Source organism: Pipra filicauda, unplaced genomic scaffold, assembly GCF_003945595.2.
Source record: "Pipra filicauda isolate LSUMZ 115617 unplaced genomic scaffold, ASM394559v2 scaffold344_size1527164_pilon, whole genome shotgun sequence".
Lineage (NCBI taxonomy): Eukaryota > Metazoa > Chordata > Aves > Passeriformes > Pipridae > Pipra > Pipra filicauda.
In genome coordinates this window covers 999,076-1,138,790 of record NW_024104470.1, presented here as the reverse complement: position 1 = coordinate 1,138,790, position 139,715 = coordinate 999,076, and the positions used below count along the sequence as shown (strand labels likewise).

The 139,715-nt window shown below is 52.3% G+C and overlaps 6 protein-coding genes across 6 annotated transcripts in view; 3 read left to right on the top strand and 3 right to left on the bottom strand.

Moving 5' to 3' along the window:
- Positions 1 to 2,625, top strand: part of SPARC (secreted protein acidic and cysteine rich) — a 10,326-nt gene extending 7,701 nt beyond the window's left edge. The window contains exons 7-10 of the mRNA XM_027718250.2: positions 1 to 78; positions 249 to 397; positions 984 to 1,132; positions 1,334 to 2,625. The exon at positions 1 to 78 is cut by the window's left edge and continues 56 nt beyond it. Coding sequence (XP_027574051.1) covers positions 1 to 78; positions 249 to 397; positions 984 to 1,132; positions 1,334 to 1,362 — 405 coding nt within the window. The 3' untranslated portion in view covers positions 1,363 to 2,625. The remainder of the gene's footprint in view (positions 79 to 248; positions 398 to 983; positions 1,133 to 1,333) is intronic.
- A 29,251-nt stretch (positions 2,626 to 31,876) lies between these two features.
- FAT2 (FAT atypical cadherin 2) lies at positions 31,877 to 88,886 on the top strand. The gene is made up of 24 exons (XM_027718248.2): positions 31,877 to 31,921; positions 43,689 to 46,974; positions 47,445 to 47,759; positions 54,694 to 54,755; positions 55,600 to 55,911; positions 56,542 to 56,752; positions 59,199 to 59,338; positions 61,017 to 61,292; positions 61,728 to 61,938; positions 62,938 to 66,990; positions 69,247 to 69,443; positions 70,088 to 70,241; positions 70,969 to 71,202; positions 71,990 to 72,379; positions 73,679 to 73,893; positions 74,487 to 74,624; positions 75,365 to 75,508; positions 75,748 to 75,945; positions 77,014 to 77,821; positions 78,597 to 78,742; positions 81,680 to 82,121; positions 84,538 to 84,691; positions 85,926 to 86,518; positions 87,333 to 88,886. Exons 2-24 carry the CDS (start codon positions 43,710 to 43,712, stop codon positions 87,863 to 87,865), a joined length of 13,191 nt encoding a protein of 4,396 aa, XP_027574049.1. The 5' UTR covers positions 31,877 to 31,921; positions 43,689 to 43,709; the 3' UTR covers positions 87,866 to 88,886.
- A 1,402-nt stretch (positions 88,887 to 90,288) lies between these two features.
- Positions 90,289 to 110,233, bottom strand: LOC113986508 (proton-coupled amino acid transporter 1-like). The gene is made up of 11 exons (XM_027718273.2): positions 110,178 to 110,233; positions 106,413 to 106,560; positions 106,116 to 106,206; positions 105,464 to 105,552; positions 105,167 to 105,262; positions 104,422 to 104,506; positions 102,176 to 102,394; positions 101,848 to 101,946; positions 100,243 to 100,409; positions 95,719 to 95,888; positions 90,289 to 93,057 (listed from the first exon to the last, which is right to left on the bottom strand). Exons 2-11 carry the CDS (start codon positions 106,553 to 106,555, stop codon positions 92,789 to 92,791), a joined length of 1,428 nt encoding a protein of 475 aa, XP_027574074.1. The 5' UTR covers positions 106,556 to 106,560; positions 110,178 to 110,233; the 3' UTR covers positions 90,289 to 92,788.
- Positions 110,234 to 111,290: 1,057 nt separating this feature from the next.
- Positions 111,291 to 116,233, bottom strand: GM2A (GM2 ganglioside activator). The gene is made up of 4 exons (XM_027718279.2): positions 115,972 to 116,233; positions 113,996 to 114,148; positions 112,972 to 113,154; positions 111,291 to 112,862 (listed from the first exon to the last, which is right to left on the bottom strand). The coding sequence occupies exons 1-4, from the start codon at positions 116,086 to 116,088 to the stop codon at positions 112,707 to 112,709; spliced, it is 609 nt and encodes a 202-aa protein (XP_027574080.1). The 5' UTR covers positions 116,089 to 116,233; the 3' UTR covers positions 111,291 to 112,706.
- Positions 116,234 to 122,455: 6,222 nt separating this feature from the next.
- Positions 122,456 to 130,878, top strand: CCDC69 (coiled-coil domain containing 69). Its single transcript, XM_027718235.2, has 9 exons — positions 122,456 to 122,549; positions 127,477 to 127,546; positions 127,946 to 128,106; positions 128,289 to 128,364; positions 128,555 to 128,628; positions 128,863 to 128,964; positions 129,158 to 129,277; positions 129,505 to 129,602; positions 129,776 to 130,878. Exons 1-9 carry the CDS (start codon positions 122,502 to 122,504, stop codon positions 129,942 to 129,944), a joined length of 918 nt encoding a protein of 305 aa, XP_027574036.1. The 5' UTR covers positions 122,456 to 122,501; the 3' UTR covers positions 129,945 to 130,878.
- A 1,296-nt stretch (positions 130,879 to 132,174) lies between these two features.
- Positions 132,175 to 137,593, bottom strand: LOC113986496 (cationic amino acid transporter 2-like). Its single transcript, XM_027718240.2, has 12 exons — positions 137,585 to 137,593; positions 136,597 to 136,969; positions 136,331 to 136,486; positions 135,906 to 136,074; positions 135,511 to 135,647; positions 134,901 to 135,123; positions 134,299 to 134,435; positions 134,072 to 134,174; positions 133,799 to 133,941; positions 133,270 to 133,436; positions 132,593 to 132,701; positions 132,175 to 132,329 (listed from the first exon to the last, which is right to left on the bottom strand). Exons 1-12 carry the CDS (start codon positions 137,591 to 137,593, stop codon positions 132,175 to 132,177), a joined length of 1,881 nt encoding a protein of 626 aa, XP_027574041.2.
- Positions 137,594 to 139,715: the final 2,122 nt, after the last annotated feature.

Sequence of the window (139,715 nt, the reverse complement as noted above, 5' to 3'; positions counted from 1 at the left end):
TGGCTCAAGAACGTGCTGATCACCCTGTACGAGCGTGATGAGGACAACAACCTGCTGACCGAGAAGCAGAAGCTCAAGGTGAGGGACTGGTGACAGAGCCTGGAAGCTCACCCCACCAACAGAGCCCAGCACATGTGTGGAGCCTGTCCAGAATGACCTGCAGGCACCCCATTTAAAGCCCCTCCTGGGGTCCCCCCTTCCACCCCATTCCCCTGCTGACAAGGGCTCCCTGGCCTCTCCTACGGCAGGTGAAGAAGATCCATGAGAACGAGAAGCGCCTGGAGGCCGGTGACCACACTGTGGAGCTGCTGGCCCGTGACTTTGAGAAGAACTACAACATGTACATCTTCCCTGTGCACTGGCAGTTTGGGCAGCTGGACCAGCACCCCATCGATGGGTGAGTGTCAGCAGGATGGAGACCCCACCAGAACCCTTTCCCATACAAGGACCAGGATGATGTGGCAGCAGAAGGTGTCAAAGCAGGCTGGAGATGTGACACAAGTGGGTGGCTAGTGGCACAAGCACATCTGTCAGGGGTTGTGGCAAACCAGGCTGGGATAGAGGTAGGTTTGCCTCCTGCAAACAGCTCTTCTGCAGGAAGAGAGGCCTCCCCAGCCTCACCTGCTCCCATCTCCCTTGGGTGTGGAGTTTCTATCTTCTCAGATTTACTGTCGTGTGATAGTTCCCTAAAATATCTTAGTCCAAAGGCCCCGGGATAACTTCAGCAGCTGAGATAGCAGCTGCTGGCTTAGCTGTGAGATGGAGAAGGGCACGAGAGTGATCACAGACCCGTGGGGTGAGGGCAGCTGGCAAGGACCACCAGCTACTATTTTGTGGCCAGCACAGCCAGTTGCAAAGGCAGACACCAGTCCTTGACCTTCATGACACTCAGTGGCTGATACTGGGAGGGCACTGGGACCAGTCAACCCCACAAAGCTGGGGCCAGCATCTCCCCTCCTGTGACCATGAGGCCACCTTGGCAGGTACCTGTCCCACACTGAGCTGGCCCCACTCCGTGCCCCCCTCATCCCCATGGAGCACTGCACCACCCGCTTCTTCGAGGCTTGTGACCTGGACAACGACAAGTACATCGCCCTGGAGGAGTGGGCCAGCTGCTTCGGCATTAAGGAGCGTAAGTACTCAGGAGGGCAGGAATGGGGGGGCAGGGGACACTGAAAAGCACCCCCAGAGCCCCCACTCTGGATGGAGCAGTGCATTTCAGGTGGTGCTGGGTGAGGCAAAGCAGGGGAGAGTGGGGAGGGTGGATTGCGGGAGCAGTGGGACCCTGGCAGCATCCGCCTCCTAACCTCGTCTCTCTCTTTTCCTTCCACAGAGGACATAGACAAGGATCTTGTGATCTAAACGCCCCGGCTTCCTGCTCTGCTGCCAACTTTGTCTTGTTTTAACCTTCCCACTTCCTTTGGTTTTTAAACTGCTTTTGTTTTGTTTTGTTTTTCCCTGGGAACAAGGTGCTAATATAGATCTAAACATATGTAGTAATGGTGCTAAGAGAAATAACAGTCCTCATTCATAGCCTTATCTATTACCACTAGATTACTCACTCAGCTGTTTCCACATGCTCTTACCAGCCTTTTCTCTCTCCGACGTGCCTGTACCATTGACCGACTGTTCCTGTCCCAAATATCCTGTCTCCATATCCACTCTCTGATCAACTTCTCTTTAACTTCTCACTAACAGCACGTTCCTAGTCAGTGCAGATGCAAAGCCCTCTCAGCTGATTCACCGCCCCAGTTACAGATGCCTGTGAGGGAAGGCAGAGCCAGAGGATGTAGGAGGATTGGGTTCTCAAGCAGAGCAGCTGCAGGTGACATTGTGGCCACCCAGCTCGTGGTAGAGAGGATGGAGAAGGGTGAGAAGGATAAAGAGTGGCAGGATTTTGTTTTCCTTTTTTTTTTTTTTTTTTTTTGACATTCCCAGGGCTTGAATTTAGTAATTATTGGGCACGAATAAAAAAAATAAAAGGCTAATCGAATTAGCAAATAGGGAAGCGCACAAAATTTAAAACAAGACAATAAAATGCATCCCATCTTGTAAAATCCCCTCAAAAAATAAAGGTTTGAAAGTGCTACATGCTTTACCATCACTCAATGACCACACTGCTGTCGTGTTTTCTGTGTGAGATGGGGCGTGACTGCCTGTTCCCCCAGGTTGCCCGTGTCTGACCTTGATGTGATTCTGCTGTAGCTGAAATAAAGCTCTTGGCTCTCCCCAAATCACAGTGCCCTCAAGCACTTCCCGCCTCTCTGCCTTGGTTGTGCTTAAATTCCAGCCCTGCTCCCCCAGGGAATCTGTGTCAGTCTTGGAAGGGACATTTCTGCCCAGAAAGAGGCGTGTTTGCCACACGCTCGAGGGAAAGGCTGTAATATTTTTTCCTGTTGTGGATTTAAGGGATGAGTGAGATAGAAGGGAGAAGGTATTTGGATTTTGCTTAATAGAAAGGGTCCTGACAGGACCAAAGGAATGATTAAATCTCAAAGGCTGAGAACTCTTTTTTTTACCTCTGAATGTTCCCTGTGCCTTATATTATTAAATACCTGCCACAGTGTGAGCAACCTGATGAGTCTCCATAATAAAAAATACTGATTTAAAACACTGATAAGTAAACGAGCCTGCCACGTTCCTCTGTTTCATCCCATCCCAGTGAGGGGGATTGCATGTATTCAAATTGTATCACAGATATCCCTGCTCCAGGGAAGGCTCTGGCCCAAGGGAAGCTGAGGTGCTTCTGCCTATTGCAGTCCATCACTGTAAACCAGCTCCTTGGGGGATGCTGGATGGGTAACGTCGGCAGATGGAGCTGGAGCAATGGAGGCAGACGGGGTCACTGCAGCAGCCAGCACAGACACTCACATGGCTCTCAGGCCCTTGCTTTCATCAGCAATAAAACCCCTGGGAAAGGCGAAAAGGCACAACGGTTGGAAAATAAACACCACCATTGGCACGGGCTAAAAATATCCCAAGTTGCAAGAGCTCTGGCTCAGCTGTGAGGTCCCTGTCGACAGCCCCTGGCTGGATGTGCTGTGCTCCCAGCAGAGCTGTCAAATCATATCCTCCACAGGGCCTCTCCCAGCTGCAGAGTCCTGGGCAGGTCCCATCAGGGACAGTCACTTTGCGGGCATATTGCCAAGGTGTTTGACCCCAGTGGGAAAGCTGTGGTGCCTAGAAGGGCCAGGTGAAGGTTTTCCACCTCTGCTTTGAACACCAGCACTCATTCCATCCGGCCAAACTGCTTCCCAGGGCTATTAGCCAAAGTGGGGGTTCCTGATGGAGATGCAGCAAATGCCTCCCCGCTGTGGGGGCAGCTGTGAACTGGCAGACCTGACACAGAGCGGGGCACTGCTGCCCATGACCCCTGCAAGATCCAGCTGGATGTGACCCTCCTCTGTGCCAGGAGAGCTGGCAAGAGAGGACGGGAAGGCAGGCAGGGGCTGTAGATCAGCCATCCTGTGCAAACCTGCTTTCCAGTTGCTCCCTCTCAGCCAGAAACTCCTGCTCCACTCCCACACCAAGACACAGCTGCTTTCCTTCCAGCTCCAGCCCTCCTGCCCGTGCTGCTGGACACACACAGGCAGCTTTGGTCCCGTGCAAGGGAAGGCTTTCCAGCCCTCCTCTCCCCTGCCTTCCCCTCTTCTGCAGGAGTCAGCTCTAAATCCCAGCACGCTCAAGGAAACCAGGCTCCACCTGGAGAGTTAGTTATCGTGCCTCTGGAAGGTGAAGGGATCCATCTCTAAGGCCATGTCCCATCTCATGGGACAATACTCGTGTCCCAGTGGTCTGGTAGAGCCCGACAGACCCAACTCAGTGCTATCACAAGTGCAGACTCCCTGGCTTTAACTGAGCATCAGAGTGAGCTCTGGAGGTTGCAGCTGGGGCTCCCTTAACCCCTCAAAGGTCACAGCCTGAAGTATCAAGTTGCTGGAATTTCACTGCGTTGGGGCAAATGCCATACATGGGGTTACATCAGGACTTGAGGAATAAGTTGGCCTCTTTGAGCTTTCAGACGTAGACGGTCAGCAAGGGTGGAACAGAACAGCCCTTTCCCTGTTACAGCTGAAATTGAGCCTTCTCCTGCCTGCACAGCAGCAAAGAAACTCGCCTGTATTTCCAAGTGGAAATTCTCCCTGTGGTTAGTGCTGACTGAGGACACAGTTTGCAAACCTGAAAAAAAGGAAATAGAAAAATAACAGAGAGATCTGGGTCCAAAACCAGCACAGTCTGACCCGAGTGCTACAGTGCATCTGCAGGCAGAGGTGGTTCATTTTGGTGCAGTTACTCACTGAACTGTGCCCTGCATTGAAGAATGGAAAGATGGGGAAGACAAGATTCCTGGAGAAATTAGTGCTTTCCTGTCTGTTTTCCTCGCCCTTACTTTTATAAAAGAAACAAACTGTGCCATAAATACTGCATCAAGGTTTGTGGCTTAAATATTCAAAATACAGGTGATGCAAAAAGGTGACAAGCCAGGATCACCAGGACTACTCCAGTAACTAACTGAGGCTTCAACCCAAGTTCAGGTACCCAGGATGGTGGGGTTGATCGAGTTACCATTCCCAACAGGTAAATCTCTCTCACAGCAGTTCAAGCACATCCAGAATTGCTGCTGAGGGGGAATCTCATCATGGGTCTCGCACAGGGAGGGTCCCACAGTGCCACGACCACCTCCACCCCTCTGCCCAGCTCCGGCTTGTGGAGCAGCTTCCAAACTGCCCATATCCACTGCGGAACCTTCTTTTGTCTTAACATCTTTTATATATTTCAAAGATGGACAAATTCAGTAAAATCTCGCCCAACCTCCACTGAAGAGACAACGCCGGGAAAAACACTTTGGGCAACGCATCTCCCCGCAGCCGGCCCGGAATGAGGGGAGGAGGGAAACAGGCATCCCTCTGCCCCGCGAAGTTGTGAGAGGCACGCACTCCTCCTCCCGTTCCTCCTTCTCCTGCTCCTCCCCCGGCCGATCCCCATTCCCGGCTGGCGGCAGCGGCGCGGAGCGGCCGGCGGGGGGAGCGATGGCTCCGGGGATGGAGCCTGGCGCTGCCGGAGCGGAGCGGGCACGTTGTCCCGGGGCTGCCGGGGCACCGGGCGGGAGGAGGAACCCGCTCCCGCATCCCCCAGTCCAGGGCTCTGCCCTTCGCAGCGGAGCAGATCAGATCCCTGGTCCCTTTGGGGGCTATGTCCCCACCACGCTTGGCTATCCCATCCTATCCTATCCCATCCCATCCCATCCCATCCCATCCCATCCCATCCCATCCCATCCCATCCCATCCCATCCCATCCCATCCCATCCCCTCCCCTCCCCTCTCATCCCATCCCATCCCATCCCATCCCATCCCATCCCATCCCATCCCACCCCATCCCATCCCATCCCATCCCATCCCATCAATGCTGCCAAATCCTTTAGACATAAAACCGCTGATCAAATCTGAGGCTGAGTTTGGCAAGAAGGGTCCACTCTGAACCTTGTGACTCAACAGGAAGGTCTTCCTTACCTCTTATGTGTTTTTATCCTTGGTCTCTATGTGAATCATATTAAGATGATTCTGAGTAATTTTTCTTTCTATGCTTTATATATGTAGGAATAAATAGAGTGGACCTTGCCATCAAATCCTTTTAAGCCACACTGTCACAAATTTATATTAAAACCTGATTTTGCTGATATGTTTGCCAGTGATTCTTTAAGTGACCTGAACCACTCATTCATGACACCATCCCATCTCACTCAGAGGTGCCCAAGCCCCCCCCCCAACCCTTCTGGAGCACAGACCCTATTTTAGTCTAAAGGACACAAGGCTTATGTGATCCCAGATTTTGTGTTTTGCAGCTTGGTCTGCCTGTCTCAGCATCATTCCCTCTAATTTTTAACCTACTGGCTAATTTTAACTTAGATTTGATGGGGCATAGAACTGCAGACATGGCATTCCTCTGGGTGGCCTTAAGACAGACAGAGAGAGGATGCAGACAGACGGACAAGTACTTCACTGCACAGTGATGCTGAAGTCTAACAGGAGCTGGGCTCGGTCTGATTCACTGGTGCCAAGGTAATTGCACGGTAGGTAATTATTTGTGTCAGGGACTGACTATCCAGTTTCTGGCCATGGAGCAGTTACATTACTTTCTATTTCATGTCCTACCACATAAATCATGGCCATTTCCCAATTAAGCCCATTTTTTGTCAGCCTCAGTATTATGCTCCTAATCAAAGATACTCTGATTCTCTGATTCTTGGGAAACAACTCGCCCCAGGACACATTTTTATGTGCATTCCCTACATTTTCTTAATTTCGTATTTCCTTTTGATCACTGCTTTGTTTGGACTCAAGAGACTATACAAGTCTCTTGTTATTTCTTGTCCAAACACCTCTCTGATCACCTTTACTGCTTGGGTTTTGGAGACTTTGCTGCCATCAGCTATGGGGTCAAAATTCTAGGTGTGCAAGGCCAGGCCCGACCACAGTGTGATGGTGACTGTCTGTGGCTGCCCAGAGCAGCCACAGAATCACAACCATGCCCAGTGGGACAATCCCTGGTGGCTGGGGCTGTACCTGACACTCACAGGGTTTCTTACTGTCAGGAGGAGTGTAAAAACACCACAGGACTCCCAGGCTGAGCATCCAGTGCTGACCAGCCACACGATTCATTGATTCATTTCCCTCCCATGAAATGAGGATCCTCTTGGAAACTGGAGGCTCTTTTCCCACCAGCACTGATGTCCTCAGAAGAGCTGCTTTGGCTCAAAAGTGCCTGAGCTGGATGCAGACTGAAAACTGGGTTAATATCTGGGGCAAGTATCACCACTTGTTTGCTCTGCTCCCTCTCCCTGAAGAATCCACTGTTGAGAGCAGAGATGAGTCAAGGCAGACCTTTGGTCTGACCCAGTCCTGCTGCTCTTCTGCTCTAACCACACCTGCAATCATGCCCTGTCTGCTTGGGCTTGAGCAGCAGGATTCATCCTGTAGGATTCCTGTTGTTTCCTCCTGGTCACGGTGTCTAATGAAATCCTTACCTTATCTACCATCAGATGATTCCCCCATCACTTTTGAACCAGCTCCAGGTTTTCACTCTGGTGCAGATTTTCATACCCTTCAAAGAGCTGTTCCCTACTCTGAGCGCTGCCCACATGCCGTCTCTTTGGTGAGCCTTTATCCTTGTTCCACAGGAATAATTTCCTTTTCCTTTACAGCTTGCTCATCCAAGTGGGATGCTGGAGTGTTCTACTTAACATGTCTGGTTTGCATCCTTCTCCTTAGGCTGGCAGCTGGCATTGGATGAACTACCTGTGGCAGGAAGAAACATGCTGGAATAATCAGAGGGGAAATCTGGAGGGCTCCAGAGGTTTGCTCCTCTTCAGAGGCAGATGCCCATATCCCTTGCACGTTAACCATAACACAGGGCCTGTCCATACAGATGTTTTCCAGCCAGTGCCGGCAAACTTCAACCCCCAGCCATGGAAACTCACTTCCCCTGGAGATCTTGGCATGCAGGACAGACAGGAAGGAGCATGAAGATAATCCCCCTCCATATGCAAAGAGCAAAAGAGGAAGGGAGGAGAAGACTATCCTCCTCTCTTTGGCTGCCTCTACCTAAAAACTGGCAAGGGTGAAAGTGCTCCCCACTCAGCTCACACCTGCAAACCCCTGCCCCTGCTGCTGCCCACACGGGCAAGCCCACCGGGGAGGAGCACACTGGAGAGTGCCAAGCAGCCCCCGCAGCCTCAGCACTGCTGGGCTCAGCCCAGCGCGCCCACCCTGCCGTGTTCATCCCTTCTCCCACTGTCTCCAGACCCCTCCCCAACTGTGCAGCTGCAGTGCCGTGGCAGTGACCCCCCAGCAGATCCAGCCCTCCTACTCTGAATGGTTCATCTCCCTGAGGATGCTCTATTCTGGCTTTAAAATCCAAATGTTAGATGAGGAAAAACGCCTTTGGAAAGGAGCTGTGATGGGATATCAGGGTACACGTTGCTGCTCCAGCAGCCAGCCCCCCATCCACAGTCCCAAGTCAGGGCTCTGCTGAGGGCTCCCCTTTTCCTCCATGCTGGAGCTGTGGCTGGCTTCCCTGCTTTTCGCCTCCAGCCGTACCTTTAACATGTGTGGGCAAACCCAGGCTCCTGAATGCAACTCAGTTCAAGGCAAAGGTGTTGGGGCACGTTCCATTTGGGAGAGAAGGAATGGTTGAATTGCTGGGGAAAGGCCAGCCTTGGACTGCCAAAGCTGGGAGAGACCTGGCTCCCTGATCCGGCCCCGTCTGCAGAGGCTTGTGAATGGACCCAGGGAGGAGCCAGTAAGGGATTGGATCGGCTCTGCTTGGCAGGCACAGGGACAGAGGAAACAAGACGGGGTTGAGACATGCCCCCTGCTGCAAAAGGTTCCTTCTATGAGGGTGCCAAAGGATCTGCAAAGAGAGTGAATGAACCTGCCTTGGCATCCCTGCAGTTGCTTCTTTGTAAATGTCTCCTCTTTTTTTCCAGGTGAGAGAGCAAAGATCTTCCCCTTCCTTTCAGACAGAACCAAGACCACATGGCAGAGCCATGTGTGCACACCCCCACACAAACAGGGTTTCTTGGGTTATCTGACAAGTTCCTACTTCTCCTTCCATGTTTTGTTTGCTCTCTTGCCTCTCCCTGGGCTCAGCTTATCCTTGCACAGCTCCTTCCGTCCCACTCAGTTACACCAGAGTAAAGCTGAGTCCAGGTGGTTGTGGCTCTTCCCAGCCCCACTCCAGCCCCACAGCAGCCCATGGGCATCCCCACCAGTCCCACAGAGAACAGGAGCTGGCCTTGTTAACCCGAGTGACAACCCTGCGGGTGCCTCTGTCTGGGAATCATCCACTCAAACCCTGTTGCTGACCAAACCCCATGTCTGTCTCTGCACACCCTCTCCCTGCCTCCCTCCCACCCCACCGAGCCAGCTGCCCCCAGGTTGCTCTCCACAGAGGGCTGGAGAGCTTCCCTGAGCACCCCAGGCTCTGTGGGGTTGGACACCCATCTCTCCTGCCCATTTTGCAGTCTGTCTTCTTCAGAGCCCATAAGATTTCCCAGGAAATGCTGGAAGGGATTTTCTGCCTCTCACTGTTGGGGTTTCCGGGAGCCAGAGAAACCTCCCCGTATCTCCAGATCTAAATCACCAGAGACGTGCCACAGCCAGCAGCCACCCCAGCACTACTCCATCTCTCTGGAGGGAAGTCAACCTTACCCCAGAGCGAAACAGGAGGCTCTGCTCCCCATCTCCTTGGCAAGCCCCTTGCTCACCCACAGGGGAATATCAGCCTTCGTTCTCCTGGCCCCATCGGTCTCTCCTTCTCCTCCTCAGTCTCAGGTGCTGGGAAACAGCAGGCACTGATCTCTCAGGACATTTTCCTACCCAAACCCTGCCTATGATCTCTTCCTAGGGACCTGCAGAGGAGCAAGGTTGAAAAACATGGGCACAAATTGAAGGGTCTCAGCTTTTTAGCCGAGTCCTGCAGGCACCCCTGGAATGGGATTAGCTGTGGGGTTCAGTTCTTATCTAGGTGCTTTTAGTTTGACCCTGAGCTACTGAAGAGATGGGTGGATTTCTTGTAGATTATTTAGGGTAGCCTGGCAACAAATTTTTCTTCCTTGCAGAACTCAGAATTAAGCCATGTGCTGCTTCGGAAGTGGTGAAATGATGATCACACAGGTGATCACTGAAAAAAAAAACTCAAAACCTCCCACTGACTTTTACTCATTTCCAGTTTTGCTCATGTTGCTCATTTCCAGTGCCTCCCATTTCTCCTGACTGATGAAGACAAGAGCGATTCTAGCACAGGGAGGCATTGACTGACCAAGTTCCTCATCCGTTTATTTACTTTCTCATCCACCCACACGTGGCCAGGCTTCGATTCTCTGAAGAATCAGCCCCTCGGCGTTCTTGGAGACTCATCTATGGCAATAATCAGCACAGATGCCCTCAGCAGGGTTGAACCGTTTGCGGGAGGGAGTGCTGATTTCTTGGTGGGAAGCCAAGGAATGATCTCATCCTGGAAAGGAAGCCAGAAATCACCATCTCCACCGGGCAAATCGTGGTGTTTGCTGTCACCTGCACAGACCACCCCATGCTCTCTGCAGATGGTCTGTTGTGCCTTTCCACCCCTCAGTCCCACCAAAACCTCCACGTCCACATTCTTCAGCTTTGATTTCTTGGCAGAAGCAGTCAGGACAGCTGTCACCACCGTGACTGCTATCAGAGCCAGTCTACCATCAAATACCAACTGGACATCAGACAAGCTGTCCAAAGAATAGAAGAAAACGAGTTCAGTGTCTGAGTAGCAAAACAAACCTCAAAGAAGGTGGCATAAGCAAGTGGTCTGCCTGACAAGGGCTGGGTTGCCACATGTGATGTGGTGGATGTTGCTGGGCTAGAGGCAGATCATGTATCCCTGCAACAGTCCCATCCTTGCACTGTCCTTTCCCCTTTTCCCTGCCCTTGTGGTGGCAGGGCAGCCTGGCCATCATCCACAGAGCTGGGTGTGGTTCTGCACCCCAGGTATTGTCCTGGTCACCTCTTCTTTCTTGCTGAGGGACTTCCTTTGCAGGCTGAGGTAGCAGCACCACATTAGGGCATCACATTGGGGCATCATGTCTCTTGTGAAGCCAACAGGCCTCAAGATGTCCCTTCTCAGCCCTTTGGGAGGAGGCCAGCAATGCACAGACTGATCTTCCTGGCTCACCATGCACTGCTTTAATTTCTCACCTGAGCCCCATCCTGCCCCTAAACCCATTCCTCCCAGCTGTGGTTTCCAAAAAGGAGCTATAAATCCTGTCTTTGAAATTTGGGAATCATCCAGGTCTTACGATGGTCACTCAGTCTCCATCAATCAAGCTGCAGCCACAGCTCTACTTTAGACTGAGCCCTCAAGTTTTTCCTTGTTGACACAGCCTGCTGACCTTCTGGAAGCAACGAGTGAGAGCACCCTGCCAAGGTCATGGAGAGGGTAGGGAAGAGATGTGGTTTGTGCATGTCTGCAGACACCCATTGCAATGCTCCCACTGCCAGCAGGTCAGAGGCTCAGACAGGTTGGGAAGAGATCACTCCTCAAGGGCCCTCCCTGATCTGGGTGCACCCTCTGCAGCAGGGATGCTCTGTGGTGCAGCAGCCTTGGCCCACCTGCCTCTTACACATGTCTATCCTTTTTAGGGAGAGATCTTGTCTTTCTTCTCCATATCCCTGTGACATCTTTTTTTCCCCTCCTCTCTGTGCCTCCATCCAGTCCTCAAACCTCTGTCTCTTTCTTTCTTCAAGATTCTGTACCACATCTGCCATTTTAATTCTACATTCCAGTGCCTCTTGCCACAGTCACCCATTTCACACATCTCATCTAATTATTTTTGCTCTATTTCTGTCACTCATGGGCATATCCCTCACTGGCTCCATTTCCCTCTCCAGTTCTGCCCCAAAAAACATCCCCACCCCTCTTCTATCTACTCTCTGCCCACCTCCACCCACAGCTTCCGACAGCACATGTGGCTTTCCCAGCCCACCTTCATCCCTCTCATCTTCAAGCTCTTTAGGAGGGTATGGAGCCACTGGAAAGGGTGGACAGGATCAGTCTGACCCAGATCCCCTTGAGTGTAACAGCCAGCCAGACGGGCAAGGTACTTTGGTGGGAGGAACTGGGGTCCACTGGCAACTGCTCTTGGTCTCCTGGGCTGGAAAACCCTGTGGGACCTCCTACTCTCCCTGCCTATCAGCCACTCTTTCCGGATAGCCCAGGGTACCCTGTGCTGAATGTGGTGCAGCTCCTTCTCTTTGTTTCTTTTCCAAACCTTTGCACTACCTTTGTTCCCTGCAGATTTCAAATTGCTGAAAGATTTATAACACCGCAGTAAATCACGAGACGCAGCACCCAAACGGGGCTTTAATTATCATCACAAAGGTATTAAACGTACATCCAAAACGAGAAGGGGACTGCTCATCTCTCCGTGGGTATAATTCCTTGTTGATGTGTTTGGGTACATCTCTTCCCCCCACCCTGCATATTTGTATACCAGTGCACGAATTCATCTTTGAAGGCTGTACAAGAATGTGTAATCTCTGTCTTTTATGTGCTTCCATATCGCTTCTCATCTCGATTAGCAGTCCTCCCCTTTAGTCATGTTCATGTTGTGCCATGAAAGGCATCCATGCACATGCACGGAGAAGAGTGTAAACTGGTGTTTACTACCTCAAGATGTATTTCCACATAAATACATTCTGCATCAACGGCTGCTTTAGCACCTTACGAAGATGTTTTGACACATGTGTATGCTCATGTATTTATTCCCTGTACCTAAACCCACTCATTTCTGTACATGCACAACTTTGGCACGGTTTTCTCTATTGCTGGTGTCATATGCTTTGATCAGCACCGTTCCCCACCAACCTTCCCCAGTCACTGCATCCCAGCTGCCCAGCAGAAGAGAAAGTAGAGATGTGAAGACCTGGTGTATTTTTCAGGTCACTTGTTTTATTTACACCACCTACCTTAGGTTAGCCTGAGATGCCCAACCAGCTTTGAAGACAAACCCTTGATCCTAAAAACACCCAAACGTCTATGTTCTTTCCCTTAGAATTAACCCTGCCTTCAGGATTGGCTTTCATCCACAGCCCTGGCAGAGAACAGATTTTCCTCCACCTTCAGTTTACTGTCTCCTGAGCCTCACACAGGTCCACATGTCTTCTTAAGAATAAAAGCACACTCAGAAAGGTTGACTCTTCTGTGTAACACCACAGCTTGTGGCCACTTTACCTTTACCCTCTGTTTACTCAGTCCGTACATGCATAAATCCACATCAGTAAAAGGCTTTGGCCAGGCACATCCACGTTAGGAGTTCACAGGGTATTTGTCCATCTGGTGCTCACATGCCTGCTGAAAACCTGTGCTCCTTTTGCCCCTATTCTGTCCATTCCTGTATAAGCAAGAGCAAGCTGTGTCTGTGCTGTTGTTGTTTCCATGTTCCCTACAGCCATTCTGTCCTCAGGCAATTTGGGACAGATGCACTTTGGAAATTATAAACCACTTTGGAAATTAAGGTAATATAGAGGGCCCTTTCAGTGCTGCTGGCACTCAGGCTTTCTTTTCTCTGACCTTAATGATTTCAGGCATGTAGAGGAAGGAGATAAATAAGAGATATCAGATATGTGAGAATCCACATATTCTCCTGTTCTGCCAGAAAACAAAGAGCAGAAGAATTTCAGATCCTGCAGCCAAGAAGCAAATGTCCCCACTGTGCACCACGGAGCTCATATCCATGCATGCACACTATGCTGGATATGCTGGGTCACATTTGGCCAAGGCTTTGGATCCGAGCCTGGCCAGCAGGAACACCTGCTGCCACAGGGAGACTCATGGCCTGCCATCCTCTCCTGTAGCACTGAAACCTTTGGCTCAAGGCACATGCTTTTGGGAGCTAGGACGCGTCCTTCACTTTACACCAGCCTTGACACTTATGCTGATGGACGTCCTGCTTCCCAGGATTCACAGCCAGAGCCACAGAGCATGCCCAGCACTGTCATCAAGCACCTGCTTCATCCCTGAAACTACATCTATGCACCCAGAGGGAAGCACAGCCCAGCAGGCTGTTTCTGTTCACCTTAAACCCCTTGGATTTAGTGGTTTAAAGCCACCCTCAATCAGTCCCCTCAGGGGTTCAGTCAAAACATGTGGTGGGCTGATGGCTCTTCCCCTCACCTGATGGTTTTGTCACAGCCAGCAATGCCTGACATGTCCCAGCTCTTCTTGGTGCGGGAGCTGCAAAGGCTGATCTGCCCATCTGATCTGAGATGGACTCCTGAGGGCACAGAGAAAACTGTAAATGCCCAGGGGGCTTGGCTCTCCCCTTCCCAGCTCTAGACAGCCTGGGCTTGCCTGAACCCCAACCCAGGGAGCTTCCACAGGTGCCCACAGAGTCCAACTCCACCACACTTTCCCACACCGCTCTGCTGCCCTTTCTGCCACAGAGGTATGTTCCCTACTAATCCCTTTATAATTTCTCCAATTAACACAACATTCTGCTTTTGCAGAGGGAAATCCTTCCCATGTGCCTAACAAAGCTATGCACCATAATTTTCTCTTCATTTGGGAATCCTGCATGCTGCTGCAGCTGGTACTACAATGAGCTGTGCTAAGGACTGGCAGGGAGCGCACGGTAGCGTCTAAAGTAGAATTTCCTCTATAACCAGCTTAGGGAGTATTAAGAGCACATTAAATAGCAATCTGGGCCTGGCTAAGGATCAGCCAGTGCTGATCCACATCTGAACACCTCACACTGCCAGACTCCCCAGCAGCAGCGAGCTGCAGAGCCAAAGTGCATCGACCTGAAGGGGTGTGTTCCCAGCTGCAGCCAGCCTGGGCTCCTCGCACCCTGGGGCTGTAAGCATGAAGTTCTCTAGACTTAAAACTTCATGAAAAACTTGGCCCCAAGCTTATCTGAGAGCAGACCTATGCCTGGTGATGGTGTCTCATTGCAAGAGCCACGGCTTCTGTGCCCTTGCCCAGCTCTGAACAACGTTGAATGGAGGGACAGGGGGTGGCAGACGGACAGAGAGAGAAGCACCTCAACCAGTTGTGTTTTATTTAGTGATAATAATGCAAAAGAGAGAGGGAGCAGGATGGGTCCCTTGCACCCAGAACAAGACATGGCACTAAGGAGCACCATATCCCCCATGTTGTGCCTCCACAGCATTGTTCAAGCAGGACTCAGCTGAGCAGAACTACAGCTGAGGCACTGGGACACCTGAAGAATTGCCCCTCCCTGGTTGTGCAACATCTGTGTGATTTGCATAACAGTAAACTATTGCCCAACAATCATATCAAGGCTGCTCACAGTCATTCTTTATACACATACACCAAACCATGTCAGTATTGGCCAATATTTATTAGATCTCAACCATCCATCTGTCTGCCTACATCTCTGCAACACTTGTGCTGAAGCTAACCAGAAGGCTGGGTTTCACATGACAAGTCAACTGGTTATTTCTGAATTCCTGCTCTCCTGATGCTTCAAATTCCTCACTTCAAGGACTTTACCCCTCTGATTTGATACTCAGGATGTTCAAGCTGTTCACAGCAGATACATGTCCAATAAAGATGCCATTAGCTCCTTACCAAAAATAAAACAAGTTCAGACACTGGTGATGAGGAATAACCTCATGCTCCAAGGATGCACATGACTCCAGCAGGGTACCTGATTTATCATGAGAGCAAACCCCAGACTTTGTCCTCTTTTCATTTCCAGGTCAGGATGTCCTCAGGATTACTTATTTTGCATTAAGAAAGAAACCTAACAGCAAGAAAATGCAACTGAAACAAGATGCTCTCCAGATCCCAGAGAAAGCCTCTCAAGAAGGCAGAATTACCCCAAGGGTCAGCTCAGGCATCTGAAGCACAGACACCCCCTCCAGAGCTCTGGTATGTAAGCCCTTAGGTTAATTCCCTGTGAGAAGCCACTTAATACATGATGACCTCTCCTAAACTTCAGTGGCAAATCTCCACCCTCAGCCCAAGTGGGGCAGTGATGGCACATGACATATTTTAGTGCAGCACTGGGCCTCATGGAGCTAGAACCTCCCTACAGAACCACAGACAGAAAAGGCACACTAGAGTCTGGAGAGGTGGGGATGCTGAATGGGAAGATGATTTATGCCAACATACCAACCTAGGCTTTAAACCTCAGTCCGGGGTGCTCTGGTGCCCTGGCAGAAGGTCCCTTTCCTGCCCAGTGCCCCCTGCAGAGCCAGTTTGCTGGCACCCATCTGAGTACAAGTCAGCCAGGCACAACCCTCACTGTGAGAGGAGGGACACAGGCTTTACAGCAGAGCTTTCTTCAGGCAGGTTGATAGATGTCCAGGAAATAAAACCCAGCGAGAGCTTCGCTCTGGGTGGCACCCACAGGAGATAATTGCTGCTGGATACTTGCCTGGGGCTAGGGAGAAGTTCCTACATCAGCACAGTGGAGCTTCTCCCCAGGTACCCCCTGCTCATTCACATCCACATCTTCCCCTTCCAAACTGCACCGGGTGACATTCAGACACGTGGTGTCATTGTTGCAAGAGTGTCCAGCAGCGCCGCCGGGTGAGGTGGGTTAAATCACAGTGCCAGCAGCAGAGCCCACTGCCTGAAGGAGCAGCACCAAGTACAACCCTACACCCCCTCCCTGTGGTTCCTGCCTTTTCCCGCTCCCCCCAGACGAGTTCTGGTTTGTCCTGAGGTTTGCTTGCTTGCCTCCTTTACACGAATGATAATTTTGGATGTGGTAATGGCAGAACTGTAGCAACATGCCTCCCTCCCACCCCCCCTTCTCCACCAGCAGTGTGGGGCACAAAGCTGCACGCTGCTGCAGCCCAGCCATTTTGGGTGCTGGGAAGGACCAAGCTCCTCACCACTCACCTCCCAGCCTCCTGCTCACTTCCTTTCCTAATCCCAGGTTCCATCAGCAGACTGCAGACCCCATCCTGGCCAGCGCTGTGGCATGTCCTTGGAAAGCCCACCCACAGGCTGCCCATGCTCCCATAGTCCTTGCTGTGGTAACAGGGGTTGAACCAGCTCTGGGCTTCACCTGATTTATTCCATATGGCCCTGTCCCACACAGATCCTCTCAGAATAATACTAATGGCCATGTTTATAGTCAGCAGTTTGCAGGAAATTCCCTCCCCCCATCTATCAGTGTCAGGTTTATGATTTAACTTTCAGGGGTTGCAATTTTATTCTTGATTCCCATGCCAGAAACGCATGAGCTGCAGATCTCTCGCCTTGCCCCAGAGATCTGTATCTGAGATTCATCCCCTGCAGTTACTGATCGTGTGAATTACCACAGCACCTCACAGCCCTTGTCCTGGGATGCCTCAGCACCAGCTGTGCACGTGTGTGTGTCTGCCAGTGCTAATGGCACGAAGAAGGTGCCTGAAGGATGGTGACACCACCAGGGTGAGGTTGGGAGCCCTCTTCCCAAGCCCAGGAGGGAACAACCCGTTGCTTGGTATCAAATAAGAGTTGCTTGGCTGGGTGGGATAAGCCATGACACACCTTGAGAATGAAGGCAACAAGCAGAGTCTGATGTGATGCAGGGTGGGGACATACAGGCAAGTGTATCAATTCTGTCCTCCAGGACCTGTTTCCAGATCAGACACAGCTTTGCTGTTGTCCAAATCACTCCTTTTGCAGACTGAATGGAGCCAGCAGCAAGGCCCAACAATCCTGGCCAATATTCTTACTAGAAAATTCAAGTCAGACTCACAGCCAAGCACGGAGCAGCTCCACATGGGGAAACCTATAGGTGGGCTGACTTTGGTCCCTGACATCTGGGTCCATGCATCGGTCTTGTCCTTTCTGTGAGTGCAGGAGGCTGTTCAGTGACTGGCCATAAGGCTGTTCTGTCCTGATAGGGACATATTTTTGCAAATCCCATTTAAATAGATGCTCACCAGACTTACACATCACATCAGCTTTTTGGGAAGCCCAAAGCAGACTTACCCTCAGCTCCCAACTCCTGTCTGCCCAGACCCAGTACTCCAAAAAGGATTTTGCTCCAAGTGAGTAATGCTCAGCCTGCTACAGAGGACACCAAAAACAGACAGGTCAAAGAGGGAGACTCACCAAGTGGCTTTCCTATACAACTGGTGCCAATGCCACAACTTTTATTTATTCTTAAATTAGATGCTCTTAACTGCTCTGGGCCAGTGCACAGCAAATGCAGACCACAGCAAATGAAATAGCACAACAGAAAGCACAATGAGAGCTTGCTCCATCCACTCAAAATGCCACACACTGCCTGTGGGAGATGACAGCTGGGCAGGCAGGATGGCACTGTACCAGCTTCCCCACTTGGAAAATCCCCAGCCTCCAGCTCCAGTGAGTGGCTGTGGGAATTGGCAGGGAGGTCAGCCCAGCATCAGCTCAGCCCATGACAAAGCGGACGTCCCCTGTATGGTGGCCATGCCCCAGCTTGCCTGAAGCATCAGCAGAGAACAAGCCACCGGGCTGGAGCCCATGCAGTCAGCACAGGGCAGGCTCAGCTGCTCTCTGCTCCAGCAGGGACACTGCTGGAGTGTGCTCAGAGCCTGTTCAAGAGCAGCCAAGTGCTCCAGCTCCATCTCAAGTCAAGAACACTTGAGTCTTCTTCCTCTGCAACCCAAAACCCAAGCATTGCCTTGCAAAGTGGCCCCTGTCCCAAGTGCAGGAGGAAAGTTCCCCTGCCACTGAATCCCCAGCTGCACTCCCCTTCTCCTCTCCTCCTATTCCCCTTCCTGCTCACAGCAGGCAGGGCTGGGTAAGCCACTCCTGGGTGATTCACTCCCCAGCAGGCAGAAATGCTTTCTTGGATACACACAGCTGGGCACAGGGCAGAGGCACAAGCCCTCTGATCCGAGTTGAATCACTGCACCCCAAATGAGCTCCTGCATGCAGGGACAGGGCTCCCACCGAGGTCGTGGCAAGGTGAGTATTGCAACAGTACAACGTGTGACTCACCGGCAGAGAAAAATGCCATTTGGGGCAGGAATTGGGAACGGAGGTGGAGAGCAACCTGCCGGGGCACAAAACGGGGGTGTCAGTCACAGAAACATCCAGGTCTGTCTCAGGGTGATGAGGAGACAAAAGTTGTACAGAGCAGTGAGAAGGCTGAGGGAATGGTGTCGGGTGAGCGAGCCTGTCCAGGGAGCCCTGGGCTCCTCATCATGCTGATGGGGCTGCTACATCCCAGGGCTGTCTGAGCTCAAGTAGAAAAGATCCTCATCCAGCCACAGTGCTGGGAGTTTTTCCTTCATTTTCAGGACAGGATCTACCCATGGAACCCTCCATGTGAACAGGATGGTCATCCAAGGTTCGGGCTGGATAACGCCAGGTGCGTCTCGCTGAACTCCACTGCAGTCAGACTCCCACGCCAGACAGTGGCACTGCCAAGCTCGGGGAAAACCACCCCATGGCACGTTGTTGCTATCCTATGTTCCTCAGTCCCAGGGGCAGTACCCATGCCCTAGCAATGAGCCAATGTCCCCAGCACCCAGATGCCTCCATGGGCACTGCTTTGGGTAATTCCAGTGGCATGCTTTGCACTTGCCCTACAGGGTAACACACTTTTTCCCACACCCATGTTTTCTCGCTTGAAGGCAAGGCAGCCTTGATCAGCGTTTCCATGTTGTGTTGCAACAAGACACAAACTCCCTCGAGTCAACTGTCCCAACAGTTTTGCCAGGGGCAGCAGGAAAATGGGCAGAGATTCCCAGTAAGGTAATAAGGCTTTCCTAATTCCTGCTAGGAAATGTGTGTTCTTAGTGCAGGGCACAGCCTGGCCTCTACTTCCAAGGGGAAGGTGTTGGCTGGGAGCACCAACGCTGAGATGACAAGTCATGATGGAAAGCTGGCAGGGCGTCCTCCCACATCCCTCCAAGCCAGCTGGATTTTCCCCCGGGGGCTGCAGAGGAAGGGAAACAGGGTGCCATGAATCACCCACACCCAGGATAGCAGAGGGGGTTCCCCTGTCTCCCTCTAGTGACTGCAGTCCTCAAAAGATTTCAGGTTAATTATGCTGGATCATTAGCTCAAGCTGCAGCTCCTGTGGTTCATGAAGCCCTGAGACTTATTGTTCCACAGGGCAGAGCCCACAGCATTCCCAGAGCAGTGTCCCCAGAGTGGTGGCAGTGCTTATGTATATGAAAACAGCATGTCAGAGCAGGGGTACGGAGCCAGAGCCTTGTTGTGTAAGATGCTGTTCAAATGGAGAACAACAAAAAAGTAATATCTATCTATATAAATAAACCAGGCACATCTCCATTGGGAATCTCTAAAAAAAAAAAAAAAAAAATCATCACCCTTTGGGATGCAAAGCAGCTAGGCCTGGAGAGCAGCTAAGAATCGTTATTAAATAAATTAATTAGTTCAGCAGAGCCCGCCAGGTACTGAACACTTTCCACTTCCAAGCAGGTAAATGAGTCCGTGGGAACAGAGGCTGCTCCTCGCCTGCCAGGCAGCGCAACCTGCATTTTAATGGTAATGCAATTTCTGCAGCTCTGCCCCTGGAAGCAGCACACTGGGGTGCTGTGTGTCCCCCCAGGAGGGACCAAAGAGACCCCCAATGCCAGGGACCACAGCTACCTCTCTGTGGGCCCCCACGCCCACAGGAGAAAGGGTTTGTGGCAAAGTGATGTCTGTGCTCAGCATAGCCCGGAGCTTCCCCTGCTGGGAAGCAGCAGGTCTGGAGCCAGGGCTGTGGTCGGGTGGCACTGAGCAAGGCTGGCGGGGTGAGCTGTGCCCCACGTGCAGGGCTGAGCATTGCCTTGGAGAGCACAGCCCCACGCTTTGCATCACCAGCTGCTGCTGTAGGCAGGCAGGATGCCTTTGATCCCCTCCCCAGCCCTGTCTTGCTGCCTTTAAACTCCAACTTTCCTCACCCTGGGGTCTGGCAGGAGCAGGCTGAGCAAAGACTCCTCTCCCATCCTAATTGCAGCCGACACCGGCAGGCACGAGCCGGGCAGGGCAGGGCAGGTACAGGGCAGGTGACAGGGCAGTGCTGCCCTCCCTGCCACCTGTAGGTGTGAACTTGGCTTTGATCCAGATCAGCAGGAAGTGACCCAGGGCCAGGCTGTGGGTCAGAGCATGCTGAGAGGAGGCAAAGGAAGAGGAAAACACGAGCTGGGGAGGGAAGGTGGAGGTGGTAAGATAGGACTCTCCTTCCCTACCTCCAGGGCAGGTCCAGCTGCAATGACCCTTCCTGCCTCTCCCGCTCCAGATGTTATGCATCAAAAGGTGTCCAAATCCCTGTCCTACACCAGCTTTGCTAAAACTCTGAGAATTTCAAGGGTACAGTAGAAAATCGACTGAAAAACACCGGCAGTGCTCCAGCCTCTCTTTCCAAAGCAAGCGCTCATCAGGGAAGTGGGGAGGTAGATCTCTGTTGTAAGAAGAAGTTCACAATTACAGCACAAGTCGTTACTGGAAAATAAAATTCCCTGGCATGTTGCAAATAAAATCTGAATTCCCCAGTCTGGGGTGCAAGGCAGCCCACAGCCTTCATTCCAGGGCCCATCTGAAAGATAAAGTGAGACGATATTTGTGATGGAGGAGACAGATAAAAGTTGGTAGGGGAAAAACTCCGGGAGGGCATTTCAAACAACGAATATTACATCCAAAACAGCACAAGACTCCCTTGCAAAAAGAAGTCCCCAGTGAACACGCATTGCTGAAAACCCCTGAAATTAAATCTCTGTGCACACACCCACCTATAATCTGAGCGGCACTATTGCAAACCACTCCAGAGAGCACGATCATGTTGTCTCCTCCTCTCCTTAGGGGAAACAGAATTATTCAGTCACTGAGAACCTTTGAACAGCCCTGATTTTTCACTGTGGGCGAGGGCAGCCATTCTGCAGACAACAGATGTGTCCAGGGCATACCAGGGCATCCAGCTGCTGCAGCACACCCAGGGCCAGGGTCTCTGCCTTGATTCCAGCACTGGGGTACCAAGAGTGACCCACAAACAAGCAGTCAGTGCTCTTCCCACCCAGCAATGGATGGCCATTGAGGTTGATTCCTTATTGGACCCTGATCCCCACCCCAGATCAACCCTCAGCGTTCCCCATGGGGGCTTGTCCTAAGAGCAGAGCACAACCCAACCCTCCAAGTGCTCCTGCCTGCCCGTACAGATATACCTGTACAGATGTGACTGCCCATGCAAACACACCACCTGCCCATTCCTCCCAGCTTTCTCCAGAGCTGCAACAAGCCCCCAAGAGGAGCTCCCCAAGAGGCTGCAGAAGCATCTCTTGTCACCCCACAGCTGAGCAATCCACAGATTTGCCACGACTTTAGTAGGATTAGGCAGACCTGCTGCCAGGCTGAGCGGCCCAGGGAGGACAGATTATTCCTGCCAGGAGCCAAGGCTCTGAAAAGGGACATTGTTTCATGGATGATTTGCCCTTTTCCCCTCACACACACACAGATCTGTAGCTCCAATCTGGCTTTTTTGCAAGGCACCAGCTACCCCCAAGGGTCAGCGATAAGATTGGAGAGGGATAACCATGGGAAGAAAGGAGAGAAAGCCGGGCTGATCAGCTGAACCTGGGATGGTCTGCAGAGGGGTTGAGCCCTGCCCAGGTGCTCAGCCTTGCCTGAGCCCATCCAGCTGCTCCAGGTGTTGCACACTGATCTGAGGGCATCCCAGAGCAGAAGATGCTCCGCTTCCCTTTCAGGCCAAACTCTGGCTTCCGTCCCAATAGCTCCCGCTGTGCCCAGGAGCCATGTGTTCCCAGTCCTTGCTGGAGGGAACAGGTTGCAATACCTCACTCCCCCTCCCCAGCCCATCTTGGCTCGGGGCATGCTGGCAGCTGGGAAGAGGCAGTGTTGGAACAGTGACCTCAGGCCCTGCAGGAGCTTGATTTGGGAAGGCAATGCACACTGTCCTGGCCTCCTCATGCAACCAAACCCTTTGCCGAGCCGTGAGTATCAGGGCAGAAGGCAACTTTCACCTTCTCAACGAATAAAATGCTCGAGACGGGAGGATCTGATTTTTTGCAAAAAATCAACATTGCCTCCTGCTGCAGCATTTCAACTCTGTTATTAAAAAAAAAAAAAGAAACTCCTGGATTATGGGATGGCTTGGTACCAGGTATGGTTAACGGGTCAGATGTGCAGCCTAGTAAAGAGGTTGAAGAGTGTACTGAGGTCTCTGCAAAGCCTCCTGCAAAGAACTCAGTGGGAGGATTTGTACCTGCTGAGCAAGGAAGAGTGCCTGGGGTTGTGCCCCTGAGACCCATTGGTCCCAGTGGTCAGGGTTGCTCAAGTTCCTGGGCACCAGGGTTCACCTGCTCTGCTGGGAACAGAGCAGGAGTGCCGGGTGTAGGAGTCACGTTCGTGCCCTGGCTCCCTCCAAAACACTCACGGATGGTTTGGAGCAGGATGCCAGAACCACCCATCATCATACTTCACTTTTTTCCTTTAGTCTTTGCCTTAATCCTTTAATGAATTAAGTGGAGCAATTAAGCAGGATTTTTATTTCTTTTTAAAGTGAACGCGCATGAAAATGGAGATGGGTATTTTTGCTTTTAATATGATAATTAATGCAAAGCCCCTCAGCTTTAGGGATTCTCCACACCTCCTGCCCAGCCCTTTTTCTGTTTATCTTTCTGCCAGACTGCCTCTCATATTTATTCTAACGAAGGTTGCCCCTTCCTCTTGCTCCATGCTATGCCTGAACTGCACAGATGAGTGGGAGGAGGGAAGGGTGGAGACTCAGAGCTGCTTCAGAGCAAAAGCCCCAACCCAACAACGACGGTAGAGAGCCCAGTCATAGCAGAAAATGAAGAAACTTCCTTTCTGGGGACACTCGGAGGGTACCACCACCCTGGGGCTGAGTCAGCATCGTGAGCAAAGCCCTGGCACCTCTCAGGGACACGTTGCCTGGTGTTACAGGCAAAGAAGAGGTGCCTGCTGCCTTCCCCTTCCCATGCATGGCCTCACTGAACACATTTTCCAGAGGTTCAAGGCACACCAGGAAAGCTGTGTTAAGAGAGAATGCTGAAGAGATGTTGTATTTGCTATCCACCAATGTAACCAGCCTTCATCTCAAGCCCAGCTTGAGATCTTATGCCCAGCTCACTGGGGAAAGATCTGCTGGACAGAGTGCTGGTAAGCACCTTCACCAGCCATGGCAAAACAGAGGGTTTACCTCTGCAAAGGAGGTTGGACAGGCTGACATTCCAAGGCAGCCCTTCACTAGCCTGTGTCTTCTGTCCCCACCAAACCTCCAAGTCCTCAGGCCCCTTCTCCTCTGCTCCTTCTCACCCACCTAATCCCTGTTTGGCTTAAAATATTTGTAGGTATGGCTGAACAACTCCATGCCTCAGTCTCCAGCAATGAAAAGGAGGTTAACAGATCCCCCTGCCTCCCTGGGAGGATGCAGATGCTGGGAGATGACAGACATCTGGGGGATGTCATGGGCCCAGGTCAACACCTCAGGGGCCCTGCCTCTCCTGCTCCTATCGCAAGTTTTGTACCAAGAAGACTGTCAGCCCTACAGACATTCACATTCCCCCATCCCAGAAATGATGGGAAGGAGCCCGGGACTGATAAAGATCAGAGCAGCACAAGTCAAAGGTAAACCTCTCAAACTGCTTGTACAAAGTGCTTCAACGATGGGCAAAGCCCTACCTGTAGCTCCATGGGCTATTACCAAATGTGGCTCACTTCAAAGCAGGCAGTGGGTCACCAGTGAATCCCAAACAGACTGTCCCAACTAGGCTGCATGTCCCCAGCAGTAGGATTTGCTGTTTGGGTTGGGGAAATGCCTGTGCAATCTGCATTTCTCTCCTTTTTCACCTCTTTTTTTTTCCCAATTTATTTTTAACTTCTTCCTTTTTTCATCAAAACACATTTCCTGACACAAAAAGGTCTTGGTAAACGTTCTCTGACTCATCGAACTGCCCAGACAGATCTTCTGCCTCCACAGGAACTGGACCATCCTGTTTGTGGGTGCAACAGCCACCCTCAGCTGTGTGCCGAGGGCTGAGGAAAGCTGTTCCCATTGTGAAACACTCCCTGCCAGATGTGGGCAAGCCCTTCTTCACATCTGGAGAGCAGTCAGACATTTTGGTTTTCTCTCTCAGTTGTTTGTTGCCTTGTCCCAGAGCAGGACAAGCCTTGGAGATGAGGCTCTTTGCTCCTTTCTGCAGAGCAGTCCACCAGCTTTTTGCCTGTGGGACCATTGTTTTGTAAACCCAGAAGGAAGACAATACCTCCTGAAAAGTAGCTTCACTCTTGGGAGAGAAGTTTGTCTCCTCTCCTTTGCTACCCTGTTAGGAATCAGTGGGAGTTTTGACAGTGGATTTGTTCAGTAGTACAAACTCACAGTGATTTGGGCTGCTGGTACTGTGTCCCTTGGTGGCCACTGCCCTTTACAACATGCCTGAGACCAGCTTTTTTCTGTCCCAATACACAGAGTGCTGCAGAGGTTGCAAAGCCTGTGGTGATCATGGCCAAACATAACAGTCAATAAAGCTGATGACCCTTGCTCAGTTGTCCAGTCAGCCAAAGGAAACATCCCCCTTGGGCTGCTATACAAGATGCTTCAGAAATTAGGGAAATTGCTCCTACAACATCCCTGGGAAATCTCAGGGACACACCATCCATCAATATTTTGCAGTCTGAGACAATAGCAACATCTCCTGCTACACTGGTACAAGCCCAGACACTGTGCTCTGGCTTCCTGTAAACAAAAGCTGTTTAGCTCTAAATTTTTCTTTTGGCTCAGGCTTCCCTGGTTCAGTGAGGATGGTATCGAGATAATCATCACATGGATTGTATTCCTGGTACAAGGCTCCGTTGCACAATGGCGCCTCTTTATAATGCCCTTGGAGCAAGGAACTTCCAGGCTGGTTTCTCTGCCAGGCAAGACTGGACGTCAGGTCTCAGCACGAAGTCAAGGGAGAAGTGGTAAACAGCGAGGATCTGAAAGGGGAGCAGGGAAATCTGGGACTGAGGGTTAACAGATTAACAGATAAACATTTACACGCTGCAGTGCAAAGGATGAGAGAGTACAAAGGATCTGGGCTGGAGTAGAACAGGACATTTTTCCCAAAGACAAAGCAGTAGAGGAGTGGTCTTTCCTAGGGAAAAAGCGTTTGTGGTCCACGATTTTTCGGGCCAGACCAGAACAAACACAAGTTATTTCCCCACTTGAAAATTAACCTACACTTTGAAAGGGTTTCTGCTTGAGCTGGGCAAACCAGAGACCTCTGAGTGAAGCAAGAGCGCGGGCAGACCCTGCTCTGCCTGTGCCTGATCTCCCAGTGCCTGTGCAATCCCCAACACGCCATCCAGTGCACTGGACTAAAAGTTAAATATCTAGTCTAAGCTGGTTGTGTGGCATCAGTGAGGGGAGACAGTCATCTTCTGGGAATGCTTCATTCTCTCCAGAGAGACACTTGAACTTATGGGGTTGTGATTTAACCTCTCATCCTTGCTCTACCCTTTAAACAAATTAACTCATTGTCCTCTTTCCCCATGTCCTAGTACAGACCCAACCTGTTTCTCTGTTGTCCCCTCCACCATTCTCCACTTCCACCCCCACTCTCTCTTCCTTCTATACAAACACCAAGCTGAAGCTTAGGTTTGCAGCCAGGGCAATGGAGAGCCATTTCTGTGTTAATCCAGCCCATTACAGCCCCAGCTCCTTCCTGAGAAACTGGGTCATGAGGAGAGACTTACTGGGTCCCTGCTTTGGCTGGAAGCCACCATGCCTTGCAGTGCACGCTGGGGAGAAGGGGGTCTAGTGTAGTAACCTGAGAAAGACTTATGGTGGCCTGGCACATTCCTAGTGGACAATAGCATGACCTAGCAAAGTCCTGTGAAGAGGACCAGCTCCTGCACTAATTAAGTTGGGAGGATTAAGGAGTCTGTGATACAAGAGGCATCCTGGGAATGGTCAGTGATACTACCTCAGAAACTGAGAGAGAAACCTGCTGCCAGACCTGGAAGTGAGAGGCTGTTCCCTCGGCACGCTGGCAAGGAGTTTGCCTCTTCCCCCACCACCCACTCAAGTCTGGTGGGCAGTTTTGCTTGAGATCATTTCCCCATGCCTTGCAGGGCCATGGTGACTCCACTCCCCACGCTGTCCCGACGGCCGCCCCGCGGAGAGCGCAGTCACACGCGGCTCCGGATTCAGTCACCGCCAGCCCCGCCAGCGATGAGATCAGCCATCCGGCACAGGACCATTGGCTCGGGATGAGCTAATGCCTGCTCTGTGCACACGGATGAGGGGGAGGAGGAGACACGCTGACTCGCTAGCTCACCCCGTGACGAGAGCTGTGGTACAGCCCGTTGTCTTCCCAGGACAATGCACAGCTCCCAACTCCCAGGGGGGCTCCGCTCGGCACAGACAATGGAAGTGGGTCCATGGCACAACCCGGGACTCTGCCGGCAGGTCTTCGTTGCCTTCCCTGCAACACCGAACCTTCTTCCTGGGGCCTCGCACAGCATCTCGCCCCATCCCATCGGGGTCCCATCTGTCTGTAGAGCGATGACATCCCCTCCGCGGGCTGACATCCCAGCCTTCTGTTGCGCTGAGCTTCTGACTGTCCTGGTGCCAGATGGCTTCGGAGGCAGATGACTTCATCTCTTTTAAAGGGGCAAGGGATCTGTCAGCAGTGCCCTGTAGGAATCAGCATGCATCATCCTTGGTGAGAAGCCAACGAGGGGAGCGTGCCACAGCAGTCGATATTACCCCACAAAGGGCCCAAAGAGACTTGGATTCCAGTCCAACACTGCCAACAATCTCAAGTACTTCACTCTTAGTCATCTGTTGCGTTTGATCTGTCCCACACAACAGCCTTGTGGAGTGGGGGACCTGACTCAGCATGAGCTCCATGGGCTAAGGGCAGGGACTACAGGGCATTCAGCCTCACAAAGGTGACTTGCGGGAGCCTACACTGAGTGTAGGAGAGACCAGAGGACCAGCACCAGTCTCTATTCCCAAAACTAAGTATGATGGGTGGCCTGAGTCAAATCTACTCATCAGTGGACTCCTGTTGGACCTCAGGCGAGGATAACCTGGAGCTGGTCTAAGGAAATCCCAGTTCAAATTTGCATTAGGTATAAAGGATGAGTACCAGAGTGAGAATTGGGTTTGCGATTCAGGGGGTTTTATTACCCCTGGGAGAGTCCACTGGAAAGGGAGAGATGGATCCACGCTCTGCCCCTTGGGAGATTCCAAGGAGATGACAGATGCAACCCAGATATCCCTCTTGAAACAGCACCCCCCTCATTCCCCCATGGATAATGCCTGTAGGGCGGTTTGCAGCTCCATGGGAACAATCCTGACTCACTGGAGCAGCTCAGGGAGGGTTACCATCAGCGCTGGTCAAGGAGGTTGCAGTACAGACACAGCACAGGGAGCCGATCCCTACACAGGGCTGGATCCTCCCCGCCCCCAGCACACGCTCACGCTTGTTGGGGAAAACGCTGCCGCCGTTCCAGGCAGATAATCGCCCCTTCCCTTGCAAGTCCCTGCACGTTCCCATGCAAACATACCCACAGAGCAGTGCAGTGTAGCAGATGCTGGGGCTGAAGGGCCAGACACACAGACCAGCTCTAATTTTTGCAAAGGGGAAACCGAAGTTGTTTGTCCCCGAGGGAGGTAACTCACAGATCCCAGCACACCCCTGAGTGGACATTTGCTGTAGATTTGGAGGTGGACTGATATATCATGGGATAGCAATGAGAGCTGGGATTGTTTAGGAAGTGCCCACCAGGAGTCTGGCTGCCCACTCTCAACACAACAGCTGAAGCATTCCAGATACTGGGTGGGCCAGCTCGCCCAAAGGGTGCCAGACCCTCAGGAGGGATGATCAAAGGGGTCACCCCATCATGTCTGTTTCTGAGGGCAGAAGGGTTTAGAGAAACAATCCAGTGCCACATCTCAACAGCAATGCCCTGACCTCCAGGTCCACGGAGGCAACACCTCAGTGGGGCCAGTCACAAGTGCTGGCCAGGAAGGGCATATGTTTAGGAGAATAAGCTGGAAGATGGGCCTGCAGGCATGTCTTCAGGAGGCAGGCAGGTCTGGTCCCCAGGGCAGTGAGTAGGTACAGCCAATGGCAGGGAGGCCCCTATAAGTGCTTCTTGTTGGTCCAGAGAGGCCCATGGTGATTTCCTTACCCCAGCCTGAACATGCTGCCTCACTGCAAAACTTTGTGTGCAGGTAACCCACAGCAGAACATCTTGTCTTTATCACATGGAGATCTTGGGTGGAACCAGGAAATAAAATCTCTCCCCTTGATTAAGGAGAAAAGAGCGCCCTTGCCAGCCAAGTGATGGAGCTCTGGCATTTCCTGCACCCTGGAAAAGGTCCCATTGCATCTGATGGCGTGAGATCCCGACAGTGGGACATGGTGGCATGTAATGTTGACACCAGCTTAGGAAGCTTTTGTTGGCTTGTTTGACTGACTGCCTGAGCAGTGTGAAGAAGGACTCAGGGCAAAGCCAGGCATCATGCACAGCTCCATCTTCTTTCTTTCCTCCTGGCACAGTTCCCTAAGCCAGGCCAATCCTCTCTGCTTGCAATCACAGATAATTCTGCAACCCACCCCTTTCTGCAGGAGCAGGAGTTGCTTGTTGGGATAAACACAACACTTTTTTTCCCAACCCAGCCTGACTTCAAGTTAAGCAGGAGAGCTAAGGAGGCAGAGCCAGAAAGTTTTCACCAGTCCCAGGCTCTCACCCACCACTGATACAGAATTAACAGCTTCTCTGGACCTCTGGAGAAGTTCTTGTGTGCTTTTTGTCCTTCCTGGATCATTGAGATAGTAATCAATCTAAATGGGCCCTAAGAGACCATGTTCGCCTTTGTATGGAAAGCAAGAGTCCATCTTAGTGTCCTAGCTAACTATTAATATGATATGAGGATAATATAATATCAGGATTTTGGGGTCTCTTCCCCATAGCTAGATTGCTGCTCACCCCACTGCCGTGATTTATTAGGAAAGGCAACATTTCTTATTATTAAACCATCTGGTACATTTGGTATTGTCTTGCCTTGCTGAGATCAGCACTAGCTGAGGGTTCACACCTTGCTACACCAGATGAGACCAAGTCCCCGAATCCAGTGTCTCCAGGAGTCCCCACTGCTCCAGACACAAGCAAAAGGAACAAGGCACCTGGCCAGTTGTGAAAGGCTCCAAACATAGGGAAATGCTGGTTCTTGTAGCAATCAGCTGATGCCCTGAAGCCAGAGGTTTGCTCACTTGTACCTTGGTATGTCTAAATATAATACAAGTATTGTTCCGAGCCCTGCGTCAGCCCCACTGAAATCCAGCCACCAGTACCTGATTTTCTCGCCTTCCACGGCTGCGAGACACGCAGCTGCATGAAGGAACTTTTCCTTTCATTCCTCCCAAATGCACCTCCCATTGCCATTAATGACTGATCACCTGGCCTCCTCTCATGAGACATCTTAAAGAAGAGCTGATTTGCAATATCAGAGTACTATTATCTCTACTGTCACTTTTAGATTCCTCAAAACTTCACTGCACGTTCCCCTACAAGTCATCTGAATAAACCAGCTGGAAAAATGGACAAGCTGCAAGTGTAAATCCAACTGGATTTCTGCCTTCTTCCCATTCAATTCATTCAATTCAAACTATTTCTTGGCCTGAACGGGCTTGAAATCATTTTCCAAGTGGAGTTAGGATGCTGTGAGCAGAGCACCCAACATGAACACTAGCACAAAAGCTAGTAGAGTTCCCAATCCTGCACTGTCCCATGGTGACCCCAGGGAGATATTCAGTCTCACCACACTGTGCACATTTCCTCTCTCATTCCTGGTACAAACTGTTTCCTAGATTTAATCTAAATTCCTGACCAATTTTGATTCCAGCAAAACTGCATTTTCTGATGAATTTACCATATTACTCTCACTCACCTCCACCAACAACCCTAAACAGTTCAATACATCATGGGTCAACTTCTTCACATCTTTTTGGATTTGCACCATGAAATCATGTGGTGTGTGATTTCATTTGATAGCATCTAGTTTGAGACAGGTTTCAGTTGAGACTGTATGTGTGGCCAGAAGATCCATAGCCTGCTGTCCCAGGGTATTTCTAGTGACCAGTAAGGTGCAGGTTTGCACAAACCACTCCTCCTCAAACGGGATGTTAATGGGCTCTGTCTCTCTTCTCCACTCGCTCCTGTGCTCACTGTCATCAATGTCCCCTGCATGGAGCCTCACAAGGAGCAGCTGGGCACCTATGCAGTTTAAAGTTAAAATTGTCAAGTTTCCATATTCTTTACTTGGTTTTGTTTTCCTAAAACCATACATAAAGCTTTCTGGTAATTTCTTCTGCAAAAACACAATGGAGGCAGGGGAAACTTCACCTAAACCTGAACATTAAGACCTACCCCTGCATCTGTTCAAACTTCATTGCAATCCAAAGGGGGTATGTTAGTATTTACTGGGGTTTGGGATGGAAAGAGGAGGGGAGAGGGAAGGAGACTGGAACAAAAGAGGACTGAAGCTACCCTCATCAGGGTCCATGTCGTTTCACTTTGGTCCGGCCCTGAAGAACACCCCCACAGTCAGGATGCTCTTTCTGTACCAAGAAAACCCCCCCAAAGCTCCCATGCATTGTTTGGTCTCCCTGTGCTGCCATCTCCCCTGGCTGCCTCCCTCTCCTTTCTCTGCCTCCCGCCTTTTCAGGACAGGGACCACCTTTTCATCCTCTGCCTGTGCAGCACTGAGCACCCTGGGGCTTATTGGCGGCAGTCGGGGTTTCTGGGGGCTCCCCCAACACAAACAACAGCAACAACCTTCAAAGTGCCTCTCCTCACGCAGCTGCTCTGAGGGCAGATTCAGGTTTCCCCCACCCCCTTCTCCCCATCCCTCCTTACAACACCCACCTGGCAGCTAGTTAAAAAACAATCTTTGGGTTTTTCAGGTGTGTCGGAGGGATTTACCTGACATATCCCAACCCCCCCCCCCCACCACCCCCCTGCAGTTGAGGTCCTGGATTTCATGGCAATACTAGTTAATCTAACAGTAAAAAGCTCTGCAATTATTTGGCTCTAAGGCTTGGGTCCTTGCCCAGCTCTGACAGACACACGCGCACACACAACTTCACTTCTCCAGCGAGGGAGAGGGCGATGCCTCTCCTCTTCCTCCACCTCCAGCCCGTCACGGAAGGGCTGGTTCTTCAGCGAGGGAGTTCCACCCCCCGCAACTTTCTCCCTTGCTGCTCCCGACCGGTGCTGCCGGAGTTTCAGCCAGGAAAATCCCTTCTTGCAGGAGTTTGTCGGAGCCCTCTCCTCTGATCTGCAAGCACCATGGACCCCCAGCAGCCAGCCACGTGCTGCTGCGGGAGAGGATTTTCAGCGGAGGGAGCAGAGAGGCAGTAAACTTCAGGAGAGGTCTCTCCTGTTGCAACAGGTAAGGCACGCTGCTCGCCGGTGTGGGAAGTTGAAATGACTCAGGGAGCAGTCTGTACAGCATGGATGGAGGGAGGCATGGAGGATGCAGAGATTTAGTCATGAAACTTCTTTTGCATGTGAGTAACTTTTGCTGGAAACAGCCTTATCCTACAGAGAGAGCTTTGGGATGCAGAGGGAGAGCCCTTCACCTCTTCCTTCTGGCAGCCCTAGCATGGGAGGTTATGGAAGGAATCTGGAAAAGCTTCATCCGTGTTTGCACTGAGTTTGCATCTGGTCTTAGCTGGGAATCTTTAGCAGGCTGCAGCCAGTGCAAGCAGGTGGGCTCCAAGTATCAGAGGCAAAAGTGACGCTGCAGAGCAAGGCAGGTGTGGAGGGGTTGAAGAGAGAAGCACTCCAGGTGTCTGAACGGGGCAGGATTTCTGCAGGGAGCAAGCTTGTGCTGGAAGAAATGGATGAGCCGGGGCAGCAGCACTGATGGCGTCCGGCTGTAGGCTCAGCTGTTGGCCATGTACAGCCTCACTTCCTGGGGTGAGGCAATACTGCTCCAAGCTCTGTCCCCGCATTCCCCATTAAGCCGTTTCCAGTGTCACCTGGAATTGGGCTGTGCCTTGGGGATCCCTGAGTGTAGTCACAGTGCTGGCGTTTCCCTGCATGCGCAGGTGAGAGCTCCTTGCCTACCCTTGTTCCCCTTAGGGGGGACAGGCAGCAGAGCTGAGGAGCTGAAGCCAGAGCCACTGTCCCCACTTCACGTGGGAGTGCCTGTAAACGTGTGTGTGTTTGTACCTCGTCACCTTTGTTCACTATCAGGTGCCTTATGACAGAGCAAGCCTAGTCCCAGTTCAGGGCATGGAGGAATTATTTCCTATGTACATGTGCAGCACTGAGAAAAGAGGTGGAAATACAGGGAGGGAGGCTTGGGCACTTGGAGCCAACAGTGCCCTTCCAAACTGCAGTTATCAGCTAATCAGCCTCCCGGGGAATTAAAGGCAGACTCCGTGGAGCACAGCACTCCAGAGGGGCAAAGATCAGCTGTTACACGACAGGGGTTGCTTCGGGGAAAACCCTTAAAAGAAGCTGTTGCTCCTTTGGGCTTGTGGCTGCAAAGGGCTGAGAGTTTCCAGGATGTTTGGAAACTCAGGTTGTGTGGTGGCTGGAGCTGGGCAGGCTCTACTGGGCAAGCAGGGCTGTGGCCAACAGGGCTTTGCCCAGGACCCAGGCAGTAGGACTTGGACCCCTCTGCTTCCTCTGTTCTAGCACTCAGAGGGGCAAAGAGCGGGCAGGGGATGTGTAGGGAGCTGCCACGGCTCTCCAGGCTGTCAGCTAGACAGACCTGGGAGGTTATCAGAGCCTTGGGATGGAAAGCAAACAGTCTGTATGGGGCTCCTGAGGAAGGTTGGGCTGTCTCGGTATTCGGGACAGCAAAGTCACTGGGCTTGGTATTGTGTACCCTTATCATCTCCTAATATGCAGCACACCTCCCCTCACCGGGAACAGTTCAGGGACATCCGCCTGTCTGATAAGGGGTTGGGGTTCCTGAGGGTCTGAGCAGGGTCTCTAACCCAGCCAGGGAGTTGAATCTCTCCTTCTCCCCATCTGCCTGTTGTGCTCTAACATGCTCCATAACATTCCAAAAGTGAGCCCAACCGCCCTGCCTGCGGAGGGGAGAGCGCAGCAGGATCTGCCCTTCTCCTGAGCCTTTCCCTCAGCTACAGCTCACACCACGGATGTATTTCAAATCCTAATGTTCTCAAACCGGTGCATCTCCCAGCCCTCCAAACAAACAAGCATCGTTCATGTACGAAGGGAGAGTTCAAAGGAGGTGTAACACCTGGAATCAAACATCTGTTAGAAACTAATGCATTTTGCATCCTGTGCTCCTGCCAACCGCTCCAAGGCAAGTCCTAGAGGATTGTTCCAGCTACCTCCATGCTGCAGCAATGGCATTCCCTGCTCCCTGCACCTCGCTTTGTTTTTTGCCACGTGTGGAGTATGCGAGTGCAGCTGCACCTTGAGCAGTAGTGGGCTTCCTTCTGTATCGTGGACAAACATAAGGGGATCAAATACCCCTTAGTTCTTTTTATTTTTTCTATTTGCTGAGCAAGCAATTTTTCCTCTAACCACACTTTCTCCTTGGCAATGGGGCAGGTACTGGTTTATTAGCAAAGAAACTTTCTTCCCTAATTCTTGGAAGTAGGAGCTCTGGGGAGGGGCAGGGTGCAAGGGCTGCTAGGAAGGTTTGTAGCTCAGAAACGAACAAGCAGTAGAGTTGAAACAAACTAAAGGAAGAGGGCATACTGGAACAAATTGCTCAGGATACTGCAGAGGCCAAAAGTGTATTTGGCTTCAAACAAGGTTTTGATCCATTTGGGACGGATAGCTCCACTGGAAGTTAGTAAATGCAACAGCCCAAGAACAACCATGTATTTGCATTGATGCTGAAAAGTGGGAGAAGGAGCAAGTTACACATGCCTTGTTTCTTATGCTCCCCCACTAAGCAATCAAAACTGGCCATTTTGGGAGAGACAACACAGAGAGATGGCCAAACATGGCTGTTTTGATGCTCTTACCTTGTGGGACTATTTTGGACTGACTAGGTTGCACCTTGGATAGATGCTGTGAGTCAGGCAGCTTGGTTATGCCGTGAATAGATACTCCATATGGCTCAGGTTGACAGGGACATTGTGTGCCCAGCCTGGTTGTCACAGGTGCTCCAAGCAGTGTCCATGCACAGCTGCTGATTCCACAGAGGTGTGCTGCAATGGCAGGAGCTTTCAGAAATGTGTTTGCAGCAGAGTGTCCAGAGCAGGAGGTATTGACTTGTGCTGGGAGCATAATGAGAGCTGACAAGGACACATTGTGGCAATGAGACCAGCCTGGGCAAACATGCCTGTCCGGGGGGTTAATGTTTTCTCCAGTGAAACCCTAAGCTCCCTAGGTCAGGGGCTGGCCTTGCATCAGGTTGTCTGACAGGGTGGACACAGCACAGGAGGTGAGCTGCTGTAGGCAGGTCTGAGAGCTGAAGGTTTTCTATCAGCTTGCAGGTATCGCTTTGCATTCAATAAATGTCTGCTGCAGGGAATTTTTGTGGCACAGCTGCTGGCGTCCTGGACAGCCATCCTTTTACAAGGGAGGATCATGCCCCATTCATTCGCTGTGTCCTTACGGTGCCTCCAAACACAGGAAAGGGACGGGAAGGAGCGGTGCAAGGCAGACAGATGGCAACAGAGCGAGAGCGACTGCAGGCAGAGCAGAAAGCTGCTCTCCGTGCTCACCTTCGGGCACCAGAAGGGAAAGACCAGCAGGGTGCTGGGCAGGGGAACGAGAAGATCGTGGTATCAGTGCAGGGGCAGGTCTGTGGGTGAATGAGAACTGCCTGGTAGGAGAGAAAAGGTGAGAGGGGAGGCACGGTGGCCAGGGCTGTGCTGCAGGGCAGGCAGAAGCTGAGCAGTCTGTGTCCTGCTGGGGGCTGGGGCTCCTCACTTGCATCCAGCGGGGCACAAGGTCCCTCACACAGCTCTTCATGGCAAGATGCTCTTGGGCTCCTTCCCAACAAATTTTACCACTTGTAGGATGACATGCATGTTCCCCACAGGGAATCACAGAAAGGGCATCAGAGGACTACCAGCACTCAGGTGATGAGGCCAGTGTCCTCATTACAAACATCCAGGTTGAGTTAAGGTGAGGATGAGGACTCACACGGTCAGACAGCTCAGGGTCAGAGCCCTTTCAACACTGGACAGAGCTGCTTCTCTCTTCAGGCTGGAGTGAACTGAGCCCAATTTGGATTCACAGCTCTGGTGGGAGTTCTGTGTTGGGGCCTCAGAAAAATCTCACAGGCTTTGCAGCACCTAAATAAACAGCTGTTTTGCGAGCAGCAGAATTCATGAAGCTTGGTTGCCTGGGGCGCTCCCTCTTGTGTGGATTCTCTGATGTCTAATAATCGGGTTGGGCTCACATTAGAGCCTTTTCTTCCAGCTGGGAGTCCTAATTTGGATTTCTCTCCTCTCTCTTGCTACTTTTCACAAGCTTGTGCAAACCTAACTCCTTTCAAGTCTTTACGTATCTGGTTAAATTCGGCTAAAAGTGGCCAGTGGATCCAAAAGCTAGCAGGGAGGATTGACAATGTGGTCCCACAAACCAGCTTCTTTCAGCAGTCTGCAGACAGGGCAGTGATTATCAGTGCAAGATAACTTGCATCTCAAGTGTAAGGAAAATGTGAAAGACTCGGTATGAGTTTTGGCAGGAGAAAGCAATCAAGGAAGGGCCCAGGATTCCTTGTGGGCTCTCACATCCTGATGGTCATGGCACTCCTGCTGGGCCAGCTAGTTTGCAGTGACCAACGTATGTGGTCCTTGGTGCTAACAGCCTCTGTGGGAGCTGAATCACAGAGTGAGAGGTGCACAGTCCCAGCAGCAGCAGAGTTGGGGCACGCTCACATGAATACCTGACACGCTCCAGCTGGCTCTCATGCCAACATGTTTGGGCAGCTGCACTGTGATGCCCAACCCCAGGGCCCCTCACACCCTGCCTGGTGAGCAGCTCCTGCCAAGCCCCCTTCCCACTGGTACTACCCCGCTCCAGCCCCCAGGGCTGTTTCTCATCTCAGGCAGCCAGTACCTCGTTCCCACGAGAGCCACCAGTGGGATCTGCTGTTTCCTCTGCATCTCCGGGCTGTCCTAGCTGCTGTCCTTGTCCATCCCTCAACACCTCCCTGGTTACCGGTGCAGTGGCAGCTTCTGGATCACAGGCAGGATTTACCCCGTTGCTACTGAAGAGAGCGGAGGAAGGGGATTAGGAATAATGTGTAAGGATGCTTCCCCTGCCCTTGGCACAAGCAAGTCCACTTCCCTGATGTCACACTTTCCCTGGAACAGGAACCAGCAGCAAGGCAGTTGGCACTGCAAGGTTCCCTAGGCACACCTCCACAGCTCTGGAGCTGCTCAACTAACTCTTGCTCTAGAGTGATGTTGCAATGCCAAGACAGATACAGATCACTGACCCTTACAACTCTACAGAGATTTCAAGCCTGTTCAAGTTCTCCTGTGTGTCTAACAGATGAGCTTACAACAATGACAGAAGCCTCAGCAAGGTGACATATCTGAGCCAGGATTAGGCGTTGGCAGCAGTACAAAATCCATCTCTCCCTGGGTTCCTCACAGAGCTGTGGACAGAAGTGCCAATCACAGGTGGAAGGGTGGCAAGAGAAAGCCTTTGGCTTTGCATACACGGTGATGCCTTGACTCATGGACAGAGGATGACTTGGAGGCAAAGACACATAGCACCTGTTTGCTCCAGTGAAGGGTCATACAAGGGAGCAGGTAGAGCAGCAGGGCACAGCCAAAGCCCCAGGGACGGGGTAATGGGTGAGATGTCTGAGGAGGAAGTGAGTGAGCGGCTGTCTGGAGGAGGCCACAGTAAGGTGTTATGGAGGGGCCTTTAGAGCCAGAATGCATCTGAGCATCCAACTTGTGAAATCTGGCACAGTTAACAAAGGTGGCAAAGCATGCAGCTGTATGGGAGAAGGTGGAGCTGGACATCACAGTAACTGAAGCGTTCCCAATCACCCTTCCCACGTGGAAGGCCATCTGTCTCTCTCCTCTCCTGCTCAACCAAACCATGTCTTGCACCACTCAAGGGACAGCATCTCACCATGCTCCCACTGTCAGCCCTGAATGGTGATCCTGACAGGACCCCTCAGGTCCACTGGCAACAGCAGACCAGGCCCAGGGAAGGCCGTGCTGTCTCAAGAGCATTTTTACCAACCTCTGCAGCAATACAGCCTGACTACAGAAAAAGGGTGTTTCAGCACCAGATCTACCAACCTGGGGCCTAGATTGGCCCACACAAGTCAGTGTCTCACAGGCTTCCCACAGACTCCTTCGAGAGAGTCTCTCTGTTCCTCCAACGCCCCTTAGAGGCTGCCAGTCCAGGCTCCCCAGGTACCCAGACTCTTCAGGGTTAAAGCACCTGCCTGACCCAGCTGGCAGATGATGGAAGAAACATCTCTGTGGTGCTTTAGGACCTGTTCTGCTCGGGAACATGTGTGAGACCTCCTGACATGCTTAGCAGTCCAAGGAAGAGTCACTGCTCCACGTGCCAACGTGAGACTCATTAATCCCACGGTTTTCCATGGCTCTGCAACTGGGAAGCCGTTGGTACAGCCCACCCCATCAGCACACAGCCACTTTACCCCAGGAATGGAGCTGAACCATGAAATGATGACAGCGCAGGGTCTGGCACTGCTCCACAGCCACTCTCTGTCTGATAGGAGCAACACTTCATGGGACACTCCAAGCAAGGGCAGACCTTGGTTGTAAAAGCCACACGCACCAGGTTCTACATGATCAGTCGCCTTGCTCCAGGCTGTCCAGCAACCTGAAAACAATTTCCAAGAGTCTATCCAAGCCATTCAGAGATTGGAAAGTTGAGATGGGGAAGGAACAGCCCAGCTGTGCCTGGTTGGAATCTGCAAGTCCAGCAAAAAGCTGCACCCACACTAACAGAGCCCCCAAGCAGGCTGGTGCAAGCAGTTCTGCAAACATCAGCCCTAAGAAAACCATCCACAGGCGCTGGAAAACCCCGAGATACACTGAGGAAGGAAACGCCATAACTTCAGGGGCTCTTTTCATTAGTTTTCTGGCTTTGTGTAGTACCTCCAGGATGTATTTCTTCTGCTTCGCTGCAAAACCAAGCAGAGACTGCACAACAGAAAGCAGGAGCAGGATCTCCAAGGATGGGATGGTTTTGTTTGTTTGTTTCTTCAAAGTCTAAGAAAACAGTTCAGAAAATTCCCATCTCCACAGGGAATTCAGACCTGGTAGGGCTGACTGTGAGCAGCCATCAGGGAACTCACCAAATGGAAAAGGATCCAATTCCCACCAGCATCGCTGTGGCAGAGGAGAGGGCAAACATTAACCCAGTAGCCCAGCCCCCATGCAGGGTGTACACGTGTTATTTCAGTGCTGGGAAGCAAAACATCTCACAGACATGGCTCAACAAAGCGTGCATTAAACTCTGTGACTTTCCAACGCTGAAAACCCAGGGGTGGCTTTCTGGTTGATCCAATTTGGCAGACAGCTGTAAGGATATTGTCCCAACTGTAGCTGAACCCCTTCTGCTCAGCTACCACCCAGACCAGGAGAAGATAGTGTCTCATCTCTTATTCACTTTCCCAAAGCCTTGTACCCACCATCTTATAGGATTTACTCCCTTTGGTCTGTCTCTATTCCCCAATGACCACTGAAATTCAGACCCACCATTAAACTGCCCTATCACAGATTACTTGAACAACCAATCTCATCTCCTTTCCCTGAGCTCCAGGGTCTTGTAGGCTCTGACAAAGAAGTTGATGTGTTTGGGGATGGTTGAGACTGTTTCTTGTAGTGAGGAAAAGAGGGAGAGAAAATGGAGGGAGGTGGGGGAAGAAAGCAACAGAGAAAGGAAGAGGAAGAAAGAGAACCTGGGATACATGCTGGTAAAAGAGTAGAAAGGGAACAGTTGTTCTTATTTTTCAATGAAAATAATGATTTTTCTTTAATCTTCTGATCTCAAAACTTTGGGCCAAGCCCCCACCACAGCTTGTGAGGAGAATGCTGCTCACAGTGCACTCAGTACTCGCTTTGTTTTGTGTTTTGGGTTTTTATTGTTTTTAAATGCTCCTCTTGAAGGGAATCAAAAGGTGGGGCTGGGGCCACACCTGTTTCCTGGCGGGCTGCAGCACTTTTCTGCAATATGGCCAACAAACACAGCAGCCCACACGTTGCAGGAGACCCCTGCAGGACCCCCCAGAGGACCCCCCCCAGGCCATGCCCCAGCTGGCCAGAATAGCCCTGGCCTGCACCAGTCCCCCCAAATCACCTCTCTCCACAGCCTCCCCACGCACACACTTTGGATCTCAGCACCGTGTTTGTTCCTTCATTTCAAACCAACAGATTTGGGCATGTCTTTGACAGAGGATCACAATTTGGATGTTAAATTTAGACGCGCGCTTATGCTCTGATTAGAGATACACCGACTGTTTACTCGCTTTGTGGGGAGTTTGCATCTACAGAGCTGAGGGCGAAGCCCCTCCAGGCTCTCTGATCCTCGCCTGGTGATTAGGAAAGGAGGTTGAATCACCACATAATGATGCCCTGGTATTTCCCTCAGTCGGGAGTGTGCCTTACCTTCCGCACTCCATCCCACCGATGATCTTTCTCCAACACATCTGCCTGCCCATGTGCAGCCAGCTCCAGGAGGGCATCTGTGCCCAGGGGAGCCATGAAAGAGAGAAGTGGAGAGCTCTCAGGAGTAGAAATAACTGATGCCATCAGATGAGAGACCAGAGGCTGGTGAGAGTGTTCAAGTGTTATAGGCTTGCTGCTGATTTGGCAGCCCTGAAGTGGGTATGGCCCTTTGCCATGGGTGCCATGGATCATGAACTTATTGTCAGCACAGGGTCGGGGGTAGCACAGCTCAGAAAAACAGGAGAAATAGTTCTCTTAAGTCTATACAAAAAATCTGTTGCAGGCAGGTGACTTCACCCAGTTTCAGCATGGAGATCCTTGAACTCCATTGCAAGGGCCCTTGAGCTTGGCAGCGCTGCCCCTCCTTGGTAGCCACCTACAACTGGGGTTTTAAGGGCTCTTAAATTGATATTTTTGCTGTTTTGACACTATATACAGCTTTCCCACCCACAGAGCAAAAGTCATAGAAACCCACCTCGTTTCTGCTCGTCCATTACTGTTGCCTTCCAGGGTCAGTCCCAACAGGGCTTTCCTGGAGCTGAGACAAAGCAGCAGTTAACCAGATTTCCCCTCTGTTCAGAGCACTGTCCCCCATTTTTCTGTTGAGCTTCTCCACGGCCTCTGAAACAAGGCCTCCAGTGCATTGTTGCTTCCCCGTGTAGCCTACTACAGGTTAGCAGTAGTAGGTGATGGTTTCCAGGCCCAGGGTGGGAGGTTGTGAGCTGTCCAGGAAGCCCCAGGACACTCAACTGGAGCAGGTCAGCTCTTGAAAGACACTGGTGACTGCAACCCTCTTCATCTCATTCTTTTGTCAAAGGATAAAATAAGAGACAACAAACATGGGCTTGTGTGGAACTGCTCAAACAGTGATAGGATTTCCCAGCAATATTGATTGGTATAGAAATTGTCCAACCAGATGCGCATGGAATATGAAAGGTGGTGAAATACCACATCTCAGAGCACATGCAGGTGCTGTCAGGGGACATGACAGACTCTCTGTGCTATTATTCAGGCTTTGAGCATGGTCCTGACACAAAGAGAAACTCTTAGACTTCCAAAGCTGATGGTGATGCCTCCTAAACAATTCTCCCTAAGTTTTGTCTGTGCCTTTCAAAGTTTCAGATCATTTCCAGAGGAAATGAGGCTTCTGCCTCATGCCCCAGATGCGTAGTCACTCTCCATCCCTCATAATAACTGCTGAAGCCATTGATTGCTTTCAGCCCAGCTTGTAATTGAGAGCAAAGCTCTCAGAAATATGAGGTCACAACAGGTTTTGCCAAATAATTACCTGGACAGAGGAGTAAAACCCTGCTAATACCCCCACAGAGGGAAAAACAGCAATGTAAGTGCAGCCCTTCTTAGATCTTAGGAAATATACAGGCGAGAATGAGTTTAAGTACGTTCCAGGAGACATTCAGAAGAAAGTTTGCATCTTGTTAAACGCCAGAAAACCCACTCCTTGCTCAAGGTTATCCTCCCATATTGAATTGCTGGTGCCCAAGAAGGCATGTGCTCTAGCTCCAGCTTTTCTTGTGGTTGTGGAGTTCATAACGTCTCTGCTTTGTGGGTTCTCTGATGTCTTACAAGAGATGAGTTCACATTGCCGTTTCAGTACAATTCAATTAAAAAGTCAATTAGCCCAGATACAAAGCAATCAGGTTCATTAAGTCTGTTGTTCATGGAATATCACTGGTTTTTGTTGCTGTTTTATTCTGCTGTTCTTATTCCACACCGAATTGCCTGTGATTTATCCTGCTCCACAGCCCTCGCAGACACGCGCGCATGCAGCATTCCTACATCTTCTTCCCAAGTTCAGCAGTTGAAAATGTTGGAAGGGAGCAGCTCTAGGCAAGTCCCTACATGCTGCAGAACTCTGAAGCGCTGTTAAGTAACAAGCAACAAGCAGAGCTTTTAAGAACATGGTTTTCAGCTTCTCAGAAGGAACCACATGCCTTTCTGGGTCACCTATCCCTGCCCTCCAAGATTTTCTTTCATTTGCTGTGCATTTGGGATTATGTTGTATTTCCTAGACGTGTGAAATGATGTCATAAAAGAAAATGAGTCTGAATTTTGTGAAAACCGAATTGTGTTGATTTTGCTACAAATCCTGGTAGTTTCACTTCAGCTTCAGACCATTTGTTTCAAAAAGGAATGACCACAACAGGGAGATTTCTGGATGGTTGGCATCAGTGTATGAAGGAGAAAAGGATTTGAAGGAAGTATGACATTTACAGCTTGGTATTTATCGGTAATTAGATATCTCAGTAAGAGAATATGACACACATTGTTAGTTGGACTCTGACAATTTGTTCCTAACATTCAGCTTGACTTATAAATTGGACTAGTTCTGGCTCTTAAAGAGATGAGTCTTGAAAAAGTGTCTGGAAAAACAAGTCTTCCCTGTTTAAATTAGGAATGTGCCAAATGACTGGCAGGTACTTGATATATAATTTAAATTTAAAACAGGAAGAAACAGTTCTAGATAAAGATCTCCTAGGGATATCTAGGGGAAATATATGCACCTATATTTAGCTTATCCCTGGTTTCAACCCCTAAGTGCACACACAGCAGCACGCACTTAGCTTTTGAAAAGAACAGGCCTTGATCCTTTAACAAGCTCCGCAAAGCTCACTAATAGAGTTACATCCCTGTTAATCACATGTGTGCTCCCCGGTTCCTACTTTGATACACCTTGTTCACAGAGATAAATCATGGAGCCGCAGATGCTCGGGAGTTGTTAGAGAAGGAAGTTGATGGCGGGTGGTCATGGATGGCAGATCCTCCGCAGGAATCCTGACCCTGGGGCTTTGCCAAGAGAAGGGAGGAACTAGGGAGATTACTCAGTGGCTGAGGGTGACATGGTCAAAGTGTCTTGCTGGAAACCTGCACATAGAGGAGGCAACAGGGTCAGACCTGTGAATTAGAAGAGCTTTGTGGTAGCTGAGACATGACTAGAACCTGAGCTAAAGCTGTTGAAACGTTGTGGAGCTGCCCATTCAGAAGGAACTCGTACAACAGAGCAGGGCATCACTTCTGGGGAAGGACAACCGAGTCCGTAGCACAGGGAGAGAAAATCAGTTTGTATATCGACTCTTGAAAAGACTTTGCAAGAACTTGTCTGGAGAGAGAAGTTTAGATGGAGAAGGGAGGATGGAGTAACAAAAGAAGAGCGAGTTTGGACTGGAGGTGGAGAGTTCAAATATGCTATTTGAGTAGAGAGAAGGCAGAATGAAGGGAGGGCGAGATTGTTCACAGAATAGGAAGTCAGCCTGATCAGAGAATCTTACATGACTTTTTACATTTTGCCCTCTACAAGGACAGAAACTGAAGCAGAGAAAGCGAACAGATCTGAGCCAGCATGGGGATGTGGGAGGACAGGTCTCTCACTGGGACAGAGGGGAAGAAGAGCTGAGATAACAACCACATCAACAAAGGCTGGGGTAGAGAGAGCAGGGAGGTGAGGCTGAGCCCATGGAGGCTTTTTCTCTGACACACTGATCTTAATGAAAATAACCAATGTTCTTCCTTTGGCACCTACAGGACTCAAAGAGGCACCACAACATGGAAGTCACTATCAGGAGGCACTTCCTGAGTTTCGCTGTTTTCCTGATGCACTGTGTGGTCCGCAGGGCAAGCTGTGAGAAGGGCAGCACTTCCCCTCTGCACTTCACCCACTTCTTCTACAATGCCACCATCTACGAGAACTCAGCCCCCAAGACCTACGTGGAGAGCTACGTCAAAATGGGTATTTACAAGAGAGACCCTGAGTGGGACATCAGATACAGAATAGCCTCTGGAGACAACACTGGTCTGTTTAAAACAGAGGAGCACGTGATAGGGGATTTCTGCTTCTTGAGAATAAGAACCAGGAGCAGCAACACAGCACTTTTAAACCGTGAGGTCAAAGACAGTTATATGCTAATAATCAAGGCCACAGAGAGCACCTTTGCCTATGAAGCTTGGGCCAAAGTCTTGATCCACATTCTGGACAGAAATGACTTGAAACCTCTCTTTTCACCCCCCTCCTACAAAGTGTCCATCAGAGAAGACACTCCTCTAAAAACAGTGGTCAGCACACTCAGTGCCACTGATGCTGATGCTGGCCAGAATGCTGAGTTCTACTACTCCCTGAACACCAAGTCCAACCTATTCACCGTCCACCCCACCACAGGGGCAGTTATGATCACAGGTAGGCTGAACAGCACCCATCGAGGCAGGCACCACCTGCAGGTTTTGGCTGTGGACAGAATGAGAAAGATCATGGAGGGGAATGGCTTTGGGAACTTGGCCAGTCTCACGATCCAGGTGGAGCCATCTGCCAGGAAACTGCCCTCTATCTCCTCAGTGAAGGTGACATCGCCTGACTCAGATGAAGACTTTGTCTATGCAACTCTGTCTGTAGAAAGTGGTGACTCAGAAGCAGGGATTGATTCAGTTGACCTTGTGGATGGAGATCCAGGAAGACATTTCAAAACCATCAAATCCTATGTTGGGAGCACTGAGTTCATCATTGTGTCAAACAAAGAGATCAACTGGCTACTTTACCCGTTTGGTTTCAACCTCAGTCTGCAAGCCAAGGACAAGGGCAAGCCACCACTGTTCTCTCCTGTTAGAGTGGTCCACATACCTCCCTCCAAGTATGTTTCTGCCAGGTTTGAGAAAGAAGTGTACCGGGTCCAGCTCAGTGAATTTTCCCCAGCTGGAAGCCAAGTCGTTATGGTGAAGGTCACACCAGTCTTCCCAAATCTTAAATATATTTTGAGACCCACATCCGACAGCACAAGCTTTAAAATCAATCCTCACACTGGACTGATAACTACAGTCAGAGCAATGGACTTCCACGAGCAGTCTCATTTTGAACTTGAAGTTACAACCGTTAACAGTCACACATCCACGACTGTTATCATCGACATCACTGACTGCAACAATCACGCTCCAAGTTTTACTCAGTCTTCGTACCGTGGGGCCTTTGATGAAAATGTTCCTCCTGGTACCAGTGTCTTAACAGTAAGGGCTACAGATGAAGATGAAGGAGACAATGGCTTTGTCACCTACAGCATAGCCAACCAGAAATCAGTTCCCTTTGTCATTGACCCCTATTCTGGCATCATTTCCACTTCCAAGTCGATGGACTATGAGTTGATGCAGAGGTGGTATCACCTGCGGGTGTGGGCATCAGATTGGGGCTCACCCTTCCGCCATGAAACAGAAGTGTATGTGTCCCTCATGCTGAGCAATGTCAATGACAATGCTCCTGTGTTTGAGAAGGCAGGCTGCAGTGGCACCATCCCACGGGACTTTCCTGTTGGGAACCCCGTGGCCACGGTCTCTGCAATCGACAGTGATGAGCTGCAGCATATCAAATACGAAATCAAGTCTGGCAACGAGTTACAGCATTTTGAACTGAATCCCGTCTCTGGAGTAATATCCCTTAGAATATCTCTGCGAGATCTTCCTTCCGAACAGCCACTTTTCTACTCTTTGAAAATAACTGCAACAGATGGAGAGAACTATGCTTTGCCAACATCTGTGAACATCACTGTGGTCGGCCAAGGTCTCCCTGTCAAAATGCAGTGTGAGGAAACAGGAGTCTTGAAACAACTGACAGAAACTATCATACACTCCATCGAGTCTCAGTCTCAAGGCCATGGGCAGGATGATGAAACATCTCTGAACTTGCACCTTATAAACCATAATGCTCCTAAGTTTGATGACAGCTTTCCACGATCTATCGATATCGTAGAGACTGTTCCCGTCAACTCAACTATTGCTGACCTTTCAGCTACTGATCCTGACACTGGTTTTAATGGAAAACTGGTCTATGTGATCTCAGATGGAAATGATGACAGTTGCTTTACCATTGACTTGGAACTGGGTCTCCTTCAAGTCCTTTCTCCTCTAGATCATGAACGAACCAGCTTCTACATTCTTAACATTACTGTGTACGACCTTGGTACACCACAAAAATCATCTTGGAAGCTCTTGGCTGTGAATGTGTTGGATACCAATGATAACACTCCTAAATTCCCACAGGGTGCCTACTGGGTGGCAATACCAGAACATGTAGCAACAGGGACAACAATAGCTCAACTGAAAGCAGAAGATGCTGATACAGATGACAATGGGAGAGTAAAATATTCTCTCCTAACCCCCACTGACAAGTTTGCCATTAACAGTGTCACTGGAGAAGTGATGGTTACAGGTGCTCTGGATAGAGAATTGTGGCCCTGCTATGTGCTGAAAATAGAAGCAAGAGACCAGCCCAAAACAGGCTACCAGCTGTTCTCCATTACAGACCTGGTTGTGACTCTGGAGGATGTAAACGACAACACCCCACAGTGCCTCCCAGCCCTCAACAGTGTGATGGTCCCAGAGGATCTACCCGTGGGAACTGTCCTCCTGTTCCTGGAGGCTTTTGACCCAGATGCTGGTTCTGGGGGTGAGGTGAGGTACAGCCTCGTTAATGATGAGGACATGATGTTTCATGTGGATAAGCTGACCGGGGCACTCCGGTTGGAGAAGGAGCTGGACTATGAGAAGAAGGACTCTTACAATCTAACCGTGCAGGTCAGTGACGGCGGGAAGCCCTTCTCCCGCTCTTCCCTCTGCCACCTGGAAGTGAACATCATTGATGTCAACGAGAACTTGCACCCACCACGCTTTGCCTCCTTTGTCTTCAAAGGCTGGGTGCAGGAGAACAGCCCTAAGGGCACATCGGTGATGATGGTCACAGCCAAGGATATCGACAAGGGGAAGGATGGAGAGGTTCAGTATTTCCTCCGAGAAGGCACTGGCATGTCAGTCTTCCGCATTGAAAAGGACACAGGTAACGACATCTTAATTGAATAGTGTTTTTTAATAGTGTAGTTTAAAGGATTAAATTACACGATGTGTTTGGCCTGACTTTTTGACCCGATAGAACATTTCTGTATTCTCTCTGTTTACGCAGTTCCATTCATTCAAGCCTGTCTTGCTTGTGCAGGGGTATACTAAGTGCATCCCTGTATCTAGGTAGGAGCAGGCGGGGTTTGTCTCCTTAAAATAATGGAAAATCAATGTCTGTCCTCCCCCAAAATTCTAAACTCTTCCCTTTCGCTTGTGTTACAAAAATTAACCCTCAGCACAAGCAAGCCCTCGCCTTCCACACAGTCTCACAGCCATACAAGTTTGGTGCCAGAGTTCGTATCTGCAGCAAAGACCAGGAAGCAGACTAGAGACACAGACTGTTCTGGCATTAGGGACTGAGCGGTCTGAGTTCCTTAAATCCCTCACAAGCACTCTCTGTCATTCTCCTAGGCACCATACGGACCATAGGATCACTTGACCGAGAAGGAACATCTCACTACTGGCTGACAGTGCTTGCTCTTGACCTGGGAACAGTTCCTCTCTCTTCCGTGACTGAAATTTATATTGAAGTCACTGATACCAATGACAACCCACCTCAGATGTCCAGACCTGTCTTCTATGCCTCTGTGATGGAGAATTCCCCACCAAACACATCTGTCCTTCAGCTTGATGCCTTCGATCCAGACTCTAGCTCAGAGGGAAAACTGACTTTTCACATCCTAACTGGAAATCCTCAAGGACTTTTCGCCATTAACCTCATTACAGGTAAGACTGACCCAACTCAGCATTTGTTTTTGAGGCTTCCAAGTGCCCAGAGGATGTTACATATTCAATATAAACAGCCCACACAGCTGCCTTTGTCACACCTTCCTCCTGCAGCAAAAGTCCCAGTCTCCAAATACACTGTGTGGGGAGTCTGAGGATTGAAACTCTCCACCTGAGGGCTGCTATTTGCATCCAGATGGCTCTTAGAATGACACAAATGCGCTACTTTCAAAGCCCTAAACAGAACCAAGCAGTTGCTTTTAATCTTCCCCCTTGTAAACAACTGCCCTGTTGCACAGCCTGAGCCAGGAAACACCCTTCTGGAGGTGACTATCTGCTCCTGAGACAGACCCAGGCAGGATTAACAAAAATTAATCCCGCTGCACTTAAAGGCTCCACCCATTCTCCGGAACTATTAATGTAGTGAGTGTAGTAAGCCTCTCCTGCCATCTTCCTAGTCCGTATCTTTCATCTCAGGATTATTTACCAGATCTTTCAGAGCCATCAAAAACCTGCTGATGTTTTGTGTAAACAGCTTCCTCAAACTATCCCAGCAGAGCTGACATTGGGCCAGTCTGGCAAGGAAAGCTGTGCCGAGCCTTTCACGCCATCAGCTCCTGGGAGAAGAGGGAAGGGAAGGCACAGAGCCTGGGTATGGGAGAGGATTAATTGCATGACTTTGATCTCCTGCAGATGATAAAAGCAGTTCACCTACTGCAGCGGGATAGAAGCCTGCTCTCAGAAAGGAGTTGGATGTGTTGAAAAAGGCTAGAGTGGCACTCAGTTTTGTGTTAACAGTGGTGTAGTGGCTCTCTGGCAGTGCTCTACAGCTGGCTAGGAGGGGTGTGGAAGAAAGAAATTGTGATTCTGAAATGCTGAGATCCTTTTGTTGCAAGAAACTCATAGGGTGTCTTTACATGGCACCATATAGATACACCTGGAACTGTCAGCTAACTGTGAGCACTGCTACCCCCAGCTGTAGCTATCTCCAGTGTCAGAAGCTTTTTAGCCAGGTCATGGCATTGTTCTGCATCCAACTTTCTCACATAATCCAAACAGCCATGCACAGCCCCAGGACAGCTTGCACAACACAGGGTTCTGTGGAGAGGTGCCTTCAGAAGCCCTGTTTTATAAAACCACTGCCTTTTCAGTGGGATATGAGCCAGGAACAGCTATCAGGACACCACGCTGGCTCCCCTCATCAGCTGAGCTCTGTCTTGCACTCCTGCACCCTGCAGGAAATTCAACCTTCTCTGTACTGCAGGCAAAGCTTCCACACTGGTGTGAGTACAGCCCTGCAAAGTCATGCTGTCATGTTCAATGGCAAAATGAGTGACACTGGCAAAATCCAAATGTTTGCTAATGAAATACTTCACCTCTAAGCCAACCCTTTAATTCCCATCTTAGACAAAAAAAGCCCTCTCAGGTATGAGTCATCTCTTCTTCATCTCTCTCTAGACTCAGGTGATTTGCATGAGAAGAGTGATAGGTTTGTCAGTTCTGTAAGAAACCCATGGGCTGATCTTATCTCTTGGACAGTTGCTGGAGGTCTCTTTAAACCCCAAGCCTGATGAGGATTCAGTTATCCATTGTTTTACTTGCATGTCACCCAAAAGAACAAATAATTACCTGTGAACATTCACATCAACTGAGCAGTTTATATTCTTGTGCTTACAATATCTAAGGAGAAATAATCTGCTACTACTGCCAGAAAGAATATTTCAGCCCCTTCAGGGCTGTAGGCAGCTTATAGGAAACCCAGTGGTATTTTCGTTCTGCAGACAAGGGCAGGCTACTAGTGCCATTAAGTAGAATAAAACTATAATTTTTGGTCTCAGCCTAACAGTGCAGCACTGGAAGATGAACTGCTGGTCTTTTAGTGCCTGTTCATCCACATCAGTACAGGGTTGTATCCAAAAAAGGGTTGTCCCAGTGCAGTGCAAATCGAATGAGTTATGTTTGAATGGAAGAGAGAACACATGGCAAGTATCTGAGCACTACAGTGCTACTTAACCACTGATGTTTATTATGGATTTTTAGGACATGTTCCTTGGTTTTCAAATGCAATAAATGCATCTCTTCTTTCACTACCCAGGGGAAATGATCACAAAAAGACCCAGAAACGTTTGAGTTCTTGAATGCCAGAGTATGTATGATCCAGATTGCCAATACTCATTCCAAGATCAATCACAAACTCTATGACAGCAAAAGAGTTTGAGCAGGTAGAGCTGCTTATCTGCGATGAACCTGAATCTCTGTCACTTTTTTAAATGATAAACATTGAAATTTCAGGGGGAAACAGCAGAGTCTTCTGTTCTTAGTCACATGATTTGAGCAAGGAATAGGATAACCTGACTGTGTCAGGAGTTCCTCCAGCTCCCAGATCAGAAGGGAGGCTCCTACATAGAATCACAGAATGGTTTGTGTTGGAAGGGACCATTGAGTTCCAACCCCCTGCCATGAGCAGGAGACAGTGATTGAGACCTCTGCTTTTTTCCTCTCCCACATTGTCATCAAAGGACAAATTAGTCGCATTGGCACTGAATAAGACAGCACAAGAGGGCCAGAGGTTGATCTGGGTCTCTCCTAGACAGGGCACTCCTGGCTGGAGCCCCTTGGCAGACAGAGAGAAGGAGGAGGCGTGTTCTCATCCCGAGTGGTAATAGGCATTAAGGTCCTAATGTACTGCTACAACAGGCATGTCTTCAGCCAGAGTAACCCTGTAGAATAGCCCTGGATGATTATTCAGGGCACAGTGCCACAGTGTTGCAAGTAAACTAATTCTGCTCCTGGAGCACTTGTTCTGTGTTTGATCCAGTATCTCTGCACAGGGGAGGGTTGGCCAGTGGAGACATGACCAGTGAGGCCCCTTGACTTCTCCTCCTGAGGCCTTGCAGGGAGACAGGAATGGCTGTGATAACTGTCCCTCGGCAGTGCTTGGCTCCTCCGGCATCCCCAAACTACTGCAGAAGGGCTCTAAGCTCTTCCAGCCCTCAGTTCCCTAAAGAGGGTGGAGAAAAAGAGGGAAAATAAATCAAAGGCTAAGGAGAAGAGGGAACAAAACCGTGCACTGAGATGAAAGCTTTCTGCCATGGGCGATGGAATCTCTCCAGCCCAGCCTGGCAGCTGTTGAGGAGCAGTGTTTGTGGGAGACAGAGATAGATAGTACATGGAGAGATGGGCAGATAGCAGGGTTTGGGGTATTCTTTTGCTGGAAAGATTTTCAGCTTGTTTTGCAGTCCCTGATGTGAAGAGGATTTGAGTCCAAACAGGGCAGAGAAGAACTGAGAGGCTGTGGCAGGAAGAGTCAGGTTGAAGCAGTTCATCCTGCTGAAAGGCTATTTAGAGAATCCTTTTGCTTTGGACTGTGTGTCTCCAACTCTTATCTAGTGCTTGTTCTTCTAGTGTTTTTCCTGCTGTGTCACTGTCCATGGGCTTCCCCAGGATATGCCTGTGGTTCCCTGTATTTCTCTACGTGGAAGGACATCCTGCTCTTTAGGTCTGAGGGATGGTTGCACTGCTGCACCCCAAATCAACGTACCACAGGCTCCAGCTGAGCATGGAGTAGTGCACAGCAGGTCAGATCAAGAGGGGAGGTGGTAGGAGGAGGAGAAAAGAAGGTCAAATGGAAGCAAGAGTGAGACGAGAAAGAGGATTTCAGGAGAACAACCTCTTCCCTTCTCAGGCTCTTTTGAAAGCCCCAATGCCTGCAAACCTGATTCTGGCTATTTTAACTATCTTAGATTTCCCCCCTGCAGCAAGGGCAGGGGGCCAGCAACCTCCACCCCAGCCCTGCTCTTGCCAGCAGAAGTTATTATTATTTTTTGTTCCCTGACAACAATGCGCTGGTAATTTTGCTGCTCCTGTTCCAACATGACCAGCTTTCCTCTCTCCCCTTTCCAGGTAGCAGGCGGGAGAATTGCAGACAATCCTTTCCCATTGCTGTGTGTAGACAGGCTGCTGGAGCAGAGTTTGTGCCTGCCTATATGCAGGAAACAGAAGGGACTGTTTCTGGTCCTTTATGTGGATGCAGAGCTTGGCTAATTGGCCAAGTGCAATTAAGACCTTTGACAGTTTTGTTCAGTCTCTGTGAGACTCAGCAGAAACCTTCAGGGCCTCATGCAAGAACACAAATAAGGGACACTCACTCTATCACAAGTCCCATGGGACAAGGCTGGCTGGGGTTTTCCAGCAGGGCAGGGTGCTGATAACTCACACACGTGCACATGCTCATGCAAAACACTCATTAAAACTAAACGTGCACTTCCCACGTCCTTGTAGGGGACAGCAGAAAGAACCAAGGAACTGTTTCCCCAGGCCACAAAAGCTGATGGCTCTTCCCCTTTAATAACAGCTTCCACTTCCATTTTAGCCCTCTGGCCTCACAGGGTGTATAACCAAGTAGCAACAAATAAAAGCAAGCGTTAATTCCAGCAGGCTTCTCTCAAGGACCACGTCCAACCTCTGTCTCAGTGGCCATGGGAACACTGCTGGCAGTTTGTGCATCTGGGCATTGCACAGCACCATGACTCCAAACAGGAATTAGAGTGATTAACTCACAAGAGCTTTGGGATCTCAAGGCACAGTGGTAACTGGCTCCAGAGAGGGAAAGTGGGAGCCGTGGTTGGGCAGGGTAAGGGACAGAGGGAGTTTGCCTGGGGTCAGGAGGAGAAGCCAACTTGTGGCTCAGCAGATGTGAAGCTAAACCAAAAAATTCCATCTGGTGAGACTCCCAGCTGGGATACAGTACAGGTATGTGATAGAGAGCACAGTCAGCTCTTACTCCCCAGGAGATCTGAGCATCTTCAGTGGTACAGACAATCAAGAGAGTCATTAAATTCCAGTTCATCTGCCTTCACTACAGTCCTCCTTCTCCAGGTCTAGAAAGCTCAGCTACGATCTTGTTTTCTTTCAGGTTTTTTCATTAGTTCATGAAAGAATTTCAGGGTGTGGCCAGGCAAATCCAAATAGTCACTTCAGAGTGGTTAAATTCCCCTCCATCAGGTGGCATGCAGTAATCCAGGGCAAACATGGTGTTAGTCTGCTGCAGCTGGGTTTTGCAATCTGATAGACTAGAAATATTCCCTGTGTGCACACAGGTGTCAGGTGGCTCCTTTGTCAGTATGTATGTGTTGGCTTGTTAGGCCAAAACTGTGAAGCATCCCATAAGGTAGCTGGAGTTTTAGGCTTTGCTCCCCCACCCCAGCCAACCTATTGGCAGTGAGGACAGGAGCATCAGAGATCCCAGGAACTGCTGCTGCAATTCCTTCTTCAGGTCCCCATTTCCATGAGTTCTGCTGCTAATAGAGCTCTACAGCCTCTCAAAAACCTGGGAGAGGTTCAAAAGCTTCTTAGCCAGTGGGTTCTTAGACCACTTCTGAGTCCTCTTCACCTGCCAAGGTGTTGAAAGGATGATTAGGAGAAGAAAAAAACCCTATGACATATAAGCAAACAGTTTTTCAAGCCATCTTGTTATAATCCATTAAGGAGTGTTGATTTATGATTGTAAAGGCATCAAGTAAATGTTTAGCACAGTGGCTGGTGCCAAATGTGAATAATCCCCGAGAACAAGTGGAAACCGTGAACAACAGTCTTCTTACAAGCAGCTGCTCCCTGCTCCCTCCTTCAGCTGCCTGGTGCTTCCTGCAGCCATTTGAAATTTTCTCCTGCCTGTCACGCTCAAACAGACAGACCCCAAAGTCTGCTACAGCTGAAAACAGTACTATTGATTAAAACTCGCTGGCTTTGGACCAGAAATGAGAGTGGAGGTGGGTTCATGCAGCTCAGATTAACAAGTCTTTCAGGACGCACAAGTGCATGTGCTCACACCACTGCACGTGCACACTGCCTCCCATGCAGAGCATTTCCCAGGGTAGCATGAGCCTGTGTCACTGCCTGCAGTGGTCACAAATATTCACCCTGCCTTTCGTTTGTGTGAGGAAGAAGAACTTCCTTTCGTGAGGAATAAACACCACGGTAAGGAGAGACCGCTGGGAGCAGGAGATGTGGAGAATGGACAAAACCACTCACAGGTGTCAGACTTGGTGACTGTCAGAAAGTCATACATTATGTGTGCAGTTTCCATCGTTGGTAAAGCAGTTGTGAAAATGGTCTAGAGCTGCTTTTCCCCAAAGGTGAAGAGTCAAGCGCTCAATAAGGACCATTATCAAACAAGAGGTGAAAACAGAAGCCTCAGCTCCGTCCTTTCCATACTTGCATCTATTCAGCTTAGTCATTGACAGGCCAAAAACAGTCAATTACAATGATTTTGTTTCAACTCTAGTTTATTATAGCCACAGTTCCTCCCTCCTGCATCCATCCTATTCCCTGTGGTTAAACTACTGTGTATTTTTCAGAAATCCCTCAAATATTGCAGTTGTTAGAGGATTCATCCTGTCTCTCAGCAAGGCTTAAATAATACACCAACATTATTATTGACTGTGTACCTTATATTTAGCCTGAATGCATTTGTTCTGTCAGTGGAATAGAGGGTATTTCCCAAGGCAGAAGACAAAGTTTTGTCAAAACACTGTAAATTAAAAAGAGTAAGGTTCAGCACAGGGAAAATAGGAGTCGAGACTTGTTAAGAGTCCAGACTTGTGCCAGCACATGCAGAATGTTTCTTACTTAGAGGCATAAGAAAAGTTTTGTTTTCATGGTCCTGCTGCCTTTCTCACCTAATGCCTTGCCAACCCTCAGCTGATGCAGGCATCTGGTAGGTGTTCCCCCTCCTCCATGGTCTCTGTGATCAGAGAGCAACACCTGCACAAAGGAAGGGGACAGCTTTACCTCTGGGGGTCTTTCTCCTCCGATCACAAAGGGAACCTGAAACAGGACAGGTGGGCAGGCTGATTTTGGGCACTCAGGGATCTGATCAGCCCTGGCTTTTCTTGCATGCTGAGTCTTGGAGCTCAAAGGGTTTCTTTCTTGGCAGGTTTGATTTCTACAACTTCACAGCAGCTGGATCGAGAATACAAGGCTGAACATATCCTAGAGGTGGGTAATGATGATTGTAATTAGCTTTATTTACCTACAAGTGTATTAAGTCCTCAAAGAGCTTTCCTTGCAAGTTGGAGCACAGAGAAAGAATCTCATCCCATCAGCTCCCAACTGCTGGGAAACTTAATTAAATGGTGTGTGTTGCCCTAAGAGACAGCTGCAGCAGTACTGTGGGGTTTATTATTTACTTGCTGAAGACTGGAGCAAAAGTCCTATTCTGGAAGCTGTGGGAATGCAGGAAGAGGACTGGAACTGTCCTCTAGCAGGATGGATAGTAAGTTTGGGGGAAAGAGCAAGCCAGAGAAATCCACCCTCATTTATCTCATTGTATCAGACATTGCTGTGTAGCTTTGGTCACTGGCCCCCATCCTCAGCTGCTCTATGTATGTTCCCATTAGAAGAATCTGGAGGTGTTTCAGTCTGTCAGAATGATGGAGGATAATACATTTCTCTCTGCAATTCAACTCCCAGCATGTGCACATGCTGGGAGTGTGCACAGGCACAGCAGAGTGAGGATGGGTGATAACTTGCCAAGCCATGGCAATACAAACATTTTCAGCTTTATGATCCCTAATGACCAACCTGACCCACTGCCTGGAGCAGTTGCAGGCAGGAGTCCTGCAAACTTATCTCCCTGTGCATGGACAAGCCCTGCACAGTGCCAGCTACAGCCACCAGGTTTTACCCTGCAGAGAGGAGCAAAGCCTCTGAAAACGTTGGGGTACGAATGCAGATCCACACAAAACCCCTAGCTGAGTTATTGCCCATCAGGATGAAGGCTGGCTCATATCCTAGGTCACATCAGGGAGCTCTGTCACCTACTCCCTTTGCTTACTGGCAGGTGGCTGTTTCTGACAATGGAGAGCCAGCCCTGAAATCCACCAGCAGAGTCGTGATACAAGTCCTGGATGCCAACGACAGTCCTCCCAGTTTCCCTCACAAGCTCTTCATGGTGCAGCTTCCTGAGAGAGAGGCCTCAGAGACACCACTGCCAGTCTACAGGCTGATTGCTTCGGACCGTGACCAGGGCCAGAACAGCCAGATCACCTACACCATCGAGGAGGAGGAGGAGGGGGTATTCACCATCAACCCCACAACCGGCACAGTCTTCTCCAGGAAAGCTTTTCCTGCCTCTGAATACAACATACTCACGGTGAGAGGGGAGGGAAACAGAGAGAGATGGTGGGAAGAGATGGGTAGAGAGGGAAGAGAGAAAAGGGTGCAGAAACAGGAGATATAAAAGAGCAAAAGAGAGAGAGAAAATGCAGCAGTGGGAAGAGAGCTTGAATGAGGCAAATGGGTTGCAGGGAGAGAAACTGGAAGGGAATGATGGGAAATGCAGAAGGTAGGAAGCTATTAAAAATGGTAAATAAATTTAAAATTCACTGTACAACTAGAGTCCAACTCTCAGAGATGAATCCATGATCCCATATGGATGTGGACCCAAACCTAAACATTCTTTGGGTTTCAGCATGTCTGACCGTCTGATCAGGCCATGGGGCTTGAAGGTTAAAAGCTCTCCCACAGTCTGCAGGTCCTTGCAACAAGGCTTGTCATCCAGGTCTCTGCTGTGCATAGAGCTTGGCGGATTTACTTGATGGTCGAGAGGAATTTAGTTTGCATGGCTCTACCTTGGAAGCAGCCAGAGCACAGACCACTGGCTCAGGAATTCTTTTGTGGGATTTTGGGCGCACTCGGACCTGAAACTCCCGGTGGGTGGGAGAAGAAGCTTCCCATGGGCTAAACCAGCCTTCTCCCTGACTGTATGTGCATTTCCTGGCAGGTCAAGGCAACAGACGGCGGCAGCCCCCCGCTCTCCTCCCACGTGCGGCTTCACATCAGCTGGGTCACCCGGCCCGGCCCTTCCTCCGAGCCACTGGCTTTTGATGAACCCCATTTTAACTTTGCAGTGATGGAAACAGATCCTGTAAACCATATGGTGGGAGTGATCAGCATTGAAATGGGCCCCAGCCAAGTGTGGTTTAATATCACAGGTGAGACGTGGGAATTCCAGCGGGGCAGCGGTGTCTGGGAGCGTTTGCCCCAGCTCCCCTGGCTTTCAGCACTCGCATGCCTGAGCTAATGACGTTGTTTGCTTTAGGTGTAGGTGAGCTGCAGGGAAAGCTTTCTCACAGGCACCAAAATGCTTAAACAGCCGTGGACAAAGCTGCCCGTCCAAGGGCTCCGGTGCCAAGTGGAATTACTTATCATGCGTTTTTAATGACATTCTGGAACTTGCCAGTGTTTGAGGTGTTCTCTGATGTCGCGTGAGAGGCAGGGCCTGCCAGTCCCAGCTCCTCCTGGGAATCAAGTGACGCTGTTGGTTTTGCTGAAACTGCCTGCGAGGATCCAGTGTCTGGCTGGGTGTCGCAGACAACCCCTGTCTCTCCCTCCATGCTGAGTCTTGAGCAGGGAGCAGAGAGGGAAGAATTCCTCGAAGACCTGGTCCACCCTAAGTGGTGGGTCTCTCCCTTCCACCTTGCCACATCCCAGGGATGACTTAGACATGAAACGTGAAGCTCCAGGGCCTCCTCTAAGACACACAATGGCAGAGGGGACGTGGGCTGTCACCCCAGGGGACTCACCACACAGTGTGTGAGCAGAACTGGTCCTACCAATGAGGGCCAATTGCACTCACGTAATTTGGTGTTTTGAAGTGGTGCCCCAATCTGCCTTGCACAGCCTTTCCCTGGCACTGCCTGCAGGGCCTGCCCTCGTCAGACAAAGCCTTAATTGGGTTTGAAGTGAAATAGTTTTTCCTGTTACTGTGTTAGGCCAGGGATAATGGTGTATAAATACAATTAAGCAACAAGAGATACAATGCTACAGGGAGCAGACAATATCAGTGAAAAGTTTATCTGGCATTAGTAGTGTCTGCTTGGGTTTGCAGAATTAACGGTATATTCCTCTCAGTGTTCTCCCATCGTTTGCTGGCTAAGTGCTGGAGTGTAGCTTGACCTCATCTTCGTCAGTTCCTAGTGCACCAAGTGCTTCTCAAGGCTCTCTTGGTTTCTGTACTGTTGGGAAGGGACAGGATTTCATTTTCCCTGCTAGGAAAGGAAAAGCATCATAGTACTTGGCAACCTAGTGGGTGATGCAGAGATCCAGGAGCCCTCAGCATCTCATTCAAAATCTCACCTTTCCCAGTCCACAAAGACTCTTGTCACTGGGATTGATGGTCTGCAAAACTCTGACAAAGCAGCATCTTTCTTCATCTCTTTCCTTTCCTGGGCTGCTTCTTTCCATCTGGCACCGTGCACAGGGAGCTCTTCTCTCTTTTCTCAGGGAAAGGCATCTATGAGTCTCTCTGTCTCTGCTTCTTCCTGTCTCCTTCTCAACAGGAAAGCAGTGGTCCAGATGGCTAGTGACCACTGCATTCTTCCAGCAAGGGAAGATATGTAATTTAACAACCAGCGAAGATTTTGCCAGCTGGTAAGAGAATAAAGCAGAATCCAGAGCATCCACTAGCCAGGAAGGGAGAAGACCTGGGATAAATGTCAGAAAACTTTGAGCCTCTCTGTATCTCAGAACTGAGTAGCAATGTTTCACATGCAATAGAGGCCTAACAGGCCGCCAGCAAGTGAGGCATGAGAAAGGAGCTGCCATGCCAGGGCTGAACAGCAGTAGGGTGAGGGACAGCCTTCTGCTGCTGAGCTGCTCAGGCCTGCAGTTCCCAGCACTGCACAACCATCTGGGTTGGAGGCACCAGGCTCTGCTCACCCTGGAAGCACCGTCTGCCTCCCCAACTGTTCCAGTATTGGGCTTCTTGAGGGAGCTCACAGGCTCCCAACCACGGTGATGAAGACCATCACTGACATGCCCACAGTGTGACCATGAACTGGAAGCCAGTGAGAGCACTGTTCTGCCCAGCAGGTCCCTGATCCATGCTAGGCCAGTGATGCTGCATAGCTGGAGACCTTGTGCAAATAAATCAATGCTCAAATGTGCCTGTTGCCAATCTAGCCAGGACATCATATGCATAAGTGCATCCTTTCTTCTTTTCTCCTCCTCATTTTTTCTGATTCCGCTCACCTTACATTTCTACTCCTTTGTCACCATCTGTGACAACCTCTTTGTCCAGCTTTTCCTTGTCCTCACTGTCTCCTGTGTCCATCTATCACATGTTGTATTGAGTTTCTAGATTTGGGAGAAACCTCACCTATAGCAGTGTCCTCAGTCTAGCCATGGCCAAAGAGGTACAGTGAGAGTGAGTGCCTGCACAGCCCCCTTCAAGGCATATTGCCTGGTGTTCACTTATTTGTGGCTGGGCATGAGCTCCTTGTGGGATTTGTGTATGATGTCTGGAAGGAATATCCTTGTCCTTTAGGTCTCCAGGCAGCTCCTGGAATCTCTTCCCCTTCAGAGGCTGCCAGCGCCTGCAGCTTGCTCTGACTTTTAACTGCCCTCCTCTTTCCCTTTTTCATCTCTCCCTTATCTCAGGTGGTGATGATGACATGGATTTTGACATTGAAAAGAGTACAGGCAGCATGGTCATTGCAAGACCCCTTGATGCAAGGAAGAAGTCGAGCTATAACCTGACAGTAGAAGTCACTGATGGGTCCAATACGATCAAAACCCAGGTAATGTTTTTTTTCTTTGTTAAACACCCCACTGAGAGGGAGTACGTGCCAAAGGGAATCTTTTTTCTGAGTCTGATGAGCTCTGGATGAGGTGCCAGGCACAAGAATCTCCTTACACTGTGATTTTACATTACACAGTGACCCAAGTCTTTCCTAATACCAAGTTAAGACTGTTTTTATGTTCTTGGAAACACAGCTGGTCTAGGAAAGCCTGGGTCTTTCCTGTCGACCACAGCCAGCACACGAGGACACATCTACACCACCAGCCAAGCTGGAGTGGCAGTTCACACACTCAGACCTCAACTTGCTCTCAGCTGCTCAGTCTGAACTACAACACGTCCGGGACAATATGTTAAGTCATAAGGGAAGTGTGTACACAGTTAGATCAGGATTGGGTCCATGGTCCCATGTCAAGGGGTGTTCCTGGGACTTGTGAGCCAAAGTAAAGGCAGCACAGATGCATTTGCAAGAGGCGTGGTCAGGCCCAGGAGGTGAGTGGGGCAACTGCAGAGATGCTGTGTGCTTTGAGTTGCCACAGAGGAAGGAAGTGCTGGTGAAAGGAGGCACTTTTCTCTCAGCAATGTCCCCGAGCCCCAGTTAAAATTATGAGATTTGCCCATTTTTACCTGCCTTGAGGAGGGGTGTTCAGGGCTTGATCTTCCACCAACCGTTCTCTCCACACATGAGAAGCAGCCAGAATTCCAGCCCTCACTGCACAGGAAGACCTAGAATGTGAGTCACCTGTCAGTGAGGCTTATCATGGGACGTTCACTGTGGGGGATGATGAGTGAGGAACACTGTCATTCCTGTGAAATGCAATGCTAATGGATGGCCACTTATCTCGACTATCTTCAGGTATTGCTCCAAATAAACAAACAGAGCCCCACCTTGCCTGGTGTGCATTCCCTGCCACCTTGCATCTCATCCCTACGTTTATTTTGGCACTCAAGGCCGCTAGCAGATGTCAAGAAACCTGCTCATGCAAAACCCCAATGGCATGCTCAGGTTTGCTACAGGAAGCAAATTATTACACTTGGTTGGGACTTCCTAAGATGCAGGGACCACATCAGTAGGGGGGTCAGGACCGCCAGGGTGGGAGACTAAACAGAAGAACCTGTGACTTTGCAGGCAGGATTCAGGCAGCTATTCACAAGGGGGGGTGCTGCTGACTGCAGAGGGGAAGATTTGGCTAAAAAATGTAGAACACAAATTTTGCTTCTCCACACGCATGAGGAAGGCCAGCCCTCCTTCCTTTTACCAAACATCCCCCTTCTGTCATTGCTCTGGTGTGTAATTAATGGGGGTTGCTGTGGAGGCACTGGCCAGCAAAGCTGGCACCGTGGCTGAGCCACTGCTGCTCTTCATGGCAGGCTGTGACAGTTTCCCCATGTGCCAAGTGCAGGCACGTTCAGTCTGAGTGGCTTGCCAGATTGGAGTTATAAAAAGAAATGAGAGGAAGCAAACGGGAAAACATGAAGGGAAAGCACAGCGGGAGTTCCTTGGGGGAGAAGGACAAAAGGGCTCCCAGTCACCACGGATGGCAAAGCCCCAAGAGTTGGAAAGCTGTGACGGTTACAGGACTCAGAGAATGGCTACACCCCAGAGGGTTTGGTAGCTTAGATTTTACGTGGCTGCATGTCAGGCTGCTGCTGCTCTCACTGTGCTGTTTGCCCCACAGGCGTTTATCCACGTTATTGACATCAACCAGCACCGTCCCCAGTTCCTGGAGAGCCATTATGATGTGAGGATTCCTGAAGATACCCCCTCAGGGAGAGAAATCCTTCGAGTCAGTGCAACAGACAAGGACAAAGGAAAGGGGCTCATCTACACCATCCATGGCAGCGTGGACCCCAAAAGCTCAAGACTTTTCCAGTTGGATCCAAGCAGTGGAGCCCTCACAACAGCAGAAGGCTTCAGTTCCCAGCCCATGCCTCAGCACACCCTCACAGTGATGGTGAGTCCTGACCAAGCCCTGCTGAGTCCACCAGCTTGGCCAGGAAATATGGGTCACTGGAGAAATTAAAACTGGTTTTAGTATTTGAGGGAGGATTTGTCTAGAACAATAAGGAAGAGGAAAGCAGGCTGTTAACCTTTACTATATGGCTAAATCTAGGTAACACCCTACTTTCCTCTAACCACCTGCTAATTTCATTGGAGGGCCACTGGATTGTTATAAAAGAAAACAGAGTGAATAATTGTTAATGTTTGGTTTCAAGTTCAGGGCTGAGCTTTGGTGCTGAAACTTACAGGCTCATTCCCTCCCAAGGGGTTAGGACCACTGCAAAACACCCACCTGTGTAGGAGTCCTGATGAGTTGCTTGGAAGCTGGTGCAGGCAAGGCTGCCTTCTCCCCAAGTGTGACTGTGCCTGCTCTTCCTCTGTCATTCAGGTGCGAGACCAGGAGGTCCCCATCAAGCGGAACTTTGTCCGAGTCATCGTCCATGTGGACAGCTGCAACCTCCACCCTCCGCAGTTCAGCAGCATCCACTATGAAGCAGAAGTGCTGGACTCAGCAGTGGTGGGCACAGAGGTTATACAAGTCAGAGCCCTTGATCAGGACCAAGGAGCTAATGCTGAAATCCACTACTCCCTTCAGGCAGGTGAGAGCCCTGCAACAGGACAGTTTAGGCTTTGATCACACCTATGTTTCCATGCTCTAACTGGTGGCCGCTTGACCAGCTTTCTGTAGCTGTTGCAAAGACCAGTAAATGGCAGTTAATTTCCAGTAAATTTCACAGTTCTAAAACGTGATTTTCTTTCTATTCAGAGAAAATCTATAGTGAGCAGGTAATTTCCGTATTATGGAATATTAGCATCCTTTCTTAAGAAGAAAGCTTAATGTTCAGTTACTGGCCTTAAAAAAAATGTGATTGGATGAGTTAGGGCAACCTAAAATCTGCTCCTTTTGTCCATGGGATCTGAGGGAGCGATCCCTATTCAGTTGTTAGGCAAAAGTACTCCAATTCCCACAACAGTCATCCTCAGCTCCACCATTTCTACCAAGAAATACATCTTCAAAGAACAGCGAGGACCCTGTCAGCATTGGCTGCTGGTGGTTTTGGGTCATGCAAGTTCAGTAGGCAAGTATTTTATCATTCACTCTAAAGGTTAAAACTGAAGTATTTATGTCTGTGCCACACTGCCTATTTAGCTGGTAAATTCTTTGCAGGAGACAAGCCATCCTTTGCTCCATCTTTCTCACTGCAATTTAGATCAAGGACTGAGGGATTTAATTGCTCCTGAAGCATTGGTAATTACAAGCATGACAGAGCTTGAAGGAACTAGTACTATCTGTGCTACCATGTTCTGCACACGAGGCAAAAGCTTCAAGCACATGCTCTGCCACCACTAAATATGCTTAAATTAGAAGGGTATTTATCTCCAATTTACATTTTGATTGATTCAAAAGTTAGCTCACGGATCTCAATGGGTTCATTGTTCTTATAATTAAAATTATTTAGAAATTAATTAATTTCTCCCAGTGAAAGAAACAGATGTTAACTAGGTCTGAAATCAGCAGAATCTATGGAAAAGAGGTTCAGAAAACCAAAACCAGTATGGTGTCTGCATTCTTCACTTTGTAATTTCTCTTCTTGCAGGTAATGGGGAAGGCTTCTTTAGCATCGACCCATATTCTGGAATTATTACAGTTGCCCAGAAACTGGATCCATCCAGACAGGATCGATTTACTCTTATTGTAAAAGCAGAAGATCGGGGGTTCCCTCAGCTTAAAGATTCTGCTACGGTCCATGTCCGCATTAGACCCTCCGATCGAACCCCTCCAAAATTTCCAGAGGCCGAGTACATCACAGAGATCAGTGAATCCACTGCTATTGGCTCTCCTCTAATCCAGGTTTCAGCCACAAGCTTGTCACCAGTCAGCTATGAAATAAAAGATGGAAATGGAGATGGAGTGTTCTCCATGAACTATCAGTCAGGCCTTATTTCCACTCAGAAGAGCTTAGATTTTGAGCAGGTGTCTTTTTACCAGTTGAAGGTCCGTGGCACCAACATGGCTGGAGCTTTTATGGACACAGTGGTACTTATCTATGTCATAGATGAGAATGACAATGCACCCATCTTTGTTAAGCCTTCCTTTGTTGGCTGGATCATGGAGAATGCTCCATCACAAAGCATGGTTCTGGATGAGAGCAATGCTCCCCTCGTGACCTATGCAACAGATGCTGATCAAGATTCCAATGCTCTGCTGGTCTATGAGATTTTGGAACCAGAGGCACTGAAATATTTCACTGTAGATCCCAGCACAGGGACACTGACCAGTCGTGCTGATATAGACTATGAGCTCACCCCAATTTTCCACTTCAGTGTACATGTGCACGACAGTGGAAGTCCCAGCTTATTTGCATCCAAACCCACCAAGGTCACAATCCACGTTAAAGATGTGAATGATTCACCTCCAGTCTTTTTGAAAGACGCTTACGATCTTTCTGTCTTGCTACCCGCCCACCCTGGGATGGAGCTTTTGTCAGTGCAAGCAAAAGATGCAGATTCGGAGGTGACCTACAGCATCGTGGAAGGGAACCTTGATAATGCTTTCTATATTCATCCTCTCACGGGTCTCATCTCCATTCTTAATGCTACTGGCCTCAGGAGCTATCATGAGCTCATGGTCAGAGCTGGTGATGGCTTATATAAGAGTACTGCTCTGGTTAAGCTAAACTTAACTCAAGCACAAGGTACTGGCTTGAAATTTGATCAAGACGTGTATACAGCAACTGTGATGGAGAACTCCACAGATGAGAAGACTCTAACTATCCTTGGGGTCAAGGGATATCAGCTAAATGAACCCCTTTCCTATTCTCTCTTGAATGGAAAGGAAAGATTCAAGATGATCCAGGCCTCTGGAGTACTTCAGACCAAGGGTGTGAAATTTGACCGCGAAATGCAAGATATGCACGAGGTGGCTGTGGAAGTGAAGGACAACAGGAAACCACCAAGAGTGTCCCAAGCCACAGTCAAGGTTTATGTAGAGGATGTCAATGACAACCCACCACAGTTTGAGAATGTGCCATATTACACCTCGGTGCAGGACGGCACGGAGCCAGGTGATGTACTTTTCCAGGTGTCAGCAACAGACAAAGACATAGGGGATAATGGAGCTGTTACCTACTCATTTGCAGAGGACTACAAATACTTTCGGATTGACCCTTACCTAGGAGACATCTCCCTTAAGAAGCCTCTTGATTATCAAGCTTTAAATAAATACAACCTCCGAGTCATTGCTAAGGACAAAGGAGAGCCTCCCCTCCGTGCTGAAGAGGAGGTTGTGATCAGTGTGAGGAACAAATCCAACCCTCTGTTCCAAAGTTTGTACTACCGAGTGAAGGTGCCAGAAAACATCCCCCCATACACATCTATCCTCCACATACAGGCTCGCAGCCCTGAAGGCTTGCGCCTCATCTACAACATTGTGGAAGAAGACTCCCTGAAACTCTTCAACACCGACTTCAAAACTGGTGTCCTGACTGTCACGGGCCAGCTGGACTACGAGCTAGAGACAAAACACACGTTCACTGTTAGAGCCACAGACACAGCGCTGGGATCCTTCTCAGAAGCCAGAGTGGAGGTGGAGGTAGAGGACATTAATGACAATCCCCCGGTATTTTCTCAAATCGTCTACACGGCGTCTGTCTCGGAGAGTTTGCCAGCACAAACCCCTGTTGTCCAACTCCTTGCTTCTGATAAGGATTCTGGCAGAAACAAAGTAGTTTCCTATCAGCTCGTGGATGATGGTTCAGATTCTACCAAGTTCTTTAATATTGATGCCAGCACAGGGCAAATAGCAACAGCTCAAGCACTTGACTATGAAACAAATCAACAGTTCCGCCTGAAAGTAAGAGCTGCAGATCATGGGATGCCTCCACTTAGTAGTGATGCCCTGGTAATTGTAGATGTGACAGACATCAATGACAATCCCCCTGAGTTCAGCCAGCTTCAGTATGAAGCCAAGGTCAGTGAAATGGCTACGTGTGGGCACATCGTGATCAAAGTCCAGGCCCTGGACCCCGACAGTGGAGACACCACCCGACTGGAATACGTGATACTCTCGGGCAATGACAATAGGCATTTTGCCATCAACAGCACTTCTGGAATAATATCCATGTTCAACCGCTGCAAAAAGGACTTGGAGCCATCCTACAATCTCAGGGTTTCTGCTTCAGATGGAGTTTTCAAGAGCACTGTGCCTGTGTATATCAACACCACAAATGCCAACAAATACAGCCCCTCTTTTCGGCAGAACGTGTACGAGGCAGAGCTGGCAGAAAATGCTGAGATAGGTACCAAAGTGATTGAGTTGGTGGCTATTGACCCAGATGGTGGCCCATATGGCACCATAGACTATACCATCATAAATAAACTTGCCCATGAGAAGTTCTCCATAGACAGTAAAGGCTGTATTTCCACACTGCAAAAGCTGGACAGGGAAAATTCAACAGAAAGAGTCATAGCCATTAAAGTCATGGCCAAGGATGGGGGTGGGAAGGTGGCCTTCTGCACTGTAAAAATAATCCTTACAGATGAGAATGACAACCCACCTCTGTTCAAAGCCTCTGAATACACACTGTCCATCCAGTCCAATGTAAGCAAAGGTTCCCCCGTCATCCAAGTACTGGCTTACGATGCTGATGAAGGTGCAAATGCAGATGTCATTTACTCTGTTGACTCTGTTGAAGATGTGGCAGAAGACCTTGTGGAGATCAATGCTGCCACTGGGGTTGTTAAGGTCAAGGAGAGCCTTATTGGTTTAGAAAACAGAGCCTTTAACTTCAAGGTGAAAGCTGAAGATGGCAGACCCCCTCACTGGAACTCCCTTGTCCCAGTGAATCTCCAGATTGTCCCCAGGGAGGTGACATTGCCAAGGTTTTCTGAGCCCCTTTATACATTCTCTGCATCTGAGGATCTTCCAGAGGGATCAGAAATAGGGTCAGTCAAAGCTTTCGCAGAAGATCCCATTATATACAGCCTGGTGAAGGGAACCACTACAGAAAGTAACAAGGATGAGGTGTTCACAGTGGATGAACAAACAGGGGTTTTGAAAATCAAAAAACCCATGGATCATGAGACCACCAAGTGGTACCAGGTTGATGTTATGGCTCACTGCTCACATCAGGAGACTGAGCTGGTCTCTCTGGTCTCTGTGAACATCCAAGTGCAGGATGTCAATGACAACAGACCTGTCTTTGAGGCAGATCCCTACAAAGCTTTTGTCATGGAGAACATGCCTTCCGGAACCACAGTCATTCAAGTGACAGCTAACGACCAGGACATGGGAAGCGATGGGCAGGTGACCTACAGTCTAGAAGCAGAATCTGGCAACCTCCGTGGACTCTTCACCATTGATGGTGAGAGTGGGTGGATCACCACACTGAAAGAGCTGGACTGCGAGGATCAGGAGATCTACCGCTTTTATGTGGTGGCCACTGACCACGGCAGGAAAGTCCAGCTCTCTTCCCAAACCCTGGTGGAGGTCACTGTCTCCGATGAAAATGATAATGCTCCACAGTTCACCTCAGATTTCTACAAGGGGTCGGTGATTGAGAACGCAGAGCCGGGGCAGGTGGTGGTCACGCTGAGCACCATCGACGCAGACATCTCTGAGCAGAACCGGCGCGTCACGTGCTACATAACCGGTGAGTCTTCCCTGACTTTAAATCTTCGGTGGGCAAGGACAAGAGTATCAAAGTGAGGATTTGATAGCTTGCCTTACAGGATATTAAGGCAGAAATGGTGTTGTACTGACAGGCCTATCAGAAGCAGATGAGATGAAGCCCAGGCTCTGTCATGAGCTGGACTCTTCAGTTAAATGAATCTGGGGAATACAAAACTCTTTAGTAACTAACTGCAGTGGGTGGAATTGTCATTATAATAACTATCTCACCACTGAATCGTCCTATTTATTTGGGAATAAATAAAATCCATATAAGTAATTACACAGTACTGTAGAAATATTTATTTACACTTTCCTAACAGAGGAATAATTAAGACAGTGTAATTGTAATATCTGTTGGAAGGACAGAAGAGGTGGTACAGGAGGAGGGAAGATTTTTCTCACAGAGATACTGTGATCTGTATTGAAGTTCTTTGACCCAGTTTTTCTCCTGCCAGCAGTGCAGTCAGTTTATACATTACATATATGCCTGTAGCCTGTCTGTATTTTTTAATAACTATATACATGCACATAGAATGTGTATAACTTTCTGGTGTTAAATGAAGCCACTTGGAGTCTGACTTAACAAACAAGGCTTCAGTTGCCACTGCACTGGGAGAGATTTGAGACTGTCATGTCAATCTTAGTAAAGGTTTTGGCTAACAAGAAATACTAAAAATTACTCTTGCATCCCTGAAACATTACTTGTGCCAACTAAAATTAACCACTGCTGTAAAATACCAAAAAAGTTACACTGAAAGTTTTATGTGCATCTGCACAAGTAGAAGCTTGAGTTTACAGTATTTTTTTGACCCTAAAGGGTCTTTCTGAGACCTGGAGCAGATACTTCAAATTAAAATGTTTGTTCAGATTCAAATGAGGACCCTTCAGGGTCAAAACATTTAGCCAGATCGTGCTGCAGCCTGTTATCTATTATTCTAACCATCCAAAACAGGGAAGGAATGCTGGTACTTTGAATTGGTTTATGGCATGCCTAGGTATTTGCAAGCCTTTAGGAGGAAAGATTTAATCCATTTATGTATTCACATTTCTGCCATCTTAAAGATAGTAGTAACTTCCAACTACTTTAAACCTGAAAGGATGCACACTTATGTTAGAGGTGAGCACCTTGTGCTCTCTCTGCTATGCACTTAAAAGCACAGGTCAAATTCTATCCGTAAACATGTAAATGCAACTGCAGCAAAGGAGCGGAGTATTGATCTGAGAACACAGAACCCTGTTCACGTTGATTTCAGACGCACAGAAATTAAATCTGGGTATGGGCTGGTGTTTCCCAGCATCAGAAGAAGGGCTAGCAGAAGTCTCATTGTGCCTCCAGATCCACCACCTCATCATTGCAGTGCAAGGGAAAGCAGAAAGAGAGTGAATTTAATTTACCCTGCTGTGCGAGGCCCTTCAGAGTGTAACACAAACAAGCCCCACAGCCAGCTCTCCTCATTGATTCCCATTGCCTAACGTGCTCACTTCTCTGCCCAGTGGTGTCAGGTCAGCAGAGGACATCAGCTCCTTGCCAAAAGAGAGGGCTTCTCCAGGGGCAGCATCCAGCCCATTTAAAATCTTACCTGTGTAGCAGCAGCAGGAGCAGCATGAATCTGGTGGACCAGAGAGCCTGCCTAGCCTGGATTTACCTGTCTCACATAATTTGGCTCTTACAGTATCAAAAAGTAGCCCCAGAAAGTGCAGGTATATATTAAATATCTCTATAGGTTAAGAGGAAGTACAACTCTATGTGGTACCGTTACAGTAAGATGCAACTAATATCTGCAGGGTATTTGAAACTCTCAGATCCCTTTAGGAACATGCAGTAAGAAAGACTGACAGGCTTTGGGAAGGTGAGACAATGTGGTTTTGAGGCAATGAATATGCACATCTGCAGAACATTACCAAGACCTTTTTGCAATCAAGACTTTTTTCCTCCTTCCAGTGTAATATGCAGACAGGGAATAACTGAAACAGGCAGGGTACTTCCCAGCTGTGCAGTGAGGCAGACCAAATGCTCCTCACCTGCTGGATACACCACTAGTGCCCTCTCTGCATCCCCAGTGCAAGTCAGAGAATCATCGAATCATGTAGGTTGGAAAAGACTCTAAGGTCATCAAAGTCCTTCAGGTCTCCTAAGAGAACCACAGTGGACACACCTATATTCCCTTTCCTTATCACTTCTGGTTTTCAGCGCTCAGTAAATGCCTTTTTTTACTTGCCTCCTGCCCCCTTCTAGAAGGAGACGTACTGGGACAGTTCACAGTTAATGAAATTGAGGGCGAATGGACAATTTCTTCCAAGAAGCCTCTGGACAGAGAAGATACAGAGAAATATCTCCTCAAGGTTATGGCCTCTGATGGGAAATTCCAGGCTACCACTGAAGTGGAAATTTTTGTTCTGGATATCAATGACAACAGCCCTGAGTGTGGCCAGGTAAGACGTCTGTTCTGGGACATCAGGGGCATGAAGGGAGAGCCTGGGAAGGAGAGAACACAATAGCAAAGAAGAAAGAACAGACAGAGCATGTTAAAGGGTTTGGCTTGTCGTAATTCTTCTCACACGATCCTGTTGCTTTGATTATGCTTAGCAATTTTAATTAAGCTGCATGTCAAGCAAGCACATTAAATCTAGCCTCCAAGCATGTTTGCCAGCAGTAAGTGAGAGCCTAAGCATTATGAAGGATAATTTTTGGAGATAAACAATGCCAGGAAGCCTCCTGGGTAGGGGCATGTAAATTACTGAGTTTTATATCCTGCTGTGCTGAGAGATTCCCATCAGAAGGTTTGTTGCTGTAGAGAGCTGATCGCTGGTGTGGACATTAGCCATGGTGAGAAAGAACAGAGGTGGTTGCTTCCCAAAGGAGATTCAAAGGCTTGTGTGAAATGAGTTCACTGGTCCCAGTCCACACCCCAGCAGCCAGCAATGGGAGGCACACTGTGCTCCCCTGTAAACCACAGGGATTTTATATAAGGGTTTATCCTTCCCTATGAAGCTCCTCCTAGTCTGCTCCTCCCCGTAAGGGATGAAGGTATTTTGGAGGTGGCTCAGATGCCAATGACACCTTCTGTCCTTGTCAGGTACTCTACACTGGGAGAGTCTCTGAAGATTCTGGGCCAGGTCTGTTCATTTTGAAAATATCAGCAACCGACCCCGACGTTGGCAGCAATGCCCAGATAACCTACAGCCTCCACGGCCCCGGCGCGGAGGAGTTCCGGCTGGGACCACACACAGGTGAGAGCAGGGCAATGGGATGCCTTTATCCTCTTCCTCACCCGCTCCTGAGAAATCCAAGCTCCCAGCATGGCTCAACACTTATTTCCTCTTGAGCAAACATAAGGGCTGTTCATTCCAGCTCTCCCAAGTGAGGAGGGAATGGCAAACAGGCAGGTTTATTGCAACACAGTGTAGAGGAGGTTGAGCTCTCAATCTTCCTGCTAGCTTTTGTTAGAAGTGGTGTTATTAGTGTTGTTCAAATGAAGGGCAGACACCATTGCTAACAGGACAAGAGGTCTTTTACTTGAGCCAAAAACTCAAGTTAAAAACTCTGAAAAGCTCTTATCAGATCTCGTGCAGTATATTTGCCCAAGCAGATTCAGTGATCATCCTAGAGCTCACTTGGAGCTCAGCGTAGTGGGGTTTATAAAGGTGTGTTTAGAAGTACAATTTCTTTATGAGCACTTTTATCCCATGTTGGCATCCCTTGCATGAAGTTCAGCTGAACTTGCAGGACTCCCCGTGCCAAGCCTTGCCAGGGCACTGGCTGGCAGCGATCCGAGAACAGCCCTGAGCAATGTGGTGTGGACACACCACCACTATTAGCTGAATTACTATAGGTGTCCAAGCCCCGGTCTGTTGTCTCCCACGGTTCATGCAGGAAGGCAGCTGAACCTCCCTGAGGTCTTGTAGGCTGCGGCTGCAATTGCTGCGAGACAAGACCACCTCCTGTTCTTTCCCACAGGGGAGCTGACCACATCTGCACCCCTGGACCGCGAACAGAAACCCACGTACCACCTCGTTGCGAAAGCCACTGACGGCGGGGGCCGTTCCTGCCAGGCAGATGTAACGCTAATTGTGGAGGACACAAATGACAATGCACCGAGATTCTTCCCCAGTCACTGCGCCGTGGCCGTTTTCGATAACACCACAACAAAGACACCCATCGCCGTGGTTGCTGCCAGGGACCTTGATGAAGGTGAGTCACAATGGGATTTACTTGTTAGTAGAGTTCATCTTTCATCCCGAATAGCAACCTTTGAAACCTAGGGAAGGGCTACAGCGATGGGCAGAGATGATTGAATCTTGGCCGAAGATGTGCCTGGATCTCGTTGCTGACATGTCCTTGACTAGCAGGCTGGCATCAGCATTTTTGTGGCCCTGTCTGAAGTGCAGTATCTGTAGAAACATGCAAAGACAGACTTTAAGAACGTGCTCAGTAACTAACTGTGATGCACAGCAAAAAATGTGACACAGTTTATCTGGGATCCAAACAGGATAGAAACTTTATCAAAGATGGAGACTGAGAATGAGCATAATAAGGAAAAAAGGAGTTTTAGATCTGGATAGGGTAGATAATACGGATGGAGAGGTCCTTCTGAGGACATAAAGATTCTCAGAAACATAGGTAAGGCTCCTAGGAAAGGAGCTTTCAATAAACCTCTCCAGCAGAGACTACATTTTTGGTGACAGAGAAGCAGGATCATATTTATCTTCTTTGGAAGCAGATATGAAGGAAAATAAAAATGGGAAGCACCAGTTAATACACAGGTGATACTGAAGGATAATGGTGAGAGTGATGTCTGGATGTCTGAACCTGCAGATGGACGGGGGCACACTTGGTGTTCATATGATTTTCATACAGCCTCCATTTTCCCTGGGAATTGAAGGTCATTAAGCACACACAGTCCTAATGGATTATAAATAAATAAAACCAGCAGCATTCCTACCCATGAATTAATGCTGCCTGTCCCTTACCCTTGCAGGTCTCAACGCTGAGGTGGTCTATTCTCTGTCTGACTCTGCCAATGGACACTTTTCAATTGAGGAAACCACAGGGGTGATCCGTCTGGAAAAGCCTCTGAAGGATTCTCAGCACTCAGCATTTGAGCTGACTGTCTGTGCTACTGACCGGGGCTCCCCGCAGCCCCTCTCTGCTCTTGGCACTGTCACTGTCTCTGTTGTGGATCTAAATGAGTACCTGCCTGTTTTCCTGGCCCCTGAATATGTGGCCATGGTAAAAGAAGACGTGGCTGTGGGTACGGAGGTCCTCAACTTGTCAGCCTTGACAAGGGACAATGCAGAAAACACAGAGATCAAGTATGAAATTGTGAATGGCAACGACCACGGGAAGTTTCAGCTCAACTCAAACACAGGTAAAATGACCTTGTTCCCAAGCAGGTTCAGGTTGACCCTTGTCTTTTCTGGTTCTCCATTTGGCTTCCCCTTTTACTCCCAGCCAGCACAAGGGTAGGGACTACAGTCTTCTTTTCTACTTTAAATTTTGGCAGCCAAGTCACTTAAGGACTGATCCAAATCTTACTGAAATTAATGGAAAAATTCCTGTTATATGTCTGGGTCCTGAGGCAGATCCATGTGAATGAGGGATACATGGAGAAATTTTTCTACTTCAAAAGGCAGGAGAAAGCGGTTTCATTTAAAAAGTCTCTCCATTCTGAACCCACGAGGAACCTGCAGCCCAGGGTAACAGGCAGCTTTATTAGGTAGCACTCAATGAACATGGATATTACTACTCTTAGCCATGAGCAGGTGTTGAGCCAGGTTTACCAGCCAAATAAAGCACTGCTCTGTTTGCACAGCGATCTGATAAGGGCTGTTCTCAGAAGGCCAGTGTCAACTCCCTGAAACAAGCCCTTGGATGCCTCATCAGTGGCCTGCCCTTGGCTGTAACATCCTCATTCATGGTGCCATCCTCAGCTTCTCTGTCCCCAAGACTCTTGCTAATTTTTCCCCACCAATCTTCTTACTAGTTTTGTATGTCTTAAAAGACACAGAACAGTGTCATTTCCAGGGAATAAATTTGTGATAGTTTCAGTGCAGAACCCAGGCACACTCTGCTACCCTTGGTCTTTTTTTTTCTGCTTTTACTTTATGTCTTCAGTCCATATGTTCAGTATGTTTCTCACTCATTTTTTTTGAGATTAATTAACAGCCTCCTCATTTCTGTATTGCACCTCTAGCCTCACTTACAAAGCAGAGCATCTTGCTGCACACCTTTAACTCCTGTACAGCTCTGCATTTACATCTCGCACCTTTGCATCCTGCCTATGACACAGTTCAGTGTCAGTTCACAGTGATGTTCTACTACTGCTTTGGTCACAGCTTTCAGGAGCACTGTTGACTCTCATCCTGTCTTGTCCCAGATCTCCAGCCAAGATTCCTGGACACCTTCCAGAAGTTTATTTCACCTCTTCAAACATTTGATACCAGAATGAGGCAGGTTATCACAGAATCTGTTCAGCTGTAGCTCATTTTATGGGATGCCGTGTCCTTCAGTATCCCAATTTAACCAGAGAAGGTCAAAGCTAGGTCAAAAACACCTTTTCAGCTGGAAGTTTGGCAGCTGCCTTGGTGTATTTGCAGTATTCCAAGAAACCTCACGTACCATTAATTCAGAGTGTCTTCTTTCCTTTCCTATCCATCCAACAATGCAGGTGCCTTATACATAAACGGGAGCCTGGACTTTGAAGCAAGTCACGAGTATTACCTGTCCATTGAGGGCACAAGGAAGGGCTCGGCCTCTCTCAGCGATGTGACCATGGTGGTGATCAACATAACTGACATCAATGACCATGCACCAGAGTTCATCCAAGACCCTTACCTCACTGATATCCGGGAGGACGCTGCAGTTGGAGAAGTCATCCTCACGGTATGGTTACAAACCAGGCCAGCTGTCTTTGCCTGTTCTTTTCTTGGGCTATGCATTATTTTCTCCTCTTTGGCACTTTACTTTTCCTTGGACACAGCCACCTCAGTGGGTTTGTGACATTCAACATCTAAGACCAAAGCATGACTTTTAAAAGGATGATTGCCAGAATTCCTGACACTCCACAGATGTGGAGAACACTTATAAGACATCTTTAAGTGAAAGCTAAGGAGGGGCTCAAGAGCCTTGAGAACCTCCCAAGAGAGCTAAAATGCCTGAAGAAGAAGGCGAATACCCTATTCTGGGCAGAATACCAGAGCCCAGGGTAAGTCCTTGTGGAGTTCCCTGTTTAGCCTGTTACCATCACAGGGGTGGTCAAGTGAGGAAAGGGACAAGGAGAAAGCCATTGCTGCAGATGAATTTTGTCTTGAAAAAACTGTTGGACGACATTTATTTAAACCACCTTCCTTCCCCTCCTCATTTGAGGCAAGCTCAAACCAATACCCTTAAATGACAACAAGGTCCTGCACAAGCTCCTCCATGGAACAGCCTTTTTGGCCCAGGGGTCCTAGCTGGGTTTTTTTCTCTCCAAACAGGTGTCAGCTGATGACTTGGATGGAGCAATGAACAATCAGATCACATATTCCATCGTGGAAGGGAACCCACTGGGACACTTTGCCATTCAGCCCAGAAGTGGACAGATCAGCATTGCCAAGCATCTGGACAGGGAGGAGGTGAGTTTGAGACACTGAGAACAGGAAGGCTGAAACAGATGTGCCCCAAAAAACTGAGGGAGCACAATACGCTCAGCTACCTCCTGTTTTCTGAATTATTTACTCATAATACTGTTAGTAGAAGACAAGTCTTTCATTCACTCATTTTCTAGACTCATATATACTGCAGTAGGAAGGCTGGGCTTTAGGAAAGGCAATATAGAATCACAGAATGGTTTGGGTTGGAAGGGACCTTAAAGATCATCTAGTTCCAACTCCCCTGCCACTGGCAGGGACACCTTCCACAACTCTGAGTTTTTGTCTGCTCCATTGGTATTTCAAGCTGTCTGGGTGAGAGTCAGCCCCAAACTGGAAACAAACACAGTTGACTTCTGCTTCCCTGCATCAGAGAATTATGGAAAACGGGTGTGGGGAGGAGATGGAAAGGTCACCTGGACAGTCTCTCATTCATAAAATAGCAGCAGCTTAAACCATTATTGACAGATATATGCCCAGCTTGGTCTCATCCATATTTGGCAAACTGTTATTCTTCTCTGCAACTGTTGTGAGGCTGATTTTGTTCAGCAGTGAGCTTTGAGCGAGGTTTATGGGTGGAGAGCCTTAGCCAAGGGCAAAGCTGTTGTTATGGTGCAGTACATGGCCCCAGGCATTTCAACAAGCTGCAGCGGGGTAGAACTTCAATGTGAAAAAGCCACCATTCTGCCATTTCTCAAAGTAATCCTGCACTACAAATCCTCCAGATCCCCAGTTATTCCTTGACAGTTCGAGCCACGGACAACGGCCACCCGCCTCAGTTCAGCGACGTCCCTGTGCATGTCCATGTGTCTGATGTCAATGACAACCCCCCTCGGTTCTTCCAGCTCAACTACAGTGTGGTGGTGCAGGTAAGCCAGGACACAGTCTGTTCTCATGGTGTTAAGAAACTCATGCATGAGCTGCTGCTGGAGCAGAGGGGCAGGATGGTGGTGAAGCTTCTTTGTGCTCTGTGCGTTCTGGAGAGATGCACAGGGCAGGTGGGATTTGTTTCCCTCTTCCTGACCCAGCAGCTCCTGGGGCACTGTAGGTTCCCCCGAGCCATTTCTCTTTGCTTATCTTTTTCCAAAAGCATATTTCCCCATTTCAGGAGAATGCTCCCGTGGGTACAAGCGTCCTGGAGCTGATTATGAGCGACAGGGACTCCCCAGAAAATGGACCGCCGTACTCATTCCAGATCACCCAGGGCAACGATGGGAAGGCCTTTGATGTCACCCAGAATGGTCTGCTGGTGACAGCATCTGTCCTGAACAGAAGAATGAAAGAACAGTACCTACTGCAAGTCCAGGTAGAGCCTGTGTTACTGTCCTGGTGTCTGAATTCCCCAGCAAATAGCAACAATATGTGATTAGGATGGCCCAGCTGAATGAAAACATCTCTGGCTTTGAAGAAATCCAATCCAGACACAAATTGTGCAGCTTGGAGCCAACTCCAGAGCTTATTTCTCCACACAGACTGCCCACAAGAAGCAGGGGGCCAGCTTCTGTGTTGATAAAATCAGATAATATGATCACAAAAAACACTCTGTCAGCAGTTTCCTTAGACAGATGCTTTTCCCATAATCATTCTAGTGAATTCCAATTTAAAGCAAGACCTGGATCTGGTCCTACAAGCTTTCTCTAATTATCCTTGTCATTTAAGAAGTGGTTTAAGTTCCTCTTCAAAAAGGATTTCTATTGTTGCAGAATGAATTAATTATTTTTCAATGTTATCAGTAAGAATAGTCCATTACAAACAAAAGGATAATAAGATGTAAAGTACATACTTCTTCAGTAATGGCAGTTGTTCTAAAAGCTAGGTACTATTATATTACAAACCTCAACCTCTAACTGCTTAGCATTTGGGAGAAATTTATCCTATAATCTGATTATTCGCATTTTTCTGTTTTGAGGTTCCTTGACTCATGCTAGACAGAGGTGGGACACAGGCTTAGGCAGTCTGGAATGGGAGCAAATGTGTTGATGTGCATAACTGCTTTATATCTCTGTACACTCAGTTACACATGGAACCCCAAAGATTGGCAGTGGAGCAAAACATGATTAACCCTCAGGAGTTTAGAGCCCTGCTCAGGTGTGCCTCAGCTGCTGATGAGCACACGTGGGAGTGAGCGTGACCCCACCATTAGCAGAAGGCCTTGGTCAGTCTCCGTGCTGGAAGGCTTGCTGCCATTTCCCTGGGGCCGTCTCCAGGCACAGGTCCAACACTGCTGCCAGTTTTCCCCATCCCTTCTTCATTCCCAACTCGCCACCTGTCAGATTCCACCCATTTCTACCTTCGCTCGTCAGCCCGTCCAGTCAGGTGAGGTGTCAGTCAGTCAGCACGTGGCCATAACAGATCCTTCTGTTTTCCTTGCCAGGTCTCCGACAGTGGTATCCCTCCCCTGTCCTCATCTGCATTTATAAACATCCAAGTGACTGAGCAGAGCCAATATGCCCCCTCAGCCCTTCCCCTGGAAATATTTATCACCACCAACGAGGAAGCCTTCAGAGGGGGCGTTCTGGGCAAGATCCACGCCACGGACCGAGACCCCCATGATACGCTGGTGTACACTTTGGTAGCAGAAGTGCCCAAGGAAGGGCTCTTCTCTGTCGGGGCTGCAGATGGGAAGATCATTGCTGGGGACAAGCTTCCCCACGGCCACTACCTTCTGAACGTGACAGTCAGCGACGGGACATTCACAGCCACCACCAGCGTCAACGTCCACGTGTGGTGCTTCACGCAGGAGGCCTTGGACAAGGCAGTGGTGCTGCACTTCCGACACCTCTCCCCTGAGGAGTTTGTGGGGGACCACTGGCGCAACTTGCAGAGATTTTTGGGGAACATCCTTGTCACCCGGCGCCAAAACATCCACATGGCCAGCTTACAGCCCGCAGCTGCCTCTGATGGAGTGGACCTGCTCTTGGCTGTCGGGGAGCCACACAGCTCCCTGTACGAGCCCCGGGTCCTGGCGAATAAGCTCACTGTGTCAGCAGGGGAGATGGACCAGCTCGTCGGTCTCCGGATGAAGAAGGCGATTCATGTGCCATGTCACGGGTCAGACTGTGCCCACCGTGTGTGCAAGGAGACCATTCAGCTGGATCCAGGCATGATGTCGACTTACAGCACTGCCCGACTCAGCGTCCTCACCCCCCGCCACAGCCTAGAGCAGATCTGTTCTTGCAACGGTGAGCAACCTTTCCCAGCAGTGTCCTACCCTGTAAACCTGGCCATACTGTGTTTTCCTTCAGTACACTATAAAGCACCTGGATTTCTCATGGAATTAGGCTGCCCAGTGACCCAAACTCTGCCTGAAATTTCGAACCTAAAACTAGATTCTTAGAGCTTGAAAGTTTCACACAGTCTTTTTTTTTTTTAATTAATCTCCTGTAGCGTTTAATAACAGCAACATCTGTCTCTCTCACTGGGAAGAGTCACTCATACCTAGCAGGTAATGAAGCTCAGTGATCAGAATATCGATCCCTGAGCTCCTGTGTTGATCCTAAACCCAGCAAAGCACAGACTAACTGATAAATTAAAGACAAATAAAGCATATTTTTTATACGCTAGACTACTTCAAGAAATAAATGGAGGTATCAGGGATAGATGTTAACATTGCTTGGGCAGGAATGGACGCCACAGAATTAATATAAAGACTTACTGAGGATGAGGAAATTTTAAGGGTGTTGTAGACCCCGCTTAGGGCACCTTGAAGGTTCTATAGGACAGAAATGTCAGCCAGGCTGACATTTCAGGGTTGCTTCACAATTGAGTACATAGAAGAAATACTGGGAGCTCCCAAGGAGACCTGTGGGAGATGCAGTGCAGTGGTGCATGGATTGCCATGGGTGAGGCTGTTCCTGGACCGTTATGGCATCCAGGGAGGAAAAGAGGCAAGGTTTGATCCAGTCCATAGCCTCAAAGAGCGACAAAGATGAGATCTTTCTCTTGTTCTCCTTTCAGGAACAGCTGTGAGGTTTGGGGGGCACAGCTACATTTGGTACCAGCACTCACAGGTCGGCTCCTGGCACATGCACTTCCGCCTGAAGACCCACCAGCGTCACGCGGTCGTGTTCTCTGCCAACGGGACAGACCACGCCACTTTGGAGGTGTGTATTGCAATGGCAGGGGTTTCTTTCCAGAGTTAAAAAAACCTTCCTCTTTCGAGGAAGGGAATCACAGAAAGAAGATGCAATAATATGTACCCTTAGTCATTCATCTAGCTGAATGTAAGACTTGGGAAGACCAAGTGAGAGACAAGCACAGTTTGGCAATTGCTGCACCCTCAGCTAGTGAATCATTTTTCACATCTGTGAAAGCATGTGCTAGTCTCTGGTGTGAAATCAGCAGACACCCATAGCAGATCTACATTCTTTCCTTACAGCTTGCTTCTCATTCCTCTCTTATATCACACCTCTCAGGAGGTGTGAGTTACCAGGTGGAGTTGTCCTCAGACCAATCTGTTTCCATTGTAGCAAAGGGCAAGCTTCCTCCCAAACCTCAAATTAAAGGTCCTTTACAGCAGTGGACAAAAGAGAAAAAAACAGGAGTCCCAAATTATGTTTTTCACACACACCCCCCTCTTTTCAACCACTTTCTTCAAATGATTTCAGTATTTAAGACACCTGCAGAGCCAGGAACATTTCAGTCTGATCACTCTCCTCCCTTTCACTGAATGCTGAACCTCTTCAGCATTCAAAGATCGTCTCCCTCTTCCACTTTGGCAACAGAAGGAAAGCAGCAGATGACTAAAGAGTAGGGGTTTTGTATATACCTCGTCAATTAAATTCAGACTAATTGGAGAATAAGATCACAGGACATACTTAGCAGCTTACAGAGATTTGTCCTTGAGACTAATCACACGGAGATCTACACACTGTAACCTACCTGGAAGTGTTCATCCTGTCCTTGAATTCCCTCGTCCCTTCTCATGGTTTCACAACCCCATCTTCCTATTGTGAAACACTTTTCATTCCACTGTTATAAAAGACCCACATAGACAGGGAGCTGCACAGCAGCCAACGCCCAGAGACCTGCCTGTTGCACATACTCTAAGCTCCTGCTGCCACAGCCATCACTCCTGCTCTCCTCTCCTGCAGAGAAACATAGTCCATATGTCCTGTAACCATCTCTGAGAATGACTTTAAGCTGCACTGTAAAGGGCTGATGAGAAAAACTTCTCAAGAAAAGTCTTTAGCCTTCTACCCCCTCTCTGGGAAGGAGAGTCACTAAGTAGTTCAGCAGAAGGAGTCCAGCACTCCTCAGCTTTACTGAGCCAGGCCTAACACAGGGAGTCAAGTGAGAAAAGACTCGTTATTGACAGAGTTCAGTGTGCCTTTGATCTTCTATACCCAGATCTCTCCACAAGCTTTTCAATAGGAAAGCCTCCACCATAAAGGTGGCTGTGACTCCTTTCTTCCCTGATTTGCTCTATTAACAATATCTTAGGGATAAAAACTTTTCTAAACCATCTGACCTGATAAAAATGAAGGAATCCCTCGAGGTTTTAAGCTTCATAAACTGCAGTACTCCAGATGTGAGCCCAAGCCTTGAAAGAACCATAAGCACTGATTTGTAGATTTGGTGAAGAGGATGAGTTCTCCCAAGGGCATGCATACCATCGCCCTTCCAGTCACTAAGCTCTCCTGATGTTCAGAAATAAGTTGCAGCAAGAGGATGGCAAACCAGGCAAGCTGGGAAAGACTTGGCAGCCTGTCACTTCTTGCTTCAGGGAATTGAGTTCTCAGCTGTCTCCCAGCCCCAGAAATTGATAAGGCAAATCTACAGACCCATCTGAAATGAAATCATGTTCCTCCAGATAAAGTGAAGTGACAAAGTTCTCTGGTGAGCTTGCCAATTGTGCAAAGAGATTTACACACGCGTTGCCCTGAGGCCCTTCCATGGCATGTGCCAGCTTATTCTTCTTCTTCCTTCCTTCCTTCAGCAGTTGCTTCTCCTCCCACTGGGACTTATTTATACTGTGGTCTTCTCTAAGAGTTAACTGTTGTGCTGTTCTGCTTTCGTCCCCTCCAGAGTAGCCCCATCATATTTTATGCAGGTTCCTCTAGAGCCAGTGTAGCCCATAATCAGTCCTCTTCTAGTCCCTTCCAAGAATCACCCCTCCTCACTGTCTCTAGTGCCCCCCATGGAGATCTCTCTTGCCTATGATGAATTGCTTAATGTTACATAGCAAGCTTCTGCAGGTTTTCCATGAGCATTTCATTCCATCCCATCTCTTCTCTCTTTCTCCATAGACTTTTGGCTTCTGTGAGACAGAAGTTTTATCAACAAAGCACTGGGGAGAAAAGGTTTATTTCTGTCTTCACCATAGAACAACACAGCTAACCTTTTATTTCTCCTTCCTCCATGAGTTTTAAAGATGAGCCTTGAGCCACAAATAGGTATTTTTAATGTCCCAGTGTAATGCAGAAGACACTAGTTCACTTTTAAAAGTGGTTCACTTTTAGCAGCTCAATATCTTGTCTCCCTCCCATCTACTGGAGATCAAGGAATGGATGGCAGCACCTATCAGCAGCTTTGGCCTGGCTTTCCAGCACGCTGGTTAGGAGACAAGTGCAACAGTCATTCCTTTCTCTGCCTCCCAACTCCTCCTTGCCTCCTCCAGGGAAAGCTGCTTGTGCTCCTCCTTGACGAGGTGCTTTCAGTACCCTCTCCCATGCCAAAGGGGCAATTGCTCCAGCACCTTCTCCACCACTCATGAGACAGTGAGAACAGAACAAAAACCACGTGGTCCCTCTGCAACTGATGGAGTTATGGACAGTCTGAATGCCAGGGCTCTGATTAGACTCAGGAAGGTGGGAGGAAGAGTGAGCAGATGCAGCAGTCTCATCACATGGCTCTGCTCTCTGTTAAGTGGAAAGATGAGCTTCCCTCCCTGCACACTGGTCAAAGGCTCCAGGGAAGGACCACAGGTGAAATTGTGCCAGAGATGAAGGTGTTTTGCAAAGTAGAGGAGGTTGAAACCCTCCATAAACAGCAGCCACCTGTATGGCAGCTAACCATGACTTCTGGGATGTGTTTTACAGATGGTTAACGGGGTGCCTCACCTTGGGTACAGCTGCCGGGGGAACTCCACCAGGAACCTCTCCTCCTCCCGCTTTGTGAGCGACGGCGAGTGGCACTCGGTCTTCCTGGAGGTGAAGAACATGTCCGTCCGCCTGCTCATCGATGGCCTGGGAAACGCCTCTCTCCAGCTGCCAGGGACCTGTAGTGTCTCCCAGGGCAGACGAGACCTGATTTTTGGGGGCCTCCGGCAGTCACTGCATTCCCAGAGAGTCACACGGGGGTTCAGGGGCTGCCTGGATGTGGTTGCCATCAACGGCAGAGAAGTGGTTCTCCTGCCTGGGAAAGGGCAGTCAAAAGAAATCATGGAGCAGGTGGGGATAAAGCAGTGTTGCTCCCCCACTGGTGCCTGCAGCAGCAACCCATGCCTCAACAACGGGATGTGCTCCGAAACTCACGGAGGAGGTATGTGAACGTCCCACGCAGAGCAGTAGGAGAGCAATAAGCAGGGAGGGGAGGGAAAGATGGAGGGGCTACTCCAGGGGAGAATCAGAGGTGCTCTGTCCCAGGGGACCTCAAGTGATACCTGACTCAGTGCAGCAGCAGCAGCAGCTGCAGGGTATGAGATCATCATCCTGGCTCTCACCAGTGGACCTTGGCCCGCAGGGCAGGAAGGTGTTTCTAAGGAGTGTGCATGACATAGGAGAGCATAGTGGTGCCAAAAACTCAAATGCAAATAGAAATTCCACCCACCCCTCTGCATCCTCTTTGCTTAAGGAGCTGTTAACAAGGCTGGGATCAGGCAAGATGGAATCACACAATGATTGTATCTGGGCAGAAACAAGCCAAGATCTTGGTCTCTTCCCACTGCAGTGAGTGACTCCCCAGGGCTATGCAAAGGGATATGGGAAAACCGTAAGCTGCAATCCAAGAGTCCCAGGCTAAAATGGGCTGCAGACACTCAACAGAGGTTTGATGCAGGCCCTGCCCTAGGCAGTCTCACCACTGCCCTGTTCCTCACATCAGAGGGGCTCCTCACAGCAAACTGTATCACAGGGACAGGGTTTGTTGGAACTGCTCCCAGGGATGTCCACCTTTGTGTCACTGCCCTGCACCATATTCTAGGTTCCAGCACAGCAGGGCTGCACCCTGCAACACCCTGTCTGTCGAGAGAGGTACTGGCTGCCCCTTGGCCCTTCCAGGGGGCAGAGGGGTGCTTCCCAGGCTGCTGTGTGGGGCAGAAGCTCCTCCTGCAGCTCTGTGCTCTTTGGGGCCGTTGCCAAAGCCCACACCCTGCCCAGCGAGCAAGTGAGGACAGAGGAGGCAACACAGCTTCTCCTGCCCTGCCCGCAGCCTCTGGGAACAAGATTCCCAGCCCTGTCGACTCAGCAGCTGCCTGGTTCAGGTGAACTTGTTTGACACCAGGTGTATCTGTACTGAACAGTTAGTCTGGCTGGCACTCACACCTCAGCCTTGAGACCCTTTGCACAGAAAACCTCTCTGGCTGGGCTGCAAGGGGCTCAAAGCCTACAAGGGGAAAATGCATCTCTACCTCAAGGCATCCCCTGCTTTTGTTGCAGAGACAATACAGCAGGAGGGGGAGGAGGAAAATCACTCCCTCACTAATAAACTGGTGATCATCCTGTGCCCTTCCCATGGTTTCCTTCCAAGGTGATCAGCCTCTCCTGCAAATGGCCCAGCTGCCCAGGAAAGAGCCTGTGGGACATGGCCCCAGGCAGGACATTGCTGCAGGGAAGGGGTTGCTGAAGAGACATTTATTTTGTGAGGTTATCCTGGATGCTTGGCTGAGCCCTGGAGACCAGAGCAGGCAGCACTGAGTTTATGCAGAGCCCTGCCCAGGGATCTCAGGCGTGGGATTACATGCACAGGCACAGGCATGCCTGTGTGAGGGAGCCCAGGGAAGCCACGTGGCCGCGTGAGAACACATCTGTGCAGAGAAGGGTCCAAGCCAGACCAGCCACCACACCAACCACAGCGCTCAGGACCACAGGGTGCAAACACATGTGAGCCAGAACATGTGTGTTTGGGCACACGCAGCCCTATGGGCAATGTCCAGCACCTGCTGCACGAGTGCCAGCACGTCCTTGTTGTACAGCCACTAACGCGCATACGGAAACAGGTTTGTTCACCCCCTGCTCTAAAGCAGGGTTGTTTAGCTTGTGGATGAGTAGCAAAGACTTTTCAAGTGTGCTACAAGGTGGAAACTCTGAATTTCCCCCATGGCACCACCAGCCAAGCAACTGGCAAGAGCTCAGCACAGCCAGGGACATTCCCATGCTAAGGGCTACACTAAACAGCAGCCAAAAACACAAACAGCAGCAGCCCCCTCTGAGTCCTTGCTGTGCCTGGTTTCTCTCTGGCTCCAAACAGACATCTCCTGTAGGCAAGAGAAACCTGACATGTTGAGACAGGCACTTCATACCGCGAGAACTCGCAGGACCAAAGACTCCTGAGAACAATAAATTAGAGAGGATTGCATTTAAGAGAGTCAGAAACTGTGAATCAGCCAGCCAGGCTCCCCTTCCTTTATCCTGAATTTGTCCCTCAGCTTCTCCATCCAGTAATTGCTGTGCCCTGACTGCATCCCTAGCAGGAAAGGTCTGTGTCAGGATGGGCTTGACTCATTGCTCAAACAGCTCCCTACTGCCTCTGCATTGCCCCTGAGCCTCTGGCAACCACACCAGGTCCTGTAATGTACCCACCAGCCACATATGGCTTGGGTGCCCCACAGCGCTGCTGCAGCAGCGAGTACCTATGTTTAGGTAGCTGTGTTGAGCCCTCTGTGGGTGCCACCGGTCACTGCTTCTCCCTGTTCTTGCCAGTTCTTCCATACAGATATGTTCGCTCTCGCCCTCTCTAGGTTACACCTGCATCTGCCCCGGGCTGTTCTCTGGTGAGCGCTGCGAGCTTGGGGATAGTCCCTGCGAGTCCAAGCCCTGCCTGCATGGCGGGACCTGCACCCTCTCTGCCACCGGCTACTCCTGCCACTGCCCTGACTGGTCCCTGGGTGAGAGGTAAGGGCCCCCCAAAGGGGGGCTTTGGGATGGGTGACATCCCATGGTGGTCTCTACCAGCGAGCAGTGGACATTTCTGGAGCTCACCAGACTCGCTGGACTAATTGCAAACTGCAGGTACCAAGCGTTGCAGCAGGGAGGTGTCTGAGGGCAGAGCTGAGCAGACCAGGACACAGCTCTGCCATCGTGTGGCCATTGCTCCTCTGTGCCCATCTCCTCTGAGCAGGAGGGAAAACAGAAAAATCTCTCCTCACGGATGCTTTGATGGCTGCAGGTGCTGTGGGGCAGGTTCAAAGCATGTTCTTGCTGGCCCAGTTCATCCTTCTGCCTTAGCCCTTGAGCCAGGATGAACACTGGTCCTGTGGATCAAGGCAAAGGCAGAAATTATCTGTTCAGCTCTTGGAATACAAGCCTGTAGCTGAGCATTAGGTGGCAGTGTAATATCTGAAATCACCAGGTGTCCAGGTGGAGGCTGTGGGTGCATGATGCACACACCAGCTCACACATCCTAAAACACTGACTACAACAAGAGAAGCCCAGACCTCGTGGAGTTTGTTCAGTAATGAGAAAAAAAGAAAAGGAAGGAAAGCCAATAAAGCATTGCATATTCCCTCTAGCATAGGGAGATCATTGCTGTTGGAAGGAAAGGTCCTGGTACTGTCGGGAAACATTTAGGTTGTGTGGGGTGGAGCAAGACAGAGAATCAGAAATTCCACCTCAGTTCTGCAGGTGCTTCATAAAATGTCAAAAAGCCTCTGCAACAAGGATGCCCATTCACCGCTTCTTAGGGTAGTTGTTCTTCAAATGTTTACTGCAACCTGCAGGCATCTACAAACCATCCTGAGACCCCACAGAGCCTGGAGGGCGTAGTGAACTCTGTAAGAGGTTAACACACGTCAGACTGACCCTGGGCTCCCTAATTTTACAGAATGGAAGCACCTTTCTATGCTTTGTTACCCCTAGAACTCCAAACTCTCCTCTGAGGCAGGAAGGCTCCCGTTTTAATTTGCTGCATTCAACTGAAAAGTAGGACCATCCTGTTAAACACAGTCTCCTGAAAAGCATAACTTTAAACTCGAGGATCAGAGTCCTCTGCCAGGAGAAGGAAGGGAGGGAGAGCAGATAGGGATGGAGCATCCTTGGCTGGTCTAAGTCAGAGCCCTGAACAGAGTAAGGCAGTTCTTGCTGCATCCCCAGGCTAATGGTGGTTGTCTCCATCCTTTCCTCCCCGCAGGTGCGAGAAGCTGGCCGAGGAGTGCCAAGACAACCCATGCCGCAACTCCGGGCGCTGCGTGAGCAGCCAGGGCTCTGTCCACTGCATCTGCCCCTCTGATTACCAAGGGGACTACTGCACCCAGCCCATCATCACCCCCGCCATCGTGCCCACGCAGTGGGCGGTGGGCCCCGAGGAGATCGCGGAAATCGTGGCGGGTGTGGTGGGGGCGGCCATCCTGGTCGTGGCCTTCGTGCTCATCCGCAAGCGCTACCGGCACCGCGCCAAGGCTCACAAGCCCGTGGCCCGGGAGGACCCCGACCTGCTCTCCAAGAGCGAGTTCTCCAAGAGCGTGGGCGTGGGCACCCAGGCCGTGCCACCCATCGAGCTCAACATCCTCAGCGACGGAGCGCACAACAACCTGGACCGGGCCACGCTGGAGCAGCGCAAACCCACCGGCACCCCCGAATTCGTCACCTTCAACTCTGCCAACGCCCCCAAGCACCGGGGCACCATCGTGTGCAGTGTGGCTCCCAACCTGCCCCCCGCTGCACCCCCCTCCAACTCCGACAACGAGTCCTTCATCAAGTGCACCTGGGCCAGGGAGGAGATGGGTCAGTAGCCACAGCTTTTTCTTGCTCTTACATTTCTCTCTTCCCCTTGTGAAGTGGGTCTGAGGTTTGAAAACATGAGGGGCAAATGGCGTTGGCTAAAGCCAAGCAAAGCATGGGCAAACATTTCCCCAGCCCTGCTATAGGGCTTTTATTGGCTCTTTCCTCTGTGCTCCCCAGTATATCCCAGTTTTCTGCTTTAACCTGATCAGTCTCATACACAATCAACAGGGAAATCATTAATTCATAGCCTGGATTCCCACATACTCTGGATCAAAAGATCCTGTAAAAGAGAAAAATGAAAGAAAAAATTGAGATCCTAAAAGTTAGTGTGAATTTTAGTGGAGACATTTGTATCAGTGCTCCTAGGAAGAGGGATCACGTCCTCAGGGACACCTTGCATGGCTCCGGACACCAGTTACTACATGCAAGAGTTCATCACCAAAGCACAGTCTTAGAATTCACAAGAATAACTACAGGGAAAGGAAGAGATCCAGTGGATTGCTGGCTCTGCTCCAATCCCTTTATCATGCAAGCTTCTTGCATCCAGATGGTGTGATGAAGTGTGTCTTTTGGGTGCTGCAGTAGTGGATCTCTGCAGGCTGGTGGGGACACTGCCTCAGCACAGCCAAGGCTGCTCTTGGGTCCCCTCAATTCCCAAAGCAGCAACTAGAGCTCCCATGTCCCCACAACTCCTTTCTTCCCCAATCTGCCACATCTCCTACAGGCTCAGAGCCCACAGAAGGAATTAGCAGAAGGGCAAGAAAGAGGCAACAACCGCTTGAGCTGCAGCTAACACAGCTCTCTTTTATTTCAGTCTACCCAGCAGAAACAACCTACTGGCCACCCCGGTACCTGTCGTCAGATGTCCAGGAATATTCCCACTATGAGATCATTCAAGGCCCCCCTGCGTCCTCCTCCCACCCTCCTCTCCCCCCGCCGCCCCCTCCCCCAGCAGACACGGAGCCGGTCGCCCTTTACGGGGGCTTTCCCTTCCCGCTGGACCAGAGCAACAAGCGAGCGCCCATCCCGCCCCGCTACAGCAACCAGAACCTGGAGGACTTCCTGCCACTCGGCCCCGTGGACATGGGAGCTTCCCAGTGCCAGAACGAGTACACGGCCATCAGCTACTACCCAGCCCAGCTGGTGCAGGGCGAGGGTGTCCCGTACCAGCCCGACCCGGGCTACAAGCGGGTGAGCATGCGGCTGAGCGTGGCCCAGCCCTCCTATGCAGACTGCGAGGTGGGCCACCAGCCCAGCATCCGAGCCCAGCCCCTGCCACCCCCCAACTACGAGGGCTCTGACATGGTGGAGAGCGACTACGGGAGCTGTGAGGAGGTGATGTTTTAACAGGGGCTCGCTCTTGAGATGGGAAGAGAAGCACATCTCCACGCAGAACAGTGTGCAGGGGGCTGGCACGTGCTGCTGAAGGGAGGCTCCTGTGTGTCCCCCACAGCTTGCAGCATCTCCCCCTGCTTGGCTGGGTTGTAATTTGGCTGGATCTTTCCCCTCACTGCCCTCCATGGTGCTCTTGCTGCAAATGGAGGGGAAATGCTCCAGCCACTGCTGGGACACAGAGGATGCTCCTGGGATGCCAGTGACTAACCTGCCTCCTTACCAAGGGGACTTCCTCTGACATCATGTAGGGCCACAGCATGCCACCTCCTCCCACCCCAGGCTCCCTGGCCACAGGGAGGATGAGGAGCAGAGCAAGCACTGTGGGTATGGCAGCAGTTGTGGTGGAGAAGGTATGAAAGGACTAGTGATGCACAGCCTGGCAGTGCCCCACATGGGGTAGCAGAGGCCCCCTGTCCCCAGCTCTGGCTTCAAGGGCTTGCATCAAGCCAACAGTTTGCCCAGTGGAATGGATCAGCTGGTGCAAACCCTCTTCCATGTCTGCTCCCTGATACTGGGAGAGAGATGAGGAAATGCAGCTGGTCCCTTCAGCACATCCCTCACTTGGCCAAGAGAAGTCCAAGGGAAAAAAAAAAAGAAAAAGAAAAAAAGAGTCCATTTCCGTGGAAAACCAAGCAACAAGGTTTGTCACACCAGGAACCACCCACAGACTCAAACCCAGTTGGGCTGTGCTCACACAACTGAGGGAGACCCTGCCCCGAGGGCTGTGTGCACAGCTGTGTCCCTGTGGCTGTCACGGTCCCACACTGAACACAGCAGGACACGGTCCTGCCCCCCAGCTGGGGCTCCCTGCTGCATCCCAGAAAGACTGGCCAGCACCACCTGGAGACAGGGCACCGAGGCCACTGAGCGTGGGTTTGCCTGTTTGTCCTTGTGCTTGGAAATGTATCGTTTCTTTGTGAGAGGTTTTCTTTGGTTGGTTGTTTGATGTAACTTTTTTTGTTGTCGAATTTTTGGAAAGTATTAAAAGAGTTTGGATTTTTGTACTATTATGATTTTATTTGACATCTCAGGGATTCCCTTGTAAATAGGACATCCCTGCCTAGCTCCAGCCAAGGGCAGCCCAGGGAATAACAGCTTATTTTGGACACCAAAAGCTTTCAGAGAAGTACCAAGACAGCAAGTGTCCCAAGCCCAGGAGTCACACCCGTCCCCAAAACACCCCAGGCACACAACACCCTACCTGTTGGTTCCAGGGGAGCTCATCACATAAAGAGGCTGAGAAGGCACCAGCAGGATCACCCTTCTCCTGCCTGAACTGCTGGCTGCAGGACAACCATCCCCTAGCATGGCCAAACCTCCCACCACAGCTGGGGTTAATCTCAAATTAAGTCAGGGGTGGGAGCACTTAGCTGCACTTGTGCAGGTCTCCAGCTCAGCTTTCCTCTGCCTAGGTGGGCTTGTGAGCTTTGCAGTTCCCTGGGGCTGTTTTAACAAAACTCTAAATGCAAACAAGTCCCCACAGTAGGCTCACCCCCGTGTGCTGATGGAACGTTTTGGAAGAGAAGGTCCCAGCACATGGGGGGGGGCAAAGGCAACTGAGATAAGTGACACCTGGGAAGGAGCAGCCTCAGCAAAGCCATTTCATGGTATAGAAACAGCCTTGTAGCACACAGCCCTAAGGAAGGATGGCTGTAGAGCCAACCACGGTAATTCTCCATAGTCAAGCCCCCCAACCACCAGGAGCTGCCTGTGCTCAGCTGCCCCTCCTGCCCTGGGGTTCAGGTGACTTTGGACCCACACTTCTCATAAGTCTGCAAAAGCCTTCAACTTTAAACATTTTTTTCCAGAGCTTCAAAAGACGAACCTTTTAAAGCACTGATTTTTTCCAGCAGCCCTCTAATGACACACTGCAACGGCATGAATTATTCAGCAGCGTGAGGATAAGCCGAGCTGCGGCGATGCTGGCACAGCGCCCCTCTCCCAGCGTGGGCTGGCTTTTGCTCCTTTGATCTCTTGGGCGGATCAGCAGCAGCTCAGCATCCCCCACTGGCACATGCCAGGCTCTTTTTTCAGCTGCAGCCCCACTTTTGGCATAAATCAGGCTGCTGGGTCGCAGGACACAGCTGAGAAAACAAGGCACAGCTTTGTGGGGCAGAGAAGAGCCCAGCCCTGAAAGCCTATATAGGCTCTGCTCACAACCTACTTGCACAAATGAGGTCAGAAGAAAAATCACAATTTTCTGAGCAGCAAAGCTGAAATACTTCTATTTGAAACCCTCAGGAGAAGTCGTGTGTGCTGCTGTGGGGGTGGGCACAGCACAGGGTGTGATCCTGGCTGGCTGCTGGGCTCCTCGTGCCCTGCTCTCACATGGATGCCTTTTGGAAGAGAAACCCCCATTTTCATACCCCAAAGCCTTTACACATAAAAAATAGATCATATTTATTGATTAAAGTAAGATACATGATTCAGGTGCAGCACCAGCTCTCCCACTGGGCAGCTGCACACGCTGACAATATCCATAGGCACGAGACATGGACATGACCATTGCTATATTTACACAGACAATTTTCTTGGTTACTGAGCAGCCTACAATACACAAGTGTCAAGTTTTCGTGTCCATCGGGTCCTGTGTCAGCCCCTCCTGGCTCAGCAGAGCCCCTCATGCCATGTGCCCTGCTGCCACATCTGGCCCCATCTTCAAACACCCCTGATCACCCCCATAAAAGTGAAGAGCAGCAAAAACCATTTAATGCTTCTGTGATATCTCCGTCTCCTTGGAAATTAGGTCTTCACTGCACTTCCAAAGTGAGTTTGGATGCCAGGAGCCCCACCAGCAAACCCACTGATGCCCAGTCCAGGCTGGGGACATACCCTGGCACACAGCTGTACCCAAAAATGTGGCCAGCCTTCTTATGGGGTACTACTGGCAGGGGAGGGGGAAGCATCAGACATCCCCTGCTCCTCACAGCCCTCCCTCCTCTGCCAAGGGTGACATTTTGGCTCAAACCCAACCCCCAAGGGCCACACTGGGGTTGGTACACAGCGATGGACATGAATATTGCACTTCTCCCACCTGTGTGTTCCCTGGAGCCCCTTCCCAGACCTGGGTGCTTCCTCTCTATCCCCATGGTGCCCTCCAGAGGAAGGATTTGAATTAAAGCTTTGCTCTGCTCCTGACCAAGCAATGCTGGTCATGCCAAAACCTTCCCCAGCACAGATTTGGAGGAGACAAGGTGAGTCCCAAGAGAAGCAGAAAGCAGGTGAGGGGCTGGAAAGGAGCAGTGACGTGGCACAGACCCACCCACACCTGGCCATGGGTCCACACACCAGCATGGGGCACCCAGAACAGAGCCAGCACAGCGAACACAGTGCAAGGACACAAACAGCACACACGGAGGAGACAGGCTGCAGGGACACCACTCTGCACAGCCTTCTCCTCCCAGAAGCAGATCAAACACCAAAAATAACCTCAAGCCTCACTCATCCTCCACCAAAGATAGGAACACAGCCCCTTGCTGCTGTACCCACCCACCTTTCCCACCACCACCAGCAGCCTTTGCCCACACCCAGGGAGACAGGGCTGCACTGGGATGCAGGATAAAGGCTCTCCAGAGCAAGCCACAGTGCTGCTGGTGTTTGGGAGATGCTGCTTTAGCAGGGAGGAGTTCGGCCCATTCCATGGAGGATGCATTTTATCCCTTGTCTTAAAAAAACAGAAATCCAGCAGAAAGGCAAAGAAACTCTGTAGGGAGGAAGCTGGGCTCACAGAGGAAGGAAAGCAGCAGCATTGCAAGGACTGTCTCTGCCAGGCATGCACCAGCCACAACGCAAGGAGCAACAGGAGTGCAGGGAGAGAGAGCTGCATCCTACAGGAAGAGAGGAGCTGAGCGGAGGCAGAGGATGCAGAAAGAGTGGGACCAGGAGAGAAAGGGTTAAAAAAAGAAATATTATGGTATTTTTGTGTCTGATTTGACATTCAGTGTCAGCCTGCAGGCACAGCCAGAGTGTGCTGGGGCCAGCTCAGGCACTGTAAACAAGGTGATGTATTTTTGTGGCATGCAGGCAGCATGTGGTGACCCCCAGGGACACCCCATCCCACACAGGGAAAGGGCTCCCAGCCAAAGGTGACCAGCTCAGCCCCTCATTATGGCACAGCCTGTTTGCTCTTTGCATGCCTCAGTTCTCTAACGTTTCCGAAAGCCAAGCATTAGGTTGTGCGCTGGATGGGGATAAAGGAGTGTCACTACTGAAAGCGTGGCCCAGGCCTTGCTCAGCCTTCCTGCTCAAGGCAGCTGGAAACAGAGTTGGAGCACAACAGGAGCCAATGCCCACGACTGGGGATCCCACAGCAGGAGAGCTGTGGGCCCTGGGATGCTCCACACCTCCAGCTCTGCCCACCCTCCCCACAAGGCCAGGGTGAGGAGGCAGCTCCACACTCACTGACCTGAGCTGAGGTTTGTCTGTTGCTGTAAAAATAAAGTGCTCAGGGGAAAAAAAAAATAAAAAACAACAAACTGGCACAAAAAAAGAGCAGTCCCTGTTCCCCACCCTGACTGAGGAGCGGGGGAAATATGGAAAGTTTGAGATTTAAAAAAATAAAATAAAATCTACATCCCTGGGATTCCTCACCTCCCAAAGTGACTATTTACACAGGTGCCAAGGGGCTGTTTTGCTGGACCAGCTGCCCAAGGAGCCTCAAGGGAAGACGCCACCTCAGCCTGGATCCCACCTTCCAGATATATCCCAGTGTGGGACCCTGCTGCAGCTGGGCGGTTGTGGCGGTGGGGAGCCCTGTCCTCTCATGGATCAAACCCACTACACTTCCCAAGAGGAGAGGGGAGGGGAGGCCATTCCCAGGAGAGCAGTGCCCAGTGCCTGTGCACCCCCAGCACGGCATCAGGGGCGGGGGGGCCGTCACTGCACCATGACACTGGTGGCATTGACGACGGTGGTGGCGGGTGCTGCCAGCTCCACCAGCGCCTCGTACGTCCCCACCACAAAGCCCACGAAGCCAAAGAGGCTGATGGCGACGTCCTTGGCGATGACGAGGGGGTGGATGCCTTCGGAATAGTAGGTGGCGATCTCCAGCAGCGGGGGGAAGATGAGAGCCAGGGCGCTGCTGCTGACGGAGCCCACCAGGGAGATGACGATGTCCAGGCGCGGGATGAGGATGGCCAGCACGCCTGGAGAAGGAACAGACACAACATTAGTGCTGCCGGCTCCCAGACACCAAAACCCCACTGCAGGGATGCCACAGGCTGGAGTCAAACCTCTGCCCTCCTCCCTGACAGAAGACACGGCTGAGTACTTTTCCATATTTTCCTCCCCTAGAAGCAATTAAGCTGTTGCATTAATGAAGTGCAGCACAAAGACTAAACCTTTTTGTTGCCCTGGGCTCCACCAGCACAAGCTCCAGGGCTGAGCAGGATGGGTGCCACGGGCAGAAGAGCAGCTGCCAGTATTCCCGACCCCCCTGCTGAAAGCCGGCACTCCTGTTCCCCACACCTGGGGAGCCATAAAGCCTCAGAAACCCCATAAAAGCAGGAGATGGGAGGAAAAAGGCATCTCCCCCCACCCCAAATCAATCCATGTGGTTTGCACACGTTTAGAGCTGCTCCAGCAGCAGCACACCCACGGCATAGCCCAGGGGAGAACATTTGTTAGGTGCAAACTACAGCCAAGGAAAATCCCCCTGGGAGACTCCTGACAGCTTGCATTTAGCGGTGCGAGCTCCAGCATATTCCTGCTCCCCTTCCTCCTGCACAGGGCCAGGGGAGGAAAGAAGGATAGTGCCCACAACCATGGCAGCTGCAGCTTTGGTGGAGGAGGGATGTCTCAGGGCTCCTTACTGGAGGGATTTGTTCACTCCCTGGACATCAGCTGCAGGCTACTGGAGCCTCCCTGAGCCAAAGATCACCCATGGCACTCGCTTACAGGAGAAGGAAGGCTTGGAGATTGACTGTGCCACCACTGCAGCCCTGCTGTCATCTGGATAAGCCTAGAGACAAACCATCCCTCCACATGGGAAACAGCAGCAAAGGTCCTGAGCTGTTGACCTGGAGGCAGATTATCCCAGTGCTCAGCCCTGCACAGAGCCAAAGGAGTGCCCTGCCAGGTCTCTGCTGCAAACAGCATCCCTGCTCCAGCAGCCTGGGTGGAGAGCAGAGCAGCCCACCTCCAACAGCATCCTCAGCCCACCCCATACTGCTCTTTGGACTCAAAAGTAAACAAAATTATTAACTCCCTGCTAAAACAAGCAGAACTGAAGCACCAGCTGCAGCGCTCAGCCTCCAGGGCAATGGTCCTGCTTTCAGCAGGTATTAATTCAAAGGGTTTTTAAGTGTGCTGGTTTTGAAGTCTAAGCTTGAAAGACACCCAAATACCAAATTGCATCCTCTCCATCTCCCTCTTAGGGAGGCAAAGCCCTGATGTGGGCTTGTTGTTCGGCCACACAATCATCCAATGAATATTCATGCAGCCCCCCTAATTGCTTTTATCCTTCAGCAGCCACAGAGATCCCTTACATGGAAGGATGAGGGGAGGAGGCACAAAGGAACCAGCATCATTCCACCAACATCTCTGCTGCCTCCCTACCCCCAAAAGAAAGGGTACAGCCACTACTGATGCCTAAAGCCATCCCATCACTCCAAGCTTTCTCTTCCCTGGCCTGGCACACCCCATCGCCCTCTGGGAGAGGCTCCCACCCCCCAAGCAGGCTCTGAGCACCTGGTCCAGCACGGCAGGATTTTACCCCTCTGTGGACATCAAGGCTCCAGGAACTCAGCTCGGGGGAGATGGGGCTTTGCCCCCCTCTGTTAATGCAGCACTTCTGGCCCATCATTAGCAAGAGCCCAGGAACAGCAGCACCTTGCTCTGAGCCAGCTCCAGCACCCTCGAGTTACCACCACACTCTTCTCAAGTCCAAACCAGAGCCAGCTGGGACGTGGGGCCAGGTCTCTGATGCTTCATCTCTGGTGCATCAGCAGCGTCAAGCCATGGAGAAAAAGCTCCATCTCAGCACATGACGCTGGGGAGCTCAGCCAAGCGTCTCAGCTGTGCTGACAACAGCAAGGGTTCAGCCTTCAGGAATCAAAGCCAGCCAAAATCAGATACCCCTGCACCTGATATGCTTCACACCTTTCCCAGAGGTCCACCAGGCTCGAGCCAGCAGCCTGCTCCACCAGAGCCTCACTGCAGGCACCACACACCATCAAGGGAAGGGGACCGTGTGGGGCTGATCCAGGCAGACCTGCCCTGTGGCACACCAGGGCTTTGGTTATGGGTCAGCTACCACTGTCAGCTGTCCCCTGCTGTGCTACACGCTGCAATGAGTGCGTGGCTACAGGAACATCTGATCCTTCATGGTCAGTGACTCCTTTGCAGCCGTGTCCCCACCCCACAGGCACGAGGAGCCTGGCTGCACACACTGCCTACAGAAAACAGCCTCTGCTCTGGGCTGCCCTGGCACCGAACCAGACACTGGGCATTTCATGCAAAGCCTGATGGGACTTGATGACCCACAGAAGTGCCACCAGGAGGATCCCAGGCCTGATGCTCCACAGGGATCTGCCACTTCAAAACAATGGAGGAAGTTTACTACTCCTCCACTGAGAAGTCTGATCCCATACAGAGCGGGCAGAGGACCACTGCTGCTGCAGCTCAGAGGCCACCTTGGCCCACTGCCTTGCAATAGCCAGGCCCAGGGACTGCCAGCTGGGAGGGCTTGAGCAGCAAGGCCAGAGGCACTGGGGTAAGGGGCGAAGGCTCACAAAATCACCAGCCCACAGCAGGAAGGAGGTGCCAGGTCCTCAGAGGGAAGCTCAGACAAGCTGCTTTGCACTCACATGTGAGACAGACCAGGGCCAGCCTGAGGAGAAGGTTGACCACCAGGCCCCAGCGCTCTGACACCCGGGCCACGAGGGGAGGGATGATGATCTCGGCAGGCACGTAGAACTGCACAGCGTACGTGAAGAAAATCCCAAAGGAGAAGAGCAGCTTCACAGCTTGGTACAGCCTGAAAAAGGAGAAGAACACAGTGAGACAGGCTCTTGGTACAGCTTGGTACAGCCTGGTACAGCCTGATAAAGGAGAAGGACACAATGAGACAGGCTCTTGCTGCAGCCCCCATGGCACCAACGACAGAAATTAGAAGAGGAACGCTCTGCAAGGACTTTAGTGTGCCAGTGGTCTCTCCTAGAAAATTAGAGGTGATGCATTTAACTCACAGAAACCTTTCTTGAGCAAGGGATAGCAAAGACAGTGCAACCTCCAAGCTGTGTGGCAACATGCCCCCACACCTAACCAGAGGCTTCAGTCCCGGCTTTGCGTAAGGAACCGTCAGACCAGCAGCTGGGCTGGCAGTCTGTCAAGTGCTGCTGCCCTTTGGGAAAACTTGAGGGAACAGATATTGAGAGCAACCAGCAAACCACTGACCTGCTCCCAATTCATTCAAAGGCACAGGGAAAGCAGAAGTGTCCCTGGCCAAGTGACCAGGAGCCTAACTTGTTCCTCGACAATTTAAGGCACCTTTCTATGTTTCCAGATGCTCACATGTGCCACACTGCCCTTGGATGCACAAAGTAACACGTCCTCTGGGTACCTTGCTTCCTATGGACAGGGATACAGCCTCCGTATCACCCTCTCCACTTCCACCCACTTCAGTCCAGGCTGGACTCTGCAAGGTCTGCAGTGACACGGGGTGGCCTTTCCCACAACCACCCCCCATAGACAACACCCAATTGATCACTGGTATCTGCTGTCCTGACTTTTGGCCAGAATGAAGTTGCATCCATTACCCGTCCCTAGAAGTTCCTCACCTTGACCTTTGCTAGCAAAATCCAGCCTCTGATAAGGAGAGGCTACAAGCCCCAGGCTCGTTCAGCATGTCAAGAAGGTTAAAGGGGGTGTTATTGCTATTTTCAGCTACCTAATAGGAGGCATGGAGAAGACAGCAACAGGCTCTTCTTGGAGTTGCACAGCAGAAGAACCAGGGCAATGGGACAGAACTGCATCCCCAAAGGGTGGTTAAGGACCAGAAGAACGGCCTGGAGAGGTGGGGAACCTCTGTCCTTACTGATGCTCAACATTTAAGCTGGCCCTGCTTTAGCAGGTGAGAGGACCCAATGATCTCCCAGTGCCCTCTCCAAACTCAGTTACTCTGTGATTCCACAGGCAAACTGATCACAAAGTTATCACCAGAGTGTGCATGCTCAGCCACACGTGACAAGTGCACAGTAGCCTTGAGCTACCAGCCCATAACTGGCATATCTTATCACTGTATTCCCAGGTAAGTGATGCTGTAAAGCCATAAAGTGCTCCAGGGCAATCCACAATCAGTATCTGTTGCTGTACAGAAGGAGGCTGTGTTCATGTCCTGCACAGGTCAGGAGCCAGGACAACAAGCTCAAAGGGCATTTTAAATACCAAGAAGAGGAAGAGCTCAAGCACCAGCTTTGATCTACAGAAAACACAAGTTCATGTGGGGCCCTGGAAAGGCACTGCTCGGCCAACCACACCAACGCCTTCTTCACCCAGACTGCCAGGTCAGGCCATCCCAAAAGGCTGCAAGAAATGAAATACCCTCTTGAGACCATAAGCTCTGTCATTACCTATTTCAACCAGCCACATGCAACCCAACAGCTTCCCCCTCACTACTGCATTTCTGCACTCTCCAGATGGTGCGGTGAAGCAACCCTTTTGAGGAGGCAAGGAGGGATTTCTGCAGAGCAGCACAGTATTTTGGACACTGTGGTTAGACCTGGGCACTGGGAACCGACACACTCCTCGTTTGAGGAAGCTGCGGTTATAGAGAAACGAGGCTGGAAAAGTCCTTAGTCATCCTGTAACTCAACAACTCCCGAGACATTCATCAAATCTGTTCTAGAGACCTCCAGGCAACGGCTACAGCCAAGGCAGGCTGCAGCACCTCCTCCACAGTCCTCACCTTGTCTCCCACGCTGCAGGAAAATCCCAGGACTTCTCACCCACAGCCCTATGACCAGCTACTGCAGCCCAACACCTTTTTACTGCCAGGGAGAAAACCTGCAGGTGAGGCAGGATGAGCAAAACACTCATTTCAAGAGCAGGTCTTTACCCATCACCTATGGTTTATTGTACGGGAATACAGCAATCAAGGCTTTATTCCAAGTATCCCAGCCCTTACTTGAGATAATCCATTTCCAGGTCTAACATTTACAGCCTCCATGAGTGTTCTGCCACGAGATAACGTGCACAAACACCAGAGTGTTCTGCGTGCCCAGTCACAAGGACCACAGCATGCCTTCCCTGGCAGTTGCCCACAGGGAGCCCTGCCACATGCCCAGGCTTCCCCAGGCACTGCTTCCAAAAGGCTATTCTCTTCTCACTACCCAAAAAACCCTATGGTTATTTTCAGAAGAGTACTTACACAGAAGGTGTGGATACTCCTAGAAACATGCATTTGCAATAGAACCTCTCTGTAGCCTAGCAGGTCACAGTAATCCCATTATTTTCCTTTAGAGCAAGCAGAGCTGAGATTCCCTGCAGAAGGCCCTGTGCAGCATTTCAGGCCAGCAGACATCGTTGCAGGCTGTGGCATGCAGAGCCCAAGACCTGGAAATGACCTGCTTTCCACCTTCAGGAGAAGCAGCAGCACTTCATCCCCTTCACAACACACTTCAATTTACTGAGCAGAAGGGATTCACACCTACTGTGCTTGGCACGGTGGGATTCAGACCTCCCAACGGCACAGGCACACCCTTCCAGCAGCCCCATCCCTCCTCACTGAGAGCAGGGACCTGGCAGAGCTCCCAGCTCCTGCAGGGGACAAGACAAGGCTCTCGGCAGGAGCAGGACCTTCTGTCACACCACCACCAACATCCAGCAGTGCAGTCACTACACAGACCCAGCATGAATGAATGTCCACGAGCTCTAGCTGAAAGAAACCCACACAGCAATAATTAAAGCAAAACTAGGCTCTGTTTTGGTCAAATCTTTGCCTTCTCCAGAGCCCCAGCTGCACGGCTCTGCAGGGTCAGCATGAGGAAGCCCACCAGTGACTCAAAACTTGAGTCCTGCCCAAATTTACTCCAACAGTGAGTGGGGAAGACGTAGCAAGTCACTCTTGTCTCTTGCAGGATCTCAAGCCAGCAGAGACCATCAAAGAGAAACTGCTGAATTTCAGAGTGCTCTGGGGCAAATCCAGAGAAACTGGTGCCGCAGGACAGCTTCCCAAGAAATTTCATGGCATCAAAGCCAACACTCAGCCCCAGCTCCGTACCACAAGTGGTACCTCTGCAGTCTGTGCAGAAGAGCTCCAGCTCCTCCTTGCCCATCAGCACCACATCCTGCCACCCAGACACCCCAAAGCAGTGTGTTGTAAGAAGAGATCGTTACTTTCAGGACTTTCTCAATAATCCCAAGCAGAGCAAGCTGGAAAAGGCATTTCCTCTCAATATTTGCACGCTCCACACTTCTTGTCCCAAAGGTAAGAGGAACTGCTTGCATTTCTCCAGCGGGATGAATACGGAGCCGTGGCACTGAGCAGTCACCTGTCCCAGGGGCAGAGCAGCACAGCCCAGGTAGCTGCTGCAGCAGCCACCAGCCCTGGCAAGAGGAGAAACAACCCCTCTGGGTAGGCAGGCAAGGGGTCAGGGCACATGTATTTCCACAGGGCTCCAGACAGCGACTGGAGCCTCTCGAGAGGCCTTGCCAGATCCCAGAGGACAGACAGGTTTGGGGAGCTGCAGAGCTCAGCCCCCATGGGAAGGAAGGGGCATCCTCACAGCACCAGCACTCACAGGCCAAGTGTTGGCTTGAGATAAGCCACATCCAGGCAAAATGTGAAGCCCAGAAGTGGGGGTTTGAGCTCCAGGGCTGCAAACAAGGAATGCAACCCACGCGTGGAGACATCACATCTCGCCCCCTCTGGGAGCTCCCAGCTTTGGGTTAGTTTTCCATGTGCTTCATTTGAGGAAGAGAAGTGGCTTTTGCACAGCTTAGAGACCTTTTGGTACAGCCACATTGGGGTTGTAATCAACATCTGCCAGTCAGAGGATTGCTTAGCCCCCAAAAAGGTGCTACAAGACTCCAAGAAAAAGGCAGGAGCTGTACTTACCCAAGCAAGGACCACCAGGCATCCCAAGGAATCAGCCTGAGCTCCAAAACCAAGCTCAGACCCCACAGCTGTGAGCCTCTCTCCACCCCATACATCAGACAACCCTTGTCAAGCTCCATGGGACAGTTTGGCTATGGCATGTTTGAACCTTCCACAAGCTCATCCAGATTTGTTCCCTTAAGGACCAACATCCCCCGCTGCCTCCTCTCCCACCTCCCTGTCCAGGACCCTCCTTCCTTGCCCCCCAGCCCCTCCACTCCCCCTGGGGACTCACCAGCAGTTGGGCAGGTTGAGTGTTATGCTGCCCTGAATGTCCGCCCCGAAGCGCAGGTACCCCAGGACACCGAGGCTGATGTACAAGATGGTGACAATGGTCATCCCCACATAGAGGACGATGGGGAACTGCTGGGGCTTCTTCATCTTGTTTTCCAGAGGCAGCACCTGGGAGAGGAGGAAGGGGAGGTTGATGACAGAACAGCAGGTTGCCTCCATCCCTCTATACCCCTCAGCCTCAAAAAGTAGCAGGGGCAGCCCCATGGCCATGCCAGGGGATGGGATGGTCACACATGGAGCCCAGAGAACCTGGCTGAAAAAGCCACTGTACTGAAGATCCGACTTCTGTGCTTACACTGGAGACCTTCACTTACTCCAGCAGGTCACCCATGCCCTTGCCTTAACAATGGGATCTGCTCCCTGCTCTTGGCAGGAGCTGTGCCTAGAGCTGCCAGGCATCTTGGGGCAATGCCAACCACCCCATACCTTGGGTGCACTACACTCTGCACCCCAAAACAGCACGGCCATGCCCACTATGTTACATTGCCCTATCTTCCCCAGCAAAACCTGGAAAGACCAAGACAGACTCTCCTCTCCTATCAAGCTTATCCGGACACATTTCAACCAGGCAGGACAATAAAAAGGGGAAGGACAGAGGTAACTCCTTCACTACACTATTAATTCTACACTACTAACACTAAATACAGGCCTTTGGCAAACATTTTTATAGCTGTCCTTGGATTTCAAACCCTTGGAGTGGATTTCAAGAGACACAGTGGCAAAGCTGGCGAGGAGGCAGGACAAGAATAGCTTTTATTTGCTTCTCCACCTCCAAGTCATGCAAGGAAGACAGCATTTGTGCCTCAGTGCTGGCAAGAGCCCTCTGCCCTGGGCATAGCATTCAGTAAACACTCCTCCAGTAATGGATTTGGCCCTCTCCAGGCCTGTGTTTACACAGCCAGCTTATATTAAGAGATGAAAACATTTTTTTCTCCTTTGAAGGGAGCTCCCGGAAACAACCCACAACATCTTAGGGAGTCATTAAGCTCTCCACCCACCCACCCAGCTTTTTTCACAGACACAGTTGGTCTATTTACAGCATCTTCTGTGAGAGGCCCATGCAAATCCAGCCCCACGGCAGGCTGGGGCCACACAGCTGCCAAAGGGAGATCTCAGTGCCTCTGCAGCAGGGTGGGAAGGAAAGGATCACATCTTTTTATGCTGTGCTTTTTGGCCTTCCATTTGGGCAGCTTCAGGATCCAGCCTGGTAACAAGACTCAGGACAATTCCTCATCTGCAGGTCAGCCAGCACAGCCCAAGGCAACTGCCAGCGTGACTCCCAATCTACAGCCAGATAAAGCCACTTTTAAAGCAGCAACCAGCCTCCTGAGGTTTGGAGCACATGCTCCTCCAGCCTCAGATGGAAGCAGCAGGGTTTGACCCAGGAGATAGCCTGGAGCCAAAGCTAACAGCATCACCCAGAATTTGGGCTACTGTCAGAGAAGTTCAGCTGCAAATGCAGCTGCAACACAGAGCAGGTGCTGTGGCAAGTCTGAGCAGGGGCTGAGGCTCCCGTGCAGCTCCTGTGCCACACGCTGAGACTCACCACCCCGATGCCTTCGAAAGCGAAGATCGCAGTGCCAAAAAACAGGGGGTAGGTCTTCCAGGCTGCTGCTAGAGGCAGGTCTCTGGGATCAGGAATGTCCTGGAAAAAAGCCCACACAGAGTTCAGACACAGGGAAGGTGGGGAAGGCCTGGCCTGCTCCCATCCTTCCCTGTCACAGCCCCACACCGCAGGGGAAGCCTTGTGGAGCAGAGGGTAACCACTGTGCCCATGGGAGCAGGCAGCACCCCACGGCATGGAAACACCCTGCTGCTGAACTCCCTCCACGGGACATCCCAGAAATGAGAGAGGGGAGCCCTTACACACGTACCCTGACGATGTACTGGTAGATCACAACAAGGCTGACAAGCATGGCCACGTTGGCCAGCATGGAGAAGACAGACAGGACCTTGAGATTCTGGATGAATGTGAGCAGCACCACGAAAGGCAGGATGGAAAGCATGTACAGCCGGGAGTCCATGGTGGGGGTCATCACCACCGTCCTGTTCGAGCTGCAGTCATTGGTGGTGCCGTTTGCAGCAGAGACGACCTGGGGAGGCACAGGAAGGCCTGATGAACCAAGGTCTGAGAGCCATAGACCTTGGCAGACCATCCCAGGTGGGTACCCCATCAGCTCACTTCAAACACAGTTAGCTGACTAAAATCAAAGCAACACGGCTTTTCAGGTAGTCTTGAAGCAAATCCCTTGCAGGGAGCAGAGGAAGACACTGAGTTATGGCACCTGAGTCAGGACAGCAAATCCTGACCAAGCCCAGGCTCGCCAGGCAGGAGAACCTGATAGAGGGTGTAACGAGGGCAGAGGGTGGTTTGCACTGCCCACCAAGGCCAGTCGGGAAGAGAGGAAAGAGGCATTAAGTTCTGTTTCCTCAAAAGTCCTTTTTCTCTTGCTGCATGAACTTGTCATCTATGTCACATAGCCCTTCAGTCACCCAATGCTCTGTTCACATGCAAGTATCTGGAAGATACTGCTGGGCCCCAATTTTGATTTCTTCATGAGGAACCACCCTTTTCTTGGGGTCTTTCATTCCAAAGGCACGCCAGGCCATGTGCTCAGCTCTAGAGACAGTTTTGGCCCAGGAAGTGCGTAGCTGAGCCATCCCCCCCAAGAGCATGGGCACGCTCTGGGTCACCAATACAACCATGAACAAGCTGGTTCAGGTACCAGGTCCTGTCTGGCCACTGCAGCAAAGGGCTCCTGAAAACTAATTTAACCTGTTCCACAGCAAGTCCTGCCCCTAGAGAGCTCTGCACAAACCACAGTCCTCTGTGGGAGAGGGCAGTGCAGAGCCATGCACCCATGGGACAGCGCTGCTCGAGCCCCAGCCTGCCCTGTCTCTCTGTGGCTTGCTCCAAAGACATTTTCCAAACCAAAGCTCTGCCCAACACAGTGGCAACTCGCCCAAGGTACCACCTGCACCATGACTCCCCATCGAACACGCTATTTCCCACCACAAAAAGAAACAAGCAACACTCCCCTCTCCCCACCCAAAAAATTCCAAAACTGAAGCCAAGGGTTTTCCCAGCTGTGGCCTAAAAAATGGGCTGGATTTGCAGGTTTCTGCAAATTTTCCTGGAAGCTTGAGCCAGCCTTCGCTACAAGGAGCAGAGCAGAAAGCACCCCTTGAAGTGGCAGCAAGGGGCCGTTCCCAGGGGGTGGAGGTCAGCCCAGCCCTGTGCACACACCCTGCTGCCTCCTGCTCTCGGGGTTGGCAGTGTCAGATCACCAATGTTCACCCATTTACTCCTCCCAGACATCCCACAATGGGAGTCTCCTCAGCTGCTGCTCCCTGAGCAGAGGCATAGGCTCCCACTGGCAGAGCCCCCTCTTGCTCCCCAGGAACCACCTCTGGAGCCAGTGGCCATCAGGGAAGAGCTGACCAAGGGCACAGCTGTGGTGGCAATGACCAGACCACTGCTGCAAGAGCAGAGCAGGAACACACTTGGGAACAAAGCTGAGCAGTGCCTGCGAGGTACCGAGCTGGTGGAGGCTGGGAATGAGGACTCATTATTCCCAGTTTCTTACAGCACAGGAGCCAGCCAAGCGGTTCAGGGTTTCTGTTTATTTCCTCCTGACGCCTGGCAGAAGGAAACTCTTTCTCTAAAGATGTAATTAAGCTCCAGAGCCATGGGATGAGGAAAGAAACTGGAATGCAAACAGGTCCAAGAAAAGGAGAAGAGAGGTTCACAGCAGGCCCTGGGACTCACATATTACTATCTACACCAATAAATCAATTAACTGAGAGGGGCAGGACAGCAAAGACTGTCACCTCTGCTGTCACCTCTTTGCTGTTGTTCCCTCACTGGGAATGGCCCCCACTTCCACACAGACAACCCCAACACCTCTACAAAATCACAGGGACTCTCGGAAAAACCTGCTCTGTTTGAACAGGAAAACCAATCCTCCAAAGTATCTGGGCAGAGATGCAGTACTTTCCTGAGCAGCATATCCTATGGAAACCAGACCTTTGGTGGAGAACAGGGCAATGACACAGGAGCAAAGAACAACCCGACACCCCCTCGCCTTCCCCTTGCTCATGAAGGAGGGATAAGTCCAACCTGTCTCAGATTGTCAGCCAGAAAGACAAAGTACACACAGCAGAAACCCAGCTGAGTGATGACCAGGAAAAGTCCCACCATACGCCTGGAAAGCAAAAAAAGACCATTTGTCAGCCAGAACATACAGAAATAAGAGCCCACTTGGGTTTCTTGGGGCTGGACTCGCACACTGCAGCAATGCTGCTCTCCCTGGGGTTGGGGTGTACACCCAGCTCACTTGGCTGAGATCAGGAAAAAGGACTGTATCTCCATCCAACCTCACAGACCTCAGGGTCTCCAGTCTTCCCCTCCCATCCCTTCCATAGGGTCAGTCTCCTTTGGGTTTAGCAACTCCAGTCTGCTGCTGAATTGTGACAGCAGGAGACAACACTCCCTGGACACAGGAATGGGTGAATGGTCCCAGCACCTGATGTGCAATATGTGATGTAATGTGGGACAAGGTGGGAGCAGGCACTGGACATGTTCCGTGTCCAACAAGATGGGCCAGCACTGCAAGACACTATTCACTCCTTTGTTATGCTGTGGAAACTTCTCCCACTCCTTTAGTCACGTCTGGTTGGGAACAGTTCTGGGTCAAAAACCCTCTGGGGGACACTGAGCACTCAGGGCAGGTGAGTCAAGTAACATTTTATGTCACTTGTGCTTATCTGCTCACACAGCTCAGTGAACAATGGCTCTTCGTTCCCAGCTGCAGCACATGCTGGTCTTAAAGACAAGTCCCTGCCTGGGGCAGGGGAGCAGGTACCTTCCCCAGATGGCATGTGTCCGCAGCCACGCGCTGGGAGTTGCCTCCAGCCCGTACATCACGGCACCTCCATAGTCCACAAACTGCTTCTGGAACCTGTCCAGAGAAGAGAGAAGGGACATTAATGTTAGCCCTGTCTGCTAATTCCCAAGGCAAATGATGACACTAACATCAAAAAAAGCCCTGTAAAAAAGTGCAGCAGTTCCAAACTGAGGCTTTGACATGGGCAACTTGCTGCTGGGGGGCTTCAGAAGAACTGTAGGAGCAGGAGAGCCGAGAAGGGGAGTTGCTCCTTACCTGTTGCAGAAGTGATGGGCGCATTTCACCAGGATGCCCATGCAGTGCACAGCCACGACTCCCATCACCAGCAGGCTCACAGGACCCAGCTGCAGGGAAGAGAGGGGGAAGGCTGCACTCTGATGGCCAAAGGCAGAGCTGCACAGTACATTTTACTTCCAGACCAAACTCCACGGGCTGGGTGAGTGGAAAGACTGCTGGAGGAGCTTGGGTGCAGCTCCAAGGAACTGGCCCCCCAGGACCGAGTAACCTGACAGAGCCACGAGCTTGGCAGGAATGATGCAAAAGAAGCAAGTTGGGGCAGTTTGGGTGTAGCAAAGCACTTCCAGGACTGCTTTCCAAACTATCTCACATGTCCCTATTATAAGGGTGAAGAAGAGGTCACGGTCTGGCCCCAGCACCCTGCCTGACCCCACACAGGAAACCACAGCCCCGACTTACACATGAACTCCTCCACACCAGGCAGCACAACGCAGGAACAGCAAGAACAGTCTCAGCAGCAAAGCCACAGAACCCAGGGTGCAAAAGTCACCAAATACTGAGAGGCAGCTGGGCAGGGAGTCAAGCCCCAACAGCGGCCATTCAAGCTGCCCAACGCCCCAGGGTCACTCTGGCCCTTGAGCTCCAGCACAGCAGGGCTGAGCTGCCTTACCAGGATGCCAGCATTCTTCACAGCCAGAGGCAGCCCCAGCAGCCCTGTCCCGACATTCCCCTTCAGAAGGTGGATCAGGGTCTGGTACCACCTGAGGGGGAGAAGATGCAGAGGTGACCATCATCACCCAGACCATACACATTTGTAGCACTCAGCTCATCCTGTTGAGTGTCCACAGCAGATCTGATCTACTTCAGGGAATGCATGTCTTGATCCTGTCCCCTGCATCCAGCTCAGCCAAGTGGGACCAAGGAAGGTCTGAAGGCAAAGCCCAGGAGGGAGGGAAGCATCACTCACGTTGTGCCGTTGGTCTCCCCGAAGCGCTGGTAGGACTCGGGGTGGGCGAAGCCGTTCATGCCGTCGGGTGGGCTCCCCTCGGGCGTGACGTCCGTGGAGCTGTAGTCATTGTAGTCCTCGCTGCGGAGGCGCCGGGTGGACATGGTCCCTGTGGGGGGAGCAGCATTAGGGGTGCCCAGCTCCACACCCCCCTTCTCGGGCTCCTTGGGGTCAGCCATGGTGCAGAGAGACCGGCTCGCACTGCCAGAGCAAGGTCTCCTCCGGGCCTTTTATACAGCCACAGGCTCCCGCCCAAGCAATCACGGAGTTGGCATGTCCTAAGGTCAAACGTGCATGGCACAGTCCCACTGGCTCTTCCCGCAAGCTCGTGCCCACGTCTTGGGCACACCCAGACAGAACGGGGTCAAGATCCCGCGGGCAGGGCCTGGATGTGCCCCACTTCATGTCAGGCAAAGCATACCCCTGCTCTAAGGGTGGCGAGTGTGGTGCCACAGCCACGGGACATGCTGGCACAGTGTCCCCAGCCCTGGCACTTGAGACTGGGGCTGTCAAGAAGACAAGGCCAGAAAAGTGCAATTGCTTTTAATTTGCACGCAGTGTGCTGCAAGGGAACAGCTTGCTCTTGCCAGGGAAGGGAAAGTTTCCTAACTTCCCTTTTTTTCCTCCTTTTTTTTTTTTTAATCAAGACTTTTTATTAAAAAGAATCAAAAGAAAATTGATTAGACTCCATCAGGCAGGAGCACAGACTATGAGACAGCACAACATCCACCTTAAAGGTTTCACAGCCAAGGAGGTGCCTATGAGACTAAGGGACTTCCCAGGATGAGGCACCTGCACAGTCTGGAGCTCTCGCTCCAGCAGAAACCCCAGCAGGGTTCTGCAAGCCAGGAGCATGGGCAGAAGCCCTCACCAAAGACACACACCCCTGCCTTCATCTGGAAAACAGTCAGCTGATTCAGTTCCCACATGTGCCACACCCAGCACTCCAAACACCCACTGGGAAGGAGCACCAGAGGCACAGGAATTATCTATCAGGCTCTTGCATCACAGCCTGGTGAGCCAGTCTCTGCCCCACAGCTCCTCTGGGCTGTCATGCCCCAGGCATCACCCCTTCCCCAGCAGTCCTGGTGCTTCCTATCCTTTCTCCCCAGCGCTGGTGGGAAACTGGGACCAAGAGGAAGCAGCAGAGAAATGTCATTACTGCAAAAAACTGGCTCATTTCCTGCCACAGCTCCTCGTGCACCCGCCAAGTCACGCGAGCGCCTGCCGGATACGGCCCCGGCACAGACCCACAGATCTGGCTGTGCAGGGAAGGCTCAGCCCAGGCTACTTGTGTGCTTCTCCATCCCCAGAGCCCCAGGCATCCCCCAGAGCATCGCTCTGCAAACCTGGCTGGTACACGGGAAACAAGCCAAGAGCTGCATCTTCTGGGAGGGTCCAGCCTGGAGATCAGATGGGAAGCATGGAACAAGGGTTTTTCCTCAGCTCTGGATGCTCCAGATCCCAGTTGCTCTGGAGCAGTTACCCAGGCCACACCAAAGCTGCTGTATTTCCTGCAGCACCAGGCAACACCGGCAGCTGGAAGCAGCAGTGTGTCCCATGGAATACTAGCCTCTGGAGCAACGGTGAGGCCAGCTGCAGGCAGGAAGGCACTCCACAGCCACAGGCAGTACATGCATCACTCCTGCCCAGCCTCCTCCCTCAAAGCTGGAACAGGTAATCATGTCCTGAACCGGCTCTGCTGCAGGCAGGGCGATCCGGCGAGGCAGGGACCAGGAAGAGCGGCAGCAGGAGTTTACACAAGGAAAGCATTACAAGCTGTTTGTCATCGGTGCCAGGCCCAAGGGCCAGGGGAGAGACCTGGGAGGCTTTGCCAAACCCCAAGGGCTGGCAGTGGGCAAGGACAGCAGGCAGAGGGTGTGCAGGGCTGGGTCAGGCATGGGCAGCACCCCCAAAGATGGCCTGCACAGCATCTGAAGTACCCAACAGCGATGTCTTCCAGATAAACACAACACGGTGACATCACTCTGCCTGATCGCTTCCCTGTGGATTTTTTTTTCCCCCAAGCAGGCCCGTCTGCTTTTTGCTTTGAAGAGCCAGGGAAATGCATTCATCGTGACTTGCCTGCTTTGTGTCTGGATTAGAGGTTGCGTAGCAGCGGGGAACGAGCACTCGGCTCCCCCGCAACCAGCAGGAAAAAAGCTGCAAAACTTGTCTCATCCACACGATGAATACTTCAAACCAAGGCAAAACCCCACTACACCATTTCCTCGTCATTGCAAACAGCAAAGACAGGAACAGCCACATTCGGTTTCCACTTTGAAACCAACTCCTCTGTTGCATTCACGTAAATTGTTTTTCCTCATCTACACACAGGAGCAATTTCATTGTCATAAGTGAAGCACCTACAAAAGCTGGGGGGATAGTGACAGCAATTTGTCCCTTACAGTGACAGCCCCCCGCCAGAAGGCAAAAACAAGATGTGACTTGCTGCTGACCCTGACAGCTCTCTCCAGCTGAGCTGTGGCTGCATGTACACGGGGAAATCTTCTGGAAAAGTGAGCTTCGCAGCAGAACTCACTGCCGCTTCCCATCATGCCTGTTAAACCTTTTACTTCCAAAGCGTCGCTTGTAGTCCACCCAAGCGTGACACAGGGGAGAGCTGGCGCTGCCAGATCCCCCTCCCCGGCCTGCAGGGAAGCCATCATGCCCATGCCAGCACAACACCTCCCAGTCACAGCATCAGTCCTCTTGTCCCTGTGCCACCCAATGCTCCCACAGCTCCAAATACACTCCCAGACTCACCTTTCCAAGGTTTCACAGCATGGCCTGGTCCCCCCCCAGCCCAGCGTCTCCCCACATGGAGGCTGCTGGGCACAACCCTCCCCCCCCAGTTCCCGCAGCTCCCCCCCCCCAGCCAGGCTGTGCTGCTCCACTCCCTGCACCCCAGAGCTTTGGGGATCCCTGTGCCCTCCCCCACTGCCACACAGCACCCCACACCCCGGTGTACAATGCAGGGGACTGTGTCCCCTACTCCCCTGCCCCCTACTCCGAGGGCAACCCCAGTGTGTGCCAACACCCTGCACGGCATCACTGCACCCCCCTGGGTACCCACGTGGGGTCAAGGCAGACCCACACACTTGTGTGGGCTCTGAGCACCCTGAAGCACCTCTGTAGGCTGCCAAGACCCCCAGGGACTTCTGGGCACCCCTGCAAGCTCCCATCACCCCCCTGCACCCACTCAGGTTCCAAATACCCCCCCACACATGGACACACATACAGGCCACCAGCACCCCCGAACTCCCCTGAGCACCCACGTGTGCTGCCAGCTCGCTTCTGCAACCCCAGAGCCCATGCCAGCCTCCAGCACCCCTAGGGACCCCCGGACACCCATGGGGGCTGCCAGCACCCCCAGTGACCCCAGGACACCCATGCCAGCCTCCAGCACCCCCAGGGAACCCTGAGCAGCCACGGGCGCTGCCAGCACCCCCATGCTCTGCGCATCTGCCCGCGCACAAGGACTGCCAGCGACCCCCTGGAGCCCCGAGTCGTGTCATGGCTAACCCGAGCTCCCCCGAGCACCCACGCGGGATGGCAGCACCGACAGGACCCCGCGCACCCGCGCCGGCTACCGCGCCCTCCGCGTTCCCGGGCAGCGCGCAGGCTGACAGCCGGCTGACAGCCCGCTCCCGCAGCCCCCCTGTCCCCGTCCCTGTCCCTGTCTCTGCCCCAGTCCCAGTCCCGGTCCCGGTCCCGGTCCCGCACCTCTCGGCCGTCCCGCACTGCCCGGCCCCGCCGGGCCCGCTCGCTCGGCCGCGCCGTCACGTGACACGTGGCTCAGCTGAGCGCGGCGCCTGCGCACGGGGAGAGGGGCGGAGCCAGGCGGGTGAGGGGCGGGGCCAAGCGGTGTGAGGCGGGGCCAAGAACGGAGGGCGGGGCAGCACTAGCGGAGGCGCTGAAGGGGCGGGACCACTGGTTGTAGGGGGCGGGGCCAAGCTTGGCGGGACGGACGCGGGCGGTGGCGCCCCCTGGCGGGCGGGCCGCGGGTGGCGCTGCCCGGGCGGGACAAGGGCGGGGGCCCCGAACCCCGAACCCCCCGCGGGCAGCGGAGCCGGGGAAGGGCCCGCAGCACAAGTCCTGTGAGGAGCGGCTGCGGGAGCGGGGGTTGTCCAGCCTGGAGAAGGCTCAGGGGTGACCTTATCGCTATCTGCACACACCTGACAGGAGGGTGCAGCCAGATGGGGGTCGGGCTCTTCTCCCAGGCAACCAGCGGCAGGATAAGAGGACACGGTCTTAAGCTACGCCAGGGGAGGTTTAGGTTGGACATTAGGAAGACTTTCTCTATAAGCAGAGTGATCAGACACTGGAAAGGGCTGCTAAGGAACGTTGGTGGAGACGTCATCCCTGGAGGTGTTTAAGACTGCACGTGGTACTTAGTGCTATGGTCTAACTGTCATGGCAGTGTTAGGTCAAAGGTTGCACTCAATCATCTCAGAGGTCGTTTCCAACCTAATTGATCCTGTGATCCCCTGCAGCAGGGCTGTTCCTTGGGCAAGGCATGCAGAGTGATACAGGTGTCAGGATTACAGACAGTTGCTTGGATGAGTGATACTCCCTGAGCCCCCAAGCATGGGCTATGACCCCAGGGCTGTCCCTGTGTCCCCATGTCCAAAAGCAGTGCCTGCAGATTGCCTCCCTGCCCCTCACACAGGAACCGGCCTTAGGGCTGCTCACACTCAGCTCCTCTGGCTGCAACATCCTCCACCACAGACCCCCCACCACCTTCGTCTCTTCCAGCTCACATCCCCATCCCCACCATTATAAGGGAAACAAATGTCACCCCACCTCACCCTCAGCACCAAGAGGTACCAGCTCTGCTTCCTGGTAAAAAGATTTATTAAGAATCTGCAGTACCTGCCCAAAAGGAGGCTGCTGCCATGGCACAGGCGCTGGTGGGGAGCAGGGACAGAGCGTTAGTTCTTCTCCAGGCAAAGCCATGGGATGAAATGAAGCCAGTGGAGGACACAGAAAGGCAGTGGGAGCACATCTGTGTGGTGCAGGACCCCCGCAGCAGTTAAGGCATATAAAGTGCTTGTAGGAGACCAGCCCTATGGAGGGGGTAAATAACACAAGCAGGCAGGGACAGTGAGGGACATGGGTGGGTGGTGGGTCACCTGCACCTCTGCCCTCTCGGCACCTCTCACAGGGGGGTGATGTCAGACTCACGCCCTGCCCAAAGCTGCAGCAGGAAGGATGCTACCCACCCACACCACAGTCCCCAGCCACAGCCAGGAGGTCCCCAAATAGGATCCGGGCTGCTGGTCTTCATGGTCATCTCCCATGTTCACATCATCCCACATTCAGGATGCTGCTCCGTGTTGTGGTGCCGCTGTCAGTGCATGGGAAGGATGGTCCCACGGCAGTGTCCTCCTGCCTTGGCTCAGTCCCAGTGGAAAAATGAGATAAGTGGGACTGGTCCTGGTCCAGGCTGTGCCCCAGCAGCCCATCACAGCTGTGTGTCCCCCTGTGGAACGAGTGCTGCCATCAGCCAGCCACCTCTCCTGCTGCCAGGAGCATCACCAGCCGCTTGGTCCCTCGCGAGTGGGAATGTCCATGTGGGGCTCCGGTGGTTTCAGTCCTCTTGTGTTCCTGATGTTTTCTGCACGAGGGGCACAGGGAGGTGCCTTCCCAGGTGCTTCTTGCCACCAAGCTGGTCTCCCGTGCAGGACAAGGATGCACCAAAGGCAGACCCGGAGGTGCTGCGTGGGGACAGGTCTTCTGCAGCCACTTTGGGGACACGTCTGCAACAAAGCCCTGTGCTCTGGCCAGAGGTGATGGGGGCAAGCAGGGACACCCTCCACAGCTAGTCCTGCATCCCTTCAGCCTGCCACAGCATTTCCAAACACTCCTTCCTCCCCATGGACTGCTCCAAGAAATACTGCTTTTCCCTGGAATGTTTTTGTCTACAATTGCCCTGATAAGATTACCAAAAAAAAGAAAGAGAAACTGGGTAAAAAATATCTACCCCCAGGTCATACTGGGGTTAGGCTACAAGGCCACCCTGTCCAGGCAGGTGAAACACTGGTGATGGGTTTGGGTACAGCAGGAGAACCAGAGGGGCCTTTCTGGGTGTAGCAGGGAAGGTGGCACCAAGCAGGGGCACAGAGGCTGCTTCCTCCTGACAGCAGGAGGGATGGACCTCACAGGGATAGGTTGGGACAGGACAGGGTGCAACTGCATGGGATGGGACAGGGGACCATGGCAGGGGGGATAGGAGGGACAGTGCCCAACCCCTCAATGGGACTGCAGGGAGAAGGCCAATTTGACACAGGCGAGCTCCTCCCCACCATTGCTGATGACTGCACGGACACGGTAGTTGCCGTTGGTCATCCAGGAAGGCAGTTCCACGTCAGGCACGTCAAAGTCACTGGCTGGCAGGGAGTAGGAGCCCTATGGAGAGAGGCAGGTCAAGAGATCAGCCAAAATCCCAGCCCTGCCCTGAGGGGCACAGTGGTGCCCGTCAGCACTGCCAGCACCACCCCGGGGGGTTCAGCCGTACCGCTTTGAAGGGGCAGTGGCAGGGGATGCCGTAGGTGAGCAGGGGCTCTGGGCAGGTTGTGCCAGGTGGGATGAGGTCATCAAGCATGCTGCAGACATCGTTGTAGGTGCAGCTGCCCAGCTGGTCAATGCAGGGCAGCTGGATCCAGAGCTCACCCAGCGCCTTCTCTACCGTCAGCACTGCCTGGAGGGAAGATGTTCAGCACCAGTACAACCAGCACGGGCACCCACAGCTCCTCCAGCCGGTCCCACAGCACCTCACCAGCCAACTCCCTCAGCTCCTGATCATGCAATCTTTGGGGTGTCTCTGAGGTCACTGCACACCCTCCTGCTTTCAGATCCTCTCAGCCTGCAGAGGTTTCTCTTCCTCCAACCTCAGGCTGGTCCCTTGAGCAAACACCACCCAGGAACCCACAATCCCACTCCTTCCCCTTTCCTCTGCCTCTGTCCTCAGACAGGTGCTCCCATCCCTCAGCTCTGCCTCCAGGCTCCTCCAGAACACTTCCCACAGCCCCAGCCACAAACATAGCATTGCTCGAGACAGCCTATGCACCCTGGGCAGAAACATGTGTTTCATCTCCTTCCAAAAACTTCCCAAAAAGTGGTTCAGGGCAGCCAGCACAGCCCAAGGCTCCTGCAGCAGTGCCCCGGCATGTCCTTGGAGAGAGCAGCCACATCTGGCCTCTGAAAAAGGAGTACTGCAGTGACTGCCAGGAGCACCCACAGCACTTGGGTTTCATTTCCCTCCCTGAGCCACTACGTCCCCGGGACACAAGACAGGTCAGGTGGTTTCTCCCCCTGGGACAAAGTTGGGAGGCTCCCACTGGGCTGTCAGCTCCCACCGTGGGTCTCCCCATGCCCTGTTCTGCCTTACAGAACCCGCTGTGCTCAGCCCTGCACCGCTCTGTGCCTCGCTCCCCAAGGGCTGCTCATTCCTGCACCCACTGACACGCATTTCCCAGCGGCCAGTGGTTAAGGGAAGTTCTGCCCTCCCTCATCACATGGAGGCATGTCTGGCACTTTACCTTCAGAGGGGAAGCCATGGTCTTTCCGTTGTTGACGGCTGCACTGACACGCAGGCTCCCTGGGATGCTGATGGGGTCGGGTGCCACGGAGAGGCTCTGCACCACCACAGGGTCTGTCTTGTCACCACAGTTCTCCCAGGCAAAGCCACCAACCTGCAGCACCAGGGGACAGGAGGAGTTAGAGCCAGGGCAAGCCTCACCCTAGGTTTGCAGGAGGTTTCTCCAGTGCTGGACGTCTGACCCCCACCAAGCATCTGCTCACAAACAGCCAGAAAATTACCTTCAGCCCCTTCAAATGCCAAATAAACACAACACTCTGCATTTCTCAAAATCCCAGCTCTCTGAGCCTGAGGGCCACCTCAGAAACCCTCTGTCTGCATGCACTTTACACCGAAAGCGGATTACCAGGCTGCAATTTCCAAATTGCCTCAGCTCTGCTTCCAAACACTTCACATGTGAACAGGGCAAGAAGCATCCTTCATGCCAACAGCATTGAGCAAGGTGTGTGAGGACAGGTGAGAGCAAGCTGGGACCAGGGCAGCGTGGTGGCAGCTGCACTGTGCAGGGGGATGCTGGGGGGCATGGAGGATGCCCTTGGAGGGCCTGTGGGGCTGACACAGCCTCCCACCTCATCCAGGATCAGCCCAGCTGTTGCAAGCCCTCATCCACCAGCTACTGGCCACCTGTTTCCACACAGGAGCAGGAATCACACTCGTGGGGCAGATGAGCCATGGTTATCCCCTGCCTGATACAGTCCAGGGGCCTGATCTTGAGCTGGTTCAGAACAAATGAGCCAGAGAAGCAGCATTATCCCACAGAATAACGAAAATCCACACATAAGGAGATATCACCTGAAGTGGGGACATCGCAGGTGTGTCCTGTCCAGGCTAGGAGCCATGCTGGGAGATCTCCCCTGTTTCCTACAAGTCCCACCAGCCTCCCCAGACACCACCAGTAAAGACACTCAATCAAAGGTGGAGGGATGGCAGCACTTGTCTGCAACAGCCATCCCTCAGCCTGCCACAGGCCAGTGGCGAGAGCCCAGCCCCAGCTCCCTCCCCGAGCAGGTTTGGCCGGAGCAGCCCGTGTCCCCATGCCATGGTGTGGGGCTCTCCCTGCCTGCTCACAGCCGCAGAACCGGTGGAGGCTGTACTGCCTGGTGCCACACGGCAGCCCCTGCGGCCACAGCGCAGCCCACGCTGGCGAGCAGCTCATCCCGCATCCTGCTCACCCGCCGGGAGCAGCCCAGGGCAGGACACGGGGCTCAAGACAAGCCGGGACACGGGGCAGGCTGCACGCTTGCACTCAGCAAGAGCTGTGAGCTCCCAGCCCGGGGGTCTGCAGGCAAAGAGGCTGCAGGGAGCCGAACATCGGTGTGTGGCTGCAGATTGCTGCCCGCCGAGCCCCCCTCCAGCCTTCCCAACCGGCTCCCCCTTCCCTGGGGCAACAGCAGCTTTCCTGGAAAATAAATTGTGATACTTCCCTCCGCACCGCGTGAGAGTCACACACGGTAATCAGCTGTATCTTAATCAGAGCGTGTTGATGAGCCCGGCCCAGCGCTGCGTGGGAACGCGGAGGCAGAGCCTGGGTTGGAAAAGGCTCATGGAGAGGAGGACTGAGGGCCGGGAGACGCTCACCCGAAGGACGAGGCCGCTGGGCTTCTGGGTTCAGAAGTGTTTGTAAACACTGGATCCCTCCTGCTCCGAAATGAACCCCAGCCTCCAGCAGTCCTCCCCAGCGCGGGGGGCTGCAGGGTTCCAAGGGGTCCGTGGGACCCCACTCCCCCCCGCAGCCCCAGACACGCACCCACCAGCGACCTTGCCCCCGTCCTGCCAAGCAGAAAATGCTTCTGCTCTCCCGCAATCCCAGCGGGACGGCGGAATCTTCCACCTCCACGGGCCGATCCCCGAGCCTCTCCAGCAGCCCCCTCCGTGCCCGGAGGGGTGCGTGGTGCGGGATGCGGGGTCTCTCCTCACCTTGCTCAGCCGCCGGGCCCCGCTCCGCTCCACCAGCAGCGGCGGCTGCGGCCCGGCGAGCGCGGCCGGGACGAGCTGCAGCGCGCAGAGCGCCAGCGCCAGCCCCGCGCACAGCATCCTCCGGGGACAGGCCGGGATGGGTCCGGGGCGCGGCGGGGAGTCGCTCCGAGGGGTAGAGAGGCGAGCGGCGGGCAGGGACCGCGGTGAGAGCGGGCTGGCAGCAGCAGCGGGATAAGAAGCCCCGTGCGGTGGCGATGACCCCTCCCTCCGAGCCCGGCCCACCGCCCGAGTCCCCTCCCTCCCCCGGGAACGCTCACATTTTCCCCTCCTCTTTCTCTTGCTCTTTTTTTTTCCCCCTCTCCTCCCCAGTTTCGCTGCCAAACGCAGGACTGGACTCGCAGGGATGCTGGGACGGGAAGTTGCGCTTTCCCAAGCTCCCAGGGCGGGCACTGGGGGCGAGGAGGGCGGGGGCTGCACCCACCACCCCAGGGCACGCACGTCACCCCGCTCCGGTGGAGGGAGCCGATCATCTCCCCACCGCCCACCTCTCCACCCAGCGGCTCTTCTCGTTCCCCGCTTGGGCTGCCGGGGGCGCCTGAGGGTGTGCGAGGGTCGGTACCCTTTTGAGTCAGTACCCAGGACCCCCACGCTCCCCCCCGCACTCGGCAAGCCCAGCGTCACCAGAGAGCAAAGAGCAACAACACCGGGGCAGCTTCTCGCTTGGTGCCAGCACCCCACAGAGGCAGGACCACAGCTCTGCCCTCACCACCCCAAGGAGAGCTCCCCATAAAACCACGGCTCCACCATCCTCCAGCAAAGCCGGCAGGGAACCACTCCGAGGGGAACCCCAGTGTGTGCCAACACCCTGCACGGCATCACTGCACCCCCCTGGGTACCCATGTGGGGTCAAGGCAGACTCACACACTTGTGTGGGCTCTGAGCACCCTGAAGCACCTCTGCAGGCTGCCAGGACCCCCAGGGACTTCTGGGCACCCCTGCAAGCTCCCATCACCCCCCTGCACCCACTCAGGTTCCAAATACCCACACGGTATGTATGGCCCACATGGCCATACATACAGGCCACCAGCACCCTCGAACTCCCCTGAGCACCCACGTCTGCTGCCAGCTTGCTTCTGCAACCCCAGAGCCCTTTTCAGCCTCCAGCACCCCTAGGGACCCCTGGACACCCATGGGGGCTGCCAGCACCCCCAGCACCTGCCCATGCACAAGGGTTGCCAGTGACCCCCTGGATCCCCGAGTCGTGTCACGGCTAACCCGAGCTCCCTCGAGCACCCACACGGGTGCTCTCTACAACTCCCTGACAGGAGGGTGTAGCCAGGTGGGGGTCGGGCTCTTCTCCCAGGCAACCAGTGAGAGGACGAGAGGGCGTAGTCTTAAGCTATGCCAGGGGCGGCTTAGGTTGGACATTGGGAAGACTTTTGTCACAGACATTGGAAAGGGCTGCCCAGGCAGGTGGTGGAGAGCCGTCCCTGGAGGTGTAAGACTGGACGTGGCACTCAGAGTGGCAGAGATATTTCAGATATTTCAAATATTTGAGACTCTCGAACTGATGCCAGGTGAGCAGCAGGGGGGAGGGGGCACCCTGGCATCTAGTAGCCCCTGGCTGGGCAGTTTGCTGCAATACCCCTGTGGCCTACAAAACCGGGAATAAAGGAACTCTCTAAGACTCTTTGTGAGTATTAGAAAGCAGCATTCTTTCTTTACCACGTCGGAGGCGCGAGGGGATGGGATCCTCCAAAAACATGCTTGCCAAGTTACAAAAACTTCATGCCTTTATTTAGCTACCTTATGGAGAATTCATGTATTTCCCAAATCTGTCCCTCCCACTTCCCAAAACTGTTCCTCCCCTTGACACACCTCCTGTTTTGAGTCGGTGGTCCTTTAGGGTGGTCTTTCATGACCCTCTGGTGGTTGTTCTCTAGCCTTCCTCATGCTTTCCTTTTCTTGAACTCTTGCTTTTGGCACATCATCATGCCCTTTAGTACAGTGTCCAACCATAAGGCCAGTTTTGACAACTTTGTTAGCTTTATGTTCCTTTCACAACTTCTGCTTCATAGAATAAAAACACCCTCTATCTGTTGAGAAACTCCTGAGCTTTACATAGTTTAAGCTACACCAATGAGCTACATAGTCTAAGCTACACGGCTCTATACGGCTGCACCCCTACCACCCATCTATCCAAAATGCTGGATTTAGCACCCCCTCTTCCACCCTTCCTCCCTTCTTCAGGAGACCATTTTCCAGATAGAGCTGCCCCAGGCTCCCACCCAGCATGCTGGAATGGCCCCACAGGTACCCCACCATCACAGCTGGCACAGGAACGTGGGTTTTTCCCACATATTTTGGTGAACAGATGTTTTTTACCCTGAGGAAAGCTGGAAGGGACTAAGCTGACTGAGCACACAGGACATGAGTGTGGCAGGTCTCAGACCTCCCCCTTGCCACAGCCTGGTCAGAACACACTTCCCCATCGGCGGCTCCGCTCTCCCTCACACACTATCGCTGGCTGGCGTCCCCACGTTGCTCCCAGCCCTGGGAAGGGTTGCCTGGTTTGTCCAAACCCCTGCCTCGGCTCTATTTTTAGCCTTTCGTCCTTATTTAGCAGCGAGGCCGGCCGGGAGCGTGCAGGCAGGGCATGGGAGCAGGCAGGGCCCGTGACAGATCCTGCTGCCCACCCCGCACCGGCAGCGACAACTGCGTCGCTGATCCACTGCTGGGGCTTAAGGGTGAGGAATAAATAGCCCGTTCCTCCCCTCCCACCCGGGAACAGAGCGGAAAGTTATCCCCTGGGATTAGTTTTCACTTTGAGGCCCCGGAGCAGCCGGAGGCCAGGGATAAGGATAGGGATGCATGGGGAGAGTCACGGGCACAGACTGAGCATTGTGTTGAGGTCTGGGAGGGGAGCAGAGCCCCTCATCTCAAGTCCAAGGCATCACATGCTTTCCTGCTTCTTGCCAGTGTAGGTGAAAGTTTCACTCCCCCATTCCCGTTCTTCGCCCCTCCATTTTGCCATGGGGGAAAAAAAGAGAATAAAAGACTGTAAGAACAGGTTAACCCACATCTTTTTGCTTGGAAAAACAAAGGCAGGGACAGGAATGACTTGAAATCAGTGCTCTTCCTCAAGGCAGAAGTATGTGTGACCTAGATCCTCACAAAAGGAACTGTGACTTTTTTTGGGCTCCAACACATTCGAGAACTTCTGCAGTTGAGTTTTCTCAGCTATCTCACCCATGCAAAGTCCGAGTCACAAGGTCTCAGCAGACCTGGCTGAACACCTCTGATTTGCATTGAAGAAAAGCAGCCAGCACTTCATTAGGTCTCATTTGCAAAAGCAAATAGATTGCAAATGATGAGAGGGGACCAAAGGGTGTAACCATGACCACCCTGTCTCCACTGCCTGAGCTGCAGCTCTGCTGGGAGCCACCAGGCTGACCACAGGCCAGCTCATCACCCAAAAACCTGCCAACACAATCTCCTCCACCTCCCTTCTCCCCTCCCCCCCCAGACTGGGTTTCTGAAAAAAAAGTAAATAAAAAAAAGAGTGACCCCACCTGCACTCACGGGACCACTCTGCACACAGGCCACACAGGGCTGGCACCAACACCACCTTGTACCCATCCTGTCCTGCCCAGTCCTTACCAGCTGGAACCGGAGAGAGAGTGACAAGAGACACTTAAACAGTTTGCATAAATGCTTTTCTTATCCATAAGCTTTGGCAAATACTTTAAATGACCACTGGTACAAATTAACTTGGCGTTATCCCTCTATCCCATTTACGGCAATTCGGCTGAGCATGTGATAAAGCCTCCTCAGCTCCCTTTTCTAGAGGAAACCCTTGAGATGTCTCCAGCTGCTGCCATTCCTGGGGAGTGATCGCGATAACACCAAAAAAAAAAGACATCAGGGCAAACTTCAAAACAAGCTGAAGCTGCCCCAGGTGGGGCCATCCCACACCACCTCTGCTTTCCTGTCTTTGCACAGGTAGAAATCCCCTCGCTGCCACAGTCCCTGTCATCTCCAGCCTGCCGTGTGCAGCCTCCAGCAGCCCCAGCCCCATGTGCTCCCCGGACCCCCAGGGTTCTCTGGTTACCCTGCAATGCCATGGAAAGCCCCTGCTTCGATTGAAAGCAGATGAACAGAACAGTTTCTGGCTGTCTTAGTGCTGCCCTGCAAATGGAGTAAGTTATCAGTGTGTTGTGGCAGAGGAGGATGAAGCAGGGCTGAGACGGGAGATCTCTCCAGCAGGCACACATCCCGTGCAGCCCGCACAGGAAAGACTGGAGAAACTAAGAAATTGCTAAAATCAAGCTAAAATAAGAGACCTTCGGGGCAGCACAGGCAGAAGCTCTGGCTGGCAGTCTCACGGACGCACCCACGGGTCGAAGGAAGGCTGTTAACGTGCTCTGGGCAGCCCCGCCTCCGAAAGTAAGAGATGTCTAAAGTGCAGGTTGTAGCTGCTATGGCGAGCATGGCACACCGGAGCCTGCAGGGGAGGCTGGGGAGCAGGGTGCTGTAGCTGTTCTTACTGAACATCTCTCCAAATCCCAGTTCTGCCTTGCTGGCTTGATGCTTCAGCCTATTGTGTCCAAATGCTCTGTTTGTTCTCCACCATTAACAAGAGAAACCCTACCTGGAGCCCCACTTTGTGGCACGGGGGCATCCCAGTGCACCCCCTCGGCACCCCACAGTTAAATGCAGAAATTTCCATGAGCACACGTGCAAACTACTGGACCTTCGTGCACCAGCAAGACGTGGTGGCAGCTGGACAGGCTGCTCGTCAGAGCTGGACAGGCTGCTCGTCAGCTGCCCCCGCAGTTGCTTCTGTTCGCAGCCATGGCCCCAGCGATGCAAATTCAGCCTGGAAATACGCATGTGCTTTTGTGCTCGCCCCTGTAGGCCTTCAGTCTCCAAAGTCTAGACCAGGATTTTTAATTAACCCTGGAGAGGTGGAGACCGGCACCTTGCACCTACAGGCCTTTTATCTCACCAACGATCTACTCAGCCCAAATAAGTGCTCTCATTTCGGGAGAGTTGCTGCGTTCTGAAGTGCTGGGAGAGATAAGAACAGAGACGCTCTCAGTGCTCTCGCTCTCAGTGCTCTCGGTGGTTTCTGAGCAGTGGGAGCTGATGCCAGAAGCTGCTGTGACTCACGAAACTTCACTCAGGTTAAGCAGCACCCACCCAAGAGGACGCAGGCAACTCGTCCCTCCAGTCCCCGGGAAACTTGGGGCAGCGTGTGCCTGCCCCTCGCCTCCCCCACCCTCCTATCCAAGTAGTGTTTCACAATTTCCCCCGTCCCAGGGTTACCAGGACAGAAAAACACCTCCAACTCGAACGTGACGGGACGACCAGGCACCTCCACTCCCTCGCTGTCCAGGCAAAATGCCAGGGTGCTGGCAGCCCCTGAGCCGCGGGTTGCTTGGATTTCTCCCAGGGGATATTTAGAAAATGTCAGAATAGAAACTTGTTGACAAAAACTTGCAGTGTTTCCATACGGGCACAGCCTCGTGACCAGGTTGAAACTCTCCCGTTTCAGCAATGCTGGGTGGCAGCAGTGGGTTTTTCAGGTCAGAATGTGTGGTCATCTAGAAATATCTAAAAAAAAAATAAATTTAAAAAGCACCTAAAATAATCATCAAAATCAAAACATTCGGAAGAACCTGCTTTTCCTCCCACTATTTTTTAGACAGGACACTTTCAAATCCATTTGTTTCCCTACCTCTTTGGCACCCATTTCCGAAGTGTAGGATTTCCTCCTGGAAAAGGGCACCCTGGCTCCAGGCCCAGAATTTGGGGTGTTTGGGATGCTCAAGAGGTTGCCAGGATGCAGTCCCTCAGGCGATATGGACCACACTGAAAGCCCCCTCCAGCCAGCACAACGACCCCCAGAGCAGGGGGTTTCCTGCCAGGAGAAAACACCCCCAAACTCACCACTTTTCCACAACTACCCCTGCACAAGCTGTAATTTCATGGAGTGATGGCAAAAGACAGGATGGATCCTGCCTTCACCCTCACATCCCTTCTCCTAGGAGGCTAGGGTGGGTTCAGCAGTGGGAGGCCCCTGAGGCAGCCCTGCTCCAGCTGCACCCCAGCCCTGGTGCAGGGGTCCTGCTCCCCTTTCTCCTGGTCCTGCTTCCATTATCCCACCCCCAGGATGGAGATCCTCAGTGCAGGGGACCCCAGGGCCAGAGCACTCCCGAAGCACCCCGGTCCAGGGCGGGGACACCCCAGGGTGGAGGGGGCCGAGGGCCAGCCCCGGGGGCGGGCGGGCTGCGGCCGGGGGCCCTGCCCGCGGCTCAGGGGTGCAGAGCACCCTCTCCCGGCGCTGCCTGTCAGCAGCTGCTGGACTTTTTTTTTTATTTATTATTTTTTTTTAATTATTTTTTTCTGCCTGCCAGTTGGGGCTGCTCGTCCCGTCCCATTCCGTCCCGTCCCGTCCCGCCCGGTGCCGCTCGCCGGGGGATGCCGCGCCCCGCGCCCCGCGGCTGAGCGGGTCCCGCCGGGGCTCCATGGGCTGCACCGGCAGCGCCCTGCGCTGCTGCCCCGTCGGTGCCGAGGTAGCGGCTGCGGGGGCTTTTTGGGCTGGGCTGGGGTGGGCTTGGGGTGGGCTTGGGCTGGGCTTCGCGAGGGGTCGGGGTTCGCGTGGGGTCGGGGTCCATGGGGCCGGGGTCCCGTGGGACCCAGTGTACGTGTTGCCGGGGTTTGATGGACCTGGGATTCGCGTGGGGCTGATGTCTGTGGGGAGCACTGTTTGCATTGCTGGGAACGTGGGTCCCCCTTGCCCGGGGAGCGGCGGGGCCGGGCAGTGCGGCTGTCCCCGGCTGCGTGGGACCCCTCCGGCTGCGCGGTGGGGGAGCTGGCAGCGGGAACAGCGGGAGATGGCAGCGACCTGCCCTGCTGCTCTACCCTCCTGCACCCCTCTGGGCTCACCCCCACATCACGGGGAAGTTCATACTTCAGAGGGTGCAGCATCTGGGATGAGAATGCCTGTTGGAAATGCTTGTCCCATAGAGGAAAGGGATGGGTTCCCCCAGCTAGACCTCTGCCAGCCTCCCGCAGCATCCTCCCTTGTCCCAAAAGTTGTGTCCCTTTGTGCTGAAGGCACCACTTCTGTAGGGGAACACTCTGAGTGCTCTGCAGATCTCAGTGCATCGGTCTTACGTGAGCTGAGATCTAGAAATTATCTGCTGATTATTATTATCAACATTTTTTTGTTATTTGACGTGCTCATGCTGCCGTAGTGCCCCACCATCAGCCTTGGGAGTTGTTTATGCAGTCGGATGTGCTGTACTGGTGTCGGGGAGTTGTGATCACTGGAGGGTGGCAGGGGCTGAAGGAAAGGCAGAAAGTCTCTGTGGTGCTGCTGTGCCCCCGGCCCCTTGGAGAGGCGGCTGTGAGAGCCCAACCACCCGGGACCACACGGCTGGAGCAGAACCCACTGCTGGGGTGTGCAGGGGGAGCAGGCAGAGAGCTCACACAGCCCCACAGCCAGCGAGTGCCTTTATTTACAGCACTTTAAGGCTTGGCCGCTTCTCCACATCATGGAAAAAAAATCCCACTCTTTGCTATGTCATAAGATCAGACACTTCTGGGCTGGTTTGTGACACTGAGAACTCACAGGAACGGGCATGGGACAGGGAGAAACAGCAGCCCTGAGGCCCCAGGTATCGAAAGCCACACATTTACCGAAATGCGGAAATTTGTCATTTGCCTGCAGACGCCTCCCTTCCTGCACTTGCCTGCTCTCCAGCCCTTCTGCTCAGCCCTGTGGCCTGCTCACCGAGATTCCTGCACCATAAAACAGCCCTGCCCCTGTGACTAAGTTGCAGGTTAATTCTGAAAGTAGAACCTAAAATCCCCGTTATGGCTAAAAGGGGTAAGGGAGGCCATGGGGCTGCTCCTGCCCATGTTCTTGTCTCTAAGGTACCAAAAGGTGGGGTGGGAGACCTTCACCTCCCACTGCTGATAGGTGGACTCGCAGAGCTGGTCGCTTGGGGTTGCTTGGGTTTTGTGGAGACCTCAAACCCCAGGGGTGAGCCCGGCCAGAAGCCAGGTGCAGGTCATGGGGTTGGGGGCTGTAATGGGGCTGGGGGCTGTGGAGGCTTTTGGGGCCAGTCCCAGGTTGTAGGTGACCTTGGGGAGCTGGTACTGGGCTGGATCCGATGGGCGGATGGCATTCCAGGAGCCGCTGTGTGCCCTGGGGGAGTCGCCTTGGCAGCCTCATCCTTCTCCAGCACCAGTCTGTGGGCAGCGAGGAGATAAGGAGGTACAGACAGAACCCAGCCCTGAGCTGTGGACACTGTCCCTGGAGTTCCCTTCCTCTCCAGCTCCATCCACCCATGCTTGCCCACTCATGGTCCCCGCTTGCCCTTTGGTTGTGCTCCTGGCGTGAGAGAGACCAAGTCGCCTTCACAAAAGATCAGGGCTGAGGTTTGGCCACCTTCCAGGGCTGGGATGAATATGTTTTGAAGATATAGGAACTACACACAGCAGCAGGAGCCCGGGAGGGGTCAAGATGCAAAACTCGGGGCTGGCAACAGTGTGAAGGGTTTGCGTATGGTCTGCGGTACAGATCTGACTGTAGGAGAGGTGATAGTCATCTTGTAACACAGCCGTTGCCGGAGGAAAAACAGTAGCAGAGTCGAAGACAGGTCCCACGAACCTGTGCCAGCATTGCTCTGGCAGCACTGAGCATCTGCTGCAGGTCCTGGGAAGGTTTTAGGGTCATGAGCCAAATCCTGGCCCCCTTCTCCACAGCCACAAAGCAAAACCTCCTCCCCAGGAGTAGAGTCGGGATTTAAATACTCATTTCCTGCCTCTTGGTGATTTCCTTTGCTAGGTTGTATGGTTGAATTGCTTAATGTACTTGTAAAACAGGAAAAGAGGAAGAAAAATACAGTCCCCTCACGCTAAGCTGAAGCAGAGGTTGCAGCTGTGCCTCTGCACCGGTGCTCCACACCACTGGCATCCTTGGAGATGTCTCAGGTCCTGCTGGAAATCCCGATTAATCCATCCATAAACAGTTCCACTCCAGACTATTAAAAATATTTAGTTCTAGGAACGTAGATACTTTTGGTTTTTTCATAGCTGGAAAGTATTTTTTGGCAGAGGTTTCCATGCCGAGACCTTACAGGATAAGCCGTGCTGCGGATGGTCCCCACCTGCAGGATGTTTCAGGCTGCTTCTTCCCCTGGCCAAAGTTGTTCCAGCTGGAGCAACTCCCAGCCTTCTCCTTTCACACACAGTGGATACCAGGATTGTTTTCCAACTCTCCAAAATGCGCCTGATACCAGAGGCCTGGGTGCCACATGGTGCTCTGGAAGCGACAGCAGAAGGTGCCTCTATATTTCAACGCTTTCAGCCACATTTTGCTTTTCACCCTGGCTTTGGCAGTGGAGCTTTTATCCCGAAGGACAATGGAGTGGTTAGGAGTAAAATTAGCTCTAGACACTATTTTAATTGCTCCTAGAGGTAGGAAGGTGCCTCACTCGTAGCCTCAGGGCAAGTATTTAGATTTGTCTGCTGATGCTGGTGAACCTCTTGCTCGCTTCAGCTATTTCTGGGCTCATTGCAGTGTCTCAAATCATCTTCCTTGAGAGGCCAAGGGGCTCTAAAGCCCTATCCCACTGGGCTTGGGGTGTGGGAGAGAGGTGAAGGTTCCCTGGATCTGTGCTGGGGACACTGCCCATGCTGTGGAGGTGACCAGCCCTGGGTTCTGTCCTTTGCCAGAGAGCAGGACACGTGCAACAGAGGTGGTTTGGTTTGAGGGGTTTGGAGGTCCCTCCTGTAGGTGGTAACAGCATTCTGCTAGCAGAAAGACTAAGATCATCCAAACTGGGGTCTGTGTGACCCCCCTGTGTCAGGATGGTTCCCACACACAGCCTTTTCTGTATGGGATTCCTGTGATGCCCTCAGGCCTCCAGAGCCCCAACTGTTCATCCACCACCCTCTCTCCCCCCACTCCCCCACTCCAAAACCCATTGCAGGACATGGGTACATTAAATAGCAGGAAGATGCACATCGGCATGAGGTGTGTGCAGGGGACAGGTTGGGGTCCCTGGGGGCCGTTTGCAGGCAGAGCTGTCGGGGCTCAGCAGCACCCCAAGGCACTCCACATTTTCAGGGTGAGCTGTGTGGACAAGGAGAACAAGCACTGTGAATCCTGACTGCCGGGTGCCTCCTTGCCACGTTTCCTGGGCCACTTTCAACGCCACGGCCGCTCGCGCCATAGAAGGGAAGATAAAGCCGTGGCTTCCCAGCAGCTCAGAGTTCTCCTGCTCTCTGGAACTGCGCCTCCCTCCAGCTTCAGAAGGGGGGCTGCAGGGGAGGCAGAGGCAGGAACGCCTGTTTGCTTTCTCTTGCTTTTTTTCCCAAGCCAGGCTCCCTAATCTGGCTGTATTTGGCCACGCTGCTGTGACAGTGGGGGAGCAGCTGGCACAGGGGGGTCTCCGGCTCCCCACAGGCAGCAAGCAGGGCTGGCTTTGGTAGGGACCAGTATTTTTGGGGTAGCTTTGTCAGGGGCTGGAGAGCAGCAACGTGTCTGCAGGTGGATTTTCTCACCCATGGTGCATCTGTGCCTCTGCCCAGAAGCACGACCTGGTGATGGGCATCAGGGGCCAGACTCGCCCTGTGCCGGTGAAGCCGAGCTGTGAGAGCGGGCGAGCTTTGCTTCTATCTTTCAGCAACTGATAAAAATATATCCACTTCTTTTTTTTTTTTCTCTCCTCCCCTCCAAGTGACTAAATTAAACCCATGCAGGGCTGGAAGGCATCCCACGGAGCTGTGTTGCTGGAGGCAGCTCCCGGCTCTGGGTTATCTCAGCCCCGTGGCAGCAGTGGGAGTGTGCGGGAGCGCGGGGCTGAGCGGCACATTCCTGCGCTCCTGAGGTCATTGCTTGGCCACCGCCAGCCCTCGCCTGCTGCCAGCCCTGCACAGGGTCTGCATTGCCTCTGATTTATGGTTATGTTTCATTTCTCACTCCTGCTCCAGCATGGGATGTGTCAAAGCCCAGCTGTGTGATGCACTGGCAAAGGGGTGTGTTTGGGGGACTGCAAGGTGCCAGAGACCCTGAGCATCCCAGGACAGGAGGAGGGTGGCAAGGCAGTGCCACAGCCGATGCCCTGCCAAGTGCTGCCTGCTCTCCCCACCCAATGTTTTGCTGCTGGAGTCTATTTTGCACCAGCACCATGTTGGGGGGGGCAGGGGGAGAAGAGTTATGAACATCCACCAGGTTTTCCAGCTGAATGCTGCACGGTGAAGTGTCTGGGATGCAGGGAAGTGGCATGAGCTTGAGGCTGACTGATGGGCAGCACATGCACTCCCATGGATGTTCAGGGCTGGGAGAGGGCAGGGGGCTGAGGAGGGCCCACTGCTGCTCGGGCACCCGTGTTTTAGCAGGACTGAAGAGTGCTCAGTGCAGGGTGTCCTCTGCCTGCAGATGCCCCCTTTGTCCCCCCGTGCTCCAGCCCCTTCTCTTTCTGCCAGAGACAGCTAAAAGCCCAGCAGCAGAGGGGATCGGCTTCCCAGGAGCTCACAGCCTTGAAGACAGAGAATGGTGAGACAAAAAGTGTGTTTTACCCCTGCTGTGCTTTCTCAGTGTGATATTAAGCAGCCTGCACAGGGCTGGGGAGGATAGGGATGATGGCTGCAGGTGGTACAGGAGGGCAGACAGGGTATCCCAGAGAGAATGGCATCCTAGAGCCAATGGCATCCCATCCTCTCAATCAGAGAGGTCACCCCCAGGACAGGAGGCCTAACAAGCTCTGTGTCCTCTCTGAGCCTGCCAGTACCACCCCAATTAGTGCTATTTGGACCAGTGAGATGGAGAGAGGTATTTGTCCAGTGGGAGGAGCACAGGGCTGGCCACTGTGCTGGCAGGTTGGCTGCCCGGGATGTCCAAGCAGCCTGGGTACAGGATGTGGCCAGTGCTGTTTCAGCCGTGTTTGTCTTGCAGCCAATGCCTCCCTGCTTTCTGAGGATGGGAAAAAGAAGGCAGTGCTGCCAGAGGAGTGGACAGAAAGTGCAAGATTCCTCCAAGGCCAGGAGGAGGAGGAGCAGCTGCAAGATGCTGGCCGGGCAGGCACCACAAGCATCATCCAGGACATTCACATCCAGGTTGGTCAGAAAGGCACGTGCTGCTGGGGGCAGCAGCTGGGGGCCAGCCAGGACTTCCCAGGCCATGATCACAGACCTGTCACATGCTGGGAGAAGGAAGGAGTTAGGAAAATGTTAGGAAACCCGAAGTGGTGTGGCTCTGCATCCCTTAAGCTGGTGTTTGTCATCTCCCTGCTTCCCAGGTGGAAAAGGCAAAAGAGCTGGAGCTGAAGGAACAGTTTGATGCCCTGAGGAGAGAGCATACAGAGACCCTGCAAGGTGCATGTCAGGGCAGCAGGGCTCTTTGCAGCCCTCCTGTCCTCTCCTCCTGTACTGCCAGTGCCTCTCTGGCTGCCTGCAGGGTTGCAGGAGTGCTGCTCCCCTGCTCCCCAGATTTGTGGGGCTCAGGTGGGGCTTGCTGCCCTAATGTCCCCAAACCAGTGACATTCAGCTCGTGTCCCCCTTGCAGAGCTCCAGAGAGCACATGAGAAGGAGAAGCTGCTGCTGGCAGAGTCCCACCACAGGTCCCAGGCAGCCTTACAGGTACCTGCAGAGAAATCCCTGGGGAAGGGGTGCTTGTGGAGGGCTTGAACACCAGCTTCTGGTTCTGCCATGGTGCCCCATGCTCCTCAGTGGCCATCTCGGTCCCTGGTGTGCCCAGAGTCCACGCCAGCTCCTCCAGCCCTGGAGTTATTTGGGTACCATAGCACAGCAGTGCTCTGGCTCGGGAAGAAATCCCAGATACCTCTCATCCTGGTTTTTCCCTGGCTGCCCTAGGAGACAATTCAAGCACTGAATTCCCAGCTGAAATCCTTCCAGGAGAAGATGAAGCGGGTGGAAGAGTCACTCTTGAGCACAGACTACAAGAAGCACATCCAGGTGTGGGGAGGGGTGTCAGGGAGGGGGCCTGCTCTGGGGTGCTGACTCAAAGCCAGGGGAATTCTCTGATGGACCCTGGCAGGGGGGCTGGAACCAGGTGGGAGCACAGGACAGCTGAAGGGGGGAGCAAAGCCTGTCATTGGGAGGTGCACATGCTGTTGAGGTCCCTTGAACACAAGTGATGGCCCTGCAGGAGTATGGGAGCCCCAGCCCCTTCTGGGAGCAGGAGCTGGAGAGCCTGCACTTCGTCATCGAGATGAAGAACGAGCACATCCATGGCCTGGATAAGAAGCTGCTGCACCTGGAGAACGTGGTGGGTTGAAAGTGGAGGTTGCAGGTGGGCTTTCCTCTTTTCAACTCTTCTCCCCACTTAAATTCTGCCCAGAAATTGCAGCTGGAGTGAAGGTGGATGGAGCCTGGTTCCTGTCTTGGAGTGGGGAGGGGATGTGGGTGCAATGCCACTAAGCCAATGTTCCCCACAAGGGGAGGGGAGGGACTGTTCAGAGGTGGTCCCTCCTCACCCTCATGCCCCTCTTCCAGGAAGAGAAGAACCTTCTGCTGGAGGAGAAGGTGAAAACTCTCCAGCAGGAGAACGAGGACCTGCAAGTTCGCACCCAGAACCACTTGGTCATGGCAAGGTAAGAGCTGGTCCCACGTCCCCACTGCACTGGTGGCACCTCCAGTGGGGGGACGGGTGGCAGTGGGGGGAACACCTCACAGCCTGTGGTGGCACCGGGTGCTTTGCGGGGAGCTGAGGGGCTGGCGGGCGCTTTTCCCAGTGGCTCCGGCAGCACGTGCCATCTGCCCACAGGCAGCTGTCTGAGGAGCTGCAGGCCGCCCGCGGGGCACTGGAGAAGGAGGCACAGCTGCGGGATCAAGCGCACCGTGAGAAGGAGGAGCTGCTGTACCGTGTGCTAAACGGAGGGGACGGCACTCCCTTCCCCCTGGCTGCCGGCGAGGTGCCCCTCATCGCCACGTAGCACAGCACCCATAGCACTGCGCGCTGCCAGGGGGGCTGCCGGGGCTTTCCCCAGCTGTGTGAGCCCAGGGCTGGTCTCACAAGTGCCCCCCAGCCGGGGCAAGGCTCCGGGCCAGCCGAGCCCTCGGGGCGCCCCGTCGGACCGGAGTAATGGAGCATTTCACAGGACACTTGCGCCTGCCTTTCCCCTTGCCCCTTGCGGGGCTGCAGAGGGACCCTGGCCACCCGCCCGTGCCATCCCTGCACCCCTTCCTCTGGTGGCAGTCTGTGGGGGGCTGTCTGGGGGTGAAAGGGGTCAGCCAGGACACATAGGCTTGCATTGGGCCGATCTGACCCAGCGCTTGGCTCTGAGCATAACCAGCACCAGTGCTGCCCAGGGCGTGAGGCGAGGATGATGAGGTGCTCACTAGGATGGGGATGAGCACTGGGAGGATGAGGAGGGCACTGGGAACATGGCGTTAAGGTACCTCCGTAGGCAGGGCTCCCATCCCTGCCCTCCTCCTCCCATCACCTCCGTCACCTTCAGCAAATGTCTCCCAGGGGTTGCTCCTACAGCCCGGGTGTGTCCCTGCTCACTGCCACAAAGACCCCAAGCCCTCCTTGTCCCCGCTGCCCATCAGCAGCACCACCAACCCCATCTCCTGCCCCAAAGCTGGGCAGAGGCTGCGTGCCAGAGCTGCACATATGGGGAGCAGAGCATCCTCCCAAGGGACAGCAGGCTTCAGCAGGTCACATCCTGCTCTGAGCCAGTGCATCCCCATCAGGGAAGATGCTGCCAGCATGGCTGTGGATCAGGGTTGGATGCACACAAGCACTTTCCACTGGGTGCACGAGTGTGGTGGGACAGTCACTGCTCTGGGGCTGTCACTGGCCTGTCCCCTCCCCAGGGCTGTTTAGCCAGGGGGGTGTGTGTGTGTGCACCAGGCCAACGTGCTACTGGCTGTAACAATTACAAATTTGTAAGAAGCAGCAGCCTCAAGAATTCCATGTCAGTGGTTTTGGTAACTGGTGCAGGAACATCCCAGAGTGGGGCTGTGTGCTCTGAACCCAGTGTGGTGGGAAGATGGGGAGGGTGGGAGCAGGCCCTACAAAGACACAACAAGGGAGCCCCAGAGGAGGTCCCTACAGCTGATCCCTCTTTTCCTGCTCCTTCCCTCTTTTCATTCATTTCAATGGGCTCCCCAGCACAGGGCAGACCCCAAACCTCCCAGCCCTGCCAAGGCAGCAGGGCCACTGCAACAGCCGCTTCCGTCCTTTGTGCTGACCCTTATCAGGAAAAGAGCAGCTGAACGAGGCAGCCAGGAAGGCAACACGGATGTGGGGTCCAGTTCTTACCCACACACCTCCACGAGGTGCCCAGAGGGGGAATAGGGGCGCCTGTTTTGTCAGAAACATGTCCCCTCAGGGCACCTACTGCTCCATGCATCATCCAAGCATCTCCCTGGCTCTGGGGATGGGTGGTGGGGCACCTTCTAGCTTTGCCCAGCAAGCTCAGGGATGCAGGGGGACATGCCAGGTGCTGTAGCACCAAAGCAGAAGATGCCACAGGAAATCCTGCCTGTTTGTATCTGAAGGGGACAGGATCTCTGGGAAAAGGAGATGAGGTTGGTGGGGTCTGGCATCCTGCTCTGGACACCTGGTACCATGTCCCACCACCCCAAAGGCAGATCCTGTGCGTGACCTGGAGAAATGTGCCTGGTTCTGGGAAAGGGGAGCACTGGGAAATGAGAAGGAGGAATAAATGCGTGCAGAGAAGGACTTGCCCACGGTAAGGAGGAAAAAGCCTGGACCAGGAAGTACCTTGGCAGTCAAGGGGGGACAGGCAGGTCAGCCCTGCCTGACTCAGGGTGCCTGGGCAACATGAAGGGTCAGGGCACCACAGGAAGCCTTTGGTCCACTGTGAGCAGCTGAGGGACCAGAGTGGGCAGGGGGCCAGAGGGACAGTGGGGCCCTGCACAGAGAGATTTCAAAGGTAAAAAAAAATGCACAACCCAATAACAGCAGCAAAAACATTTGTTTGCTTTATCCTCTCCAAACAGAACTCCTTCTGCAGAGGCTCACTGTAAGGATTTGGGTTGCTCAGGGAGGTTCACCAGACCAAGGGGAAGCAGCTCTTGCAGCTGTGGCAGGGCTGTCCCCCTCTGCAGGACAGGACCCTCAGCCCAAGGGGCTTCCTTGCCCCTGGGCACAGGATGGAGGGAGCCAGGCACTCAGGGATGAGCCATCTCCTTTTATTGCCCCGGAGCAGATGGGCACGGGGCAGTCCCACGGGGCTCCAGGGCCAATTCCCTGGCTGTGCTTCCTGATGGCTCCCAGGGAGCTGCCCCTTCAGGCCAATGGCCCTCAGTGCTGTGCCAGATCCCATAGCCAAAGTATATAAGGAAACCTGGGAACAGACAGAATAAGGTGCGTATGGAGTGTTTCTCTTCCATCCGCTCCCAACCACAATGTGCTCACCCCTTCCCGTTCCTTTGGGCCCTGTACCAGAGGACACGGTGCTCCCACCACCCCTGGACATTGAAGTTCAGCATCTCCTCCCTCGCCCACCACTGCTCTGAGCAGCATCAGTGCCACAGGCTCTCAGACCACCAGAGCTTCACCCAGAGAGGCTGCTGCCAGCTCCAGGAGCTCAGGGGTGGCCGTGCTTACCGACAGCCATCCAGAGCAGGTACCGCAGCCAGGCGGCCGCGCTGAGCCGGGCCATCAGGATGCTGTTGATGGAGATGCTGAGGATCGGCAGGAAGGGCAGGCAGGGAACCTGCAGGGACAAAGCACAAGGGAATGGGGTTTTCCCTTCTCCCAGAGGCACGAGCTGGCCTGCAGATGGGAGGGTTCGCAGCTAAATTCAGCTCTTTGCTGCTTTGGCTAGTTGCTGACAGGTGAGGGGAAGCCCAGCCTGGCTGTGAGGCTCAGAGAGCCAAGCTGGGACTGCAGCCTGTGGAGGGTGGTTTGGTTTACGTGTCCTGCACTGGGGCAGGAGCTACTGCAGGATTTGAGGGGGGAGGCAGAAAACCAGTAGCAACACCAATCCAGGGTGTCAAGGCCAAGTATCTTTTTACTGAAGAGCATCTCTGATTCCTGCAGCAGGCACTGGACTCATTAGGGACTGCAGAAGGTGTCCCTTCAGCCTGCAGGATATGAGGGGAAGAACCAGGCAGCCTTCATGGTCCCTAGGAAAACCCTATGAGTTGCATGCTGCCTCCAGCAGTGCTTTATTAAGGTGGATCCGGCAAAGATCTGCCTGACCTAAAGCAGAGGGAACACCCCCCAATGCCACATCAGTCTTTCTCCATGGGGACATCCCTAGGGCTGGGCTGAGTGCTCACCATGAAGGATGCTCTGTCTCGGCTCTGAGGCTGCCTCCAGATGAGCAGAGCTGTTGCCAGGATTCCCAAGAGAGGCAGAGCCAGAGCTGCAACGCACCAGGCACCCCCAGCCCGCAGGCAGGGCAGCCCAGCAGTGCTCACCCAGCTCAGGGCACAGACCAGGGCAGCTGTGGAGGGACCACGGCAGTGTGTCAGGGCAGCACTTCCCCAAGCAAGGCCCATCCCTCTCCTGTGATGCAGCATCCAGGCTGCCATGGTGGGACAAAAGACAACAGGGAGACAGGGCTGGGTGTCTTGTCATGATGGGTTTAACTTTTCTCTCCAGTCTGGGAAGCAGAAGAAGCTTGAGATTTCCCAAGATCCCATTGGGGCAGCCAGCTGTGTGGCAATGGGGAGAGGGCAGGAAGGAGCCAGGCAGATCCTGCATCCTGCTGCATGGTTTTCACTGAGCAGGAACCTGCCTGAGATGTCCCCCGTGGGCTCCCCACGCTGGCTCCCTGTAAAGCCCATCCATCACTCCTGGGCGCACCTACGGCTGTCAGAGCCCAGGCCACTGCAGAGGAGGAACGTGGGGTGGGATGCAGGGGTGGCCGGACAAGGTGGTCCCACCAGAGCTGCACAGCTAGGACCTTCCTCACAGGATTGTCCCAAGTGCTGGGTCCAGGCCGATATCTGAGGGGCAGATATTGGATGTCAAGGCACATGAGTTTGCACCTGCAGTGCACTCAGGCCAGAGCCTTGTCCCAGACATGGGCACATCAGAAGCTGGGTGAGCCCTGTCCCCTGTCCCCAGCAGTCTCACCTGAGCAGCAGCACACAGCCAGCCACCATGGAGTAGGCCAGCAGTGTGCCGATGGACATCGTGTCCACCAGGGCTTTCAGGTCGAAGAGAAGGGCCAGGAGAGCTGCGGGGACAAGAGGCCCTCTCAGCCTCCCAGCAGAGCTCAAACAGCTACTGGTAAGCTAGAGAGAGAGAGGACACCCACCAAGCCCTGCTCAAGGTTAAGAGTAACCCAACCACTCACCCACCTGCCAATCCTCCAGACACCAGCGTTGCCACCACCGGGCACTGACGGCGACTAACGTTGGCCAGGGGTTTGAAGAGGAGCCCGTCTCGAGCCATTGCATACAGGATCCGTGGCATGGGGAACATGGAGCCCAGGAGGCTGCAGGAAGGGGAGGAGATGGGGGAAAAGACGGCAGGAATCCAGGAGGTGCCATCCTGCCTTTTGCTCCTCCATGGGAGCTCCCTTTACTCTGTATAGTCTATGACCTTCTCAAGACCACTCTGACAAGACCATCACCTTCCTCACCACCAGATGATGGGCAGTATTTGGGGAAGAGATGTTCGCAGTCTCGAAGAGCCCTGTGCATGCCAGAACACCCCAGCCCACTCCTGTGGTCACAGTGCCATCTGACTACTTCCTCCAGCTTTGGGCTCAAAGCAGAATGCCGGGGGTTTGGCTGCTCTCCTTGATCAAGAGGGTACAGAGTCTGTGGGGAAGGGCTGAGGGATTTTGGCCAAGCAGGGCAGTCAGAAGGAAGGGGCTGGGAATAGCGCCTGGATGTGTTAAAACTCCAGTGCAACCTTGCTCTTAACCACAGAACTGCCATCAGAGGATGCCTCTCACCTGGTTGTCAGGGCACACAGTGACCCCGCAGCCACGGTGTACTTTGCACTGCTCCAGCCAATGTACTCAAAAGCCACTGGGAGTGGGCTCATGGTGTCCAGGAGGTAGTAGGGCATCATCAGGGTGAGGGCAGCAGACACCCCAAAGTATGCCAGGAAGCAGATGAGGAGGGAGAGGATGATGCCCATGGGGATGGATCTCTGCGGGTTCCTCACTTCTTCCCCTGGGAAGGACAAGCTCAACTGTAGGAGCAGATGCTCATTTAATGTGCACAGCATGCTAAGAGCCCAGCTCAGGCTGGGGAGTATATCCTGTATCCCTCCATGAAAGGGGACACAGAGACCTTCTAGCGAGGACCACTAGACCTCCCGGCCTCCAGGGATATAGGGATGGGGAATGTCTCTGCTTCAGGATTAGCCCAGATATGCCACGTGGACTCTTGTAGTTCCTCCTCTGAGCACAGAGGGCAGGAGAGGGCGTCTGCAGCACAGCGCTGGGAATGTGCCTGTTCCCAGCCCTATACCAGCTCCCAGGGCTGTGGGGACAGTCACTGCTTTGGCCCCCAGTCTTCAGGGGAGGGTCCCACCGGCATCACTCCCACCTCACTTACCCGTGGTAGCAATGCAGTCAAATCCAACAAAGGCATAGAAACAGGTAGAGGCTCCAGCCAAGGTCCCAATGAAACCATAGGGCATGAAGCCTCCCACCCCAAAGGCACTGGTCATGTTGTTGGCCATGGACTGGTTCCTGGGAGGAGGAGGAAGAGTCAGGCAGTGCAGGGGTGTCAGTGCAATGTGGTCCCAGGAGGGGGTCAGGCTGAACAGTCCATCCAACCTGCTCAGCCCTCAGCATCAACACAGCAGGGCTCAGGACTTTGGCTCTTTGACACATTGCCACCAGGGCAGGGAGAAAGCAGGATTTCCTGGGATAAAGCATTAGGGGGGTGACCCAGCCACACCCATCCCCACCCTGAAGTAAGCACAGGGAGAGCAGAGCCCCTCGTACCCATCCTCATGGGAAGCTGCCCGTGGCAGGTCGTCCTCCCCGAGCTTCCAGTTGCTCAGGTCACCTTTGATGAAGCCACTCACTGTGATGAAGAGGAGGATGAGCACGTTGAGAGCTGTGAAGGCTTTGTTGACCATGGTGGACTCCTTCACTCCAAAGGAAAGAAGCCCTGGAGAAGAAAAAACTAAAACTGGCCGAGCCCCTGGATGACACCAGGGTAGACATTATTGGGGAGGGCAGAAAAGGGGGGACAGTGGTAGAGTCAGGAGGACCTGCAGATTTCCCCAGATTCCACTTCTGTTCCCCATTCTTTGCTCAGGGAACTGGCAAAGCCTCAGAGGGGTCAGCACAATCCTGAAGAGCCCACACTGGGGTGAGGAGCTTATCCTACCTGATGGAGGGTGGCACAGGGGGAGGCATCCTACCTGCCAGCAGGACCACCAGGCCAGCAGCAAAGGCATCTGGGTGCTCTGCCAGCCCCACAGAGCTCATGGCCGCATGAGCACCCAAAAACCTCCCCATCTTCTTGCCGAGGAGCTGGTCGAAGGTAGCACTCCAGGCCCGGGCAACACTGGCAGTACCTGGGGAGAGGTGACATCTGGGGCAGTGATGGTGGTCCTGGTAGGTCTCAAATGACACCGAGGAAAGCCAGCAACACAGCAAAGGTGGAGGGATCAAAAGGGCCTTGTACCGATGATGTAGGACAGCAGCAGATTCCACCCAGCGATGAAAGCCCACAGCTCACCCACGGTCACGTAGCTGTAGAGATAGGCAGACCCAGCCAGGGGCACCCGGGCCCCGAATTCGGCGTAGCACAGCCCTGCCAGGGCAGACACCACAGCTGCAATCAGGAAGGAAAGGATGATGCTCGGGCCAGAGCTGGTCTTAGCCACTTCCCCTGCCAGGACATAGACCCCAGCCCCCAGCGTGCTGCCCACTCCCAGGGCAATGAGGTCCACAGTGGAGAGGCAGCGGCGGAGGCTGGAGCCCTCTGAGCTGCCTGGCACTTGTTTTCTGCGGGAAAGCATCTTTGGAACAGAGCGTAGGCGGCCCCAGCATAGCATCTGTGGGAGAGGAAAGCAGCAGGCAATGAGGATACTGCTGTCCCACAGGCACTGACCACCCTGGGGTGTGACCCAAACCCAGCCTGAATGTTTTCCTTGCAGCTCCCACCATGCACACAGTGCTTTCTGGCTTTCTGGACTCCCTGGGTGCCGCCTGTTCTCTGCCAGAAAAACAACCCTTTCCCAGGAGTTCCCAGGACTGGAGAACAGGGGATGCGTGGCTCCATATCCCATGGTGCTGCCAGGCCCTCCAGGTTACCCCAGAGCAAAGCAAAGCCTGTGCCACACACTCAGAATTCCATAACCTGCTACTTACTGGCCGTACGTGGCACATCCCTGTGGCACGGGGGACACAGGGCCATGCAATCCCTCCTGTGGTGTGGAGCCAGAGGGGACAGGGACCACCCCGGGGTAGTGCCCCACACACAGGATGGGGTGCTGTAAAATCTGTGGCACAGGGAGCCCCAGTCTCCAGGACAAATCCTGTATCTCCTAGAGGTGAGGGGCTGCTGCCTTCCCACCCCCCTAGCAGCACCCATCCACTGCACAACACCCATCCTGCCCTGGGCATCTCGCCCTGAGGATTTTCCCTTCTCCTGCAAACAAACTACTTACTCCGGCCATCCTTGGGGCAAACTGCTCCAGTGGCAAGCTGGTGAGGAGGACGAGCACCAGGCAGCCCCCTTACACTCTCCCCTTAAATCCCTTTTGGGAGTGCCCCGGCCCTCCCCCTGCTGACCACCACTCCGGGCTGCACAATGGGAAATCTATGCAGAAATATTTTTCCCACAACGCCTTCCAAATCATACACACAGCCTGCAATGCTAATGGGCTCAGGGGCATTATTGAGGGAGTTTAGTTCACTTTTCCAAGCTGCCTGGGCAGGTGGAAGGGGGAACCCCTTCCCTCTGTCCCCAGTCCCTCGCACCAGGACCCACATCTCCGTCTGTGGAGATGGTTTTAGAAAAAATCCATGCAGAAAGGAACAGAAACGTGGCCAGGTTTGGGTGCAGGGGTGCATGTACCTACAGCTGTGACCGTACCCAGGCTGAGATGTCCCTGGGGAACACAGAGGAAGGTGAGCAGGTCCCAGAATTGGCCGCAGCAGTGAGGCAGAGGAGCGCAAACCCACCTCCATGGGATGTTTGCAGCAGTGCGTGCAGCTGTAGCTCCAGAACCAAAGTCCTGAAGCTGCCTGCACTTCCCCGATATTTGGACACTGCCAGGGTGCATCCCACAGGGGCTGAGCGGCAGAGTGTGAGTGGGAGCTGGGATAAATCAAGGGCTGGGCTTAAATGAAGGCACAGGTCTGTGTAGATGGGGTGCTTGGGGTCAGTAAGTCACATGAGTGTCCTTGGGCACCAGCAAGGCTGTTCTGCAGGGCTGCTCCTGGCAGGGAGAGACCATGAGAGAAGCAACAATGTGGCCTGGCTGGTTATCAGCTTCTTGGGAGAAGAGGACCAACTCTGGGCTCTAAGGAGAGGCTGGCAGATGGTGTTTGGGGTGAAGAGCTAATTTTGATTTTATTGTAGATAGCGCTCAGGCTGAGTCCGCTTACAGTATTTGGAGACAAAACCCTCTTAGGATGTGGTTCAGCACATCCTCTAGCTTTCAGCTTCCAAGGAGAAGAGGAAGGGAGCATCAGCCATGCAGGAGCAAAGCAAGGAAGGATCCAGAGCATCTAAAGTATAGGTATACACTCTAGCCACAGGGCTGCCTTGTCCTGGCTGCATGGGGCAGCCCCACATCCCCAAGAGCACCCTGTGAGCTGCTGGGCTAACACTTCTGGGGCAGAGGGGCTTGGCACACCATGGCACAGCCAGGGGCACAGGGAGGAGAGCAGGGCTGTTGTCCCACACTACAGTGCAGGGTGAACAAAGCCGTGCTTGTCACCCACGCTGTCTCACATGAGCGAGGTCTCCAGACATCAATGCCAGCCCAAGGGAACATTGCCCTGAGACAAAAACGGGGCACCAAGGAGCAGCCAGTGCTAGCTGGCCATGAGGGTCTCCCCCTCCCAGGCTGCCTCCAGGGGAGCACAGCCCTGTGGCTGCAGGACAGCCACCAGGTATGTCACAGCCAGCCTGGGGTCCCTGCTGCCCAGGACAGGCAGGGCTGAGCAGCTCAGATGCCATACAGCTCCAGAGAGCTGCTCAAGCCAGTGGGTACCACCAGGGCTTGGATGCCTGAAAAGTTACACACCAGCAACCTTCAGCATCTCCAGGAGTCCCTTGGTTTTATCTGGTGTCAGCCAGAGCACAGACACCACTGCCTGTGGCTCCTGGGGAGGCCCAACAGCTCCTCCAGCCCTGCTGTAGCTTCTTTGCTGGCTGGGGCAAAGGGTGGTGGCAAAGAAGGAGGTGGGTGAGGCAGGGAAAGAGGCAGGGTGAGGCCTCAGGGCACTGCAGGCAGCAGTACAGCCTGACAGGAGCATCCCGGAGAGGCTCAGCATCTGCACCCACACTGTGCTGCAAGGTCCTCTCATCCCTGTGTCTGCAGCACTGGAGGGAAGGTCTGGGGGAAAACCAGCTCCCTGTGCCAGCTCTGGTCCTGCCCCACGGATGCTCATTGCAGAGCCTCACTCAGCACTTTCCCCGTTAATCAGGTCCTGGGGTGCCAACCTCACCCTTCCTTCCTCCAGCTCTTGCAGAGGGTCAAGGTTGCACATTTCCCACCCAGGAAAAGGGGGAACGTGGCTGACAACAGGACCAGCCCGGGAGGCAGTGGGGAAATCTGCTCCTGGCAT

Coding starts and splice junctions, on each gene's coding strand:
- FAT2 (XM_027718248.2), top strand. CDS start 43,710: ATGGAAGTCACTATCAGGAGGCACTTCCTGAGTTTCGCTGTTTTCCTG. Junction 61,293..61,727: donor AGCACACCCTCACAGTGATG/GTGAGTCCTGAC, acceptor TCTGTCATTCAG/GTGCGAGACCAGGAGGTCCC. Junction 74,625..75,364: donor AGCATCTGGACAGGGAGGAG/GTGAGTTTGAGA, acceptor CAAATCCTCCAG/ATCCCCAGTTATTCCTTGAC.
- LOC113986508 (XM_027718273.2), bottom strand. CDS start 106,555: ATGTCCACCCGGCGCCTCCGCAGCGAGGACTACAATGACTACAGCTCC. Junction 105,553..106,115: donor TGAAGAATGCTGGCATCCTG/GTAAGGCAGCTC, acceptor TCTTCCCTGCAG/CTGGGTCCTGTGAGCCTGCT. Junction 101,947..102,175: donor TCTACCAGTACATCGTCAGG/GTACGTGTGTAA, acceptor GCTTTTTTCCAG/GACATTCCTGATCCCAGAGA.
- GM2A (XM_027718279.2), bottom strand. CDS start 116,088: ATGCTGTGCGCGGGGCTGGCGCTGGCGCTCTGCGCGCTGCAGCTCGTC. Junction 114,149..115,971: donor GGGCCCGGCGGCTGAGCAAG/GTGAGGAGAGAC, acceptor CTGGTGCTGCAG/GTTGGTGGCTTTGCCTGGGA. Junction 113,155..113,995: donor CCATGGCTTCCCCTCTGAAG/GTAAAGTGCCAG, acceptor TCTTCCCTCCAG/GCAGTGCTGACGGTAGAGAA.
- CCDC69 (XM_027718235.2), top strand. CDS start 122,502: ATGGGCTGCACCGGCAGCGCCCTGCGCTGCTGCCCCGTCGGTGCCGAG. Junction 129,278..129,504: donor TGCTGCACCTGGAGAACGTG/GTGGGTTGAAAG, acceptor CCCCTCTTCCAG/GAAGAGAAGAACCTTCTGCT. Junction 129,603..129,775: donor AACCACTTGGTCATGGCAAG/GTAAGAGCTGGT, acceptor ATCTGCCCACAG/GCAGCTGTCTGAGGAGCTGC.
- LOC113986496 (XM_027718240.2), bottom strand. Junction 136,075..136,330: donor CCTGGTGGTCCTGCTGGCAG/GTAGGATGCCTC, acceptor TTTCTTCTCCAG/GGCTTCTTTCCTTTGGAGTG. Junction 133,437..133,798: donor CTGGGCTCTGACAGCCGTAG/GTGCGCCCAGGA, acceptor GTCCCTCCACAG/CTGCCCTGGTCTGTGCCCTG.